Raw genomic sequence first — 107,774 nt, 5'->3', positions numbered from 1 at the left:
TCGACGTATTCCAAGTTCAGCGAACTCATGCAAGGTCTTTGAACTTCGGGCGATAGCGTCCTATTTAGATTTGTTTTATCTTTGCACTCATTCGCGTTTATGCTCATATTGTGCGCCTTTAGTTCGGCTCGTCGCATCTGAAGGTCTTGTTCATCGAACTCCGATATAGAGACGATGTCGCTGAGCGTCCGCGCAGAAGTCTTAGCTTCAATGATTTCACTCTTCTGATGCTGATCGTCTTCCAGTTTGAGTGCTGTGAATGAATCATAAAAACGAATTAGTCTTGAGCCCCGTCTAGACGCGTTCGTCGTGCTGTAGTTAACCTACATTGATGCAACAAAATTGGATGCGGTCCAAGCGAGTACACACCAAATAAACAGTAAATGTATAAATACAAAGAACATTGAAATAATTGCATATGAATTAACTTTATGAATTATAAATTAGCGCATTGTCGCGTTCCGATTGTGGAGTTTCTGGGGAGATTGGGGGTAGGGACGAAAATGCGCTTGTGATGTTTTTAGTGTTACATGCGTATGGTAACCGCTTACAATCAGGTGAGCAGTAAGCCTGTTTGCCCCCACGCCCTATAGAAACTGAGGTAGGGCACAGCAGGAGTTCCCTGCTCAAAATATGGAGCAGCCCGAGTGGGGTAGTACCTCGACCTTACAGAAGATCACAGCTAAATAATACTGTTTTCAAACAGTATTGTGTTCCTGTCGGTGAGTAAGGTGACCAGAGCTCCTGGGGGGGATTGGGGATTGGGTCGGCAACGCGCTTGCGATGCTTCTGGTGTTGCAGGCGTCTATAAGCTACGGTAATCGCTTACCATCAGGTGAGCAGTAAGCTCCCCCCCCCCCATAGTATAAATAAAAAAGGTGCAGAGCCAGTACAGACCCATGATCTCGTTGAGCTGCAGCTCGCGGCCCCGGAGCGCGGCGCGCAGCTGGCCGCGGTCCGCCTCCAGCGAGCACAGCGCCTCCTCCAGCTGCCCGATCTTCGACTGGGCGTTCGACAGCTCGCGCTCCAGTATTATCACTTTGTCCTTTGGATTGCCTGCGCAGCGGGCTTTTAGGATTTAGGCAGTGTTGCACATTGAAGTAACGATTTTAAACTAGTTTCTAAGTCGAGGTATAGGTATCAGCGTGGATTTTTAGTATTCGACGACCGAATGTGAATGGCTTTGCTTACTCGGTTAAGATTTAATGATAAATAAGCCATTTCAACAAATTTGTCCTTTATTATAGAATTGATGATTACGATGTTGCAACATTAAATGTTCTTATTTAATGTGCTACCAAAACAAACACATCTGATTGTCTTATGGTATATTCGAACTCTTTGAAATAGATATTCCTCAGTGTTTTAACAGATTGGTTACATTTCATCACCGTTTCACGCTTATGGAAGTGTTGTAATATTTTATAGGTCATACTAATACACAGTAAACTGGCTTTCTTGCGAGAAAATTTGGACTGATCTTGCTATTATAGGGTTCATAAACTCTTCAGCCTTATTAAATGATGAAACTTAGCGATTATACATGTAATAATAATTTAGAACTTTACTACATACATGAGTTTCCGTAGAGCGTCGGTATTTGTTCGCCGATCTTGTCTCTCTCCGCTATGCTCTGTTTCAGCCTCGTCAGCTGCTTGTCCTTTGATTCCAATTCCTCTTTTAACCTCTGAACCTGTATTTAAAAAACAGCAATAATTTCATCGCACAAAAAATGTACCGTATACCTTGCAACAAAGATAATAAAACATTAATGACACTATATAAGTAACCTACAAATTATTATTTTTTTCTTCACTAATATAATTTAAAAAAAAATGTTATTTTTCATTGATTCCATGTTCTAAATTTAAAATAAAAGTGGGAATGTTTTTGACTTATACAAACTTCCTAATTTGTCGAATGTATACACATTATTTTATGCTTATTGTTTATTAATAAAATGATAAATATTACATTGAAATATGAGACATTAATAAAAATTCATTGAATATAATATACTAGCGACCCGCTCCGGCTTCGCACGGGTATAACATATAATTATAGCCTATGTCATTTACTGAAAAAATTATTAAAATCGATCCAGTAATTTTGATTTATTCATTACTGCCCGTGGCCCGCACGCGTTAACTTAGAGTAAAAGCCGGCCGGAACCGCCGCAAACGCTACGTACCGCGATTTTTAAATCTGTAATATCTTCGAAAATATTCATTTAAATCATATGCTGTAAAGGGCCATATAGATCTATATTAAATAAAAAATACATTTAAGGTATTTAATTGGATAAGGATTAATGCTGTATTGGTTAAAATCGCTTCGAAAATTAGCCATTATTTGTCGTAAAAAGTAAATGACAAAAAAAAAATGTTATTGTGGGATATCCATAAGAGATAGGTATATACCATCGCGGAGTTTTCTGTAGACCTTTTTAATGTGTACAATACTTAGTACATTATTTTGATAAATCTCGTAGGGTTCAGCCTGCGTTTGCAATTTAAGCGAAAAAATAATTATTATTTACGACATAACATTAGAAAACTCAAAAATAACAGTATTTCTCCACTATTTAATGGATGTTATTTTTTTTTTATTTTTTTTAACAAGTCTTATACATCCACGGGCTTATGAACCCATGTCCTTTTTTACTCTAATACATGCAAATTTTTATTTTTATTTTTTCTCTATTTCAAGGTAGGCGTTAGTCAACAACATCGCTGTTCAAGTCAGACTATGTTTGTTTTTAATGTCTGCAAAAGAGACGTGAGTCCACCGACCGGTTCTTAATCTAATCTATGGTACAACATTTTTTTTTTTTTTTTTTTGTATTATTATTATTTCCTTATAATACTATACTTATATCTAGCTAAATCTTACATTATTTACATGCGTAATAATCGTTTTCTTAGAAATATATTTTTTAATATTGTCTGTATTACTACCAACTTACTCCTCACAAGCAAAGCAACCTATTCGAATTTTATTTTGACATCTCGAGAATACTCTCAACGACGGCGGTGTCTCTATTATGAATCGCCATCTTGAGACCATGCTCGAGGATGTCTTTTTCCGTAGCCTCCGCCGCCCTCCCGACGAAACGACAGATCGCGTCATCTCAATCATCAATGGATGTTATTATACATATAAACCTTCCTCTTGAATCAATCTATCTATTAAAAAGAACCGCATCAAAATCTGATGCGTAGTTTTAAAGATTTAAGCGTACATACATGTGCAGGGACAGAGAAAGCGACTTTGTTTTATACTATGTAGTGATTTTACTGGCATATATAGATAGTTATATTTATACATATATATCTTAAACAGGCATCTGTTTGTGTTTATACATTTATATTATTGACTGAGCTTTTGGCGCAATTGGTAGTGTCTCAGCTTTTTAATTTCTACCTCGAATATGGGTGTTCTTATATAATAATACGATTAAGGGTTATCTATTTATTATGTCACACTTTAATGGTCTACGAAGTGTGACATTGTGTGACAAAGGATGGGAAGGGGTTCAAAATTTTGTGACATTGCATTACAAAATATATTTTATCTAATTGTTATTTAAAATGAAATAAAAGTAACGTCGATACTGGTGTTTTAATACCGTAAATGAGAATTTATAGGTGTCACATCGCAAAATATGTGACGTCACATCAGGGACCTGTCTCATTAATGCGACCATCTATGACAAGGACAGGGGAGGGGTCCAAAAATCCTGAATTTGTGTGACGTCATTTATGGATGACCCCTTGATATAAATAATATTATGTATATTAGTCGTTTGTCACCGAAAACACCGACATTAAACCTTAGGAACAGACGACGTTAAAGACCCATTTATTTATTTTATATTTGAATAAACTTTAGCGGATTATAATTTTTTTTTGCACATATTTGCATTACACAGGAGACAAAGGAACGTAAATTTAAGTTATGGAATGAAATGTCAGGTACAGATATAGCGCTAATTTAAAAATTCGTCTGTGTGCGAGAAATATTCGCCCAACTCTTGGCGCTCGTCTTAAATCAGCTCAACGAGATGAAATGTATTAACATCCGTTCTTGGGGTAAATTTAAACTAAATTAGGTTAATTTTATTTACGCAAATTATCTCATCTTCCCTTATTTTATTGAAATTCAACAAGCACAACGTTATAAAACAATTTTCGCTCCACTTGTTCAAGTTCAGTTCTTAGTTCTAGACACACGTATCATCTACCCTTTTAGTCGATGGCATTGTTTCTTAATTTTTTTATTGGCCTAACATAAATAATAATATTTTGGCAGTAGTCACCATTTTATATTTTAATAATCACCCATCAACACCATTAATAAATAGTTAATAGTCTAATTAATCTTTGTAAAATTAACACACGGTCATTTGTTCCTACGCTAAGCAACTTAATGCTTATGTTACAGGTAACAGCCGATTGCTATTGCTAATTTTTCAAGTAAAACTTCTTTACGCATGCTTGACTTGGGGATAAGCTGGTGAATGCGTGACGATTACGAAAATTGTGATCGGGTGAGGCGAACGGAAGTTGAGAGGGAGATATAAGTTAGTGAAGATAGAAAAAGAGAGATTTACGTTTCGTAAGTTTAACTTCAGTCGTGTAGTCTAAAGCACAATCGTTTATATTTTTTTGATTAATATACACAGAAATAATACATACATAAATATATAAAAATACACATATTACACCCAGACTCAGGCGGGAATCGAACCCGCAATCTGCAGAACAGAAAGCACTACCAACTGCGCTAACGGGCCAGTTAAACGCCTCCATAAGTTTCATTTATAAAAATTATTAACATGACGTCAAAGAAGGCAAACTGTCTGAAATAATGTAAAAATATGTCCGCTAAATTAAAAACTGATTTTTACTGTCAAAAAGAAAAATTGAAATGTTGTCCATTGACCCGAAAACGAACGTATATTCTGGGGAATATTATTAGGTGTATATTTTGTTGTATTGAAGTTTATACATATTTAAGAGTGAGTGTGCTAGACGTGTCATACAGTAATAATAGTGTGCGACGGCAGAGGTCTATTGCACTAAATGAAGATACAACAATTGGTATTGTGCACCAACAGAAGGTGCTACGACTTTCGTATTTGTACATGTACATGTGCGTGCGTGCGTGAGTGAGTGCGTGCGTGCGTGCGTGCGTGAGTGCGTGCGTGAGTGCGTGCGTGCGTGCGTGCGTGCGGAGGTGCGAGCGGAGGTGCGTGCGGGCGGGCGTGCGTGCGTACGTGTGTACGTCCTTGCTTGAGTACATGCGTGCGTACGTGTGCGCGTGTGCTCACCTCGGCGTGCGCGTCGTGCAGGCGCACGGACAGGTCCGAGTGCGCGGTGTGCGCGAGCGCCTCCGCGTCGTTGCGCTGGCGCTGCAGGCGCGCCGACAGCGACGAGATGTGTGTGTGTGTGTACGTGTGCGCGTGTGCTCACCTCGGCGTGCGCGTCGTGCAGGCGCACGGACAGGTCCGAGTGCGCGGTGTGCGCGAGCGCCTCCGCGTCGTTGCGCTGGCGCTGCAGGCGCGCCGACAGCGACGAGATGTGTGTGTGTGTGTACGTGTGCGCGTGTGCTCACCTCGGCGTGCGCGTCGTGCAGGCGCACGGACAGGTCCGAGTGCGCGGTGTGCGCGAGCGCCTCCGCGTCGTTGCGCTGGCGCTGCAGGCACGCCGACAGCGACGAGATGTGTGTGTGTGTGTACGTGTGCGCGTGTGCTCACCTCGGCGTGCGCGTCGTGCAGGCGCACGGACAGGTCCGAGTGCGCGGTGTGCGCGAGCGCCTCCGCGTCGTTGCGCTGGCGCTGCAGGCGCGCCGACAGCGACGAGATGTGTGTGTGTGTGTACGTGTGCGCGTGTGCTCACCTCGGCGTGCGCGTCGTGCAGGCGCACGGACAGGTCCGAGTGCGCGGTGTGCGCGAGCGCCTCCGCGTCGTTGCGCTGGCGCTGCAGGCGCGCCGACAGCGACGAGATGTGTGTGTGTGTACGTGTGCGCGTGTGCTCACCTCGGCGTGCGCGTCGTGCAGGCGCACGGACAGGTCCGAGTGCGCGGTGTGCGCGAGCGCCTCCGCGTCGTTGCGCTGGCGCTGCAGGCACGCCGACAGCGACGAGATGTGTGTGTGTGTGTACGTGTGCGCGTGTGCTCACCTCGGCGTGCGCGTCGTGCAGGCGCACGGACAGGTCCGAGTGCGCGGTGTGCGCGAGCGCCTCCGCGTCGTTGCGCTGGCGCTGCAGGCACGCCGACAGCGACGAGATGTGTGTGTGTGTGTACGTGTGCGCGTGTGCTCACCTCGGCGTGCGCGTCGTGCAGGCGCACGGACAGGTCCGAGTGCGCGGTGTGCGCGAGCGCCTCCGCGTCGTTGCGCTGGCGCTGCAGGCGCGCCGACAGCGACGAGATGTGTGTGTGTGTGTACGTGTGCGCGTGTGCTCACCTCGGCGTGCGCGTCGTGCAGGCGCACGGACAGGTCCGAGTGCGCGGTGTGCGCGAGCGCCTCCGCGTCGTTGCGCTGGCGCTGCAGGCGCGCCGACAGCGACGAGATGCGCAGCGCCTGCTCCGACATGCGCGCCTGCAACACGTCGCGCTCGGCGCGCACCTCCTGTACCACAATATATACTTTGAACTTTAATTCTGTAAGGTCGAGGTACTTTCTCAGACGGGTTACTCCAGATTTTGAGCTGAACATATCCTGAATATACCAGCAACTTGATAGACATCGGATAGACTTCATAGTCTATCCGATAGTCTTCTAGTCTTTATAGTCGACCCTACAGCTTGATCGTCACTACCGTTTGATAAAAATAAAAATAGTGTGGAACTAGCATAACTCATGTGTTAGAGCGTTATTTGTAAAAAACTTGAAAAATGTATTCTTTTTATTAGGACACAGTTACGTGTTAGATAAAATTTAGGACGCGATATGATTTTTAGCCTATAAAGTTATAAACCTTCTTATAAACTCACCTAAAGTAAAATTATTTTTCAAAACAAACACCACTATTACATATCAAATGACATAAAAACCGTAATGACATAAAAACCGAGTGATGGAAAACCGTTTTTAGATACAATTGAATTACATTTTATCAACAATTAACACCTAAACAAAAATAAATTTAAAAAAATACTGTAAAATAAAATAATTTATCCTTTTTACGTCACTACGCCAAAGAAACAAACTTGCAATCCGATACCTTGTTTCACTTCCCAAAACACTGTCATCATGACCCACATTACCTTCTGTTAACCGTTATAAATCAGTTTTCACAGCCGTCATCAGGAAACAGTCGGTTTTCCCTCACAGTTTGAGCAAACGAGTCGTTAATCCGTGCGCAGTAACCGGCTCGGTTAGAGGAGCTAAATATACCGCGTCCCAGTTTACACGAGAAAAGTCCACTATCAAAATTATTCAAAAGATTTATTTCAGTAAATGTTTTAACAACAGTCGTCTTCGATTTACTAATGTATTAGGCGAAAGTTTCTTTTACTTTTTAGAATAATAAATTATTTCAAAGTTCAAGATTTTTTTTATAAGTGAGAAAAATAGTATTTAAAAGAATCTTTTCCACAGTTTCTGCTTTTTTAACGTATGATTTCGATTAGGTTTTAAGGAGTAATTCAAATACAAACATATCTTTAGAAGTATAACTATAATATTAGTTAGTATTAAGTTGCTTGAGTTTTTGACTTTTTTTGCGGACATTTTCTTGTGAATTTATTGTGATATCAAATGTTCACTACTACAATGAACATTGTATAAAACGATTGATATATTACTATTTACGGTCACCAACCCGCCCAGCGTGGAGACTATGGGCAAAACACATGAGTTCACGTTATTTTTGGCGTAAACTTGTGGAGGCCTATGTCCAGCAGTGGACTGTATAGGCTGTAATGATGATGATTACTAATACATTGCAAAGATTATTCAAAGTTTACTTTTAAAATAGTGTTTACCTTACAATCCTTATCCAACAAACCGTTTTATTCAGCTCATTTACTTTGTAGATCAATTCATATTTTGGCATACAATGTGTTTCTATGCAATAAAATAGATTCCCATGTGTTTGTGTTCAAACGGCTCCGACAACACAAGGTGTTAACAATAGCAAACGCGTTATTAGTCACTGTTTGTTTTGGTACTATTCACATCTTTTGGCCGTTGGAAAAACGTGATTTTTGCCAAGAGAAATTACACAAATCAAGTAGAGGACAATGGACAATAAACATGCGCATTCATACACGAGTATTACTTTAACGAGCTTACAATAGATGAACAGTTTTCGTTACGATGCCGTGAACTTTGGACGATTCAATGTGCTTATATTGAGCAAACGTTGGCAATAAATATAAGGTCAGACAAGGTTAGACGGTGCAACGCAAAAATACACAGATGGCAAAAGATTCCTGAATGTGAACGACATGAAAAATATCAAAGTAAATTTTAAAACTGATCGGCTGGCCAATTTCAAAACACAGTATAATTCGTGTGAATATATTCAGACGACTCCATTGGAACGAAAAATTCAAAAAAATCGATTTCGAAAAATTTGTCCCTTACTGTTTTGAAATTGGGCAGCGGAGATGTTCTGAAAATTCGTGAAAGTTATTTTACAGTATAAATATAACCACGTTTTTTATAATAAAATTACTTTTATTGGTATATTTTTATAAGTATCGCAAGAGCAATTTTTAAAATTACATCTCACAACTTTATCAAAATGGCATTAGGAACTTGCGATTTTCATGTAGGCCTAAAACAATTTCGATAATTTTTGTAGAAGCTTATAAAAAACAAAATAAAACAAGCTCTAAATAAAATTCTATTAATTTTCTAAGTCTATGTAAAAAAAAAAAAAAAATCCCATTTACATTAAATAATTCCTCTTTTTTAAATAGCAAAACGGACGAAAATATGAGTGAATCGCGCGTATTCGTTTTGTTTTGGTCATTGACGTTTTAATCTAATTAGTGTTTGCCAAAGCTTATACTTGAATATCCCTACAATAGCTTCTTATAAGTTTTCCTAGAAGAACCTAGAAATGCCGTTACAATATTTTAACAGTAATGAAAAACTTTTTCTGAATTCGTAAATTCCATTTGTTTATCTTTAGCCTTCTATGACGCAAGTAGCCTTTAATTCAAGTGAATCCATACAACGAGATCAAATGTGGACTTGAACTTCTGATAAGGTAGATGAGAAAGTTTGCTACTTTTTCATGCAACAAAGACAAGAGATGACGCGTAGGCTTAGTAAACATTGCAAATGGCTGATGCACTAGTGATTATGAGTAATGTATAATTTTTGTATAGGTCCTATCTCTATATCGGTCTGACTGTTTGTGCTTGTAAATTGTGTTTGTTTTCGGACTCTTGATACAGGATTGATGTTAAGATTGCTGGATAACATCAAGCTCACATTACCTAAGTTTGTTTTTATTTTTGTTGAGTTTTTTTTTTGTGAATGTAATTGTTTTGACGTTTTTAAAATGTTATTAAATATTTTCATTACATTTAATCTTCAGAATTCATAACTTACTGATGGCCGTTGAGTATGAGGCGTTAATTTATGAGGAATAATTAAACGGAGTTAACAGCAAACGTTCATGTTACACGTTTTAATCGTTACAAAGCACCGTAAAAAAATAATCACACGGAGTTATGACTTGTGAAAATAAATTATTAAGAGAGTAATGAAGGATGCAGTGTAACAAAGAATAACTGCAGTTCATTTAACTTCCGTAGGCGATAAAAGTTCTATCTCTGTATGGTATGTTTATTACAATGTTTTGTTGCATACGTTTTATATAAACGTATTAAATGAGCACTCGAATTGCGTAGTACTGTCTCGTTATCAGAGTGCTTCAGGTTCAAAGCAATATTTCCACTTTCCACTACCTTAATTTAAAAAAAAAAAACATTATAGACACAACTTACAAAAATAATTATCTAGTCTTTTTAAGTGGGTAATATTCGTTGCGAAATTCCCATACTTAAAATATACCAGACGCAGAAACAGAAATGCCAAAATGATAACAGCTATGAAATACGAACATTAACCTCTATAATTTTATTTAAGCTATCATAATTATCGCTTCAGCCTGTAAGCCTTCAGCCTGTCCCACTACTGGACATAGGACTCTTTCCTCATGTAGGAGTAGGATCAGAGCTTAATCCAACACGCTGCACCAATGCGAGTTGGCGGATATATTCCCTCCTACGAGTAACGATCGCTATCAGGTGTACATGATAACAACCGGGACCGACGGCTTAAAGTGCTCTCCGAGGCACGGTGGGGAGACCCACAAGGACTGTAGACCCACACGGACTGCACAAACACCCAGACCAGGGTAAACACCTGTATGGCCAATACAAATGTTTGTCATGTGCGGGGATCGAACCCGCAAACGCCAACGCAACAGGTACAATCCATGGCTGTAACCGTTGCGCCAACGCGGCGTCATAATTATATGTGACCGAAAAAAGCTTAAAAGATAACGTATGCCTAAACTTTTACATGCCATACGTTCACGAGAGTTCACTCTCTTTTTTGAAGTGAAACTACGCAGTAAGCTGGTGAATACGTGACGAGAGCGTTATGAAAAGTGCGATCGGGAGAGGCGAACGGAAGTTGAGAAGGAGATGTAAGTTAGTGAAGATAGAAAGACAGAATGTTACGTTTCGCAAGTTTTACTTCAGTCGTGTGGTCTAAAGCACACTCGTTTTTATATGGGAACAGTGCATTGTATAGAAAATTATAATAACGACTATAAATACTAAATTTCAAGCCCGAATTTTTTAGCCCTTTACGAAATTCGAAATCTATATATACTTAAGAAATTGTTGTTTTTGGTGAAATCGTCGGTAATCGACTCCTGTAAAATGACAGTTAACATCACAGGTATTCTGTAATTAAGCGAGTAAAGGTATTTAGTTCATGTTTAGCGTCGGCGATGATTGTCTGTTTGTGTTACTACGATTAGTTTACATTGCTTAAGTGAACCGCTTCGAAGCGTTACTTCCTGAAATCTTTCAACCGAAAAGGGGGTTTAAACGAGAACGATTTAAATTACTAATTACAGAGAAATCGATGAAAATAAATTTGCTTTCTTTCATACGCTTTTCTAAATGTCTTAAGAGATTGGCTGTTTTCGAACATGTAACAAGCTGAAATTATTTAAAACGGGATATTTATTGTGTTTTTTATTTTTGATTTACGGAGCTTGATATTTCGACATTAGAGTGTCTTGTTCACGAGACTCAAATATTCCGTTTTAAAGAATTTTAGTAATGACAATAGCGATGTTAATTTAAAATCTTATTTGTAACAAGCTGGTTGTACAGCAAGGTGTATTTGTATTGTGTTGTAAATTTTAAGAAGAGGACTACATTGAGGTTAAGATCATATAGAAATAAGAATTAGATGGAAAAGATGAACACAATGAAAAACAAACTTCAAATTTGTCAAGCCAATTGCACTTACAATAAACTATCATTGTTCACGGAAGTCTCTGGAACATCTAGTGCGCTTTTCTCTATGATAATGTTGAAAATGACATGTTTTATTTAAATTTAGAATTAACCTTCAAACGAAAATTCGCGTGTGCGAGGTCGTTAGCAGAACATGATGAGAACAATATCGACGACATTAAAAAAAAAATCTAAACAAAATTGAAGAGATGTTATGATATCGTGGTCCAGGCGCTATGATCTATATGTAATTGTATTTACTATGGTCATTTTGAAATGTCAAGTCATTGTGTCATTTGCATGACGTAAAAGTGACCATGGCTCTTGAATAGTCTCTTCTGCACATAAAACATAGTGCAGAAACCTGCCGATATATTTATAAATTTTGCGAAACGAATAAAATGTATTTATATTTCAACTCACCGTCAAGTCCGGCAGGCCCATAGTAAAGTACTTCCTAAAGTGAGACCACAAAAACATTACATTAGCGATGTCCGAGACACCGATCTAGGCCTACATCGCGCCCACACTAATCACGGTTCGTTAAGAGAAATGGTCACATCGTGAATATTGTGTTACGGTGATATGGAGTGGCGGAGAAATGCGAGATTTTTGACGATATGCGTATGGTAACAACCTTCTTGCAGCAAAACACGCTTTGGAACATCTGAGCCGACTGAAAGGCCGCGCGCTACAGCTGTACGACGCGGGAATTATTGATGTGATAACACTTGAAAATTGGATGCGGTAAATTTGTAACGCGTCTGCGTTCCGTATACTGTATGTTAGTAAGAGATAATTACTTCCCATAGTTGAATTATTCTTTTAAAATAACTTTCTAATAGATATTTTATTGGTAAAATATTTATGTGTAAATATATCACTACAAAATGTGTGCTGTGTGGCTACGGCACTAAAGAATTTAGCCACCCCCTCTCTTCCCGTGGGTGTCGTAAGAGGCGACTAAGGGATAACATGGTTCCACAACCATCTTGGAACTTAAGAAGCCGACCGGTGGCGGGATAACCATCCAACTGCTGGCTTTGAAATACACATGCCGAAGACGGGCAGCAGCGTCTTTGGTGCGACAAAGCCAATACTGCGGTCACCAACCCGCCTGCCCAGCGTGGTGACTATGGGCAAAACACATGAGTTCACGCTATTTTTGGCGTAAGCTTGTGGAGGCCTATGTCCAGCAGTGGACTGTATAGGCTGTAATGATATCACTACAAAATACTTGAATTACGAATTTTACGACCGTTTAAAAAAAAGTTACATCTGATGTAAATAGACAAGATTTTCCAAGTATCGTAGCAAACGTGGTTCTTTACCGATTTAACATTTTTTCCCAGAACAAATAGCAATAAATTACATGCCTCCTCCATAAATTCCCGCTCCGTACAATAATATTATATATTTAGCTCCCGCACACGCACGCACACGTGCGGAGTATGCGTGTGTGCGCGTGTTGTAATGACACGTAGGGCTGATGTTTTTTACTGCGCAGGCGCACGCTCTTCCCGATTTTTTACGAGTAATTATTTTTTTATTTTACAACTGTGTTACGATTTAATGTTACGATTTAATGTTTCGATACATGTTTTGTCAGCTGTTGTTGAAACAGAAAAAAAAAATTATGCACAAGATTTTTCATTGAAACACTAGATGCCTCTCGCGGTTTATCCGCGCAGCTCTCCATCCCGCAAAAATCTCTATTTAGTATTTTGCTGTATCCCTATGTACATTTCAGTTATCTAATTAACAAGTTTTAATGCCTTCGCTTTAGTTGTTTTAGCGTGAAATAAAAACAACCATATAAATAAAACATTTTTTTTCAGTTAACATAGATGGTGCCAATGCATTTTTTATTCAGCCCTGAATGCACGTCCAATGAGGCACGTAATAAAAACTAGTGCGCGAGAGAGTTAATACATTAGGGTCGGCTGTGGAATGATTCATGGCGACGCTACCAAGATCATGAACAGCAAATTACACACACAGTTAGCCTATCACGTACGAAAACAAACTTTAATAAATATTTTTATCTATTTCCTTGTATTTATGTTATTTATACAGGCCATATCAATATATCGTGGTCTAAGCTTTGTTATTTTGTTGTGGATGTGTTTGAAACCCCGACACAGGAATCATATCCTATTAGAGTTGTTAAGTGTGTTTAACCAAAATAATGTCATTAATAATCACAGTATTGATTTTGGGAAATTGGGCTTAATCGTTAAATATATATAATGCATTTTTATAACGAACTTTTCAAAATATCCAAAAAAAATTATAGAAGAAGAATTTTAAAAACGATAGTTTATCAATCGCTACGTTAAAACATCCTAATAGTTATTACTTTCACAGGATTGTAACAGAATACGCGTGAATGAAAATTAAAAATAATATCATCAACACGAACGCTTTCGTAGATGACGCGCTGATATTGGAGAGCTTTTAGGGAGACCGTAAGAATTTGTTGATTTATATTGATATGGACTGGTACTGTATGGCTACGGTACTAAAGAATATAGCCACCCCCTCTCTTCCCGTGGGTGTCGTAAGAGGCGACTAAGGGATAATACAGTTCCGCTACCACCTTGGAACTTAAAAAGCCGACCGGTGGCGGGATAACCATCCAACTGCTGGCTTTGAAATACGCAGGCCGAAGACGGGCAGCAGCGTCTTCGGTGCGACAAAGCCAGCACTGCGGTCACCAACCCGCCTGCCCAGCGTGGTGACTATGGGCAAAACACATGAGTTCACGTTATTTTTGGCGTAAACTTGTGGAGGCCTATGTCCAGCAGTGGACTGTATAGGCTGTAACGATGATGATGATGATGATTGATATGGATATTGTTCAATGAATTTGAAGATTATGTGAACGTGGGCGAGAGAATTTGGCGAGACAAATTAGGAGACGGAATCGAGACAGCTTAGTACCGGAAATACTTTGGTAAATTAATATTTATTTTAGAACGAAGTAAATTATAGCAGAAGACAGTGCGAAAATGTTTACGTATTTTGGATTACGTACATCGTGAAATTGGATTACAGAATTTGTAGATTTATATAAGATTTTAAATTAGCATTGTTGTTTTTTGGAACGAAGTTCCTTAAGCCTGCGCTTGACATTTGGCTGGGCGACCGAACTGAGAAAAATGTGAGACTAAAACCGGAAGAAAAATAAATAACGGCAGTGACATAATATCAGTCGCACAACTGTATAATATGACGTATGTAAAACCGAATTCATTTAACATTAACGGTATAAATGTTTGGCGTGGGGTTGTCGTGTCTATTTGTATATTCCTTTTTTTTAGAAGTCTCCTAAATGGTAAACAAATATGGCGTAATTATGGAAGTCGACCACAGATAATTATATAGTGTAATAGTAAAGTGACACAAAGAGCAAATGAACGAACAATACTAATAAGCCATAGATGAGAGTAAAATTCATTTGATATTCAAATATTGTTGAAATTATTTCAAAACATGATAATATATTGAATATTTTTGTTAATAATTAGCAGAGGTACAAAATTACGAAATAAATAAATAAATAATCGAGAATCTTTATAAAAAGGCAAAGTCATTTTATATTAAGAGCCATTTCACAAAAATCGGTAACAATCCGCGAAATTGTAATATTTTGACGTCGTTAATCTCAGTGTTGGATGCAATAATGTAATTTATATTCTTGAAATATAATAGAGCAACCTTTGTTGTAGTCCATAGTCAGATCAGAATTTTGATTTATATTATGTGTATAAAATTATTAACCTTTTCATCAGCCTCCTCCCTGGGTAAACGGTCGCAATGTATACTTTGAAGTCCTACTTTTCAATAACCTCTACGTTGAAACCATTTTAAAAAAATATCATAATATGTGGAATATAATTTTGTTGTCCACTATCATAGATTTTTATTCCATTTGTATCTCTATTAAACGATAAAAAAAATTTAAAGTTACGAATATTTTCCAAATAAGTACAATTTTAAAAGCGATATTTCTCTTAGAAAACTAAGAAATTTTAACGAACTATCTTCATCAAAGTAAACTTACATCATTAAGGAATACAAAAAAATAATTAAAAGATGTAATTATTTTTAATACATTTTATATTAAATAATAAAAAGATAGTATATATTGCCACGCATCAAGCCCGGTAAATCAGTCGAGCGCTAGCGCTCTTAGAGGTAAGGTCCAGGCCAAATTCTGCGCAGCCGTCTCTTTCGCTCACACGCGCCAAGCGCCTGTTGTTATAGCGGATAAAACGCATTTGATACTTTCATAATAAAATATAAATAAAATAAACATATTACGAAAATGACTGTAAAATAATATAATGATAATTTCTGTAAACAAATGTATAATTTAATTTTCTTTTCTCACACTATCAATACAAATAGGCATTTTAATCTGTTTGTCTTGTTATTTGTTAATTAATATGTTTGTCGGTGTCGATGTCATTAAATGCTTTTTTATTCATATCGTAAATATTAGATTCATTCGTAAACTGAAAAAACTAAATCAATTTAAAAAAATTGTTTCATAAAATTAATTTTTTTAATTTTATTTTAAATTTATTGACTGTTGTTATATAACATACTTGAAATTTTTAACAAATTAATTATGTAAAAAACATTTTATACCATAGTTATAATTTTTATTATACATCAGAAAATGATCACGATGGTCTTTTGGTTGTCACACTATACGTACTAGCACAAAGATCGCGCGGCTCGTACGACTCGCGCGATGCGACCAAATTTACCTAAACTTGCAGAGCGTAAAATTGTGAAATGGCTCTTAAATGGGATAGCGTTAAAAGTGTTCAGGGTGAAATGGATATTCAGAAATATTCATAATATAAAATAAAACCTTTACAAAAAACACTACTATAAAAGACCAAAAAACAAAAAAAAAAAACAATATCTAAAAAAAAATATATATAAAATTAAACAATTTTTTTTTTTTATTTGTGTTGCTTCTATACTATCCGAAGGAACTTTGTTCCTACCTGGTGTCCCATGACACCACTTAATTTTTTTATTTTTATTTTTTTTCAGACTCGTCATGAGATTCGTGAACAAGATATTCGTGTATATCGAGCTACGCAAAATGAAAATAAAAAACATGGTAAATATCCCATTTTAAATAATTTTAGTAATTAGTAGTAGATCAGTGTGTGTGTTAGTAGATTTGTTTGAATTTTACGAACAACGTAAAACTTCTGGAGATTGATAAAAAAAGCGACATTCAGCGTTCAAATTTAGAACGTAAATGAATCAACACTTTTTATCCACTCAAAAAAAAAAAAAAAAAAAATACCAAACAAAAAAGAAACGGGACAAAAAAAATGTCAAGTGTGATCATACTTATTTCTTTCGAAATATACATCTAGACGGATACACCCCTCTTTACGTGGGGATTTTAAATCTATAAATACTGATGACACAAATAGCATCGACATGGACTTACATACATTACACGTATATGAGTATACAACCGAGAAATGTTAAAATAAAACACAAAACAAAACTGCCCAAGATTGAAACGTGGTAACAAATAAATAGTGTAGTTGGAATTATTTCGAGCCCTTTAGCGCCAGTGAACATCGACAAGACGGTATATTTGCGACGCGGTGACGAAGTGTACGGAATAGACATCGTCTGGATATCTGCCAGATAGCAGCCGCAAGGTCGCTGGTGTTTGAACAGGATGTTTTGTGGCAGCTGGTGGGTAGTTTATGGTGTTTAATTCGTATTTGATTATCGTTGATTTTCTTGGAGATGTCCATGTATTTTAATCGATTTTTTTTTCTATTTTTATATTTGAGGTAAATTTTATTTTTTCTTAAGATCTGACGCCGTTTGATTTCCGCTCGGGGAAGATGTATTTGTTCAAATACTGAATACTGTCTGGGTGTGTGTCTTTATGGTTCTCCCCAAGTATCGTACGCAAACATCTGAGAGATTTTAGAGATTGTTATTGATAGAATGGTATGAAATGGTTATACTTTATTATTTTAAACCGGATATATACTACCGGAAATACTTGCAGTATTTCGGGTATCTTAGACATACCAATGTAGACAAAATAATTGTGTTTCCAGGCAAACGAAGAAAAATTGACTTCAATTATATCGACAAGTAATACAACGTAGGTAGACGAAAAAATAGTCAAGTAAATACGCATTATCAAAGATTACTCCAAAAGTTGTAATCAGATCTCGATGAAATTTAAATGTGAGACCACATGATAAAGATCGGCTTTCGATTAAATTAAAAATCATCAAACTTGGTACACCCAGTGTACAACACGTCCAAAAGAACTACAGCAATACTACAGGATTTACAGTATAAATACGCCGTTTCAAGGTGATGACCATTTATTTCACTGAATAATTGTGTTTGCTCGCAAACGAAAAAAAACCGACTTCAATTACATCGAAGAGTAATACAACGTAGATCGACGAAAAAATAGTCAAGTAACTACTCGTTATAAAAGATTAGAAATAGAAAAATGTATATGTGACCACATGACAAACATCAGCTTTCGATTAAATTAAAAATTATCAAAATCGGTACACCCAGTAAAAATTTATTGCGGATTTTCGAGAGTTTCCCTCGATTTCTCTGGGATCTCATCATCAGATCCTGGTTTCCTTATCATGGTACCAAACTAGGGATATCCCTTTTCCAACAAAAAAAGAATTATCAAAATCGGTACATCCAGTAGAAAGTTATTCGGTATAATACAACGTAGGTCGACGAAAAAAGCGTCAAGCAAAAACGCATTATTAGATATAGTTCGAAAAGTAAATGTTAGATCTCAAATAAATTTAAATGGGGCGATTGACACACACCACCTTTCGATTAAAAAAAAAATGTCGAAATCGGTCCACCCGGTCAAAAGTTCAAAAAAAAAAAAAAATACAGTCGAATTGAGAACCACCTCTTTTTTGGAAGTCGGTTAATAAAGGCAATATAATACATGTTTGTATGGAGGCCCATATATGCACACCGTTGAACAAAACGTTAGCGCGATTTAATTGCGTACAGCGACATCTATTGTCGAGTGGTATTACATACTTACTAAAATAAAGCATGACAATTTATTACAGAATTAAACACTCAATAAAAAGTTATGCGGATTTTTAAGAGTTTCTCTCGATTTTTCTGGGATTCCATCATCAGATCCTGGTTTCCTTATCATGGTACAAAACTAGGGATATCTCCTTTTCAAAAAAAAAAAAAACAAAATTGGTTCATAAACGACGGAGTTATCTCCGAACATACATTATATACATCACAGCTTAATAAAACTGCTCTCAAGCAGAGTTTCGTTCTCGCCGTGAGTAAGGTAGACTGATTTTTGGGGTGGGTCAGATACGATAGACTTGGAATATCAGAAGAGCGTTCTTGGAACTCTCGCAACATCGCAGGCGTCCAATGGCCACGGTAGCCGCTCACTGTGAGTCGGAAGGCGACAATAGGCATGGTGCGCGTGCGTATATGTTTAGGTAAAACTGTACACCTAAACTGTCTACATATATACTGTTATGAACCAAATGTAGCAACACTAAACTATTACATTATCTATGACAGTTAGTATAGTTTACGAAATGGTTTTTATCTATGAGCTGTCATTCGTCACCTTTGAATTTAAAAATTTGCATCGTTTTTCCGGTCTCCGTATAAAAGTTACGCTTTTGTTTGTACTTGTTCGTTCTCGCGAAAAATTATCGCCTTTTGTTGATCGAACCATCCTTTGTTGTTTGAAGTAATTTAATTGTTAATAGCAAAGTGTATTCCTTGTATTCCTTGTTGAATTATTGTGAAAAACGTGAGGGAACTACGCCGAACAACGGCCATTTTGATTGCTGGTTCCTGCTTCAGCCCGCCACTTCAGTTAATTATAATTGATTAGCATTAGACGTAATGATTGGCCAATTATAGTTTGATGTTAATTAAGTTATACCTGGCGAGGCTTCACCGAACAGTATTCAGTGAAACTAAGGTAGGATTTTTATTTAAGACATTGAGTGTTAGCTCTGCGTACTGCAGACAATTGTTCGTCCCGTTCGTACCTGAGATCACGCTTCCACTCGTTTCAATATACTCCAGGTCGGACGTAACATATACCATTTCCTTTATCCAAAGGTTGCCCGGAAGAGATCGCTCATTGGCGATAAGGCCGCCTTTTGTACTTAACTCCTATTTTTATTTTTGTAATTTTGCTCACTCTTGGTGTACAATAGAGTTTTTATTATTATTATTACCTGCGCCACGTCCAGCAGCTGCGCGCGCTGCATCTCCAGGTCGGCGACGCGCTTGAGCGCCGCGTCCTCCGCGCGCTCCACGGCCGCCAGCCGCTCCCACGCGCCCGCCAGCAGCGCGCCCGCCGCGCCCGCCGCGCCGCCGCGCGGGCTGGGGCTGCTGCGCGGCGACAGCTGGGGAGGGGGGGGGTCAGTGGGCGGAGCACACACACACGTACAGCACAGGTGGGCGAGCGCGTACCTGCAGGCGGTCCCGCAGCGACACGTCCTCGGTGCGCTCCTCGGAGCGCGAGCCCTGCTCGTGCGCGCGCTCCAGGAGACGCGCGCGGTGCGCCAGGCGCGCGCTCAGCAGCTGCGCCTGGAAACAGTGACCTCATCAACTTTGCGTTCAGCGATCCCCGATCGAGTAACTACGAATGATTACACCGCGGCAAACAGTTAGCTCAGCCTATTGCAGTCCACTGCTGGACATATGCCTCCAACATCAGGACATTTTCCGCAATCCTCATCCAGACTACACCAACAATCTTTCGTAGATCGTCGGTCCAACGGGCCAGAGGACGTCCCACACTGCGTTTGCCAGACACGGTCTCCACCACAGGACCCGTCTGCTCCAACGGCCATCGGTCCGGCGACACAAATGACCAACCCACTGCCACTTCAACTTGCTAATTCTGTGGACTATGTCGGTTACTTTCGTTCTCTCGAGAATAGTCTCATTTCTAATCCTATCTTTGAGAGTAACCCGAAGCATAGCCCGTTCCATTGCACGTTATGCGACTTTAAATTTGTGAACCATTCCCTTCGCCAGTGCCCACGTCCGTTATGACCGATTGATATTATGACAAGAGAGTAGATTTTTTCCACATTTTGTGACTTTAAGCCTTATAATCAACAGAAAATAAACTTTTTAGGGAAATAGTAAGACTTTCAGTAAACAGTACAAGTGGAATGACTCTAGTCATCACTTATGAGGTTTCTGCCCATACCTGTTCCTTGACGCTGTCCAGCAGCTCGGCGTACTTGTCGTCGTCTCGGCCGCACGGCTCGCTCTGGTCGAGGCGCTCGCTCCGCAGCGACTCCAGCTCCCCCAGCAGAGCGCGCATCTTACTGTCCCGGTCGTCGATAGTCTTCTTCATACTCTCCAGCTGCTCCAGCACCTCCCCCTCGTGCGCCGTCTTCTGCTCCAGCTGGCTCTCGAGATTAGCAATTATCTCTCGCAGTATGGGTATCTTTTCTTCCGTCTCTTTCACTTTCTCGTCTGATTCCGCTTTTCGAGCTTCTAAGTCTACGATCATTTGGTTCATTTCGCGCGCTTGAGCCTCTAACTGCTCCACCTGGTAATATTACAAATTGATGTACAAAACACTCATTGGCAAACTATTATACTATATTAGATATGCATAATTAAATGAAAATGACTGTAAGTACATTTTTATGGAAACTACTACAGTCTAGAAAGGTTTGGATAATAATACAAAAACAGTCAAAACAGTGTTTAAGGTGATGGAGTGAAAACTACTTGTCTAGGTGCTAATTACATAAACTATACGAGTGTATAACTACAAATATATAAACAAAATTTACAATAAAACAATTTCAAAGAATACAATCTGAAATGAAAGAATGAATCAATCGTGCGATGTCTGTCTCATAGGAAGAAAATGAATAAGCTGATTAATAGAAAATACTAAAAATTAAATTAGTATGGATATGAAAAATGTTAGTGAAATAGCTAAAATTCAACATAAAATAATACTTCCTGTAATATTTATGTAACTAATGTGTAAGTCATGTATGCTTAAATTTTTTTTGGACAAATTACTCATTTAGAATTTGTCTCAAGGATGAAGTTAGCTTACACATTTATTTTTCTTTTTATGATCGGTGGGAGCAAACCAAGGCGAACTTACATGTGCATCGTGCTCTTGACAGTTGCATTGTGAAAGACGGTAGCAGCGCATCTGGACACAATCCATAATCGTTTAACAGAGCGCTGACGAATTTATACTTATTATTTATGATATTATTACCCTTAAAAATATTATCCCAAAAACGCTTTTATTGGATTCTAAATATTCGTTGGCACTTTTGTTAGTTTGAACAAAACTAGCAATTTTAATCCACTGAAATTGACATTTGAAGGGAATTTATACTTTCAGCCGATCAGTAAATTAAATTTGCAAGAATTTATGTGAAGTTTTCACACATAAATAATAATAATAATAGGATGAATATAATTAAATAATACATTGATTTCATAAAAATACCATAATATAAATGTTAATATTGTTTTGTTACGCAAGACATGCGATAATTGATAAAATAATAGGAGGAATATTATAACTCTGTAGTCCATTCGCATTAAAGTTATATGAGACTACTAAACAGGTTATTTTTGTCTTTATTGTTAGTGTCAAAAACAATGGGTTCATTAAAAACTACTCTCTTAACGCGAATGTACTGCAAAAGTTGTGGTATTACAAACATAGATGTGTAGAAGATTATAGCGTGAGTAAAAATTTTGTGAAAAGCGAAAACACAGTGTATAAAAAGTTTGTAGAGACATGAAAGCCAAAAATCAAGGTTGTTGCTGGATCTCGTCGCGCAGAGCCCGCAGGCGCGCGTCGAACTACACAGAGGTAGCGCGGCAGAGGTAGAGGTAGAGGTAGAGCGCACCTCGGCGACGACGCGCGCGCCGGCCAGCAGGCGCGCGGCCAGCTGCTGGTTCTCGTCGCGCAGAGCCCGCAGGCGCGCGTCGAACTACACAGAGGTAGCGCGGCAGAGGTAGAGGTAGAGGTAGAGCGCACCTCGGCGACGACGCGCGCGCCGGCCAGCAGGCGCGCGGCCAGCTGCTGGTTCTCGTCGCGCAGAGCCCGCAGGCGCGCGTCGAACTACACAGAGGTAGCGCGGCAGAGGTAGAGGTAGAGGTAGAGCGCACCTCGGCGACGACGCGCGCGCCGGCCAGCAGGCGCGCGGCCAGCTGCTGGTTCTCGTCGCGCAGAGCCCGCAGGCGCGCGTCGAACTACACAGAGGTAGCGCGGCAGAGGTAGAGGTAGAGGTAGAGCGCACCTCGGCGACGACGCGCGCGCCGGCCAGCAGGCGCGCGGCCAGCTGCTGGTTCTCGTCGCGCAGAGCCCGCAGGCGCGCGTCGAACTACACAGAGGTAGCGCGGCAGAGGTAGAGGTAGAGGTAGAGCGCACCTCGGCGACGACGCGCGCGCCGGCCAGCAGGCGCGCGGCCAGCTGCTGGTTCTCGTCGCGCAGAGCCCGCAGGCGCGCGTCGAACTACACAGAGGTAGCGCGGCAGAGGTAGAGGTAGAGGTAGAGCGCACCTCGGCGACGACGCGCGCGCCGGCCAGCAGGCGCGCGGCCAGCTGCTGGTTCTCGTCGCGCAGAGCCCGCAGGCGCGCGTCGAACTACACAGAGGTAGCGCGGCAGAGGTAGAGGTAGAGGTAGAGCGCACCTCGGCGACGACGCGCGCGCCGGCCAGCAGGCGCGCGGCCAGCTGCTGGTTCTCGTCGCGCAGAGCCCGCAGGCGCGCGTCGAACTACACAGAGGTAGCGCGGCAGAGGTAGAGGTAGAGGTAGAGCGCACCTCGGCGACGACGCGCGCGCCGGCCAGCAGGCGCGCGGCCAGCTGCTGGTTCTCGTCGCGCAGAGCCCGCAGGCGCGCGTCGAACTACACAGAGGTAGCGCGGCAGAGGTAGAGGTAGAGGTAGAGCGCACCTCGGCGACGACGCGCGCGCCGGCCAGCAGGCGCGCGGCCAGCTGCTGGTTCTCGTCGCGCAGAGCCCGCAGGCGCGCGTCGAACTACACAGAGGTAGCGCGGCAGAGGTAGAGGTAGAGGTAGAGCGCACCTCGGCGACGACGCGCGCGCCGGCCAGCAGGCGCGCGGCCAGCTGCTGGTTCTCGTCGCGCAGAGCCCGCAGGCGCGCGTCGAACTACACAGAGGTAGCGCGGCAGAGGTAGAGGTAGAGGTAGAGCGCACCTCGGCGACGACGCGCGCGCCGGCCAGCAGGCGCGCGGCCAGCTGCTGGTTCTCGTCGCGCAGAGCCCGCAGGCGCGCGTCGAACTACACAGAGGTAGCGCGGCAGAGGTAGAGGTAGAGGTAGAGCGCACCTCGGCGACGACGCGCGCGCCGGCCAGCAGGCGCGCGGCCAGCTGCTGGTTCTCGTCGCGCAGAGCCCGCAGGCGCGCGTCGAACTACACAGAGGTAGCGCGGCAGAGGTAGAGGTAGAGCGCACCTCGGCGACGACGCGCGCGCCGGCCAGCAGGCGCGCGGCCAGCTGCTGGTTCTCGTCGCGCAGAGCCCGCAGGCGCGCGTCGAACTACACAGAGGTAGCGCGGCAGAGGTAGAGGTAGAGGTAGAGCGCACCTCGGCGACGACGCGCGCGCCGGCCAGCAGGCGCGCGGCCAGCTGCTGGTTCTCGTCGCGCAGAGCCCGCAGGCGCGCGTCGAACTACACAGAGGTAGCGCGGCAGAGGTAGAGGTAGAGGTAGAGCGCACCTCGGCGACGACGCGCGCGCCGGCCAGCAGGCGCGCGGCCAGCTGCTGGTTCTCGTCGCGCAGAGCCCGCAGGCGCGCGTCGAACTACACAGAGGTAGCGCGGCAGAGGTAGAGGTAGAGGTAGAGCGCACCTCGGCGACGACGCGCGCGCCGGCCAGCAGGCGCGCGGCCAGCTGCTGGTTCTCGTCGCGCAGAGCCCGCAGGCGCGCGTCGAACTACACAGAGGTAGCGCGGCAGAGGTAGAGGTAGAGCGCACCTCGGCGACGACGCGCGCGCCGGCCAGCAGGCGCGCGGCCAGCTGCTGGTTCTCGTCGCGCAGAGCCCGCAGGCGCGCGTCGAACTACACAGAGGTAGCGCGGCAGAGGTAGAGGTAGAGGTAGAGCGCACCTCGGCGACGACGCGCGCGCCGGCCAGCAGGCGCGCGGCCAGCTGCTGGTTCTCGTCGCGCAGAGCCCGCAGGCGCGCGTCGAACTACACAGAGGTAGCGCGGCAGAGGTAGAGGTAGAGGTAGAGCGCACCTCGGCGACGACGCGCGCGCCGGCCAGCAGGCGCGCGGCCAGCTGCTGGTTCTCGTCGCGCAGAGCCCGCAGGCGCGCGTCGAACTACACAGAGGTAGCGCGGCAGAGGTAGAGGTAGAGGTAGAGCGCACCTCGGCGACGACGCGCGCGCCGGCCAGCAGGCGCGCGGCCAGCTGCTGGTTCTCGTCGCGCAGAGCCCGCAGGCGCGCGTCGAACTACACAGAGGTAGCGCGGCAGAGGTAGAGGTAGAGCGCACCTCGGCGACGACGCGCGCGCCGGCCAGCAGGCGCGCGGCCAGCTGCTGGTTCTCGTCGCGCAGAGCCCGCAGGCGCGCGTCGAACTACACAGAGGTAGCGCGGCAGAGGTAGAGGTAGAGGTAGAGCGCACCTCGGCGACGACGCGCGCGCCGGCCAGCAGGCGCGCGGCCAGCTGCTGGTTCTCGTCGCGCAGAGCCCGCAGGCGCGCGTCGAACTACACAGAGGTAGCGCGGCAGAGGTAGAGGTAGAGGTAGAGCGCACCTCGGCGACGACGCGCGCGCCGGCCAGCAGGCGCGCGGCCAGCTGCTGGTTCTCGTCGCGCAGAGCCCGCAGGCGCGCGTCGAACTACACAGAGGTAGCGCGGCAGAGGTAGAGGTAGAGGTAGAGCGCACCTCGGCGACGACGCGCGCGCCGGCCAGCAGGCGCGCGGCCAGCTGCTGGTTCTCGTCGCGCAGAGCCCGCAGGCGCGCGTCGAACTACACAGAGGTAGCGCGGCAGAGGTAGAGGTAGAGGTAGAGCGCACCTCGGCGACGACGCGCGCGCCGGCCAGCAGGCGCGCGGCCAGCTGCTGGTTCTCGTCGCGCAGAGCCCGCAGGCGCGCGTCGAACTACACAGAGGTAGCGCGGCAGAGGTAGAGGTAGAGGTAGAGCGCACCTCGGCGACGACGCGCGCGCCGGCCAGCAGGCGCGCGGCCAGCTGCTGGTTCTCGTCGCGCAGAGCCCGCAGGCGCGCGTCGAACTACACAGAGGTAGCGCGGCAGAGGTAGAGGTAGAGGTAGAGCGCACCTCGGCGACGACGCGCGCGCCGGCCAGCAGGCGCGCGGCCAGCTGCTGGTTCTCGTCGCGCAGAGCCCGCAGGCGCGCGTCGAACTACACAGAGGTAGCGCGGCAGAGGTAGAGGTAGAGGTAGAGCGCACCTCGGCGACGACGCGCGCGCCGGCCAGCAGGCGCGCGGCCAGCTGCTGGTTCTCGTCGCGCAGAGCCCGCAGGCGCGCGTCGAACTACACAGAGGTAGCGCGGCAGAGGTAGAGGTAGAGGTAGAGCGCACCTCGGCGACGACGCGCGCGCCGGCCAGCAGGCGCGCGGCCAGCTGCTGGTTCTCGTCACGCAGAGCCCGCAGGCGCGCGTCGAACTACACAGAGGTAGCGCGGCAGAGGTAGAGGTAGAGCGCACCTCGGCGACGACGCGCGCGCCGGCCAGCAGGCGCGCGGCCAGCTGCTGGTTCTCGTCGCGCAGAGCCCGCAGGCGCGCGTCGAACTACACAGAGGTAGCGCGGCAGAGGTAGAGGTAGAGGTAGAGCGCACCTCGGCGACGACGCGCGCGCCGGCCAGCAGGCGCGCGGCCAGCTGCTGGTTCTCGTCGCGCAGAGCCCGCAGGCGCGCGTCGAACTACACAGAGGTAGCGCGGCAGAGGTAGAGGTAGAGCGCACCTCGGCGACGACGCGCGCGCCGGCCAGCAGGCGCGCGGCCAGCTGCTGGTTCTCGTCGCGCAGAGCCCGCAGGCGCGCGTCGAACTACACAGAGGTAGCGCGGCAGAGGTAGAGGTAGAGGTAGAGCGCACCTCGGCGACGACGCGCGCGCCGGCCAGCAGGCGCGCGGCCAGCTGCTGGTTCTCGTCGCGCAGAGCCCGCAGGCGCGCGTCGAACTACACAGAGGTAGCGCGGCAGAGGTAGAGGTAGAGGTAAAGCGCACCTCGGCGACGACGCGCGCGCCGGCCAGCAGGCGCGCGGCCAGCTGCTGGTTCTCGTCGCGCAGAGCCCGCAGGCGCGCGTCGAACTACACAGAGGTAGCGCGGCAGAGGTAGAGGTAGAGGTAGAGCGCACCTCGGCGACGACGCGCGCGCCGGCCAGCAGGCGCGCGGCCAGCTGCTGGTTCTCGTCGCGCAGAGCCCGCAGGCGCGCGTCGAACTACACAGAGGTAGCGCGGCAGAGGTAGAGGTAGAGGTAGAGCGCACCTCGGCGACGACGCGCGCGCCGGCCAGCAGGCGCGCGGCCAGCTGCTGGTTCTCGTCGCGCAGAGCCCGCAGGCGCGCGTCGAACTACACAGAGGTAGCGCGGCAGAGGTAGAGGTAGAGGTAGAGCGCACCTCGGCGACGACGCGCGCGCCGGCCAGCAGGCGCGCGGCCAGCTGCTGGTTCTCGTCGCGCAGAGCCCGCAGGCGCGCGTCGAACTACACAGAGGTAGCGCGGCAGAGGTAGAGGTAGAGCGCACCTCGGCGACGACGCGCGCGCCGGCCAGCAGGCGCGCGGCCAGCTGCTGGTTCTCGTCGCGCAGAGCCCGCAGGCGCGCGTCGAACTACACAGAGGTAGCGCGGCAGAGGTAGAGGTAGAGGTAGAGCGCACCTCGGCGACGACGCGCGCGCCGGCCAGCAGGCGCGCGGCCAGCTGCTGGTTCTCGTCGCGCAGAGCCCGCAGGCGCGCGTCGAACTACACAGAGGTAGCGCGGCAGAGGTAGAGGTAGAGGTAGAGCGCACCTCGGCGACGACGCGCGCGCCGGCCAGCAGGCGCGCGGCCAGCTGCTGGTTCTCGTCGCGCAGAGCCCGCAGGCGCGCGTCGAACTACACAGAGGTAGCGCGGCAGAGGTAGAGGTAGAGGTAGAGCGCACCTCGGCGACGACGCGCGCGCCGGCCAGCAGGCGCGCGGCCAGCTGCTGGTTCTCGTCGCGCAGAGCCCGCAGGCGCGCGTCGAACTACACAGAGGTAGCGCGGCAGAGGTAGAGGTAGAGGTAGAGCGCACCTCGGCGACGACGCGCGCGCCGGCCAGCAGGCGCGCGGCCAGCTGCTGGTTCTCGTCGCGCAGAGCCCGCAGGCGCGCGTCGAACTACACAGAGGTAGCGCGGCAGAGGTAGAGGTAGAGGTAGAGCGCACCTCGGCGATGACGCGCGCGCCGGCCAGCAGGCGCGCGGCCAGCTGCTGGTTCTCGTCGCGCAGAGCCCGCAGGCGCGCGTCGAACTACACAGAGGTAGCGCGGCAGAGGTAGAGGTAGAGGTAGAGCGCACCTCGGCGACGACGCGCGCGCCGGCCAGCAGGCGCGCGGCCAGCTGCTGGTTCTCGTCGCGCAGAGCCCGCAGGCGCGCGTCGAACTACACAGAGGTAGCGCGGCAGAGGTAGAGGTAGAGCGCACCTCGGCGACGACGCGCGCGCCGGCCAGCAGGCGCGCGGCCAGCTGCTGGTTCTCGTCGCGCAGAGCCCGCAGGCGCGCGTCGAACTACACAGAGGTAGCGCGGCAGAGGTAGAGGTAGAGGTAGAGCGCACCTCGGCGACGACGCGCGCGCCGGCCAGCAGGCGCGCGGCCAGCTGCTGGTTCTCGTCGCGCAGAGCCCGCAGGCGCGCGTCGAACTACACAGAGGTAGCGCGGCAGAGGTAGAGGTAGAGGTAGAGCGCACCTCGGCGACGACGCGCGCGCCGGCCAGCAGGCGCGCGGCCAGCTGCTGGTTCTCGTCGCGCAGAGCCCGCAGGCGCGCGTCGAACTACACAGAGGTAGCGCGGCAGAGGTAGAGGTAGAGGTAGAGCGCACCTCGGCGACGACGCGCGCGCCGGCCAGCAGGCGCGCGGCCAGCTGCTGGTTCTCGTCGCGCAGAGCCCGCAGGCGCGCGTCGAACTACACAGAGGTAGCGCGGCAGAGGTAGAGGTAGAGGTAGAGCGCACCTCGGCGACGACGCGCGCGCCGGCCAGCAGGCGCGCGGCCAGCTGCTGGTTCTCGTCGCGCAGAGCCCGCAGGCGCGCGTCGAACTACACAGAGGTAGCGCGGCAGAGGTAGAGGTAGAGGTAGAGCGCACCTCGGCGACGACGCGCGCGCCGGCCAGCAGGCGCGCGGCCAGCTGCTGGTTCTCGTCGCGCAGAGCCCGCAGGCGCGCGTCGAACTACACAGAGGTAGCGCGGCAGAGGTAGAGGTAGAGGTAGAGCGCACCTCGGCGACGACGCGCGCGCCGGCCAGCAGGCGCGCGGCCAGCTGCTGGTTCTCGTCGCGCAGAGCCCGCAGGCGCGCGTCGAACTACACAGAGGTAGCGCGGCAGAGGTAGAGGTAGAGGTAGAGCGCACCTCGGCGACGACGCGCGCGCCGGCCAGCAGGCGCGCGGCCAGCTGCTGGTTCTCGTCGCGCAGAGCCCGCAGGCGCGCGTCGAACTACACAGAGGTAGCGCGGCAGAGGTAGAGGTAGAGGTAGAGCGCACCTCGGCGACGACGCGCGCGCCGGCCAGCAGGCGCGCGGCCAGCTGCTGGTTCTCGTCGCGCAGAGCCCGCAGGCGCGCGTCGAACTACACAGAGGTAGCGCGGCAGAGGTAGAGGTAGAGGTAGAGCGCACCTCGGCGACGACGCGCGCGCCGGCCAGCAGGCGCGCGGCCAGCTGCTGGTTCTCGTCGCGCAGAGCCCGCAGGCGCGCGTCGAACTACACAGAGGTAGCGCGGCAGAGGTAGAGGTAGAGGTAGAGCGCACCTCGGCGACGACGCGCGCGCCGGCCAGCAGGCGCGCGGCCAGCTGCTGGTTCTCGTCGCGCAGAGCCCGCAGGCGCGCGTCGAACTACACAGAGGTAGCGCGGCAGAGGTAGAGGTAGAGGTAGAGCGCACCTCGGCGACGACGCGCGCGCCGGCCAGCAGGCGCGCGGCCAGCTGCTGGTTCTCGTCGCGCAGAGCCCGCAGGCGCGCGTCGAACTACACAGAGGTAGCGCGGCAGAGGTAGAGGTAGAGCGCACCTCGGCGACGACGCGCGCGCCGGCCAGCAGGCGCGCGGCCAGCTGCTGGTTCTCGTCGCGCAGAGCCCGCAGGCGCGCGTCGAACTACACAGAGGTAGCGCGGCAGAGGTAGAGGTAGAGCGCACCTCGGCGACGACGCGCGCGCCGGCCAGCAGGCGCGCGGCCAGCTGCTGGTTCTCGTCGCGCAGAGCCCGCAGGCGCGCGTCGAACTACACAGAGGTAGCGCGGCAGAGGTAGAGGTAGAGGTAGAGCGCACCTCGGCGACGACGCGCGCGCCGGCCAGCAGGCGCGCGGCCAGCTGCTGGTTCTCGTCGCGCAGAGCCCGCAGGCGCGCGTCGAACTACACAGAGGTAGCGCGGCAGAGGTAGAGGTAGAGGTAGAGCGCACCTCGGCGACGACGCGCGCGCCGGCCAGCAGGCGCGCGGCCAGCTGCTGGTTCTCGTCGCGCAGAGCCCGCAGGCGCGCGTCGAACTACACAGAGGTAGCGCGGCAGAGGTAGAGGTAGAGGTAGAGCGCACCTCGGCGACGACGCGCGCGCCGGCCAGCAGGCGCGCGGCCAGCTGCTGGTTCTCGTCGCGCAGAGCCCGCAGGCGCGCGTCGAACTACACAGAGGTAGCGCGGCAGAGGTAGAGGTAGAGGTAGAGCGCACCTCGGCGACGACGCGCGCGCCGGCCAGCAGGCGCGCGGCCAGCTGCTGGTTCTCGTCGCGCAGAGCCCGCAGGCGCGCGTCGAACTACACAGAGGTAGCGCGGCAGAGGTAGAGGTAGAGGTAGAGCGCACCTCGGCGACGACGCGCGCGCCGGCCAGCAGGCGCGCGGCCAGCTGCTGGTTCTCGTCGCGCAGAGCCCGCAGGCGCGCGTCGAACTACACAGAGGTAGCGCGGCAGAGGTAGAGGTAGAGGTAGAGCGCACCTCGGCGACGACGCGCGCGCCGGCCAGCAGGCGCGCGGCCAGCTGCTGGTTCTCGTCGCGCAGAGCCCGCAGGCGCGCGTCGAACTACACAGAGGTAGCGCGGCAGAGGTAGAGGTAGAGGTAGAGCGCACCTCGGCGACGACGCGCGCGCCGGCCAGCAGGCGCGCGGCCAGCTGCTGGTTCTCGTCGCGCAGAGCCCGCAGGCGCGCGTCGAACTACACAGAGGTAGCGCGGCAGAGGTAGAGGTAGAGGTAGAGCGCACCTCGGCGACGACGCGCGCGCCGGCCAGCAGGCGCGCGGCCAGCTGCTGGTTCTCGTCGCGCAGAGCCCGCAGGCGCGCGTCGAACTACACAGAGGTAGCGCGGCAGAGGTAGAGGTAGAGGTAGAGCGCACCTCGGCGACGACGCGCGCGCCGGCCAGCAGGCGCGCGGCCAGCTGCTGGTTCTCGTCGCGCAGAGCCCGCAGGCGCGCGTCGAACTCGTCCCGCTCCGCCTCGCGCTCCGCCGCCTGCTCCTCCACGAACTGACGAGTGCTGCGCAGCTGACGGTTGGCCGCCTCCAGCTGTGACACCACGCTCAAGTTGTATAAACGAACCCTTACTTTATGGGTCACAAGCTGCTTAAAATTGGGACTTTTACAGGACATGTAGAGTTTGTTACATTTATTCATATTCGAAACACTTGAAAAAATTAACAACAATATAGTACAATTATATTTAAGGTAACTAAGAGAAGAAGAGGCAAAAGGTCGTGTGGTAGTAAGTACTTTCGACTGTGCAGCATATGTAATTCTAGTAAATAGTTAACAATAAAAAAAAGCCTAAAGCGAGAGGTGGATGCATAGAAAATTAAGTTTTGAAAATTTTACATATCAGCCTGTATATACAGACATTATACATGCTCCAAGTCATTTCGGCGTGCAGATTTGTTGTATGCGTTCAAGTTCACATTGATACATGATCCGCATCGAAATATTAACCAACCCGATTTTTTTTCATCGGTACTCGGTCGAAATAAGTGTTATTAACGTGTCTCTCAAACGACTGCCGAATTAATGACACAGAAATTAAATCAAATTAAAATAGTTTCATGCATACATAATCACGCGCCAATTTGACAATTTATTTATACCTACACACTACTAAAAAGCTGGTTCTCGACTTGTATATAAAAGAAATACTGAGTGGGTCTATGGATATTCAAGCTAGCGTAAACACAAATGACGCAAGTACCTTCTCGCAACACGCGCTGTGCAACGGAGATCTACGTCTCTCTTCCTGTGTTAAGCGTGTTCAAAATAATATATGTAAATTATATAAATATTAATATATAACGATAACGTTACGGTGCATCATTGTGCGCTATTCAATTTATAAATAAATAGAAATATATCAAATATTTTATCTACAATTCGATGGAGGTGTTATAAAAACACAAATTAATAAAAGCACAGGATTTGAGTCATATAAAAAAAAAAGGAGTGTGTGGGTCTTCCTGACAGGCCCGAGGGTCTGTCCGGGTACGGGTCTCGAGGTTACCCTCTTTACCCGGGCTTTCTTCACCGGGGTTTTAGTCTCCGGGGTCACATAAAGAAAAAGGATCAAATTATTAGAACAGGGTTCTTCAATTAAGACTTTATTAAATTATATTTGGTAGTACACTCTCACACGCACACGCAATCTCAACTGAGGTAGGGCACAGCAAGAAATATCTTGCTCAAAATCTGGAGCGGCTCGACTGGGGAAGTACCTCGACCTAACATTTTTAGTTTTCCATGGGCGGTTACTATAGCTAGCTACAAGTGCGCCGCCGACCTCCCCCCCGCTCACCTGCTGGCGCAGGTCGTCCCGCTCGCGTAGCGCCAGCTCCAGCTCCGGGCGCGGCGAGCGCGGCGAGCGCGCGTCGTCCAGCGAGCGGCACGCGCCCGCCGGCGGCTCCGCGCACGTGCCGTACCTGCGGCGGACCACTCGCTCAGCTGGTCTTGTACAGCGAGCATTACTAGTGACGAGGGCTATGCCAGTGCGGGCAGGACGCGCTTATTGAATACGTTCTACTTTACTTTAAATGTCATTTGTTGGAAAGTAGTTTTTGAGACTAATCCCATTCGCTCCTATGCAATACCAAAAATGGCAGTTGAAAGTAAACTCGTTTGCATTAACACTTTTTTAAGCGAGCTTGAAGCGTTGAATGTTTTAAAAAAATTGCATTGTACAAAATAAAATTTAATTAAATAGGTTTGCTGTGAGGTTGCGGCAGTATGAATATAGCCACCCCCTATCTTCCCGTGGATGTCGTAAGAAGCGACTAAGGGATAACACAGTTTCACTACCATCTTGGAACTTTAAAAAACCGACCGATGCGATGGCGGAATAACCATCCAACTGCTGGCTTTGAAATACACAGATCGAAGAGCGAGAGACAGGGCAGCAGCGTCTTCGGTGCGACAAAGCCAGACCTGCGGTCACCAACCCGCCTGCCCAGCGTGGTGACTATGGGCAAAACAGAAGAGTTAACCCCATTTTTGGCGTGAACTTGTGGAGGCCTACATCCAGCAGTAGACTGTATTAGGCCGAAATGATGATGATGATGAAATAGGCCCCAGTAGGACCACTTCGCGCCATCATTCGACTCTGCCCCCGCTCACCCCTCGGCGATGACGTCGCAGGGCGCGCGCTCGGCCAGCGCCGCCAGCCGCAGCGCCGCGGCCTGCAGTTGCGCGCGCAGCGCCGCCTCCCGCGCCGCGCCCTCCGCCTGCGCCTCCGCCAGCACCTGCCACGACTCCTGTTACTGCCTTTGAAGCCCACACGGTCCTACTCTATCGACATTGCTATAAGTGCACACAATCGACGAATATCATGTCCATTAAGATCCGAGCAAACAATACACATTGGTTTTCTTGACGTTTAAAACGAAGTCGTCAATATTATTCAATGATAATGCGCCATCTCTGTCTGACTGTCGTAATTAACTATATTTTTATTAAACTTTAACAATAAGGAATTTGCCAGACCTTTTACCATATATATATATATATATATATATATATATATATATATATATATACATATATATATGGTAAATATAAAGAAAATAACCTAAAAATAATATCTATGAAATGTTAGATCCAAGAATTGAAAAATAGTATGCACCTTATTTTATTATTGAAATTATTTTATTTTTATTTTAAATGCTTTAGATGTGATAGCAAATTTGATTAAATACCTCTCTTTGTATGTCGCAATTTTCACAAATCCTCATTTTGTCATCCATTTCCTGCACCAGCTCCGTGATCTGAACTGCACTTGACTCCAACATGTTTGATTCTCGATGAGGTCCTATAAAGATAATATGACATTAAGTCATTTTATTTCGAAATGTTTTAAGAATATCGCATCTACATCAGTATAACTAAAACGTTACTCGCTTACGATTTAAAATTGATTAGTTGGCTGTATGATATTATAATAAATAACAGCATACAAACTAAACTATTTCCACAAAAATCTAAAAAAAGGGGAAATCAAAACATCCCATTTATCTAAAAAAAAAACATTTTTATCTCATCCTATATTTCTACTAAAATCCACAATTGGGCGCCATAGGATTGCTTACGCATGCAACCGTAACGAACCATTAATTCGCCTGTGCTTGCCGCCGTCCCCTATTCTTGGCTCCCTACTGGAGGACACCTGCAAGCGACCCTCCAGCCGTGCACAGCCTGCACTCACTGCTGCACAGCTGAGTACTCACGCGAGCAGCGCGCCGACAGCTGCAGCAGCTCGTGCGCCTCATCGCGCAGGCGCCGCAGCGACAGCTCCAGCTCGTGCTTGATGTCGGCGCTCACGTCGCGCTGCTGCTGCAGGAAGCCCACCACGCCCTCCTCGTCCAGCGGCACGAGTACTCACGCGAGCAGCGCGCCAACAGCTGCAGCAGCTCGTGCGCCTCATCGCGCAGGCGCCGCAGCGACAGCTCCAGCTCGTGCTTGATGTCGGCGCTCACGTCGCGCTGCTGCTGCAGGAAGCCCACCACGCCCTCCTCGTCCAGCGGCACGAGTACTCACGCGAGCAGCGCGCCGACAGCTGCAGCAGCTCGTGCGCCTCATCGCGCAGGCGCCGCAGCGACAGCTCCAGCTCGTGCTTGATGTCAGCGCTCACGTCGCGCTGCTGCTGCAGGAAGCCCACCACGCCCTCCTCGTCCAGCGACACCAGGATAGAATCCAAGTCGGGCGCAAAGTGCACGTGCTTCGTGCGCGACACGAGGCTCGAGTTCAGCTCCGTCAGGTTCGGGCTGGACGGCCTAGAGTCGAGGTCCAATGATCTGAAAGACGGTGTAAATATTTTGAGTGCTATAAACTTGCTCAATTTTAACATTACATTTCAGTAGATACGGTAAATTCATCAATGTTAAAGACAGATTTTAGTTGGTTCTTTAAGCTCCAGACACAAGGTATACTCAAAAAATCAAATTTCTGATAAATTGTGAAGTGCGCACATACAAAACTTTAAATATATCTATATGCTTTAACTAATCTTAACAGCTTATAAATGTGTTTGTGGGTAAGATCTAAACTTAGAATTCGCGTTCGTCTCCTTAATGCCATCTACATGTTAGGATGTTGCAGAAAATTAATAACCCGGCAGGCTGGCTGCCTGCCAAGGCCTAAGCAACTCCGTATAATGCAGGCTTTCCTAGAAAGTCGACTCAAGATATAACAAAAGTCACGATGCAAGACAACTAATTTACATTTCAATAAATCTCCCTGATGTTTTGTAAAATCAAAACAAATCTAATATAGGAACGAGTTATTTAAGTGCGACTACACTGTGCGTATAACAATAACAGACAAATTGAAGGGAGGAGAGGATACCGCTCTTTAAGATAAGTAAAGTAAACAATGTTTAAAAAAGTACACACACGAGAAATAATTTTTTCTACTGGTAAAAGCTTTAACATATAGATATACAGTTATTAACAATCACAAGTGTTGTACGGTGAACGACCGTACATTTACGCCAACTCGGCATTTTATGTTATAATCAAATTTATTATTTTTTTTGTATGTTAAGCAATAAGTTCAGTTCACATATAAGCTCGCGGGCGTGTGCACTCAGTAGCAATTTTATCATTTTTTAACTATCATTTATTTTATCAATAAACATTTTTATATATCATTTCTTGTATCATTTAAAGTTGTGTGGAACACCGTACAACTTTATGGTCCTTCGAGCCGGATGCCGGTGAAAATTACAATTTCTGTTATACAAGAAACCATAACTGACCAATTACAAAGCAAAATTCTTATTGCTGTTAAAGATAATTTTGATAGTAATTCTTTCTAGATATGCAGAGTTATTCTCATTGAATTTTTGTTCATCAGCATTGTATACACTTTGTCTCTTACTACTATTATAAACAAGAAATTTTGCAGGACGATTCATACACCAACACAGGGCATTTTGAGACAAAATATGGAAACGTGAAAAATAAAAACTGAGGTAGGGCACAAAAAGAAATATCTTGTTCAAAATCTGGAGCAGCAACTGGAGAAGTACCTCGACCTTACAAAAGATCATAGCTAAATTATAATGGTTTCAAGCAGTGTTGTGTTCCTGTGGTGAGTAAGGGGTGACCAGAACTCCTGGAGGGATTGGAACTGGTGTTACACACGTCTATGAGGTACGGTAATCACATACCATCGGGTGAGTCGTCCGCTTGTTTGCCGACCTAGTCAAAATGTATCCTCAGAACGTGTCGTCACCAAATGTATGTACAAGCAACCACCAACCGGTCCTGCCCCGCCAGCCGCCCCAGCAGGTGCGCGAGCACGGTCCTGTTGAGCTCGTCCTCTGCGCTGGCGCAGTACGCGACCAACTGCGTCACGGCGCGCTGCAGCGTCACCGCCACGCGCTTCAAGCCGTCCCTGGATGTGTTTTATAATTGTTTCTTCGTTATTTTGTTACAAGGTTCCTTAGAGAGATAGGGGGCGTCCATAAATTACGTGAGGTGTTTTTTTTAATTTTCTGTCCCTCCCTTCCCCCTGGTGAGATGTCGTGAGATTTTATTCATCCCCATCCCCAAACTCCCAATCTCACGTGAGATTTTTCAAAATGTGGGTTTCTTACGTAAACGCGTTGGATTGTTATTGTAAAAAGAAAAAAATAATTTGTTTCGTGCTTTTATTTACGACTAGTTAAGACTAGTAATCAGACACAATCAACAAATCAGACAGTCAGTAGATGTATAACGTCGAAATGTGAAGGAAATTATTTTCTTTCGAACGAATTAGTGAATGATCTTAATCGGATTACGATTACGCTTAAGACTAAATCTTAAGCATGTATAATCTGGATTAAATGGATTGGTCCATTTAATCCAGATTGTACATGTTTAAGATTATAGTATAGTTTTTTTATAAATAGTATAATTTTTTTTGGTTCAAGCCGAGGCCGATTGCCCTTTCTCCAACGTAAGATTAGATGAGATTTGACTCGACCCCCTAAACATCTCACGTATTTTAAGAACGCCCCCTTATGAACTATTTCTTTTAGAGCAATGCTATGGTAAGATCGACCCTCTGGTAGAAACAGGTACATAAAACTACACCAACAGTGGTCGATTCGATCCCAACATTGAAACATCATTTTGTCTGTTTGTTTCTGACCTTGTTAAAATATCATAGAACATTTCTTTAATTTAAAAACGCTTTTTATTTGAGTAGTACCGTAAAAAAATTCATTTAAATTCCTATTCACCTTCTTACAACTTGTTAAGAAATTCCCCTAGGTACAAGAGAGGCTGTTAGATAACTCACCTCTCTTTAGTGACCTCTTCTAGTTGTCTATTCTGATCGAAGCTGTTGTTTCGCCTCTGTCTCCATTTGTCCGCCTCGCCGAGTGACGACTCGTCTCGGACGCCCGAACACTGCGAACAGGATTCATTTGTTACAGATTTGGAAACCTATAATATGTCAAAATATCATTACGATTTTGTGGAAGTTTCTAAGAAAATTCCCTCTATAACAGCATAGACGTCGTATGACAGAAGATATTTAGTTAAAACTGTAACTTTGTATATCAATCAAGCAGACAATTATTACTATTTTTCTCTAATAAATATTATCTATCAGCACAAGCATAGAAATAAAAACAAAATATAAATAAACATACCAAAAACTTCCTCAGCATAACCATGTTGATAGCCTTACATTATGTCACTAAATATAATAATTGTCACTGCGTCCCGACCACATCCCAAATGTTTATATCGTCTAATTTCATTTCAAAAATCACAAAAGACTTTCGTACAATTTAAGAGTTTAAATAGATGTAGTTTAGTCGAGCTACGATGAAATAGAAAGTTATAATTAGATCTTTAATTTATTGTAATGTCAGGGTCAAGCACTTTGAAGTGTATGACTCTCTTGATGAGCGTAATTAGTGTAAGAGTGAAATGAATACTGCAGATGATACATGACTGCATTTATTACTATTAATTATGGTGAAACGACTATGACTGTTCTGTAGTGTAACGAACTTTTTTCCAATAAAGAATTATGAGCTCCAATCCACAAAACTTCTAGCTACTATTTGGTGGACATGTTTAGGTTTTTTCTATTGCAGTTTTCGTCATCGTTCTGTACTCGAAAAATTTTAATTTTTTTTTGTACCACTATGGTGGCAGACTAGCATATGGTCATATCTGATAATAAGCAGTTATCGTTGCCTATGACCTGATAGCGATCGTTACTCATAGTAGGGAACGTATCCGCCAACCCACATTGGAGCAGCGTGGTGGATTAAGCTCTGATCCTTCTCCTACATTGGAAAAGAGGCCAATGCCCAGTAGTGGGATATTACAGGCTGAAGCGTTGCCTATGACAGCTGGAATACATATCCAGGAGCATCACTAACCTGAGTTCTAACTATTGACTAATACTTGAGTGCATGATGTTTTGACCGTGATTTTCTGTAAATTCGAGGTACTTCATTTGATGTACAAAAATATATATCTTTAGGATGCTCTAGATTTCGAGCACGATCCTTTCCTATTTTGTTTCTATCTGTGTCTGTTTCCGTGCATTGCGGAACTACGCAATGGATTTCACTAAAACTTCGTAAGAATTAAGTCAATACAAGCCCCTTGTATAGATCAAAATCAAACATGTTATCCCGAATGAATTCTGGGATAATTAATATTGCTAGTGCACAAATCTTATTATTTAAATGAAACAGGAAATAAATAATTATGTACATATAACAATGGAATGATTTCTGATAAATATGATATACTTATTTATTATAATTATTACCTATGACTTATTTTTAACGTCTTATAAGTATTTCTGATAGACACTGAGTCAACGTGACCGCAATGCACAAATGACAGGAAAAACACTGCATTAATAGTTTTATTGTAAATGCCTCTCAATGTACTCAAAATTCAAAACTTGTATTGATATCAAACATCCATTTTATTGAAATATTTACGTCAAAAAATCGGCTTATCTGTGTCGTGGTATAAGCTCGTTTCTAATATAAATATATAACAAATATAAAACTTGTAATCATTTTAATTTGTATTTTATGAATTATAAGCACTTAACTCACCGATTTAATTAATTTCACAACTGACGGAAATGATATAGCCCTCGTTCAGCAGTCGAGAAAGGAATGTAAAAAGTCAAAACATAAAATAAATTTGTTTAACTAAAAAGTGATACGCTTTAGCGTTGATTGACATTGACGTGGATAATGCGGGTAGTTGAAAATAGTTCATTAATACGTATACTCTAGTATTATAATATTATTCATATTATTCTTATTATATATTATTCTTCGAAATATAACGACGGCATATAATCTCGTGCATCAATGAATTTTCTCTAAATCATCTCCATCCCACGTTATACTGTCAAAATGATCCCATTTTGTCACTATTCAAAGCCATTGGATAAAATTAATACGGTTATTATAAACAATTTAAAAGGAAAACATGTTTCAACTATTTTTCTTTACATTTGTATAATGTATTTAAAATTGAAATATCAAGAAATAACCCACTTGTAAATAATCTTCTACATAAATAATAATTGTGTTTGCTAGCAAACGAAAAAAAAACCGACTTCAATTACATCGACGAGTAATACAACGTAGATCGACGAAAAAATGGTCAAGTAACTACGCGTTATCAAAGATTACTCAAAAAGTAGTAATCAGATCTCGATAAAATTTATATGTGACCACATGATAAACATCAGCTTTCGATTAAATTAAAAATTATCAAAATCGGTACACCCAGTAAAAGTTATGCGGATTTTCGAGAGTTTCCCTCGATTTCTCTGGGATCCCATCATCAAATCCTGGTTTCCTTATCATGGTACAAACTAGGAATATCTCCTTTTCAACAAAAAAAAAAAAGAATTATCAAAATCGATACATCCAGTAATAAGTTATGTGGTATAATACAACGTAGGTCAACGAAAAAAGTGTCAAGTAAAAACGCATTATTAGATATAACTCGAAAAATAGTTGTTAGATCTCAAATAAATTTAAATGGGACGAAATGACACACACCACCTTTCGATTAAAATTTTTTTTGTCGAAATCGGTCCACCCAGTCAAAAGTTCTGAAGTCACATACATAAAATAATTATGTTTGCTCGCAAACGAAAAAAAAAACCGACTTCAATTACATCGACAAGTAATTCAACGTAAGTAGACGAAAAAATAGTCAAGTAAGTACGCGTTATCAAAAATTACTCAAAAACTAGTCATCAGATCTCAATTTCAATGGGACTACAAGACAAGCATCAGCTTTCGATCTAAACAAGAATCATCAATATCGGTATGTCCAGTTAAAAGTTATGCGGTATAACACAACGTAGGTCGACGGAAAAATAGTCAAGTGAATACGTATTATCAGATATAACGCGAAAAGTACTTGTTAGATATCAATTAAATGGGATTGGGATTTAATGGGATCACATGACACGCACTAACTTTCATTTAAAACAAAAATAATCAAAACACCACCAGTCTACCTAGAATTTACCTCAATACATACAAAAAAAGGAAGAAAGCTTTTTTGAAGTCGGTTAAAAAAATTGAGTTTTCAATCTTAATTAAAGAAGATAAAAAATTTAGGGTCTAACAAAAGTTTGAGAAAAAAAGATCATCCGTCAAATCTGTACTTATAAACTGTAACTCTTCAAGACTGACCAATTCTTAGTAACAATGTTGCACAAGAAACATTTTTGTTCAATGCAATCAATTTGTAGTATTTACAGAAACCACCCAGCAGGAAACTAAGCTGCGTAAACATCTAACAAAATAAATCCAGCTGCGTACAGAAATAAAGTCCGCGGAAAAAACTATAAAACCACGTGGGGACTGTCACGCACTTGTTACACAAACTGTGCTGCGACGAGATTTAACACCAAGCTAATATAACCTAATTTTCTTTGTAATAAGTAACACAATCGTTTGTATAGTTTAAGATACTCGTTTTACGAATATGGGTTAGTGTAATCTTCGATTTTGTATGTGGCGTTCTTAGTAAAGGGGTTTTGAAAGTTACTTTACCTGTTGCATACAATACATATGTACAAAGGTTATGATATAACTTTAAATAATTGACGACGATATGTTCTTCTCACTAAGGGCTGGTTCCATCAGTTGTGGATAAAATTTATCCTTCAAATAAGTAATAAATACACTTTAACATAAGGATGTAGAATAAGCAATTAGGGACTGTTTCTCCTCAATTATAAGTCCAAGTTGTAGATACATATTTGCGAATGGAAATATTTCATAAATACAGTGGAATTCGATGGTGAGAAAGAATGATACATTAAAATCTTTTTGTGTGTTATTATACAATTTAATTTCGCTGTCATATGTGTAAGTCTTTAGATATTCTGTTGCCAATAACAATAACTATTAAAATAGAAGGCGCATGACATTTCCGTTGCATTTTATTTATTTATTCGATTTTGGGTCTTAATGCTAAGTCAAATAAGGTATGTTTTTAAATGTCGAGACGTCAGTGAGAGAGCGGCGTTGATGGCTATATCACAGAAGATATGGTTAGTGTTCAAAATAAACACGTGTAAATAAATTTAATGCAACAATTAAGAATTTTCTTTGAAAGTTGAAAGATCAATGACACCTGTTTGATTTAAAATGTATATCATCTATTAGTCAAAAGTAAACAACGTCAAAGCGTTGGCGCTACGATCTCAGCCATGGATTGTACCTGTGGCGCTGGCGGTTGCGGGTTCGATCCCCGCACGTAACAAACATTATTTGTATTGGCCATACAGGTGTTTGCCGTGGTCTGGGTGTCGTGGGTAAACATATCCGCCAACCCGCATTGAAGCAGCGTGGTGGATTAAACTCTGATCCTTCTCCTACATGGGGAAAGAGGCCTATGCCCAGAAGTGGGATATTACAGGCTGAAGCGTAGCGTAAACAACGTCAAAACTTTATTTAAACCTCAAAGCTTTAAGTACATAAATAAATAATTCGAAAAACTAAGTCCATCTACTTAAACATTGATATACATTTTAATAAAAAATTTAATAATATAATGAAGGTTTTAACAAAAAAAGTACACGATCAGCCATGTAAAATTACGTTTGCTATAAAATATTTGTGTTCTTACAAGAAGTGGTACCTTATACCTATGTTTTGATTTAAACCATTTTAACATAAACAATATAAAATTACATAAATAATTTAAAAAAAAGTTTACTAGTAATATTTTAGTTTTACAAACGTCATATTGTCACTTCCGTTATATATTTTTCTTACGGTTTTAGTATCACGTTTTTTTTTCAGTTCGGTCGCCCAACCAAATGTCAAGCCTGCCGTAAGGAACTTTGTTTCAAAAATATAACTTAAATAAATTTGAATGTTTATTTAAAGCTTAATGTATCGTTTGAATATTTCTAACTTCAATAAATTTTATCTCTTTACATTATATGTATATCTCTTCACTTGTCGTTCTCATATATCTAATAAAAGGATATTATTTAAAATTTTTACTTATCCATATCATGTAAGTAAGCATTAAGTTCGTCTTTTTTACACGATTTCCTGTCAAGGGACTAATAGAAGATATATCTTAACGAAATAATTTCTACGTTAATTCAAACATTCGTAATTTTTTTAACCATTGTTATAAGTAAACTAAAATAACTGTTATAAGACACCAAGTATCCTGCACAAAATCTAGAGCAGCCCGACTGCGGGAGTACCTTGAACTTACAGAAGATCACAGCTAAATACTCGTATTACTGCTTTCAAGCAGTGTTGTGTTCCTGTGGTGAGCACGGTGACCAGAACTCCTGGAGGGATTGGGGTTAGGGTCGGCAATATGCTTGCTATGCTTCTGGGGTTGCAGACATCTATAAGCTTCGGTAATCGCTTACCATCAGATGTGCCGTACGCTTATTTGTCGACCTACTTGTATATTTATAAAAATAAAATCAAAATAAATTACTTGAGTATAAATTTAAAGTAATAAAAAACTCAAGTTCAATCCAAACCAACAACACCCAAACATCGGTCACGTGTCTCATTTATGGACATTCGAGATCGAGTCCGAACCAGTACAATCCCTCTTCCCTATCCCTATGCACAATCAATAAACACCCGAGGGGTACAGACTGAGCACATCGTACCGCTTCACAATTATACATAAGGGAGACGGGAGCGGTACGTGTGTCTAGAGTAACTCTTGTAATAGTTTGAATGGAATTCCCGCGAGAGTACTACAAAGATCTTTTTGTTTCTCCGAGAATAATAAAATACATTTTTATCGAGACGAGGCTGCGGGAGCGTCGACCGTTTAAAGGAAAGCTTGGGAAGTACCAACGGCTAAGTTTGTAATAATTTATATTCAACATTAGAATAAAATTTAAAATGCATTTACGAAAAGAAATCCAAAAAAACCTATCTTATGTAGTCCAAGACGCTCATCAAGGTAAAGGTCTTACACTCAGTGGCGTAGCGTTAGAGGTGTGCGGGGAAGGGCATGGCCCGGGGTCCCATTAAACATAATGAAAATCGTGATTGCAATTTGTGTTTTAAATTAATTCGGTAAAAAAAATATATATAAATTGGTAGGGGCGGCAATTTTCGGAGAGCCGCACGCAACGCCACTGCTTACTCTTCTAAAATTATAACATTAGATTAGACGAGTATATATTATAATGAAGATCCAATTGAGTTTATTTAAGCAAACGCAATAAAAGTTTTTTCACACACTCTCATTGAACAAAACACCAGCAAAGCACGCATGTGGTCGCAAACAGTCACAAATATTTTTAGACGCTGCACTAATCACAACACTGCTAATGAATAACGGTCAGTTTTCACTTAACGAGCACTTATCAAACACTTATCAATGTTTGTTTCATTGCTTATTGAACTATAATCAAACAATAAAACGGTACTCGAATTAGACCTCGTCTAGGCAGTAATAGTACGTAGTTTTATGCGCGGTTTCGTACGCGCGCACGCAGTGACGTCACGCGTACGTTAAACGTGCGACGCGAACAACGCTCGGAGCCAAACTAAGTTTTGTTTATAATATAGGAGTGAATCGAGTCGGTTTGATGCGGCGTTATCTTTTTATGATCGCGTACATTTTAGATGCGTTTAGAGAAATAATTTTTGATTGAATAAAACATCTGTGTACTGCTTATGGAAAGTAAAGAGATGTGAGATCATCATTCTCTTTATGGTTAAACGTTCGTGCTTGACATGTGTTTTTTATATCAAAGCATGACGGACAGTGTTTAAAAAACATGAAATCTATACGCGTTAATGACAAATAGTACTTAGTAGAATTTGTTCGACTGTTTAACAATAATTATAAAAACAAACTTAGGGCCGGTTCCACCAGTTGTGGATAGTGTTTATCCTGCACATAAGTTATGAATAGACTTTAACAGCTGGAGGTAGATTAGGCCATTAATTAGGACATGTTTCTATTTCATCAATAAACTACAGAATAAAGATTCCTTTTGCAAATAAAAAATAAGTTTTGTTAATCTATTAATTGTCAACTTTTTTTTTGTTTGGTATTTGCGAGATGACAGCAATCAATCTTCAATCCAAATACCAAACAAAGACTAAAGTTAAATCCTGTTTCAGGCGTAAAATCAGATCAGAAACTTAGTTACACAAATGGTCCGTTTTTCTTTGGCTTCAAAACCCTTGTGAAGGATATCATATCTTTACTGTATTTCTATTTTATAATAACATAACATATTTATCTTTTAGAAATCTAAAATATACTTTTACAAGAAACTTTTAAAACATTACGTTAGCTAAAAAACTGTTCCCACTCTTACATAATATTGTAACAGAATATCGGATGTTATATAAAGACGACCGTTAGTAATCAAAGTTAATTTACGTGAGGATGGATTAATGTTAATAAGGATATAGTTGGACGTTAAACGTAAACGGTCGCAGCTTTCGCCAGTACATGTTGCTAAGCCTGAATAATGAACCAACAACAATTGAGGTAGGGCAAAGCAGGGCATTTAACTGAGGTAGGGCACAGCGGGAATTTCCTGCTCAAAATATGGAGCAGCCCGACTGGCGTAGTACCTCGACCTTACAGAAGATCACAGCAAAATAATACCGTTTTCAAGCAGTATTGTGTTCCTGTTGGTGAGTAGGTGACTAGAGCTCCTGGGGGGATTGGGGATTGGGTCGGCAACGCACTTGCGATGCTTCTGGTGTTGCAGGTGTCTATAAGCTACGGTAATCGCTTACCATCAGGTGAGCCGTACGCTTGTTTGCCGACCTAGTGACATAAAAAAAAAATGGGAATAAATATTGGCCGAGGCCTATGTCCAGTAGTGGACTGCGAAATGCTTATGTGATGTGATGACAAAACACGCAAACATTTCGATGAAAAAAAAAAAACAGTCGAATTGAGAACCTCCTCTTTTTTTTTTGAAGAAGGTTAAATTACAGCCTAGTGCTATAGATCCAAATATCCATAATCAGTAAAATGTCCCCGATTGACTCACTCTACATGTGTATGAATAATTTATCCGACCTGATTTTAAAAACGAAAAGGAGATTTCGTTACAGTTTTTCACGTGAACGCTTCAAATTCCGAAAAATCAAAAACTTCAATCAGCGTCCGTGTTCTTTGTACGAATTTCTTCGTACTTCCAGTTTGATGGCAAAACATCCGGGCGCATTATAAAAAGACGGGTCGTATCCCATTTTACAGGGATACGGTATAACGAGGGAACTACGCGTTTACTGTCTGATTTATAGGGGATGGCGATGCACTTTGGTTATTTTTAATGAACTTTGGAATTTAGTTCTTATTATGTCCTTTGTTGTTTAAAGGCGTTTTGGTTTCGCACTTTAATGTCCTAATGGTATATTTAAATAAATATGAATCGCTATATGAGTTGCAAAACCCAAAACTCGAGAACAACTTGACCAGTTCAGCGATAATTATTATTATTTTTTTAATTTGTCTTAATATTTTTGTAGCAGTTTTTTAGGAGAAAAAAATTGGAAAATAGGACAAAAAATTTGGAAAACTTTAGAAAACGTACGGTTATTAAAGCTTCACGGTTCGTCTGTTTGACTGTCGTCTGATTTTTATGAAATTTTTTGTTCATATTGGTTAGGTCTGAAAATCGGCCAACATCTATTTTTCATACCCTAAGTTATAGTGGGGGGGGGGATAATGGTGTTAATAACATATATGGAAAAACAACGTTTACGGGGTTAACTTCCATCGCGCGTCTTCATACCTACAGCGAGCAAATCTTAAGTTCATACGATACTAACTAGATGCGAGCGCTTGTACATAAATGCGTGTGTGTGTGTCTACACATATTAAAACTTTCATATAAACATCGAACCCGCAAAAACCGTAACTCATCACGGGCTCAAAACAGACACTTGTCAGGAGTGTAGCGACTAATTATAACACACTGTCATCCTGCGTCAGGAGTAGCGATTCGCTACGACGCCGACGTCTGAATTGTGTTTCTAATTACTGAAGTGATTTTATGTATTCTTGACCTAAACTTTTGTTGCTTTTAATATAAATTAAATTGCATCAATCATTACAGCCTAAACAGTCCACTGCTGGACATAGGCCTCCACAAGTTTACGCCAAAAATAACGTGAAGTCATGTGTTTTGCCCATAGTCACCACGCTGGGCAGGCGGGTTGGTGACCGCAGTACTGACTTTGTCGCACCGAAAACGCTGCTGCCCGTCTTCTGCCTGTGTATTTCAAAGCCAGCAGTTGGATGGTTATTTATTTATTTATTCAGAAAACCAACAGCTTCTTATATACTATTCATATCATAAAGCATATTACAAAAAATCAAGCCAATAACAGGTTTCCCTAAAGTTAACAAATTGTGGAGATATCGTTGACAAAAAAGAAAACAACAGTCACAATCAGTACATTCTGATACACAAAAAAATGCTTATAAGAGATGCAGTTAACTTACACTTACAATATACATATATAAATACATAGTAAAAGAGGCATATATAGAGAGAGCTACACATCATACATATACAGATACATAATATATACTTATAGTTTATACATTGTTACGGTGACTCAGATAGTATTTTTATTATATTGGTTTTAAATATCCTTTTAGACTTTGTGAAGATGTCGACGTTTTTAAATAATGTGTTATACGTATGAGGGAGTCTCAGTAACAGCGAGTTTTTTAAATAATTCGAAAAATGTTGAGGAACTTCTAACATAGATGTATTACGGGTACGATATTTAGGAACTCGGAAACCTATTTTAGATACTAGGTGTGGGCAATCAAGCTTACTATTTATTATGTCATAGAGCAGACCCATATCCAAAAGAATACGTCTCTGCTCCAACGAAAGCATTTCATGTTCCGCGCAACCATCTTCATAACTCTCACAAAATTTACGACACCGAAAGTTTAAATGTTTTATGAATTTTTTTTGTATATGTTCTAGGCGGTTAAGATAAATGCGGTATTGAGGTGACCATATAGGGCTAGCATACTCTAAAATGCTCCGTACATAAGCAAAATAAACACACTTAATAGCTGATATATTTGTAAACGGTTTACACACGCGAAGAACAAATCCCAGGTTTTTATATGCTTTCACTACTATATTTTCTATATGATCTGATAGTATCATTTTTTGATCAAAGTAGACCCCCAAATCTCTCAAACTTTGTTTCCTGTTAATTTGTTCGCCATTAAAATGATAGCTATATAGAATAGGCTTTTGTTTCCGCGTAAATGAGATGCATTCACACTTGCCAGCATTGACTGTTATATTATTATCTTTATAAAAGTTATATAAATTATTAAGGTCGCATTGCAACGATAAACAATCCTGTATGGTATTAATTACATAAAAAATCTTTTTGTCATCAGCGTACATAAGATAGTTACAATGCTTCAAACTTGAACCAATATCAAACAAATATGCATTGTAGAATAGTGGTCCTAAATGTGAGCCCTGCGGAACACCTGTTGGAATTTTGACGTAATTTGAGCGATATCCAGCCATGACTACCGCCTGAGAACGATTAGTCAAATATGACTTTACCCACCGAAGTAAGTCCCCGTGGATACCCAAAATTTGTAATTTATGTAACAGGATCACGTGATCCACACGATCAAAAGCCTTCTCAAAATCAGTGTAGATCACGTCAACCTGTCCCCCCCTGTCCATTTTTTCTAAAACAAAGCTTGAAAAACATGCTAAATTAGTAGTAGTGGAACGTCCTACCATAAAACCATGCTGCTCTAAGGGAATCGATTGAGACAGCGTACCATAGATAGAATTATACACGATTTTTTCGAGTAATTTTGCTGCAGTATTCAGAATCGAAATTCCTCTGTAGTTTTTAATATCCATACGCGATCCCTTTTTATGTACAGGTACTATATGAGCGCATTTCCATACGTTTGGGACAATACCCTCACGAAGAGAACGATTAAAAAGTATAGTTAACGGGAGAGCTAGTGATTTAGCACATCGTGACCAAAATACCGCAGGCAAGCCATCACTGCCAGCTCCCTTATTTATGTTTAAAGATTTTAGCATTTTTTTAGTAGTAATTAATGATGTTTGAGCACGAGAGACAATGTTATTAATACATAAGGGGTTCTCAGATGGGAGTAGATAGTTTTTAGAAGGCTTACCAAATACATTCTGAAAAAACCTACTAAATGCGTTACATATGTCCTGACCAGCCGTATATTCTACACCTTCCAAATTAAAATTCTTAGGATAAGCTGAACCACCCCTCGTAGCTTTTACAAAAGTCCAAAACGTTTTAGGATTATTTTTAATGTTAATTTCGCAATTCGACGTAAAGTTCTTAAAGCAATCTTTTTGTACGCGCCGTTCTCTTGATCTTAATAAAGAAAATTCATCGTAATCCAACCTATTTCCATATTTTTTCCACCGTGAATGAGCTTTTGTCTTGTCTTTAATTATACGTATTAATGCAGGCGAATACCATTTGGGATAGCAGCGATTACCAGACTTACGACTATATGGTACATACAAATCCACAGACCTATTAATAATTTTGTACATGACTTCAGTCGCTTCATCAATAGTACCTGTACTTAAGAGAGCGTGCCAGTCATGTTGTAGCAAGTATTTATTAATATCTTCATAATTCGCTTTTTTAAAGTTACGTATTAACGTAGGAGCTTCTCGTAAAGGAATAATATTTACGTCTAAAACGGTAAAACTAAATGAAGGGTGTGCACAGTCCTCTTTAAGGAGTGGCATCGATTCTGGTTTAACAATTACGGGTAGATTTGAAAAAACGAGATCTAATGTATTCCCAGCGTGATTTTTAAGAAAGTTATATTGTTTAAATCCATAATAGCTTAAGTTTTGCACTAGTTCTAAGCCCGCCTCCTGGACTTCAGTTGCACCCTTTTTTAATAATGAATAACTATTAGCATTCCACGACAGGCAAGGCAAATTAAAATCGCCTGCTAGTATATAATTATCATTAGGACAACGCTCAATTGATGTTCTAAATATATTTGTAAATATTTTTAAATTTAATGAGATTTCACGCAAATCAGGGGGAACGTAAACAGCGCAAAAATGTAAGTCAAATTTAGAGGCGCAAGTACGGGACGGCACAGTAACCCATAATATTTCTTTTATTATTAAATTAAATTGCATATCAATCATAAAGATTAAATGATTACTATACTTATGACAAAACTGTATCAAGTGAAAATCTGTACACTGGAGACATTTTCAAAACTATTATATGCCTAACAATAACGACGCGTTAGCGCAACGGTCACAGCACTGGTATGTTGTCTGTTGCGCTGGCGTTTGTGGGTTCGATCCACGCACATGAAAAAAATTTGAATTATGGAATATATCCGCCAACCCGCTTTACATGAGAAAAGAGGCCTATGCCCAGGAGTAGGATATTACCTGAAGCGTAAGCATGAGTGAATCAATCGAATCAATCAACTTTATAATCGATATTGTAACCAATTTTGTTTTTTTTTTTGTCTGGCTGTCTGTCTATATCTTGTCTGCGTATCACGCTAAAACTACTAAATTAATCTGAATGAAATTTAGCATAATTTGAGTCCATACTATAACTAGGACAACATATACTCTTTATTCCAAAATTCAATACGTTTCCTTAGCAGAGGGTATAAAATAAAAGTGTGTAATCACAATCGAACCAACAGGTCACTCATAAAGACGATCTTTTATAGAGCACGCTGTCTTCAAACTATTGTATAATAGAATATTAAATAGATTTAGCGGTTAATATATAAATTTCCCCATGTAAATTCAATGGCTGTCGACCGTCCCTTGTTTATGATTATGACAAAGGGCGCACACGTGCTCCTTGCGTCACGTGAGATTCTCCGCCAGTCACTCCGGCGAGTGCTTCTGACATCCTGTGCCTCTCGTAATAGAAACACGTTTTTGCATATTTTATACTTTAATATTATGGATATAATCGATACACTTTTCGTGGTATAACAACTGACACTATTTTAATTACCTTAACATGAATGAGTTCTGATACAATCAAATAAGTTGGAACGTGACTTTTAAGCTTGATTATAATTGAGTATATAGATTAAGCTATGCTTAATTTCGTCAAAAGGGTTCATAAAAATAAACGAAATTCTTTAGTTAAACAATAACGGTCTTATTCATAAAAAGTTATGGAACACTTAAAGTGTTCTATAAGCTCGCTATAAGAACATTGGCAAAAAATTGTATTCATAACAGCATTATAACACTAAACAGTTCTATAAACCTATCACAAAGTTATAGAGGGCAGGACCCTACTATAACAGTACTATAAGATGCAAGATGGCCGAACTCACAACAGCTGATTAATAAGAAATTGGCGTTTGACACACAAATTGTTTGTCAATGTTATTTTGTAAAGTTGTTTGTTGTAATAAATAAATAACTTTAAAAATTGCATTATTAAAAATGCAAGCTTTACACAGCTTAGATGTTATTGAAGCTATTGAACTTGAAAATAGCACGCGTCGAAGAAAAGTGTACAAAAGCAGGAGTGATCCGTTTTCTTTGAACGACGAAGACTTTCGGAAGCGTTATCGCTTTAAGAAATCTACTGCGACTTACATAATTGACTTAGTACGTGATGATCTCAACTTAGATAGAAGAGGTTCTGGTACATCACCTGAAATCCAAGTTTTAACGGCAATAAGATGTTGGGGTCGTCGAGAGGTAAGTTTTTACAATCTGAACAATATATTATGTTACAAAATCATAAACGAAATTATTGTAGGTACGACATGAACCTTGTGTAAATCCTATATCGTTATTACAGGTTCAAGAAGATGCTGGAGACCACCATGGATTGTCGCAAGCAACCACCAGTCGGATTTGTACCCGCGTTGCACGTGCACTTGCACGACACTCAGCTTCTTTTATTAAAATGCCCAGTACTTTTGCTGAAGAAGAGCGTATGATGGGAGAATTTTATAGAATTCGAAGTTTCCCAACTGTAATTGGTTGTATTGACTGTACTCATATCAAAATCCGCAAATGTGGAGGTGATGCAGCCCAATATTATATAAATAGAAAAGGATTTTATTCACTCAATGTTCAGGTATTTTCTCATCCTATTACTTTTTTATAGAACACTATAATATTTTCCTATCAAATTGTAATGTTTTGTTTATCACAGGTAACTTGTGATGCACATCTCCGCATCCGAGATATTGTTGCCAGATGGAGAGGTAGCACTCATGATTCCCGAATTTTTAATGAATCATCACTCAAAGAGCGTTTTGAGACAGGGTCATTTAGAGGACGACTTTTAGGTGACTCTGGATACAAATTAGAACCTTATCTGTTCACTCCCATTCTAAGGCCTCGGAACCGAAGTGAGGAAAAATATAATGAAGCACATATTGCTACAAGAAATACTGTAGAACGTTGCTTTGGAGTCTGGAAGCAACGTTTTCAATGCCTTCTATTTGGCATGACCTGCAAGCTACAAAATGTGAAGACCACAATAGTTGCTTTAGCTGTGCTTCACAATATTGCAGTGGAACATGGCGATGTGCAGTTAGAGAGTGGGGTTGAATATAACAGAGAAGTGTCTAGAGAAGTTCCAAGGAGTAATGCTAGTGCTAATGCTGCATTACAAACTTTTATTAGGAGACATTTTAGTGAATAGTTAATAATAAAAAATACTGTACAATGCAATCAATTTATTTATTTTTATAATATTCTAATTTGCTTTTTATTAATTGTTCTTTTAATAGTAAATTTTTTAATTTTTGTTTTTCGACTGCCATCTGCGCCTCGTGGAGTTCCTTTCTACAGACAATTTCATTTTCTGCTATTTGTAGTGCTGCACTTGAACTGCCCTTGTTGATCTAAAATAAGAAATGTTAAATTATATCAAAATAACAATGTATGTATCATAAATAATAATTGATTCTACTATATTGTTCACTAACATCAGTTTATTAAATTCATTTTTAGTTTATATATTGTTATAATTGATTATTCAGATTACATGTTTATACTAAATCTTGATTTAAGTGCCACAAACAGATATAAATATTATTTACTATAGGTATTATTATTTACTATAGGTATGTATCAGGATAAAAAAAAATAATAAAGAAAAATAATATACCAGTTTATGTTTTAATTTATAATTCGGACTCTTTACTTTTTTCTTTGTTGGTGTGGTGGTGATCTGTTGTATGTCTAGTTGTTTAGAGGTACTTGCTGGTGTCACCTGAAAGAATATTTTTAAAATTATTTAGGTACTTGCAGTTTAATGCACGCAATAGGATGCAAATGAAGTATAAAAACGTGTCATATTTACCAATAAGGTACTTGTTGGTGTGTTGTGTATGGTCTTCGTAGATGTGCCTGGTTGCGACATCTAAAATAATCAAGTTAAAATTATTTATTTTGCATTACATTACAATGTAACATAATTGGTAACAGAATTTGGCTACAACTTATTGCCAACTGTATAATACACATACCATGTCTATTTCTGGTTCAGGATTCTCACATAGAAGTGGTGATTTAGGGACTAGAATTGGTTGTTCCATTTTATTGTCAGTTAATAGCTGAAACAAGAATTAATATAGTTATATACATATTTCTTTACAGCAGATGAAATACTTATTGAACAAGTATATGTATCTTTGATGTACCTGGTTATCCGAATCAAACTCATTTGAGTCTATAGTAAACTCATGAGGGAGCCACACTGCTATGTCATCACCAGTTGGTGGGTCAGTAGCAGGTGGTGGACCACCCCCAGTTTGGAATGTTTGTTTCCGTTCCAGGCACTTCTTTTTTTTCTCACACATTTTTATTATGCCCCACTGAGCTTTTATTTGTTGCAGTGTTCTCGGAGTGCGGGCCATATTGTTAAAACTAAAACACGATATGCTGAGTAATAAACTACTTACACAAAAATCTTATTAAATTATTCAAAATATTTCGAATATGGTACCTAGTACGTAAATTATTCCAAGCCGCCACCTTTTTCGCGTTCGTGTTTGCGTCTGTATTTTTGTTTTCGATGATTGTAACCCTCTCCCTTATTAATTCTTTCAATATCATCTAATAAATAGAAGCATAAGCAAGCGTTAGTTTAAAAGGTATTATAAAAATGTTGACTTACTTTAGTCCAATTTTAGGTGTATCACTACAAACCTTATCTTCCTCCAACCAATTTTCACTTCTCTGCCTTTTAACAACCTTCAATTGAGATTCCATTTTCACATAAACTACACGTTTTTAAAACTTCTACTTCGAGAATAAAATCAAGACAAATTGCACGACGACCGTTGGTTTGAATGAAACCACTTGACATTCCGTAGATAAAATATGCCAAAATATGCTTTTAAGCCGTAATATTGACTATGATCAGACGTATTTGGTCAATCGATACATGATCGATACACATTATCTGTGGTCGATTCAGTAAGTTCGTCAAGTTTTTTTTGCGAACTTCACAGTAATGGCAACATTTTTGCTTATAGACGCTTATTAGTTAAAGACGGTTTATATAACTGTTATGAATAGACAATTTTATCGAACGTTTTATAAGCTTATCGAGCATTTTAACTAATGAACGTTATAATCGTTCTATAAGCTTTTTTTATGAATAAGACCGTAATAATCTATCTAATATATAAAATTCTCGTGTCACAGTTTTCGTTGCCATACTCCTCCGAAACGGCTTGACCGATTTTGATGAAATTTTTTGTGCTTATCCGGTATCTATGAGAATCGGCCAACATCTATTTTTCATCCCCCTAAATGTTAGGGGTAGTCCACCCCTAAATTTTTTTTTATATTTTAGACAAAATTTTTAATTTCTATTTTTTTATGATACAACATTAAAAAATACATACAACCCTAAATTTTCACCCTTCTACCACCAACCCCTATTTTAAAATTGCTTTTAGCGGCAAGACAACGTTTGCCGGGTCAGCTAGTACATATAATAAAATAGTAGGAAAGTCAAAACTGTACATTGAATATTTTTTTAAAGAATACTTGGGGTGTGATCTACAATCGACACCGAAGCTAAAAATATAGTTTTTTGAATTTTTGTCTGATTGTCTGTATGTATGTCTGAGATAAACTCAAAAAGTACTGCATGGATTTACTTCAAATTTGGCCCGAACATAATTAAGAAGTCGGATCAACATATAGGCTACAAATTATCACGCTATCACCTACGTGAACGAGCAGTGAACCTTTATTTCTTCAACACATTCTGTAACAACGTGTAATTAACGACGCATATTTGAATGTTGTTATTATGTTAATAACCATGCTATAAGCTAGCTTCACACTATATAAATAAAGACATTCTGTAGTATATTTAGTATCAGCATTGCACCCGTGCGAAGCCGGGGCGGGTCGCTAGTATAGTTATATATTAGTTAGTAATATAATAATATTAAACAATAATAATAGTTAACAATGTTTTAGTTTTTATCGGGAAATTATTTCAAAAATAGTTTTTTGATGACGTGCATTTCATCATCAACGTTTTTGCTATAAACTTTCCATTAGGAATTTCCTCTCAAAAAGTAAAACGAGGAAATGCAACGCGTGCAACGTAACATGTAAACACCGTTAGACAGTGCGCTGTAAAACAGACCAAATTAATTCGGCATTCGCGTTTTATAGATAAAAACAGACGCATTGTTCCGTCTCAGTATAAAATATTGTAATAAACTTGCAATTGCATAAATCTTTTAACGCGTAGATGTAATTTTCTTTTATTATCATTACAATGATTTATACAATAATATCTGTATTTCTCGATAGATTATCGAGCAGGAAACACGTCAAGTTTTCAGCAAGACCTTCAAATGCATGTACCATATTTTGCGTAATGGTTTCATAGTCAAAGGTTACTATAGCATGCGAGAACACTCTCCACTGCAGTTTGACTGATAAAAACTCCATGTTACCAATTTTTATGTAAACAAACGAGACCAAACGCTTAAGGTGAACTCCGAGTGACTTTGAACAGACATACTAAACCCAAGACATACCAGAAACGAATATTTGTATTACATAGCTACTCGTTTGAGGCAGGAGTCCAAGAGACAAGAACAGAGTGCCTAGTGCGAGTTTTATTCACAGAAACATGAGAGAAACGCGTTTATACGTGAAGATTATTTTGCATGGGAATTTAAACACTGCAGCCTAGACGATAAAGAATAGTATACGATACAATCGATACAGAGTCATCTATCGACAAACGCAAGAACTAGGTTGAAATGCCGAATTTCACATACAAAATGAAGTTAAAATTTACGCCCGTTATTGCGAGACGGATGAAACAATACTCGCACTAGGCACTCAATCCATCGGATATAAGTTTTTAAGATTTCACGTTCACTATCAACATTTTTACTCTTCCGGGGCTTACCATAATTAGGGTTACTATCGCCGAAATATCGGCAAGTCCCTTAAAAAGTGTAGTCCGCCTAATAATAAGAGGTTACTTACGAACGCTTAGAACATCAGCAGCATCGCAAACGTGTCTGTAAAGTTGGTTTACCGATGATAGTTTAACGTGACAACGTCGTAACAAACATCTCGGACGCATAGTCCAATCGAGTGGAAGAGAAGAGATAGATGCGGCGCAAGCGTACAATGAGCGTAACGGGACAATAGGCGTAAATAATATAACTACAATGAGTCATCCTTTTTCGTGCATTCAGCCGGCGTTCATCGATTCATTAGACGTTGTCACGTCAACAATTATTTTTGTATTATTACCGAGGAAGATTATAGGTAATTCTTATTTCTCAAAATAACGCTTGAGCAACTACGGTACACAGCCAGTATATCATAAAATATGACTACATAATCTAACCTATATTTCTAATAGGTAACGTTACAAAACACGCCGGTTTCCTGACGGTCTACTAAAAGCACTACTTAGACGCACTCCAGCCTACGTTAGCCGGAGCGTAAAATATCAATTAGTAGGTCATGCGCACGTAATAGAAGATTAGTAGTACAGTCAGAGCCGATATTTGTAGCTTTATAATAAATATTAATTCTTGAATATTGTTTTTGTTGTATTTAAACACAAAAATCCAATGTGTATGATGACGATTCTAAAGTGCTTTCAAAGCCTAGTTTAATAAGGGAAATTTGCTTTTGAATATGCCTAAAGATGTCGTTAATATTTTTAAAATATTATTAAACATATTTTTTAGTTACGATTTTTAAATTCGTGTTTTTATTTCGTGAACGACAAAGTCGTATCTACATAACGTAGGTACGTAGAAAACAAATTAGAAAAAGAAACAAAAAAGAAATTCCGTTAAGTTTTTACCATTATTTATTTATTATTATATTAAAAAATAAATAAAATAAAAAATAAATTGCTATTGGCACTATTTATTATTATTATGTCTATCACACACACGGTCGTTATAATATGATAGACAACTCAATATTCAACTTCTAGGTAGCAACTGAGTGTTTAGCTACTTGTGATTAGACAAAATGTCTAATGTAAAATTGTTATAGAATAAGATAGAATAGAATAAACTAAACGTAAATCATAAATAAAAATCTACGCACAACTGTACCGAAATCAAACGAATTTAAAATTATATCATTATCTGGAGTGGCTCGGGCGTGGATCCCTTCATGTGGGTAAACATATGGTTACAGGGCTCGGGATCATATATACATACGTATGTTTTAATTTATTCCGACACCAGTTACAAAATCATTAAATATTTCTTCTTACTATTTTTATATCATCACATGTACTTACTATTTTTATATCATCACAGGAAACTTTTTTAAAAATTTTTAGATTGAAGAATAATAAATAATAATAATAATAAACGCTTCACACTCAACGGCCCCCAGTAGGAGTTTCTCCTGTGTCGGGGGTCCAGAAACACACACAATACACAAGCACAAACGCCCAGACCACGACAAACATCTATATGACCAATACAAATGTCTATCGTGAGCGGGGATCGTACACGCCAGAGACAGCACAACGTGCGATGATCGCTGCACGAACGCGTCAAAAATAAAAATAAAAAGATAGAAAAAGGGCATTTGTGGTTAACATATAATAAGATTCATTTATTTAATGAGATTGATTAAAACTTCAAGTTTTAGAAATCCTCAAGAAACAAACTATAATCCCCGAAAACCTCTTGAAAGTAAAATCTTTGTTTGTCTTCAGTTAAAACAAAAAAAAAGGGAATATTGCTATACCGCATACTGATGGCCACCCAATGCGTTTTAGTGTTAGGAACACGTCGGTTTAATCCCCGATAATAGAGTTATTAGTGCTAGATACGACATCCAATATATTTCTTACAAAACACTAGGCAGTTACTAAACAATGGCAGACAAATTTCGTATTAATCTATACATCTATACATATAAATAAAACTGAAATGTCTGTTGGTGATTTCAAAGTAACTGTGTTTTTTAAGTGCCTACAATTATTTATTTACACGACAGTAAACGCAAACAAACGATTTTCAAATTTTAAAATCTTTCTGTCTGTCAGTACTAAAAAGATTTTTATTGTACTTTCACTGGAAGATAGATGAGGTCGTGGAGTAAAATATAGGCTTTTTCCCCAAAATCTCCGAGCAATCGATTAAATCTACGTGCTCGAGTACCAACCGCCCAGATAAATATGAAATAACCAAATATTTTCCTATTAAAAACGACAATTTTTATGAACAAAAACAATTAAAATCCCCAAAAAAATAAACAAAGAAGGTCACATAGCAACATATACTTTTTACCATACATAAAAAAAAATCATAAAGATATTATAAGTATACAGATAGAATGTGCCACGCAAACGAAGTCACGGTTACAGCTAGACATGTACAAAGGTGACAAACAATGGTTAAGCAGATACCGAAGCCTATGGACGCCTGCAATACCAAGAGCATTGCAAGCGCGTTGCTGATACTACCCTCGATCCTCCTTAGATGCTCTGGCTACCTCACTAATTGCAGGAACACACCTTTTCCCTGTCTGGCTGCTTTAAATTTCGACTAGTACCAAATTTGAACTAAAATAAATCTGGTATAAGACAGACAATGCCTTAATATGATGACTAGCCCGTTGGTGCAGTACGCAGTTTGTAGTGACCCCGCTTTCTGCTCCGGGGGTTGTGAGTTCGATTCCCACCCTGAGTCTGGGTATAATATATATTTATTTATATATGAAGTATTTATATGTATATTTATCGAAAAAAAAAAAAATTATGTAGCTATACCAGTCGGATGTTACCTATTTACACAAGCATTAAGTAGCTTACTTTAGGAACAGACGACCGTGTGTGTTTGTTGTAGATATTTATTAATAAAAATAAATTTATTTATTTATATTAAAAGCAGCCTCATATTCCTAATTTACTACTAGATGCGAGTTCTAGTGGTCGCTTCATCGCTTGCACCGGGCGCAGTGGCGCGACATTTGATTAGAAGTCCCGTAGTAAACACATGCCGGCTTATAATTAGACGCAACGCGAGTGAGTTCACTGACCAGCGCGTTGCGTCTACGTTGCACGTACAATGAAAAATTTGCGAAAACTTATTACTATAGTAGCTTTAGTATAGGGAATTGATAATTTAGTATAATCTGATTATTTGCTACTGTCCAATATCATTTTTCTAAATAAATAGATGACGCCGCGTTGGCGTAACGGTTACAGCCATGGATTGTATCTACCTGTTGCGCTGGCGGTTGCGGGTTCGATCCCCGCACATGAAAAACATTTGTATTGGCCATACAGGTGTTTGCTGTGGTCTGGGTGTTTGAAAAAAAAAATTGTAGTTAGTAATTGAGTAGAAGTAGGTCATAAAGGGTCTATTCCACCCATCTTCCACCTCCTGCTGTTTAATAAAATTAAATAAACGCTTCACACTCGACGGCCTCCAGTAGGATTTTCTCCTGTGTCGGGGTCCGGAAACACACACTAAACACAGGGACAAACGTCCAGACTAGCCTGCCGTGAGCGGGGATCGAACTCGCGACCGCCAGCGCCTACTCTATTCGTAACTTATGTGCAGGCTAACAACTTTATTCAGAACTGGTGAAACAGGCCCCAAGTCTGAAATAACTTTTTCAAAGACCAACAAAATCTATAAAAAAAAAAATTAGTCGCATCAGACGCCACCTACATTTACAATTTACTCATGTTAGGGGAATGCGAGGGTGGCGCTATTTATATTGACGCCATGGATTTATCACGGGCGACTATAGTAACGATGAATTGAGTCGTTAAACGAATCGACTCGGTTTTATTGGTTCAGACGCGATCTGATTGATGGCGATCGGTAAATTGGATTTGAGTCGGATTTGTGACGGGATAAAATGTTGAATGTAAGGTAGTTAAGATATTTAATAACTATGATCATTATGAGAGGAGTCAGTGTTGTATATTGTATCCGCAAACTTATGGATTATGCTCCAATTTTTCTCCTACACGGAGAAAGCGGCCTTTGCCCAGCAGTGTGATGTTACAGATTGAATTAAAGGCTAGGCTTTAGATTAAGAACTGTCATTTTAAAGCTAGATAGGTTAGGGCTATTTTTATTTTTTTTTGAAACGAAATTATGCCGATAAAAGGTCAAATTTTGAGCTTAGATAATTCGACGGTTCTTAATCTAAAGCCTTAGCGAATTAAATCGTGTTTATTAGTTTTTATAATAAAATATTATATATATATATATATATATATATATAGCATATTAGGTATTGGTCGTAGTACGAGTGTTACGTTCTTTAAATCTCATTAAGTTATAAATAACAGATAAATAACTGACCTCATTATCCGCAGGTCTGTCAGCGTGGATGCGCTCCCGCAGCGCCACGAACTCCAGCGGCCAGCTCGACAGCTCCGCGTCGGGGTCCGACAGCAACACCTGGACGATGATTCTTAAGTAAATATACTAAACCTTTTTACGTATACATAATATATGTACATAATTACTTTATTACGATTTGATTACATTTGTTCTTATAACAATTCCATTACTATACGGTGTTTTATTATGAATTCGACACCAATTTTGCGACCTTTTTTTACACATATACACAGAGCGTAAACTTGTATTCGTTGGCACCTGGAATTAAATGAACTTGAAGAAACATACTTAGTTTTAACACAAATGAGTTTCGTTAAATTAGTATAATAATAAAATTTTGTCCAAAAGGTCCAAAAATTAAACACTAACGATTCATAACAATTCTTAGCTTTGTACAAGTACGAAAACCAAACATCATGATCATATGTAACTTTATGGTTTTATTTATATATGCAAAAACGAATTTCTATTTCCCTTAATCGCGCTGTAACTTTATCGACTTACGGATTTCATTCATCTTCAACGTTCACTATTACTTTAATCTACCAATTTGCAAAGGTTCTGACGAAATGAACAAATAAGACTTTTTTTTAATATATAGACTAGCGCTTGACTGCGATCTCACCTGATCGTAAGTGAAGATGCAGCCTAAGATAGTGCGCGCTTGCCTTGAAGATGCCTATTCACTCTTGATTTGAAGATACCCAAGTTATAATTATTTGGAAAAACGGAAGCCGGAAGGGCATTCCAAATTTTTGCGGTGCGTATTAGTGCGGTAGTTAGTGCGAATGCTAAGGAAAGTAAATCGAAAACTTTCAGAAAACGTAACTTATACTTAAGAGTGTACGCTACCTCAAATTGCTTATTTTTCACTCGGCAGGATGTCCATATCTTCCAAACTACAGAATATTTAAGTTTGAAATTTATGTATGGTAAAGTTCAGGACATAAACTATCTTTAATATGTTTCGAAAACACGATTCCATAAAATTTTCTCGATACAAAAAAATCGCAAAGTTACCTCTATTTTTGTATTAAAACCTTATTAATATCTTAGTAAATATAGAAGTTATGGACTTGAGATTATGCATGGTAATTAAAATAAGTATGAAGAACATTTTATATGTTGCGTTTTTAAAAAAATAACTATTGGTAATGTTTGTGAGGAGAAAATACATATAATTCGCGCGATGAACAACCAAGCGCTCTCAATTCTCATGTGTTTTTAGTATGGGTGAAATCTGAACTCGAGCTGAGGTAGTGTAGCCCCTTAACGGATATGATAACTCTTAAATCAACGCTCCTCTCAACTACTAATATAATAATACCTCAATAATTAGCTGAGCTTAAAAGGCTAAAAATTTTATTTATAATAGAAAAAAAAAATCTTCACTTTGTAGAGGACGTGTAAACAAACAATATTCGGTCAATTAGCTTTGGTTACTTTGATATCCATTTTGATAATCTTTAAGCACAGATGAAAGAGCATTCATAGTTTTGTATAAAGATTAAAAGTGGTCGCAGTATAAGAATGGATTTACATCAACCAGTCATTTAAGCAATACGATAATATGATCCTTAGATGTTTTGAAAGATCACTTTACATTTATAATAAATTTTATAAGAATTATCTAATATATAAAATTCTCGTGTCGCGGTGTTTGAAGTTAAACGCCTCCGAAACGGATTGACCGATTCTCATGTAATTTTGTGCATATTGGGTAGGTCTGAAAATCGAACAACATCTTTTTTTCATCCCCCTAAATGTTAAGTCTCCCCTATTTTTTTTTTTTAATTTTAAGATAAATTATTTATTTTTTATTTTATTATGATTCGGTGTTGAAAAATACATACAACCCTAAATCTTCACCCTTCTACCACCAACCCCTATTTTCAAATAGCGTTTAGCGGTAAGACAACGTTTGCCGAGTCCGTTTGTTATTAATATATAGAGATCTCTTACTACATATCTATATATTAGCGACCTTAGTCCTTCCATACGTTTTTTTTTACAGGATAAGTAATCACCAACATATCAGATACTAAAACCTTCTCCGAAACACGCTGCATCTTATGATATAAGTATTATTCCTATCGGTTCAGTAGTTTTCGCAGTATAACTAAACAAAAACACCGGCACTCCATTTATTAGTATAGAAGATTAGCTGTAACGCTTAGTGGGTAGTGATCATCATTATCATCATTACAGCTATACAGTCCACTGCTGGACATAGGCCTCCACAAGTTTACGCCAAAAATAACTTCAACTCATGTGTTTTGCCCATAGTCACCACGCTGGGCAGGCGGGTTGGTGACCGCAGTACTGGCTTTGTCGCACCGAAGACGCTGCTGCCCGTCTTCGGCCTGTGTATTTCAAAGCCAGCATAGGGTAGTGATGTATGCTTCAAATTATCTCAATGCATTGAACGACGTTAAGTTAACATATCTATGTTAACTACAATAATATATGTATGTTCGACAAGTAGCTACGCGCAATAACGTAAGAAATAAAATATAACCAAAAAATAAAAGGAAAAATAATTTACGGGCGATTTGAAGTCGAGTATGGGGTAAGTGATTTTAAGATTGAAAACGGTTTATCACGATTTCCGGCAAAATACTAGTCGTATCGAAAAAAGTTTAGCAGCAAAGTTGTAGGTAATAAAAAGAATTACAACTTTTTTGAGTTTGTACTTTTTCCACAAAAAAATTTAATCAAAATTTATGCGAAAAATTAATAGGTTCTTATTTATTTTTTTTTATCTCAAAAATTATCAACCCTGGTGACCGTAGGATGCGTGTTGCACGGAACACGTCTTTCGCGTCTCTGTCACACAAACTAAAGATGCAGTTTTACTTATACCTACGCACACATAGTACTTCGTCACAACTTGCTAACTTGAGTTGAACGTAACCTGTCATAGCTGAGATATTTTGAACAACTTTTAATATATCTAAAATACCTTACATATTTAAATAAATGCTAGCTTTATAGTATATAACTATATAATTTGACATAAGAAAATAATAAGATTGTCTCAAGTAAATACAGTATACCACTTAAGTATTTTTTTTATACAACTAGGTCGGCAAACAAGCGTACGGCTCACCTCGTGGTAAGCGATTACCGTAGCTTATAGACGCCTGTGACACTAGAAACATCGCAAACGCGTTGAGAACCTACCCCTAATCCCCCCCAGGAGCTCTGGTCACCTTACTCACCATATGAACACGACACTGCTTTAAAGCAGTATTATTTAGCTGTGATCTTCTGTAAGGTCGAGATACGACGTCCCACAGTCGGGTTGCTCCAGATTTCGAGCAGGATAATTCCCGCTGTGCCGTCCTCAGTAAAAAGCTGAACGAAACATTATATTTAATTCGATATAGTTTCACAATTAAAACTACTACTTACAATAAAGTCCGTCATTTTCTATCACAATACACTTTATCAATCACAATTAAAAATATTAAAATATTATTTAAGAAACCAACACAAAATCGTCACAAGAGACACGTACACTGGTGAGCAAGCCATACTAATAAAATGAACATCGTTTGACCCTTCCACCCTTATCAGCTGCTGATTGTGATGAAAACAAACAAATAAGTGATACAGAATTATGGACTTTATTACTATATACATAAGGAAATCGTTAATGACGATTAGCAAATAATGTTTGACCTGATTTAGAAATTAGTTTTTGCCATAGAATAAATGTGTTATTATAATTAATTAATTATCTATGTCATTATAATATAAACAAACAAGAAAATTTGTAGATGAATTATCTATAAAAATAAATAAAATCGGAGTGTCTGTTAGTAATATTAAAATAACCGCTTATTTTACCAAGTAAATACTTATGGATGTATACACGGTACATATACCAAAATAACATTTACATTTTTTGTCTGTCCGTTTATCTGTTTGTTCCGGCTAATCTCTGAAACGGTTGGACCGATTTTGACGGAAATTTTGCTGGCAGATAGATCATGTAATAAGGAGTAACTTAGGGTACTTTTATTTTAGAAATTTATTTATTTTATAACTCTGCGAACTGAACAATAACTTTTTTGTTAAATTCCACGCTTCACGCTTCACACGCACGCACGCAAATCAACGATTGAATTTACAGTACATTTGAGGGCATTTAATGCAATTACATCGATAAACGATTGACTGTCATAACTGAGTATCGGTAAACATTATTTGGGATCGTCCGTTATTTACTTACGTAATATTTTTAGCAACTTTTTAATCTCCATTTATTTTCCAATATTTCATATAGCTTTAGAAAGTTCTTTTTTAATAATGTAGTTTCCTAGATTAAACTTCAGCCTGTAATATCCCACTACTGGGCATAGGCCTCTTTCCCCATGTTGGGGAAGGATCAGAGCTTAATCCACTACGCTGCTCCAATGCGGGTTGGCGGATATATTTCCTACTATGAGTAAAGATCGCTATCAGGTGTACATGATAACAACCGTGACCGACGGCTTAATGTGCTCTCCGAGGCACGGTGGGGAGACCCACAAGGACTGCACAAACACCCAGACCACGGCAAATACCTGTATGGCCAATACAAATGTTTGTCATGTGCGGGGATCGAACCCGCAACCGCCAGCGCAACAGGTACAATTCATGGCATTTCCTAGAAAACTATAAATTAAAGTATTTTCTAAAACATAGTAAGTAACAACAAAAAGTTGTGTAAAATATGTTAATATCAGAATATATTCACTTAAGCATAATATGATAAGTGGTTGGTTTTCGAATTTAGTACTATAGTTATATAAAAAGCTACTAGGCTAGTTGCAGATGGTTGAGAAGCAGGATGTCCAGCAGTGGACTGCAATAGGTTCAACTCTATTGTACTCAATAATTGAAATTTACTCTAACTTATATATTAATCAATATTTTAATTTGCATATTTATTTTCAATATAAATTAACGACTGGTCTTAGCAACGGTCGCGAGTTCGTGATCTTGTGACTAATGTTTCTATAGGCGATATATCGTACTTGAGCGAATGCGTTTAAGTTCCGAACCCGACGTAGAATTCTACATTACACCGACCATCTAGTAAGAGATATTTACGAAAAAAAAGTTTTATTATTATTATATACACAATTGTTTCGAGACGGCGTGGTGTGAAACCGGGTCAATCGCGCGAAATATGTCACTTGTTTTGGCAGAACGCCCGTCCATGTCGTCTTTATTTCAAAACGAGTGCGTTCACTTTACCGATGAGTTTATTTTTTAAAGTGGGACCATACGTCAGTCTTAAGTGGAACCTGCCTACCGGACACTCACAACATTAGAGGAATCGCAGGTGCATTGAAGACAAATAACACCACTATATATATTATCAGATATTAAATAGTTCTGCACGTCTAGACATCTGCAACATTAGATCAGTTGCACCGCAATAAAAAAAGGTCTCTGTGCACTGAACGCTTGAAAACCTTTCTTTAGGGGCAGGGTTATATTGGATGCAGACAGAAATGCGATGTTAATACAACATTTAAAATCACTAAAATTAAACGTGACAACTTGACAACGAGACGCGGTGATTATTTTTAAAAGATAAACGTCTGAGGTCGCTATCATATTAGCTGCGTGAGTCATAGACGTCGTTGTTTTTCTTTTTTTTTTATCTTAAAAAAAAAACAATTCTTTCATTGACTGTGGTAATGATAAAATCTATAAATATAAAACGATTGATTTCTTGTCTTTTAATGTTATATTTATTTAGAAATTATTTTTCTAATTTCGAACTATTTAATAATCGAAATTATAGGATTTCGTTCTTTGACGAGATGATAAAATGTTTATGGATCGACTTGAGATTTAATACCAAATCTTTAATAAAATTAAATAATTCAGCGTAGACTAATATGTCAACGTAAGTAAAATCATGTAGACACATGAGAAAGTCTCATATAAGGTAAAATAATAGCTTCATCATAAGAAATAAATGTTGCTTACGTCTGTATCAAACGATTAAAATCAACTGGTAAGGGTTTATAATAATGACTTCCGTTATTATTTTCGTGAGGATTTCATTGAATTCTAAGGACAGCTGTAAATAGCTTGATACACAAAGTAGTCACACTCGACAATCCTCTATGAAATCAGTAATTTCAAAAAACATTTTATTAATTTTAAAATGGTATTTCGTCCATGTTAAAATGTTCAGGATATCCTAGTCCTGTATTGAAGTAAACTTACCCGGTTTAAGCATGGATAACAATTGCTAACCGGCATCACTTTTCACATTTTAAACACACACACAACACCATAAACTCTAAACAACACTTTAATCGTTTTTTTTTTTCAATTTTTTACCGAACAATCAAAAAAAATTCCAGTCTAAATAATAGACAGCGTGACTTCACGTGTCTCAGAGCATTCGAAAAGAAATCGTCACAACAACTGAAGATTCGAACCTTGCTCCACTTCAGAGATTCGAGGGAGAAGGGAACCTCGCCTTTATTAATGATAAAATTTTTAGACACTGGCGCCTGTCCAAACTATGGGCGTAGGTTTAAGTGACTATATAACGGTCACTTTCCACTACTTGATTAAGAACTACACACTAATATAAAAGTTTTTTGATAAATACGGACAGTTCAATCTTTCTTGCTTTCCAAATAATAAAACACATTTGGTAGATGAAAGTGAGTTAACCTAGATCTCGTCATAATAAATGCTGTTGAAGATTCAATTTTAATAAGAAATTCGACTTTTATATTTGGTCATAAAATTATCGAAATTAAATTTTTTTAGTTTTGTAATCGGTATGAAAGATTGAGATGATTACGTGACTAAAACTTGGGTGTTATATTTGAAGACTATTAGGATTCATTTTAAGATCGACGAAACATTAAAAAAAAAGCTTCTCGTTTGATTCTTCTTTACCAAAGCACGGTTCGAATAATCGTGGAATTTGATTTGAATCGTTTGAACTTTTAATTGGAATCGTTTGATTTTTTTGCTACCTTAACTTTCTTTTATTATTGTCGGTTTTTTTTTTATTTACTTGTATTATTATTTTTGTAAATGACATTATCTTGACTTTCGTTAAGTGTGTATATCACCTTATGACGAAATAAATGTTTTCATTTCATTTAATTTCAATTATATACAATCCATTACAGCCGACTAGAGAGCGTAAATATTTTTACGATTTCATAACGGTTTTAAACGTACAAGTTGTACGTATCTTTATTTTCACTTAAATTTATTATGTATTTTCAATGAGCAATAAAATGCATTTAAAAGTCATATCGGAAAGATCCTGTTCACGACACTAAACGCTTATTGGCCTGATTATTATTGACTTATTCGTATTTATCGCTAACTTTTAAAACATTCGTTCCAGAACAAATATTAAAGCGTAAGAAAGTATTTTTTATACAGTGCAAATGCGTATTTAGTAGATGTTTGCGAGTGGCAATTGGGCTACTCGACCTCGATACTTTTGGCAACTTCGAGTGTTCCGGGTGTAATGTACTACTGTTTATTACAAACATTTTAAATAACAGATCTAATAGACTAACGCAAAATGTCACTGCTGGGCCTCGTTCGAGAAGGATCAGAGCTTTATCAACCACGCTGCTCCAATACGGGTTGGCGGATACATTCTCTACTATGAGTAACGATCGCTATCTGGTGCACATGATAACAACCGGGACCGACGGCTTAACGTGCTTTTCGAGGGACGCTGGGGAGACCCACAAGGACTACACAAACACCTAGACCACGGCAAACATCTGTATGGCCAATACAAATGTTTGTCGTGTGCGGGATCGAACTCGCAACCACTAGCGCAAAAGCCACAAACCAGTGCTGTAACCGTTGCACCAACGCGAATAGACTACTTAATACTATTTTCAAGTAAAATTATGTCCACCCAGTCATTGATAATGTAGAAGAGGTCAATCTTACAGCAATGTCCTGTTAGAGGTTTGAGTCCATATCCAAGAATAATAACATGTCGTATTCGACATGACTCGAAACATAATAATTAGACACTTTAATTTAGCAATTTTGTTAATGTTATATAAAAGGCGTAACACTACTGACGCTTTTATATACTTTCCAATTACGGTCTTAGAAAATAGCCCAATAATTGAATATACGTGGAAAAAACTTGCGGCCTACTTTCTCGGCCATTTGTTAAATTCAACTGATTCATATATGAAAGAATCTGCCTGTGAATGTCCTAACAATGGGAAAAGACCTTATTTTTGAACCGACTTCAAAAAAGGAGGAGGTTACTCAATTCGACCGTATATATATATATTATTTTTTGTTTTATTCGACCGTAAATATTTTTTTAATGTATGTTCGGAGATAACTTGTCATTTATAAACCGATTTTGATAATTCTTTTTTTGTTGTAAAAAAGATATCCCCGGTGTGGTACCATGATAAGGAAACCAGGATCTGATGAAGGGATCCCAGAGAAATCGAGGGAAACTCTCGAAAATCTGCATAACTTTTTACTGGGTGTACCGATTTTAACGATTTTTAATTTAATCGAAAGCCGATGTTTATCATGTGGTCACATTTAAATTTCATCTATATCTGATTACAACTTATGGAGTAATCTTTGATAATGCGTATTAACTTGACTATTTTTTCGTCTACCTACGTTGTATTACTTATCGATAAAATTGAAGTTGGGTTTTTTCGTTTGCCTGCAAACACAATTATTGTATATTTTTTTAAATTCACTTGATTCATATATGCAAGAATCTGCCTGTAAACGTCCTAACAATGGGAACAGACCTTATTTTCCATGGAGGTTTGGCAAAATCCGCAAGGACGTCTATCTAGATCTTTAAATCACATTTGTAAAAATTCAAATGAACCCGAACGGTAACAGAACAAGGTCGACGTACTACGATATATATTATAAAACCATTAAAATATAGCTCAAATCGAAACAATATTTACACGGCCTTATTACGATCTCTCTTTACAATTTTATAATAAATGGGTCACGTATTTTTCACTCGTACACCAATCTCTCGTCCCAATTCGTACCCAATATTTATTACCAAATTACGCCATTCGAATTCACACAGTTTACATTGTTACGATTCGTCGATCATCACTAGCTTATGCTTTAAGTCCGAGTTTTTGAAGTAAAACTTTTTCACGCACGCTTGACTTGGATTGTAAGCTTGTGAGTGCGTGGCGAGAGCGTTACGAAATTTGTGATCGGGAGTTAGTGAAGAGAGAAAGACAGAGAATTACGTTTCGTAAGTATTACTTCAGTCGTGTGTCGTGTGGTCTAAAGCACACTCGTTTTTTCATATTTGTCCCACCATACATTTTAAATTTGGATTTTATTTTTAAAATTTATGGAAACAAAGAAAAAGACAAATTTGAAAGCCGTTTGTTTACCTATAACCTACTTACATTATAAAGCTGAAGCGCGCTAATCTCAGGAGCTGCTGGTCCAATTTGAAAAATTCTTTTAGCCATTTATCGAAGTACGCTATAGACTATTTAATATTTTAGTACCTCTTTTTTCTTAAATTAACGTGATTGAAACCGTGGAGCGCATTTAGTGTTGTATAAAATAGTTATAGTCTAGATAGAGCTAGAGAAAATAGTGACACATCAATGCAACTGATATGTAAAGGCGTACTCATATGAGAAAATTAAACCAGTAATATTACGAAAAGAAATTTTTCTGCAGATTATTTTAAAATTTTAACCTTTAACATGAAGTAAATCTTTTCTGCGCGAGTTCTATGAAGTTGGGTATATTAACCATGGATTCGATGTTTTTAAAGTGTCTTCAAATTAATACAAAAAATAAGAGCGAATTAAAATTATGCACAATAGGCTTGCACTGTGTCTTAGATATACGAAACGTAACTGGCTATGAGAAAAAGAGAGAAGGAAAGTGTGTGCTCGCACTGAAATTAACTGAGGTAGGGCACAGCAGGAATTTCCTGCTCAAAATATGGAGCGGCCCGACTGGGGTAGTACCTCGACCTTACAGAAGATCACAGCTAAATAATACTGTTTTCAAGCAGTATTGTGTTCCTGTTGGTGAGTAAGGTGACCAGAGCTCCTGGGGGGATTGGGGATTGGGTCGGCAACGCGCTTGCGATGCTTCTGGTGTTGCAGGCGTCTATAAGCTACGGTAATCGCTTACCATCAGGTGAGCCGTACGCTTGTTTGCCGACTTAGTGACATAAAAAAAACCTCTCTCTTTTGCTCCATTCGCCTCGCCCTATCATACTTTTCATAAAACTCTCGCATTCACCAACTTAATACCCAAGTCAAGCGTGCGTAAAGAAGTTATTGTTCAAAAAATAGCTTATCACTGGCATTCTCATCAAGACTTGATTACTTCTTTATCTTAGCACAAATATTGTAGTTTATAATTACTCAAATGATTTCCATCTCCATTCTGATAACTTCAAATTTGACCAATAAAACATTCCGATAAACCGGTCAAAACTAGAATAAATCTAGATTGATTACTAATATTATTGAGTTTAAGGTTTGTATGTTTAAAAGCGCTAATCTCAGGTACGACTGCTTTTAATTGAATAATTATTTGTGTTGGATAATCCATTTCCCGAGGAAGGCTAATATAATATTTCTATATAATATTTCAGTACCTTTTTTATTCACAAATTAACGCAGGTAAAACCGCGGGTTACAACTACTTTTTATTATAATAAAAAATGAATTATTTTCTTAACATTTTTTAATATCATATCAAAAATCTGACCGTGTCGGTACTCTAGTCAATTAAGCTATGGAACGATGTACCCGCTAGATCGAAATTTTTGATATGATGATTTTTTATATTCGGTCTAAGCGACCGTGGCGTGGCGTGGAGGTGGATTTTCTTATTACTAATTGAGTTTACACTTTAAAACAATATGAGAAGTGACTGATCATGTGAAACAAATGACGCTGACGGTATGTAGTACATGTAAGTAGGTAAATTAAAATGAATATAGTGCAGTTTCATCTGAAGATAGAAATACCAGGACCAAAACGCATTTTACAATATATAAAAACCGCAAACCATTCTAAGTTCAGCTTATGATTTGATAATGCCCTTCACCTTGGAACAAAAACCTGTAAATTGCTGCGACTGTATAATTACCTGATAATTTTTCACATCCTTACCTGTTCTTATTGTTGTAAAAAAATTATAAACATTTTTTTGTGGTGTAAATATTTGTCGACTTTCATTTTAATATAGGTACGTAACGAAAAAAAAAAAAAAAAAAAACGATGAGTAAACTGTAATTTGTGTCAGATAAATCTGTGCGATCAATGTTTGTAATGTGTTTTTCAATTTACCGTTAGATGGCGTTTAACGGCTGAGAAGTAAACCATTGAAGCGTCAATAGACACGGCATCAACTTCAATTAGGACGAAAGGTTTGATTTGTAGGGATGCTCATACACTAATTGAAATTCTTGTTCTCAAATAATAAAAAAAACGACTTCAATCTAAATCGATAAGTATAGTTCAGTACACATCTATATATTAATACGTGAAGCAAAAAATCTGTACCCCTTTTTACGAAAATTGCGAGGAGGGAGAAGTGTGAAATTTTGCACACTTATAATTTATATAGAGAAGGAGCGCAGAATGCTATTATTTTTTTAAAATTATACGTAAAATATGCATTAAATTAAAAAAAAAACCATTACACACACTACCATGAATTTGAAATACACACGCTTGTGTATACTTATGTATACTCTTTTGTTTATTGTTAAAGTCTGACGTAAAATTGAGAACCGATTATAGATTATTATAGTTTATCTATACTGAATGTCAAACATGACAATAACAAATTCATTAAAACCCTAATACTAACAAATTGAAGTCAGTAAAAAATCTACAACGCTTTCTAACGGATAACAGACATCCCAGCCGGCCTAGCATGCATACAACGAGATATCTCTTGACGAGAGAGAGAGATAATGTCTACATCGAGTATTTTCTCGATTACCCTAACATGCGCACTACGAGAGACAAAATTCTCTTCCGAAGACTTCGCCTTGTCGAGTAGAGAAACATTATCAACTATAATCACAACTGAATATCATTCTTATTTCTTATGTCGTAAAGTTGAATTTACAAGGTTATTGACCAATTTCAAACGAGTGACACATGTTTTATTTAACAATGTTCTCGGCCTTTTGGCTAAGATAAAAAGTGTATATCTAATTTAAAAAATCTAATATGGAAAATAAAACGGCGTAAGTAAATGAATTTAATTATATATGTAAAACAATATGCTCGTGTTGTGCTTTATATCTTGTCGCACATTAGATAATTGTAATTCTATCACGCATTTTTTTTTTTTTTTTTTTTTTTTTTTTAAATTTTTTGAATTTTTGAATTTTTTTTTTGATTATTGGTTTTATTTTTATTCTATTTAATTTTATTTTTAGTTATTGATTTTTTTAATATAATTTTGTTTTGTTTTTTATTCTGAATGTTGTCTTGTCTTGTTGTACTAACCCAATATGGACTTATACTTTGGTCTGAAATAAAGTATTATTATTATTATTATTTAGAATAAGAAGCAGCAGGGCGCAAATACGTTTTTTGTGTCATTATATGGCACACTTCACTCGACTTTTCGCATTTCCCGCTCTTCGTATACCGAAATTATATAATTATAATAGGGAAACGCCATGGTATACAAAAAATAGGCACCCGGTTTTATTTATTTTTTATTTATCGTCTTTCTCGTCGATAATATTGAAGACGAGAAGTTTCTCTTCCTAAAACGACAAAATTCGACAAAATTACGATGTCATGTTAGTTTCCGTAGAGATAAATATCACAGATCACTAAAATTTAATGATTATCTCTTCTTGACGTAACGAGAAGAGTATCGCGTGCACGCATGTTAGCTACTGTAGACATAGAGAGATAATACGAGAAAAGGGGTAGACAAAATTTTGTCGTGGCGCGCATGCTAGGCCTGCAGGTACATGCTAAAGTATGAGTGTGAAAGTGTAAATGAGAAAGTACCCTCGCACGTTGTGTACTGCCATAAGCGCTAGTTACCTGCACCTGGTCCTGCAGCTCGCACAGCACACAAAACGAGTATCCTAAGTATGTGTAGTAAATAAATAAATATCTTATAAGATACACACACGGTCGTCTGTTCCCATGGTAAGCAACATAATGCTTCTGTTATTGGTAACAGATGACTGCTACAGCAATTTTTTTTAACAAGTGTAGAGTTTGTATAACTGTATTACAGTATGTATAACTGTTTTAGAGTGTGTATAACTGTGTTAGAGTGGGTATAACTGTGTTAGAGTGTGTATAACTGTGTTAGTGTGTATAACTGTGTTAGAGTGTGTATAACTGTGTTAGAGTGTATATAACTGTGTTAGAGTGTGTATAACTGTGTTATAGTGTGTAAAACTGTGCTATAGTGTGTAAAACTGTGCTATAGTGTGTATAACTATGTTAGAATGTGTATAACTGTGTTAGAATGTGTATAACTATGTTAGAATGTGTATAACTGTGTTATAGTGTGTATAACTATGTTAGAATGTGTATAACTGTGATAGAGTGTGTATAACTATGTTAGAATGTGTATAACTGTGTTATAGTGTGTATAACTGTGTTATAGTGTGTATAACTATGTTAGAATGTGTATAACTGTGATAGAGTGTGTATAACTATGTTAGAATGTGTATAACTGTGTTATAGTGTGTATAACTGTGTTAGAATGTGTATAACTACGTTAGAATGTGTATAACTGTGTTATAGTGTGTATAACTGTGTTAGAATGTGTATAACTATGTTAGAATGTGTATAACTGTGTTAGAGTGTGTATAACTGTATTAGAGTGTGTATAACTGTATTAGAGTGTGTATAACTGTGTTAGAATGTGTATAACTGTGTTGAGCGTGTATAGCTGTGTATGAGCGTGTCAGTTACCTGCAGCTGTTCCTGCAGCTCGGTCAGCAGCTCGCGTCGCACGCGCTCGTCTCGCGCCGTCTGATGATACACGTTAGTGTTAGTGCACACCGGCATGCTCCGCGTATTAGAGGAGGCGCGGGGGGTGTTGGAAGAGTTGGCGGGGAGGGGAGTTCGTAGAGCTGTTTGTAAGATACGCGCTACGTTTTGTAGATTAAAAGTTTGGACTGATTATGATTTGCGTTGAAAATTGAGCTGAACCGGTTAGAAGTTTTCACAGATGATAATGAGGCACAGATTATTTCTCCCGTGTTAGTGAGAAGAGAAATTGTTACGCATAAAGATAAGATCTTTACAACTTTAATAACATTAAAAGCTCAAGAGAGTCAAAAAACAAACAAGGCAATTTATTTATTAAAATGTAGGCTGGTCCTCTTGATAAGTACGAATCAAACAAATCGTTGCAAATATAATCACGTATATTTTACAAACAGCTCGATAAAGATAAGATTATTTACACAGAAATTCAATTCAATAGAATTTGCACAAGTATAACACAGAGTAAAGAAATTAATTAAATTCACATCACCAAGGAAAATCATGCAAAATGAATAAATGAGTGAACTTGGATGTTGAAGTCTTTATAAGTTTATATAACTTCTTTTTTAAATATACATGTTGAATACTTTTTATCGCGATTTAGCCTGTAACATCCCAAGGATTAAATTTTAATTCACCACGCTGCTTCACTGCGAATTGGCGGATATATTCCCTACTATGAGTAACGATCGCTATCAGGTATTTATGATAACAACCAGGACCAACGGCTTTATGGGCTCTCCGAGACACAAATAAAAATGTCCGTCCCGACCCGGAATCGAACTCGCAAACCTTCGGCGTTTTAGGCGATTAAACGCACCACTACACCAGAGCGGTTGTTAATGATTTTTATTTCTTTAACTGTGCTTGTGAAAATTTTATTGAAGTGATATTGAACATAGAACACCAAATGATTTAGAACAAGCTTTTGTTTGGGACAGACTGTTAAAGTAACACCGATATATTTACAGTGAAAACATTTTAGTATCGGAGGATAGTAACATTAAAAACATGTACAGTCAACAAGATGTTATCGTCTAAAGTCAAACAATTGTTTTGAACATTATCTGAAATATATTCTAACACTCTTCAATATTTATTTGTTACCTTGTAATTATAGCTGTTTGTCTTGTAACTGTGATCGACTTATTTTGTAATATTTGAGGTAATCCGTGGTAAACGGTGTTGGTATTACGATAAGTACTTTTTGTATATATACTGATGTTGTTGATACCCATTGTAATACTGTTTGTTTTCCCAAATAAAGAGAAAAAAGAGAAAAAAAAAAAAAAAAATATTTTGGTCATTAATAAAATAAAAACTTTCACAACATTCAACAGCTTGTACTTAAATATCTTGTACTAGTCGACCCGTGCCCACTTTGTTGGGAGTTAATTATTTTTATGATGCAAATATATAGTAAAGTTTTCATCTCGTTCGCATTTCTACGACTTGATTTACATGTACTATTATTTTTGATTGAAAATATTAGCCTATATCACTCCTGAATAGTGTAGCTTTCTGTTAGTAGAAAAAATTTCATGATCGGATCAGTATTTGCGAAGATTACCCCCTACAAATAAATTAAATTAGAAACTTTAACTCTTTATAATATTAGTATAGATTATTTACATCACATACTCTAAGCTTCCCCTCAATTTAACAACTCAAAAAGAGGGATGTGAGCTTTATATACACTACACAATAGATAATTAGCAAATATACCTTTAACTTTTATATATTTCAATACATATGTCTCTTTTTGTAGTAAAATTTCTTTACGCACGCTTGACTTGGGGAGTGAGCTGGTGAATGCGTGACGAGAGCGTTACGAAAAGTGTGACCGGGCGAGGCTGAGATATAGATGGCGCTAGAGAAGTTTTACTTCAGCCGTCTGGTCTAAAGCACACTCGTTTATATTTCTTCTTTTTCATGAAAATTAGTTATCTACAAGTATATAGCTTCTCATATATTTTCAGTATTCTTAACAGCATTCAGCTCTGTTGACTGTACATAAGCAGGAGGGTAGATGCAAGTGCACTGTGTAGCAATATGCGACTGACCTTCTCCAACTCTGAGTCGATGTCCTGCTGGTACAGCGGCTCTACTGTCTCCGTATTCGCTACTGTCTGTATGTGTGCTTTTAGTTCAGTTATCTGTGGATGAGGAGAATAAAAACTATTTTAAGCCATTCTTATGTTCAAAAACGATTCGATTATAAGCCGTTAAATTTAGAACAAGTTACTCGATATTTTCGATATCATCAACAGAGATCGATCGATAGAATTTAGTTTTTATGTTGCCGTACTCAAAGGGTTCCAACGAAAAAGTTTTAAGAACTAACACTCCACTGTCCGTACATTCTTCCGTCTTATAAAATATCTTGGAAAATGTAATAGATCATTGCAGCCTATACAGTCCACTGCTGGACATAGGCCTCCACAAGTTTACGCCAAAAATAACGTGAACTCATATGTTTTGCCCATAGTCACCACGCTGGGCAGGCGGGTTGGTGACCGCAGTACTGGCTTTGTCGCACCAAAGACGCTGCTGCCCGTCTTCGGCCTGTTTATTTCAAAGCCAGCAGTTGGATGGTTATCCCGCCATCGGTCGGCTTCTCAAGTTCCAAGGTGGTTGTGGAACCTTGTTATCCCTAAGTCGCCTCTTACGACACCCACGGGAAGAGAGGGGGTGGCTAAATTCTTTAGTGCCGTAGCCACACAGCAAATGTAATAGATGACACCAAGAAATTCTATAAGGGCAACCAAAAATAATGAAAATAAAAGGTAGATATTAATTAACAGTAGGAGTTTAATTTCAATGCAGTATTTTTGGCTCAATCTTAGTAAATCCTACTTCCTACTAATGTTGTTACTAACATAGTTTTATAAGATCATTGTTACTAACACTTTTTATGGACAATTTTTGTCTGAAATAAATGATTATTATTATTATTATTTTTCTTTTTCTTTTTCTCTTCTCTTGTTAAGAGAAGGTAATAATCTGCCATACGGGCCTTAACCAAGTATGGCGGATGGTTCTGCGTTGGAGGTGATTGTCGAGGCGGTCAGAAATTTTCGAGTGATACGGCAAGTGTTGAGAACTGTTGCTTTTTGTAAGGTGTATGTAAGATTGGTAGACATGTTAAGAATTTTTAAGCTGTTAGTAAGAGTTTTAGGTATGATTCCAGTTGCGGAGAGTACAATGGGAACAATATGAACAGTGTCTGCATTCCACTGTGTTTTAATTTCTATTGCGAGGTCCTGGTACTTTGTTAGTTTGTCCGATATGGTTGTTTGAATATTGTGGGTATTAGGAATAGCAATGTCTATTAGATAGACTGTTTTGTTTCGTTTGTCATGAAGAGTAATATCTGGTCTGTTGTAATGTACTGTTCTGTCCGTTAATATAGTCCTGTCCCAGTAAATTTTGTAGTTTCTGTCTTCTAAAATTACATCCGGTTTGTATTTGTAGTATGGTTGTTTTTTGGCTATGAATTTGTATTTATGTGCGAGTTCTTGGTGAATGATGGATGCTACTTGGTCATGTCTGTGTTTGTAGTCAGTCTGTACTATGCTTCTGCAAGAACTAGTTATATGTTGTATAGTTTCAGGGGCACTATTGCAATGTCTACATGAGTCATTAGTCTGATTGAGGTCTTTTAAAATATGTTTCCTGTAATTACGTGTAGCTATTACTTCGTCTTGTATCGCTAACATGAAGCCTTCGGTCTCAGGGAACAGTTCACCCTTCCTTAGCCATTCGTTCGACTTATCTTTATCGACGTGTGTTTGGCATAGGTGGGATCGGTGTCTCCCGTGGAGGGGCTTTCCAGCCCAGGTAGCGATTTTTTGTTTTGGGTCCGTTAGTTTTTCGTTAGTCTGTGGTTGCCTGTCATGTAAGTTTAGCGGTGTAAGTTTAGTATCCTTTTCGCTTGCATGCCTGTGTAGTGCTGAGTGTTCTGATTTAGTGTGAAAGTATTGCCGGAGTGTAGTTATTTGTTTGTTGTGTAGGTTATGAATGTCTATCAATCCCCTTCCTCCTTCTTGGCGTGGTAGTGTGAGTCGTTGAATGCAAGATTTTGGGTGGTGTTTCCTAAATTTTGTGAGCTTAGTATGTATGGTGCGTTGTAACTTTTGTAAATCTGTTTGTGACCAGTTAATTATTCCAAAGGAATACGTCAGTACAGGGATCGCGAAGGTGTTTATGGCTTTTACGGTGTTCCTAGAGTTTAGTTCAGATTTCAAGATGAGGTTGAGACGGTGTTTGAATTTTGTGGTGAGATCAATTTTCGTCTGTTTCTGTTGAATCTGTCTAGATTGATTGAAGCCTAAATATTTGTATGTACTAACTTCGTTCATCGGTTCAATAGTTTCGCCAGTATTAAGTGCATATGAGTTGTGTACAAGTTTTCCTTTTTTTACAGAGAGAATTTTACATTTATCAACACCGAATTGCATGTTAATGTCTGTGGAAAATTGTTGTGTGATGTCAGCTAGTTTAAAAAGATCACTTGCATTACTTGCGAATAATTTGATATCGTCCATGTACATGAGGTGCGATATTGTGCTATTTTGTTCATTATTCAGCTTGAACCCAAGTTTGCTGTGGTTTATAAGGTCTGACAATGGGTTCAGAGCCAGGCAAAACCATAAAGGACTAAGGGCATCACCTTGGAATATTCCACGCTTTATATGAATCGGTTCAGTAGTTAAAGATTGATTTATTTTAAGTTTAGTTTGCCAATTTTGCATGGCGACTTGGAGAAATGATATTATAATAGGGTTTATTTTATATATTTGTAAAACTTTAAGTAGCCAGGTGTGGGGTACGGAATCGAAAGCTTTGCGGTAGTCAATAAACATAGAATGTATATCTTTCTTTTTCTTATACGCGTGATTTAAGGCAATTGCGTCCAGGGTTAGCTGCTCCTTGCATCCCTGACTGAATTTTCTGCAGCCTTTTTGCTGTTCTGAAAAAATGTTATGCTCAGCAACGTGTTGATATATGAGCTCGCTTATGCAGCCGGTTAATATTTTGTAAAATATCTGAAGACAGGTAATGGGTCTGTACTTGGCTGGGTTTTGTGTGTCGCGGTTGTCTTTTGGTAACATGTATGTTATTCCCTGAGTTATGAATGTAGGCATTGTGTCTGTTGATTGGATGAAAGTGTTTAAATGGCTATGAATGTGTGAGTGAGTTCGTGTGAGTTTTTTATACCAGTAAGCGTGTAAATTATCTGACCCAGGTGCTTTCCAATTGTGCATGCGTTTTAAGATATTTTTGAATGTGTCTACCGGAATATGTTCAAACCTCATTTCAGGTGTATTTTCAACTGTTCTACTGACTTCGTCTATCCATTCAGCATTTTCGTTATGTTCGACCGGTTGTTCCCAAATCTGACTCCAAAATTCTTTTAGTGTTTCAGGTGTTGGTGTTTCGACTCGTGTACTGTGGCGTTCCTGTGGTGGAGTGGAGATGTTCCTGTAGAATGCTTTTTCATTGTTTATGAATTTACGGTTTTGTGATTTGCGGGCTGTACAGGCTAAATACCTTTTAAGTCGGTTGGAAACTATGTTTAACTTTTGTTTTAAGGTGTCTAAAAAGTGGCTTAATTCGGTGTTTGGATTTTCGTATTGGGCGTGGGTTTGATATTTGCTTTTTATTTGTTCTATTGAATCAACTACTTTGTAACTTCTGTTTCCGTTAATATATTGAGTTAAGTGGGCTATCTCAGATCTCAGTGTTTGAATTTTATCTTCTAACCTTTTTTGCCACGATGGTTTCGTTTTTCTGTAGCTATTACCTCTCTGTCTGTCTATATTAATTTTAGCACCATTACAGATCGCTGCTGTGTACGCTGCTATGTAGATTATTGCGTGTAGTGTGTGGAAATCTTGCTGATTATTCAAATAGTCGGGAAGAATTTTCGAATCTATGTATTCTACTATCACTGCTAGTTTTTTCGAAGTTTTCTGTTTTGGTATAAAAGGTCGAGATGTTGGGTCGGTATTGATAAATTTTTCTGTCGCTGATATGAATTGGTCTTTTATTTTCTGTGCTAGGTCTTCCTGTATTTTATCTGCATTATTATTAGAATTTAGATTAGGGAGAATATCTTTTTCACTGTGTGTTTGAGTATCAAATGGGGCTTGTACATTAGTTGAGAAATCTGGTTCTTCTGTTTCAGTTAGTGGTGTGGTCATTATTTGTGTCATTTGGTAATCTGTCAGATTTTCAGTTTGGTCCTGTCGTTGTTGAGGTCGTGATAGTTGTGCTTCTACTTCATATCTAATTTGTTCTATTCTTTCTTGTGGTATCATTTTATTGTTGACTATTGCTCTGCGTTGGTCTGATAACCTTTGTTCTATTATTAATGTTATAAACGCGAAAGTTTGTATGTATGGATGTATAGATGTATGGATGTTTGTTCCTCTTTCATGCAAAAACTCATCATTACAGCCTATACAGTCCACTGCTGGACACAAGTATAGGGCACAAGTATAGGCCTCCACAAGTATACGCCAAAAATAACGTGAACTCGTGTGTTTTGCCATGCGCAATAACTACCGAATGGGTTTAAATTAAATTTTACAATAATATAGCTTATACATTAGAATGTCAAATAAGCTATAATTTTTAAAGATAGTGTGTGAATTGTCCAAAATATAACGATAATTGTCAAGTAAATCGGAAAAAAATCTGCCATCTGTGAGCTATTCTGGGGTACGCTGCAAAAACTGTAGTGTTTACACGTATATAGTGTATAAGAGAAATGTTTACTTTAATTAGTCCTACAAAAAAGTCCGCGACAGCATATATCTACCTTTTTTGAGTAAGCCATTATCGCAAAAACAGTGAACCATAAATACAATAAAAGTTGATAATATATTTATAGTGCACATTTGGTAGTAACAGATTGATTTTTATGTCACAGAATTAATTTTGATAAATTTTAGTATAAAGATAGATATTGAGAAGATAAAAAGGCTACTCAAAGTACTTACTAATACTGCGCAGACGAAGTCGCGGGTACTAGCTAGTATAAATATAAATATAATAAATATATCATGTTAAAGAGAATTTTCGTGAAGGAGTACGAATTTCGCTTAGCCTTTAATCACATTATTAATACCTGTTCTTCAAGTGACGCGATGGTTTCTTTATGTCTCGCTTGAAGCTCATTTATGTATGCGATGTGTTCGGCTTTGATATCTTCCAACTGTTGTTCCAACTGCTTGTTCGCTTGTTTCAACGTGTTGTCTATAAATGTCGCCTGCGAAAATTATTATAATATTAATATGGACCGAATCATTCTCAAGATATAGGGAATAGAATAAAATTAATATAAGGTAATTCCTATAATGACCATGATCAATTCCTGCACCATCATGGGGTGTTGCACAATTAATCCACTCAAACAGATCACCGAGAACTCGAAACTTGGGCTACCTTACTCACCATAGGAACACAACACTACTTAAAAGCATTATTATTAAGCTATGATCTTCTGTAAGGTCGAGGCACTTGCCCAGTCGAGCTGCTCCAAATTTGGACCGAAATATTTCCTGCTGTGCTCAACTTTAATAACTCTGCGTAAATGACTCTATCTAGCGACATCTATCTCGCGACATACAAACTTGAGAAAATGACGTATCCTACATCGCGCTATCAAAGTTATCAGAGTGATTGAGTATATAGAACTCGACAACAACCGTTGGGGCTTCTGACGGCTCGCACGCGCCTAGGCGCGTAGCTGACCGTCCGTAAGCCGTCTCAGCGCTCCGCATAGCGCCTCCTCCACTCCGACGACGCTCTAAGCCGAGGTGCGATCTCGCTAGGAGACACCCTTAGGGCGTGCATTTTTCCCCCGAGCCCTCCCAGAGGGCTCCCCTTCTTCCTTCGCGGCCGGTGTCTTTAGTACCCTGCCCCTCTCACCGGTGACGCTGTAAAGGCCGCTAGGACCAAAACTTCGAGAAAAAAAAAAACAACCGTTGGGGGCAGTAGCCCGCCAGACACAACACCCGTCTGGTTGGAGGATCCTCCCTTTTCGACGGTGGATAAGGAACTTTACAATCTGTTCCTCCACATCCCCAAATATCTTTTTTTACAAACTTTCGTAGTCATAATATATGTAGGGTAATGGAAATATAAGCATATAGTTTAGTACGGGTTACCCACATTCAGCGATGTGATTGTCTTTGCAAACTAATAACCGGACGTCTGTACTTCTGCCTATATATACTCAAAATATTATATTGGGGTCTCTCTCAAAGATAGGATAAGAAATGAGACTATTCGCGAGAGAACGAAAGTAACCGAGATAGCCCACAGAATTAGCAAACGCAGTGTGGGACGTCCTCTGGCCCGTTGGACCGACGATCTACGTAAGATTGCCGGTGTCGGCTGGATGAGGATTGCGGAAGACCGGGATGTCTGGCACGAACTTGGGGAGGCCTATGTCCAGCAGTGGACTGCGATAGGCTGATAGTGTGTATACTCAAAATAATCTTAATGTTAGATCGACTTTCATTGAATTTGGTTTACCTCATGACCTTCCCTCATATGTCGTCTCTCACTCAACCGTAGGCTGTACCATATAAGTTTATGAAATGAATAAATAAGCAGTAGGGCTTCCTACCCGTACCTCGGGCGGCAGGGCGGGGTCGGCCGAGCGGGCGCGGCGCGCGTCCCCGGCCGCGGGGTCGGGCTCCGCGCCCGGCTCCGGCGAGCCCGCGGACGCGCACACGCGCTCGAGCCACACCTTCTCCGAATAGCTACGAACATTCGTCAAAATACTGCTATCTTTATATGTAACTAGCTGATCCGGCAAACGTTGTTTTGCCGCTAAACGTTATTAAAAAAACACGGGTCGGTGGTAGAAGGGTGAAAATTTGGTGTAAAAAAATTGCCAAAAAATTAAAACAAATATTTTGGGGTGGGCCACCCTTATAACTTAAGGCGTTAAAAAACATTTTACGACTGATTCTCAGACCTAACAAATATGCACAAAAAGTTTCATAAGAATCGGTCAAGCCGTTTCGGATGAGTTTGGCCCCTAACACGAGATTTTTATATATTAGATTCACTTATTTATTCACAAGCCGCTCTGGTGAAATGGTGCATGTGAAATGTCGGCGGCGCTTAAGCACCGACGGTCGCGGGTTCGATTCCTGCTCGGAGTGGATATTTGTGTTTATACAAATATTTATTTTCGGTCTGATTGTTAGTTCTTGTGGGTCTCCGCACCTTGCCTCGGAGAGCACGTTAAGCCGACGGTCCCGGTTGTTATCATGTACACCTGATAGCGATCGTTACTCATAGTAGGAAATATATCCGCCAACCCGCATTGAAGCAGCGTGGTGAATTAAGCTTTAGACCTTCTCCTACATGGGGAAAGAGGCCTATGCAAACCGTCGGTGTTTTGGGCAATTACTCGCACCAATACACCAGAGCGGTTGTTATATCAACGAATTAGTAAAAAAAAAACTCCTATTTTACAATAAAGCAAAGATTCTTATTAAAAATATTTTCGTCGAAGGATCTTTCGACTTAACACGATTATATTCTTTAGCCCTTTTATCGCCCACGGAAAATGAGTAATCTCTTTAAAAGGTAAAAAAGAAACAAATGTGCTACTCCGTATAAAAATCCTTTTAAATAAATTTTAAGAATAAAATGACACGTCTATCATCCGTGTAATCTAGGAGGTATCATAATAACCATACACTAATATGTGAACTTGTGAATCAAATCGACCCAGGTAAACCGACGTAGATTAACCTTGCAGTTTGGCAAGATTACCTTGTAGCCGATTTCAATAAACCACCTTGAAATAAATTTCTGATACAATCTTATCGACTTCAATTTTATCTATACTAATAGATACTATTAAGAGGAAAAAATTTGCATTTTTGTTCATTTTTTACTCAAAAAACAGCCAATCGATTTTAAATAACAATTCTTTGGCCAGAATGTTACGTTATCACTGCATGACGAGCTATATTTTAAGGTGCGAAAACGGCACAGTCAAAATTGTTTAACACCAAAGCCGAAATCTAGTATCTAATAACCTAATAAGCAAGGTTAGAGATAGCTTATTCAGATGAGATATTATAATTTATAAAAACCGTCTGTTAGACCGAGTTTGGTTTAGCAAAATCGCGTGTTTAATCGCTTCATGACCTGCGACCTCTAAGGCTATATTTAGACAGATCTACAATGTTTTACGTAAGCGTACCGTAACTTGCCTGTTAAATTAACCGTAACTTGTTACATAATGGTAAACAATCTCAAACTACGATACTTTATACTGATAAACTACTCACCCTTTTATCCTGGATGGCATAATGAAACATATTTAATTAGTATTTATTATCAAGATAGGTAAAAGTTAGCACACGTTTATACAATTAACGAAATAAGGTAGCTTTTAATATACGCGTAAGCTTTTTTACATATTTGAAAACCATTGCTAAGATTGGATTTGGAGGGGAAGCAGATATTAAAAATTCTGTGCCCAAAATTTAAGCAGAAATTAATAATTTAATTCCAAAAAGAACAGAACTGACATTATAAGGATAAACAACATTTTTTTTGTAATATAATTAACAAATGTAGAAATACAACTAATAAGTCGTCAAATAAAACAAGAATTGCTCACCTGCGTCCCAAATCGGAACATTTCTTCTCGAAATACGTCCTGAGATTCTCCATTTCCTTCTCGTGTTTGACGTTCAGCTCCTGCCTCAATTCGTCTATATCTACACTACCAGCTTTTACCGAGGACAGGAGCTCCCTCAGTTTCCTGGTTTCCACCGTATAAAACTGTTTGTCCTGCTTCATTTGCGTCTCCATTTCCTTAATATCAGTATCATATTCTACCCTCATTTTACCGATTTCGTCGCATAGCACCTTAATAATACTCTCCCTTAACTTATTTCTCAAATTGTCTTCTATATACTCCTCGAACTTATTTAACAACAACGTCAATTTATTCTCGAAGCCCGTTTGAAAGTCTTCTGACGATCCAGAAGATCTCAAGTCCGATTTCGAATAGTTTACCAATATTTCCTCCCTGTCCATATCTTTTTCGCCATTTGAACTTTGAAGCGACGCGGTCCCGCTCATGAGTGCTGAGTAAAATTTTGTACTGTCATCTTTCAGCATGCTCTGGTATTTCATAAAGTCGGATAACTGAGCCTTGATGGTGTCGTGGTCTGAATGCGAGCGCTCGGCTGTAATGTGTTGTAAGTTTTGTACTTCGATAGTGAGGTGCTCATTTTCGTGTCTGAGGTCGTCTCGTTCGCGAACTGATCGCTGTAATGAGACCGTTAGTTCTTCGATTAATTGGTCACGCTGTGTTATAGCCTCTTCCAAGTGCACAAGCTGAAAGGACAGACAAGCGAATGTTACATTTATGTACAGGTAAAGTAAGCAAGCGCATATATACTTGCTTTCATTTTTCATGACATCTTTTTTAATAAATTGAACATCCTTGAAAGTAACATTGTACGGAAAAATAAAAAGCAACATTACCAGTGATGCAAAAGATTATAGCAGTTTATTTAATAAATAAAAATTGAAAAGTACGAAAATAAAATATGTGTGAAAGTATTAAATCTGTATTTTTGTGCTTTTAACTACCAAAAACATTGAATTACTGTGTTTACATTTTTATTCTTCATGCAATTATTTAATATATTAAGGAAAAAACCTACTAGTTAAAGTACAATAATATTAAAACTTAAAAAAATTTATGTAACAAAACATTTAATAATAGTAAATATGGAATATTTGTATAATGTTGATAAAACAAATATTTAACATTTTGTTATCAATTTAATTGTAAAAACTTCAATAATTAGTATTAAATAAAATGAACACTATCGATTTTATTGAATACAGTTAACAATAGAAGCTGTGTGAAATTTAACACGATATATAAAAAATATTGTGTGTAGCATGCAACATGCAATTATCAATCAACACATGCAGATCAAGCCCAATGTTCTCAAATGACCAATACCTTTGTGTGATACTCTTCACATATTGTTTTGTAGTCAGTGCTTAGGGTACTAAAAGACATAGTGTCTTCTGGTACAAAAGATTTAGGTGCTGTACCCGTGCCGTCTTTGATTTTCTCTTTTGTCTCATCTTCAACAGTCAATTCTTCAACTAAAACATCTTGTTCAATTTTGTCACTCGCTGAGCCCGCGGACGGTGTCAAGGAAGTTTCTATTTCCTTCTTTGGTGATGGCGGTTTATTATCAAATACTTCCTCGACTTTGACTCCATCACTTGCAACAACAAGACACGGCGACAACAAACTTTTGAAAACAGGCAATGGTTCCAAGTTCGGACCAATAATTGTACTGCCATCGGGTGGTGGTCCAAAAATTATTTTAGCAGACTGTAACGGGTACCTTGGCGCTGCTTGCCCTCTAATATCAAGTTTTATTATTTCTTCTGATCCAGAACTGCACTGTCCCAGAGAAACTGCTTCATTCTCATTAGATAAATTCAATTTTTCTTCTGAATTCTCATCTTCCTGCTTTTCACTTGATTTGTTGCTCAAATTTTCATTTAAAGAATCTTCATATTCACTTCTCGGTGAATCCTCAGGTGTTTCATGTTTGTCTGATGAAAGGGATTTACTTTTTTGTACATCCTTGGATGTGTCAGATGACAGAGCAAGTATCACTGGACTTTCTTCACTTATATGAACATCTGACTGGTTAATATCTAGATTCCATGAACTATGTTGACTTATTTCTTGTTGATTAGGGCTAGCGCTCTCTTGTTGTGATACAGGAATACTAAGGGAATCATTTTTTAATATGCATTCATTTTTTGTTTCAACATCAGGTAATGTGTGTTGAGATTCTGACTGACCGGATTCCGACTCCGTGACTGAATATTCCACTTTAAATGGTATATGTTCTGATATCGACTCTGTTCCACTTGGATCTTCATATTCTTGTGTATGTCGCTCTTGTTCATCTTGCACCACAATCGTTTCAGGGTTCGTATCGGTCTCTACCACGTTATCTACTGTGTGGATTTGCTGTGAATGAACGACATCCGGAAGGACATTCTAAAAATATACAAAAATATAAATAAATCCGAATAACTACATTGCGAAAGAAACGAAGTGTACCCGTACTTTGGTAAATTAATTAAATAATCAGTATTGTGTACCCGATATAAAGATAAAAGTAACTGATTTAAACATTTTAAATATCGGAAGTTCCTACCCGTGCGCTCAAAAATAACTTTCGCGCTCGTATTGAACGTAACACCACTTACATGTACCAGTTAAAAGCTAGCTTACCTTGATTTCAGTTGACTGCGATAAATCTTTTTGGGGTTCATCCATTATTTAATAAATTCATATTAAAATCGACACTGTAATTCATAAAAGTCACTATACCTGTCGTCAAGACGACGTTTTTTCAAACAAAATACAACAGTCACAACAGAACAACACAAGCGCCACGGCCATTTATAAACAAATCCGTTCCTTTACTGTTTGTGAATTTCTTTGACGTGCCTATTGTGAATAGTAACGTAAATTTGTACCAATAAAATAGTAATGACAAGTGCTTACACTTGATTTTAAATAATGTTTTAAAATATACAATTTTATCATAAAATGTAAGTAATATGTTATTCAATAAATGAAACGATCACGAGAAAGTTTACCACATTTACGTTAAAAGAAACATAATTACATTCCAAAACGTTTTAAAGTAAAACAAGAATTTAAATTTTCTACTCGATTTCTGGTACAATTTATTAAATTATGTACCCAAGTCAAAAAAGATGATGACGTATATATTGAGTAGTATACGTTGAGTATTTATATAATCAAAAATAAAAAACTTGCCATTTATTCTATTTCAAAAAATAATAATTAGGTACTTAGTTTTGCTTACGTAATACTTGGGTGACCCATACTCGTAGTAGGCAAATTATACCCTAACCGTAAAGATTTTCAACTGTGTAATTTAAGTGCATTTTTCGACTTGTAAGCTTAAGAACATCGTATTTCTAACAAAATACTAACGTAAAGCGATAGCTGTAGTTCCAGTCATGTTCACAGATACAATTTAATAAAAATGCTTTATCCATAAAAAAATATCTAATAATTTACGCTTACGCTTCAGCCTGTAATATCCCGCTGCTGGGCGTATGCCTCTTTCCCCATGTATGAGAAGGATCAGAGCTTAATCCACCACGCTGCTCCAATGCGGGTTGGCAGATATATTCCCTACTATGAGTGACGATCGCTATCAGATGTACCTACATGATAACAACCGGCACCGACGGTCTAACGTGCTCTCCGAGGCTCGGTGGAGAGACCCCACAAGGACTGCACAAACACCCATACCACCACAGTTTAATTATTTAAAAAAAAGGTAAAGTCCACATTCGCTTATCTGGAACCTAACGATCCTTTTTGGTATCCGTATTAGCAGATGTTTATCTTTATTGCTTCAACACACTACTCTTTTATTTACACTTCTCTTTTATTTATACAAGAACAGTTCCCAACAACTCTTATACGAACTTTCGCTTATGAACATTTTTTTTTTTTATATTCAAACGGTAACCGGAGTAAGAAGTTTCTTACAAATCCATCTTAAATTAAAGCTTTTTAAATTTTGTTTACTTACCTTCGATCGATAACTTTTGCAGGAATCAATTGATAGCAGTAAAAATCCTAGTATAATATTAAAATCAATATTGACGATTCGTTAGCGCAGCAGCAGCACTGTCTCTTGCGCTGGCGGTCGCGGTCGATCCCCACTCACGACAGATATTTATATTAACCATATAAATGTTTGTCGTGGTCTGCGTGTTTGTGGTTGTGTATTGTGTGTGTTTCCGGACACAGAAGAAAATCCTACTGGATTCCGTTGAGTGTGAAGTGTTTATTTATTTATTATTGTGTATTTTTTATATTTAAAATAGGAACTATTTTAAAATAAACACAAACATGTATGATACAACTTTATTACTATTTACAAAATACATAATATTCTTTGAGAAAAACCTCGCTTGACACTTTCGTGTAAGCGAATGCACAATAAAAGAATTTGCCAGTAAATTAATAAAGGCTAAAAGAACATTTTCTTTCGATAAATGAATACGTCAATATATTTATTTTCTTTTTTAATTTTCGTAAATTCTGTTTCAATTTTTTTTGATACCGCCAAAACAAATTATATCAGAATATATAATATACTTAATTTTATAATTAACATACCGAACATTGTGCGTATGTCGATATTTCATACGTTTCTAGTTAAAATTACTTCCTGGGCCTGTTTCGTCAATTGTGGATAACGCTATTTGACGGATGACGATACAGATAGGCTTTTACAGGGGGAGGTAGAATAGGTCAGCTGGACCCGTTTTTTCCTTAATTAATAAACTAAAACTTAATTTTAGCGAATAGGAATATCTCATAAATATAGTAGGATTCGATGGTAAAAAAGAATAACTTCTTGCTGACGGATACTGTCATCCGTCAAATAGCGTTATCCGCAACTGATGAAACGGCCCTAATGTCATTCAGTTTCAGTCTTTTACAATGACACCTCATCTCTAGACACATACACAAAAAAAAAGTTACTTTTTGTAATATAAAATATCTTTGAAATAAATAAAACAAATGTAATTTCGGATGAGTTGAATATATATTCATTTTTATGAACATTACACGTCTGTGGGTTTTGTATGTGTGTTTATTATATGTATAAGTAAAATCACTTTCGTTTCACATCAAAATGGCTAAGTAACCCTTTCATAACACCTCTCACAATTAACCACCTCAAGGACAATTAAACATATTATTTATTATTTACCAAAAAAAGGAGGAGATTCTCAATTCGATTTTTTTTTTTTTGTTTTAATATACCATATTTTTTTTAATGTACCATACATTTTTTGAAAGTACCATACATACGTCAGAACTTTTGACTGAGTGGATCGATTTTGATGATCTCTTTTAAATGAAAGGTGGTGCGTGTCATGTGGTCCCATTTAAATTTAATTGAGATCTGACAAGTACTTTTCAATCATCGATACAATTATTCATTTTACATCTCAGATAGAAGTAGTTACCAAAAAAGTTACAAACAAGTCGAGTTTCGAGTCTGAAGATAAAATGTCATTGGTTTTATTGTGAAACATTCTAGAGCGTTAAAATTATTTAATCTGTCACACTTTTCACTGTCTGACATATTCTTAAGGTTTTAAGCTAGAACGAAAAAAAAAAACTAACTAGCATCACACAAATGTTATCACGTTTATTAATGAGACGACGCAATAATGAATATATTGTTATATTATGATTACAATTAGTCATATCTGGCACTATAACAGTATATATCGTCGGTCCAGTCACATAAGGTCGTAATTGAAAAAAAAATTGCTTAAATGTCGCCTGGTGTATAGTAGCGTAGGGGGGGGGGGTCATGCCCCGGGCGCTACTTACAAAGGGGCGCCAAACGGTCCGATCAACAAAAATTGCTAGTGCTAAAAAGTTCCTGTGTCCCGATTGGGGAATAAGCTCGCTACTTTACTGGGTGTATATGTCCAGTATAATACATTATTTGATTTAAAATATATATATAAAGGTGATATACAGTTTGATCCAAGTGAAAGACGCTAAATTAAGTCACGCATACTACATAATTATCATTACGCTATATGTAAAAAAATTAATTTATTGAATGTGCTTTAACCACAAGAAAGATTAAAACTAAGCTTATAATAATGAAACAAGGGAAGACACCTCTTCATACTTTTTCTAATATACTTATATTTTTTATATAGCTTAGAAATGTTATGCATGATATGTGGTTTAATTTATTGCATCTTGTATGTTGTATGTTTTTTTATATATATTTGAATCAAATAATAACGTTAAATTAGTAATAATGAATTTTATAAACCATAGCTTGTTCTGTCTTTTGCAAATAGGCCGACGATATTATATATAATTCTTACGTTAATTTAACAATTTATTTTTCTTATACTCTCTCATTAATGATCTATAAACAATCGTATCAAAAATAATCCGATATTAGCGTTATAAATTAAGGAGAGTCATTGATGGCTACATGTAAAGTAAACTTGTTCACATCTTAATTTTACACTCTTATATTTATGTTAACGTAATCTTACTTTTAATAAGGAAATAAGACGAAAATATAGTGAAAGCTAAAATACAAATTCTTTTATAATTTTTAGAAAGCAAAGCAATATCAAGGACACTAATTAAATAGACGACATTACGATTAAACATCCGCCAAACAGTCGAGCAGCATGGCGGATTAAGCTCCAATTATTTTCCTTCATGGAAGATATTTATGCCCACCAGTGGGACGTTTACAAGTTGTTTCAGAACGATATATTAAAACAATTTGTCTTGTATACGACCAGTTCATTTAACATTAAATACTTGTTAAAGTTTTGTAATATATACATAATAATAATGGTGTGGTTCAGAAAAGATTAAATACTGAAAAAAAATCGCCAAATCGATGTCATAACCTTAATCTATGTTGCAACACGAAGTAAATCATCTCCATATAAATTGCTTCTATGCTAATAGTGGAAATTTTACTGATTTCAGTTATTGTAATTAGTCATAATATAATAATGTAATATAAAATTGTATGTTTCCCAAATAAAAATAAAAAACAAAATAAAATAAAAATTATAGTTTTAACATTATCTGTATCATACGTATGTATGTATTAAATCTATACAAAGAATTGACAGTTCTTTCTAAGCTCTCATAAGTACGAAATACTTTTCGTTCCAAGCCTTTTACGAAATACGAATTCCAACACACACACTATTTCCACATTTCCGTTCCTAAATTGGTGTCAAGTGGTAAGTCTTAGGTGTTTTAGTGTTCGAAAAACATATAGAAAAAAGTCTTCAATGTGACCTTGAAATTATCCTAAAACTAACATACACAAACATAGATAATCTTTACACTTATTCATCGTCGACACGCACACAACGAAAGATCCAGTGTTGCCAGATGGGGCGATTTGTCGCGAATTGGGCGATTTTTTTCATGGATACGCTCCTTTTTTTAAGTTTGGGCGACAAGTCGCAAATTAGGCTCTTTTTAATCCTCAGCGTTGGCAACAAGTTAAAAGTACAAAAACCGTTATAAAAAATATTGTTTTTTTTAATGTCCCAATAAGCTTCCTTTAATTTTGAAATTGAGTCAATATATTTTATCTGTATCTTTTGTATTTTGGGACATCATGTAAGTTAATAATATTTTAAATAAATAATTTTTAATTTCGAGTCTGTTATGATAGACTGTCATATAAAAATAATAGACAGATGCTAGTGTATTATCAAACTTTCATTGGGCGACTACTAAGAATATTTTGCGACTTTCGATCATAGATGGGGCGACTTGAATCAAAACTTTCTGGCAAGCCTGGAAAGATCTACTCTATAATTGTGTATGTAAACACGAGTTCGTCCTAAGTCATGCCTATATCATTTGATTTGTCTTTAAAGCTTCAGACATACAAAATTATCGGTATCTATGCGTGCTTCAACACACGTCGCTATGTGTGTATGTGTGTTAAAGCATGTAATACATGGCATATGTTTATTACCACAATACAAGTCTAGAATTAGTAGTCAGTAAAAGACCAATATAACATTTGCCGAATTCTGAATATTAGTAATACTATTTTTCTAGAGGCCGGTCAGATAATTACATTACCTTCATCGTCTTTTTCGTCACTTGTGATGTTAAAAGGTCGTCGAGATATTGAGCGCCAATTTATCTATTAAAGTTTACATGAAGAAAATATAGTTATTGATCGTATTTACTGATATTGTGTTTAAAAATATTTTACATGGCAACTATTGTTGATTGATTGTTTTTTTAATGGCTTTCAGTTGTGTCAGTTGGGCACGGTTGATTTCGTCAATGTCACGTAGAGGCAACTATTTATTTATTTATTTATTCTTAATGTACACTAAAATACAGATGCGAATAGAGAAAGATACAATACAAGATGCACAAAGGCGATCTTATCGCTAAATAGCGATTTCTTTCAGATAGCCTTTTAGGTACTGGACACGATACAGTAGCAGCGGTTAAAAGTGTGCACATATTAAAGAGGAAAAATCAATAATAAATAACGTAACTAACTAAAAATACGAGGCATTATCAGACATACGTAGATATATACAACGATATGATAGACTTACATATATATATATATATATAACTTATATATGAATAAGTCCTAACTATTGTTGATTTTATAAAAATGTCCGTGTCAAATGGATAAAAGAGTTACTGAATTATTTATTCTACCTAACATTGGAAAAATAATAAGTGCTCTTTATCTTTTGTAAGCGTTCATTCGTTAAATGAATGAATGACGTTATTATCTGACCGGATTATATATTAAACAGTGTTGCTATCTAAAAATGTTTTTTTATGTAAATAACGTTTTTAAATGCAACTCGTTTACTGTATACTTTATTACTAAATATCTTCGAAATATTATAAATTTATATACTTTATTAAACAAATCTAAAATGACATTTAAAATCCTATGTTATATCTAACTTTTATTAAAAGCAGTTATCTACAAATTTTGATACAACTAGAAAGAACATCATTTCGTTTTGCAACAACATCTCTATCTAACACTCGGCTATTTAAGACGTACGAAAATATTTTTAAACTGATTCTTTTATTGCATAAATTCGAAATTTCAAGCATACTGATATTTTGAATTCAATTTGTACAAAATATTGTGATAAAGTATTTTTATGATTATTAATAAATAAGTGTGTAACTAAAATTTACAATGATTATAATTTTTTATTACTTTTAGCGGAATAGATGCCAATACCAATCCCAGTCAAAGAAATTTTACACTTTAATACCAGTTATACTGTTATAGATTCTGTGCCTATATATATATATATATATATATATATATATATATATATATATATATAATAGAAATTAATTGATTCTTGCCATTAGAATTTAAGACTAGATTTATATAGTTTTACTTAATTTAAAATTAAGAATGACATAAAAACAACTTTATTCCAATTAATCAAAATAATCCTGGTAAAAATCAGCACCTCTTATTTTTGCAAAATTTTAAAATACATGAGGTAAATCTAATAATACACGATAGTATAAATAATAAAATGAAAACAATTTTGAGTTGGACACACAAAATATATATAATATAAAATAAGTATTTATTTGGGATAATAAAAAAAAACAACATGCTTATTTTTATCTGCCCACGTAAAAATAATTTAAATAACATTGAATTCTTATAAATCTTCATCTATATGATATATGTTTACAACCATCCTATCTCATATTTTAAATCTATTCATTACAATACTAAACGTAATAAGAATTAAGTTCTTTTTGCCTTTTCATTACGTTCCTGTAAATCTATCTCTCCATAATAGCATTAAAATTACTACTCAAATATCCGTTACAGTTATGTTCCAAAATTTTAAAATAAGAATTTTTTTAAGTCAATTACAAACAAGTTTGCCATTTGAAAAAAATATACACCTACATGTTTTAAGAACCAAATGTTTTAAAAAAATGTTTACAGTTTAGCACATGATTTTTTTCATAATTTTCCGATCGAAACAATGAAAAAAATAAAATAATGTAAAATATTTCATATATGACTGCACAATGACATTGATATTAATTAACGCCACGAGATGTGACTAAGAAGCGATTTCATTCTTCCCACGTTAATTAATTCCAAGGTTGTTTTACGTAAATAATACTAGCTGAACTGCTTGATAACGCTTATTTTGAAGTCTATGGCTACCGTCCCCTACCCTCTTTCGACACTCTGGGATCAAAGCATGATGTATATGCGCCTATAATTTATCTAATATAAAAATTAGTTTTGACAATCTTTCAAAAAGATTCTCAACTATAAACTTTCAAACTCCCATTTTTTTTTAAATTATAATATAGACAATCGACACATCACAATCACATGATTACCAAGTTTCAATAACAATACACTGTTCAGGCGCAGATTCGATGCACATCAACTAGCATTATTTTGCAGTTTATCCGCTAATTACCTCTAGAATTTAATATATACTATTAGAATAGTATAGAATAGTATAGATCTAGAGATCTTAAGCTAGCAAGCTTACCAAGTTTCAACGAAATTAGTAATCTTAACATAAAAGACAGACAAGAATCCATTCATAAGAATCCATCAAATTTACATATCCTTGCAAACGAATTTATAATATTCGTAGAAATTAAATTGATATATAAATAGATAATGGAGAGATGTTTGTTTGAACATGTTTATCTCAGAACTTAGTAGTCTCAAATCACTAATAATCTAGATGATGAATTTGTGTGGACTTAGTGACGCTGTACTTCACGTAAGATTAACATGATAACAAAATGAAGATTCGAATGTGCTTTGGAAGCCTATTTGAATAAAGATATTTTTGATTTAGATTTCTAATAGAATTAAATTATTTTTTTTACATTATATAACTCTAGAAGTATAGTATGTTTGACAGGAGATAAACAGTAATAAGACATAATAAAAATAAATAATTAGAAAAACTATTCGTTCGAAGCTCAAGAAATATTCTCCAAGCCCACAGTAAAAAGTCCTTGATCTATGCCTGATATAAATATGAACACAACTGCACACCCACACATTAAGAATTCAGGGATGACTCGACCATTTAACAAATAAATAAATTACCTAACTACCGTCAGTTTACGTTCAAGCATTTTATGTGAGATGTTATTTACAAATCAATCATACAATAAATGGCGATACGATTATTATTATTAATAATGAATTTTTCATTCATTTTTCATTTTCATCATGATGATGATGATGATGATGATGAAGAATGAATAATAATGAATAATAATGAATTTTTACAAAGGTCTATTACGTACTTCTATTTTTTTAGGATTATTGAATTGATATTAGAAACAGTTTTAAAATTAAATTTATATTAATATATTTATCAACAAGTCATGTTCTGAATTAAGTCTTAAAGAGACAACAAGAATGAAAATTTTCAAACTGAATTGAATCAAATCTCTAATACAAGATAACCTTTGAGTTATAAATGAAATAAGTATATTTAAAACATTTACGGTAGTAAAATTATTATAGTAATGTACATTGATTAGATTTTAGGGATAGTTATTATCAAACAGTATTTAAAATATACAAGACACTTCAATTATCACCCACTTAAAATATCTAATTTATCTGAAGATAAATTAGATATTTTAAGTGGGTTACTTTGTGACAACAAAATCGTCCATTCAATTGAAGACCTTCATAAATATTCATGACAAAACTATAGTAAGGCAAGCACTTATGATTTTGTTACTGCGATACAGGAACACTGGATGCCTATGGAAATAATTAACAACTTGTCCGATCGTATTGTCTCATAAGCCGGAAGTCATACTATGGAACCCTGGAAAAGACAGGAAAATATTTTTTATATTAAAAGTATTACAAATGTGATAGTTCAGATGATATGTTGTTCTTAATAACGTCGGGACAGCTTAACAAAACCTTTTTACGTATATTTAAGTACCCACGCAGAAAATTTCAAGTCAATTCCGAGATTATTTTAGAAATTACACGGTTATTTGTAAGACGTGTCAGAGAGTTTGGAAGTAAAGGCCGTACCGTCTCTTTCCGAGGATGCTATCACATTTATTTTACACATCTTATATACGCTAAAAATGTTATAAGATTCGCAAAGTGACAATACATTAAAGTATGGTATCGTTGACATCGAAGCCGCGTTGGCGCAACGGTCACAGCTATGGATTGTACCTGTTGCGCTGGCGGTTGCGGGTTCGATCCCCGCACATGACAAACATTTGTATTGGCCATACAGGTTTTGCCGTGGTCTGAGTGTTTGTGCAGTCCTGTGTCCTGTGCGTCTTTCCGCCGTGCTTCGGAAAGCACGTTAGGCCGTCGGTCACGGTTGTTATCATGTACACCCGATAGCGATCGTTATTCATAGTAGGGAATATATCCGCCAACCCACATTGAAGCAGCGTGGTGGAATAAGCTCTGATCCTTCTCCTACATGGGGAAAGAGGCCTAGTTAGTGGGATATTACAGGCTGAAGCGTATGGTAGTACTTTTTATTTTAATGCGTTTTTCTCAAAACCCAATTTTCAGTCGGTGGTCGGATCAGTGTCAAATTTTAATAAGCTTCTAAAATATATATTTTTAGTGATTAATCGAAAGTTTTTACTGACCGACGAATATTTATTTTTTTATAAAAATTTAAAAAAAAAAACGAAAAATCGATATTCTGGATTGAGACGCCGCCAATTTGTCAAAAAAAATAATCGGTTATTCCTTGTTGTCCTGTTTATTACTAATATAATAATTAACCGAAATCTGTTTGGTTTTCTATTTCAGATTACCCAGCCCGTATAGTGGTCACCGCAAAACACCTTTTTTACGAGAAGCACTGAGAGATGACCTACAGTAACTTTCAACGTTATTATTTTTACAAATAAAAAACGTTAAAATACAGTTGAAAGTTACTACAATATGTTTACAAAATTTCATATTAGTAAACTTAAAAGTATTTTCAGGGAAAAATCTTGAAAGAGCGCTTTTTGGTCCGCCTAACTTTATGTGTAACACCCTAAATATGTGGGTAGTTAACTAACATTAAATATTGTAAAAGCGTACTAAATTTTAGCTACGTTTGAAAAGGCACGAGGTCACGAATGCTACATTTGTGTAAAATACAAAGCTGATAATAAAAAAGAAGAATAACATGAGAGCTGCTAAGCATCTAATGCTGTCTGTAACAAGCGAAACGAGATTCGCTATTTTTATACGAGACGATTATTGTGGTTTAACTAAAGTTTAAAAATGCAAACATATACCCGACCTAAGTAATTAAGCTTTTTATTGAGAGAAAAAAAATATTTTGCCGACGTGTTGATTCAGTTGTCTCAACAACTGGCTGTTACACTAGGTCGTGATCAATTATGACTGCGGGTTCATTTTTTGCACATGACAAAAATTTGTGAATATGCCATTCATTTTTGCCCTGGTCTTTGCGTTTGTATGTTAATGTCTATTACCCTATTTAGGTAATAGACATTAACTTGCTAATGCATCCGTTGCTACTTTCTATAAGTAGTTATTTAAATAATTGTGTTTGCTCGCAAACGAAAAAAAAACCGACTTCAATTACATCGAAGAGTAATAAATACAACGTAGATCGACGAAAAAATAGTAATACTTTGTTCGTATTCCATATAACGCGACATTATAAAATTGTAGAATTATATAATGTTCTACTGCTATTTCTAACATTTTGTTAGCGATTGTAGGCAGAAATTTCATAAAAGGCCCGTCGTCGATTCGCGCGAAGCGCTGACATCGCTTATTACGGCGGGTTTTTTAGTTGAAGCGGATTTATATTGAATTACGGTTTATGTCTTTTTTATTAAAAATATGTAATGTTCATGTTTTCACACAGCTCCGATGCACGACTGGAGTTTACCCCTTCAGATCAACTGTCTAAATAGGCACAAAAAGGCTTACTAGTCTAAGAAATATATTATTACTATATCAAATTGTAAATAAATGAATGCAATAACGCCATCTATCGGAACCTAATTGCGTTATTAGAAAACGTCTGAACGCCATCTCTAACAAGGTCATTCGTTCAGTAGATTTTACTGTTCAATTTTTTCATTCCGGGGCCTTAAATGAAAATCGATTCTTAAGGAGAAAACTCCAAAAACAGTCAAGTAAATACGCCATATCAGATATAGCTCAAAAAGTTCGAGTCAAATCTCAATTATATTTAAATGGGACCACATGACAAGCACCACCTATCGATTAAAAAAAGAATCATCGATATCGGTCCACCCAGTAAAATAGTAATGAGGTTAATATAACGTTGGTCGACGTAAAATAGCCAAGTAAATACCCAGTATTAGCGATAACTCAAAAATTAAAAGCTCAAATATATTTATAACGAATAAACTGCTACTCTCTACTCTAGTGGAATATTGTAATTTGATCGATAGTGAACGAAGTAATTTCATAACATTTTGATAGATGGCGTTGTGGCAAAGTATTGAACATGACCACAGTCGTCTTAACATCGTCATGTAAATACGTGTCATCAAAGATTACTCAAAAATTGCTCATTATATCTCAATCATATTTAAAACGGACGACATGACAAGTATTAGCTTTTGATTTATACAAAAAAGATCAAAATCAGTGCACCCAGTAAAAAGATATAACGTATAATACAACGTAGGGTGACGAAAAAACCGTCAAGTAAATACGCAATATTAGATATAACTCACAAATTACGAATCAAATCTCAATTAAATTTGAATGGGACCATGTGACGAATAGTAGCTTTTAATTTATATAAGAAACGTCAAAATCGGTGCACCCAGTAAAAAGTTATGAGGTATAATACAACGTAAGGTGACGAAAATAATGTCAAGTAAATACGCGTTATCAAAGATTAATCAAAAAGTAGTTATCAGATCTCGATAAAATTTATATGTGACCACATGATAAACATCAGCTTTCGATTAAAGTAAAAATTATCAAAATCGATACACCCAGTAAAAAGTTATTGCGGATTTTCAAGAGTTTCTCTCGATTTCTCTGGGATTCCATCATCAGATCCTGGTTTCCTTATCATGGTACCAAACTAGGGATATCCCCTTTCCAACAAAAAAAGAATTATCAAAATCGGTACACCCAGTAGAAAGTTATGTGGTATAATACAACGTAGGTCGACGAAAAAAGCGTCAAGTAAAAACGCATTATTAGATATAATTCGAAAAGTAGTTGTTAGATCTCAAATAAATTTAAATGGGACCAATCGGCACACACCACCTTTCGATTAAAACAAAATTTGTCGAAATCGGTCTACCTGGTCAAAAGTTCTGATGTAACATACATAAAAAAAAAAAAAAAAAAAAAAAAAAAAAAAAAAATACAGTCGAATTGAGAACCTCCTCCTTTTTTGGAAGTCGGTTAAAAAAAATAGTTATACAAAATCTTATCATATTAATACATGCTTAAAGACACGCACGGATTCGAACCAGTCTTTTACGTATTTTAATTAACATTGACTAACTTGCGTCACTTGCATTGAAAGTAACAGTATTAGTAGACAGATTATTTAAGAAAAAATAAAATGAAACTAACCAATGAGTCTAAAGATTCCACATTAAGCAATCATTTTTTTTTTTAAATACAAGTCAGCAAACAAGCGTACGGTTCACGTGATAGTAAGCGATTACCGTAGCTTATAGAAGCCTGCAACACTAGAAGCGTCGCAAGCGCGTTGCTGATCCTGTCCCCCAATCCCTCCAGGAGCTCTGGTTACCTTACTTACTACAGACACAACACTGCTTGAAAGTAGCGTTATTTAGCTGTGATCTTCTGTAAGGTCGAAGTACTTCCCCAGTCAGGCTGTTCCAAATTTTAAGCAGGATATTTCTTACTGTGCCCAACCTCAGTTTAAATAAGGTTATTATGATGATTAAAGTTATAGGTAATAAACTAACCAGCTGGAACACTTAGCATGTTAAACAACCAGCCGTGTCAGTCAAGTAGCCGCTGCGTCTGCTTTCTCGTCGTCTTCGTCGTCTTCCTCCTCCTGCGCGATCAGCTGTCTCGCCAGCTGTAAGGCCTGGAAACATCAAGAACAATTTAATAATAATAACATATGAATAATAATTTTATGTACCTTGAAGGGCATGTAAAGCCGTCATCCCTATTTATTATCATATATAGCTGATAGGGATTTGTGTTAGGGAAATTATCGGCAAGTCTGCAGTGGTGCAGCAAGATGAATGCAAACTGTCTGCTAAATTAAGAAGTGGCTTTCGCCTAACAGAGAAACATTTAAAGCACGATTCACTTAAGCTTAGAGTTTCCTTAAGCAGAGCAGTATGAATAAATTTCAAATCTTAAAACAGGTACTAGAATGTGATATTTTAGTTTTTTTTTTGGCATACACTACTTTGCGAATTAAATTTTTTGATTAGTGAGATTCTAAGAAAATTAACGAAAACTGTTGAATTTATTTTTTCTTGTCTTCATTTTCCCAAGTTGTTCTCAGTTCACAATGAACACTACTTTATCAGACAACATAATAAAAATTAAAAACTAGCCATTAAGTGGTGGTAAAGTTGATGCATTATTTTGCCCAGACAACTATACAATTAACACTTACTAATAATAAACAAACTAAAGTTTTCAAAGGAATTTGCTTGAAAATTAAGACGCTTCTCACTATAAAATTTAAACAAATTTTAGAAAATATGTTCAATCAAACACATGATCCTGTTTGTAAGGTAGGCAATTTAATACCCATGTTCTAAGGTAACCAACTAGTACAGGCACATGTTGATATTTGTAATATTGTACATACAAAACATACTCAAATATTCCACTCGGACTCGTGGTTGGAATCAATCCCACAAACCCAAGAGTAGAAAACCGGATCATATTTCAATTAGACTTTTTATCAATCTATTACAAAAAGTATGAGAGACAAGATTGTTGGACACTACACTGATAAGAATCCAAATAGCAACATGCCATTTCATACATAATAATTATGTAATAATGACAATGTATGTAATTGCTTTATGATTATACAAACATAATTAGATCTTTATAGTTAAATTAAAGTATCATTTACTTGTTAATAAATTAAAATAAAGTCAATTATAAATAGTAAGTCAGTAAGTAGCTCAATTATCATTACCCGCCAACCTGCATTGGAGCAGCGTGGTGGATTAATCTCTGATCCTTTTCCTACATGGGGAAAGAGGCCTATGCCCAGTAGTGGGATATTACAGACTGAAGTGTAAACGAAGTATGATCAGGCGAAGCGAACGGAAATTGAGAGGCAGATAAAGTTAATGATGATAAGATGAGAGAAAAGTTATGTTTCGTAAGTTTTACTTCAGTCGTGTGGTCTAAAGCACTCGTTGTTTTCCTAATTCTGTTGATTTTGATAACTTAAATCTAAAATTAAATTCTTTAAAACAGTATTTAAAGTAAAGCTAAAGTTAATTACATTTAGCATTTATTATTAGAATATCTCAGTCATGGTCAATAGATAATTTGTTATAAAACATTAAAAATGCGATAACTGTTGTCTGATAAAACGGAAGTAGGTGAGTGCTTTAGATAAGTTTGTGACGTTCACTTAAATTGTCACTTTACTGACATAAAATATATCAATATAAATAAAAATGATAACCCTTTTTTCTCGTTAGAGTTATATTTTTATCTTATAGGATAAATTTACAAATACGAAAAATCATATAGCACAATTTCTAGCACTAAAAATATAGTTTCATTCATTTTCATCAGAAAATAAGGAATACTTTTGTAGTTGGGAAGCAGTTGCAATTAAAATAAAATTTATAAGTCTTAGTTATAAGAGATATACAATGAACGTTAAGTAATAAGCATTTTTTAATAAAACGGTACCTGAAATTCATTGTAATGCATTTTCCTCTTTTTCTCGAACTCGAGCCGCTTCTGCCGCTCTTCCTCGGACTCTTCCTCCTCGTCACTGTCGCAGGGCTCTACACATTTTGGAGGCTTATTCATACTTGCTGCTAATTTGGCTGCTAAAATGTTTGCATCCAACTCATCGCTCGGCTCCAAGTCACCATCTATGGTCTCGGAATAAGGCGTTTTCGGTTCATCCACCTTCATATGCCCGTAATCCTTATTCGGCGGATGAAACGTCTCCATAATATTCATTTCATCAAATCTCTGCTCTTTCGCTCGTTTACTAGTCGACGGCCCTCCATCCTGATTGTCGATGCTTCTCGATGTTTTCAGGATGCCCTTTGAGGGCTTCTTTTGCAAATTTTGAGCCATATTTATTCAATTCGACATAATACTTGGCACTGAACTATACTTCACAATTTTTAAACAATTTTTAAAACTGACAAATTCACCCACTGATTCTATGTATTTCTTCCATTTTGACAGCCGCAGTCATAATCTTTTACACAGATGTAATATAATTTTTTCCTTGTTCAATCATTGTTGAATATTATTATTTCAATCATTATATTGCATCATATATAATTTGAAGAATATTAACGGTTTTTCAATAATTATGACTACTAAATGATTTTAATCTTCGAATTTGGTTAATAATATAACGTAACATACTGTTATTCTAATTTCTATTTCTAATTTCTATCAATTATAGATTTTTTTTTAGTATGCTGTGGTTAAAGTATCATAAATGTCATTCCTAAACCTTGGTATTTTATATTTCCATTTGTAAATAAACACAAAACTACGTTTCCAACAAAAATAATTAAGTTGAAAAAAAAACGTGGTTTGAATTTTCTTAAATGTAGAATAAAGAATTTACAATGGTCGAGGACTCCAGTTTGAATTCCAATAAATCAACGAAGGTTATGATTCAACTATTACGCACGTCTTTAATGATATTTAATTTAATAATTCTTCAAGATTTATAGTCGTATGTGTATTTTACTTAATTTACAAACGTTTATTATATTTAAATGCCTTTTCAGACCAAAACCACTCGACCTAAGGCCGTTTACCTGTGGACGGAAGCTGACGTTCAGAAGTGGCTACGTCGTCACTGCAGTGATTATTACAATTTGTACTGGGAAAGGTTTCACGAGGTGAGAACAATTATAGATAAAATATTTTTTTTATATAATAACTATCGACCAGCAATTCAAAAAGAAAAAACGAGTTAGTTATCTGGAAAAGAGTGCTTTTTCATGATAAGACAACTTGTTACAAATACTTTGTCTATATTATACTTAAATTATAGTTTCTTAGTTTTTTTATTTACCTTTTCAGTACTGAAGTGTAAACTAATCATTATTGGTGGTCTAAGCAATAACATTTAGATCATATAGCTTACTACTTATATTATATTAGCAACCTCTGTCCATTCATATTTTTTTTACACAATAAGTAATCACCAATATATAATATACTAAATATACATATACACTATGGATGTAAACGTCTGAAATAAATGCTTATTATTATTATTATTATTATAGTGCTTAAGTAATGAAATGGATTTCATATGTAACAAACACATGTCTTTATTCTTTGTTAGATGTTTTATTTTTAACCGACTTCCAAAAAAAGGAGGAGGTACTCATTTTGACTGTTTTTTTTTATGTATGTTGCTTCAGAACTTTTGACTGGGTGGACTGATTTCCACAATTTTTTTTTAATCGAAAGGTGGCGTGTTATTTTGTCCCACTTAAATTTATTTGAGATCTAACAACAACTTTTCGAGTTATATCTAATAATGCGTTTTTACTTGACTATTTTTTCGTCAACCTACGTTGTATTATAATAATACGCATAACTTTTTACTGGGTGTACCGATTTTGATGATTTTTAATTTAATCATAAGCTGATGTTTATCGTGTGGTCATATTTAAATTTCATTGAGATCTGATAACAACTTTTTGAGTAATCTTTGATAACGCGTATTTACTTCACTATAGTTTCGTCTCCCTACGTTGTATTATTTGACGATGTAATTGAAGTCGGTTTTTTTCGTTTGCGAGCAAATACAATTATTCATTCCTATATTCAAGTGAGTTTTGGGATAAATTTATCCAGACCATATTTCTATCTAATAGATCTTACTCAGTATCCTTGCTTATTGTGCCTTAAACTATGTTCAATTTATTTTAAATCCATTCAGTAATGAGTGGCCAAGGCACAAATGTACATAAAAATAAAAAACATCAATTACAGAATACCCTTAAATTTTTTTGAGTTAAACTTCTTTAGAATCATTGTGATTTGAATCATTGTTACTCAATTCGACCGTATATTATATATTTTTTTTATGTATGTTCGAGGATAACTCCGTCGTTTATGAACCGATTTTGATAATTCTTGTTTCGTTGGAAAGGAGATATCTCTAGTTTGCTACCATGATAAGGAAACCAGGACCTGATGATGGGATCCCTGAGAAATTGAGTGAGACGCTTGAATAGTCGCATAACTTTTTACTGGGTTTACCGATTTTGATGATTTTTAATTTAATCGAAAGCAGATGTTTATCATGTGGTCACATTTAAATTTCATCGAGATCTGATCTGACAACTTTTAGAGTAATTTTTAATAATGCGTATTTAATCGATAATTTTTTTGTCTACGTACGTTGTATACTTGTCGATATAATTGAAGGCGGTTTTTCTTCGTTTGCCTGCAAACACAATTATCACGAGACCGTGATCATCGTCGATAGAACAAATCGCATCAGCCTACCTTACATAGAGAATAAGATATTATGTTACAGTTTCACAATTAGTATAGTATTTGATAAAACCTTTTAATTTTTTTCTTTTTATTTTCAGCATGATATAACAGGTAGGGCACTTGTTCGTATAAACGACAACACGCTACTGAGAATGGGGATAACTAACAAGGAACATAGAGAAGCCATTTGGAGAGAGATACTGAAACTGAGACTCAAGACTGATATTGTCGAGATCAGGGATTTAGAAAGAAGTCATTATTACTTTAATTATGATTTGTGATCTGAGAGTCCGTCCACAAATATTTATTATTGTGTTGTAATTTGTCAGGAATTGTCAGACTTGATAATATTTATATCTGTATGAACAAATTTTATGGATGATCATTTAAAAACTGGACCTTCCGTAAAATACATCATGCAAAATTTTGCCATTTTGGAAACATCCCTCCAAAGTTGAGGAGTCGTTTGGAATTTTTTCGATTTCGAAACTTTTTACAACAGTTATATAACGTAACGGTAAGTATATAACGGTAAATAGACTTCTAAATAAGTGATGACATTCTATCGTCATAAAAAAATATGAACTGTAGAGCTATGTCAAAAAAAGGAAAAATAAATAAGTGAGATTGTCACCTTTACTTAGAACCACCCCTCCCTTCTCCGTGTTATATACTATGTTCGAACGTATTCAAAGGACGACCCTTTAAGTGATGGTTCAATAGTGAGATAAACTTTTCAAGCTTTTATTATGGTTATCATGATGTAAAATGTGGTGCCTTTGTAATTGTATACTGTACACTCATGAGTTGTGTAGATATATTATAGTAGTAGGAGGTTTAAACTAGAGACGAACTTCACCCATCTTCTTAATGTATAAAAATTATTTTATATTTATTTTAGTATATTTGGAAAATAATCGCGAAAAGGTTGTCTGAAAAATCCTGGCCAGGCTATATTTAATTCATAGTTGAAAAAAATATTTTATTATTTTTCAATTATGTTATCTATTATTTTCATGACATAACTATTGGGTTGGCAGGTATAAACAGATATCTAATATATAAAATTCTCGTGTCGCGGTGTTTCTAGTTAAACTCCTCCGAAACGGCTCGACCGATTCTCATGAAATTTTGTGTGCGTATTGGGTAGGTCTGAGAATCGAACAACATTTATTTTTCATGCCCCTAAATGCTAAGGGTAGTCCATCCCTAATTTTTTTTTTTTATATATTTTGATAACTTTTTTTATTTTTATTTTATTATGATTTAGCATCAAAAAATAATACAACCCTAAATTTTCATAATATATATGGCAAAACAGCGTTTGTTGGGTCAGCTAGTATTAATATATTTTGTTCTAGTTACTTTCACCCACATGTTTAATAAATAAATCATACATTAAAATGAGCACTATTTCATTGCGAATACTATGACATAGGATTGCCTGCTGAAAGTCTGGTTTGAATAGTCGTTGCCGAATATAATATAGCCTGACAAGGAATATTCCAGCCAAATTTTCGCGATTTATCATTGGCATTCTAAAGAAGATAATTATTTCATTTTTATCCACTAAGCAGATGGGTGAAGATTACGTCTAGTTCGTATCTTAGACTATAGAATTTATTCTATTCAAACTGTTACTAGTACCGTCAAATAAAGAGAATGTAATTAACTATCAAAATGATCTATAAACGCAAGAGAGTATATAAAACCTGTTTT

At 38.4% G+C, this 107,774-nt stretch overlaps 4 protein-coding genes and 1 long non-coding RNA gene across 5 annotated transcripts in view; 2 read left to right on the top strand and 3 right to left on the bottom strand.

The window, feature by feature from the left end:
• Positions 1 to 5,435, bottom strand: part of LOC123660222 (CAP-Gly domain-containing linker protein 1-like) — a 9,328-nt gene extending 3,893 nt beyond the window's left edge. The window contains exons 1-4 of the mRNA XM_045595322.1: positions 5,333 to 5,435; positions 1,576 to 1,693; positions 898 to 1,056; positions 1 to 253 (exon numbers count right to left, since the gene is read on the bottom strand). The exon at positions 1 to 253 is cut by the window's left edge and continues 1,468 nt beyond it. Coding sequence (XP_045451278.1) covers positions 1 to 253; positions 898 to 901 — 257 coding nt within the window. The 5' untranslated portion in view covers positions 902 to 1,056; positions 1,576 to 1,693; positions 5,333 to 5,435. The remainder of the gene's footprint in view (positions 254 to 897; positions 1,057 to 1,575; positions 1,694 to 5,332) is intronic.
• Positions 5,436 to 37,335: 31,900 nt separating this feature from the next.
• On the bottom strand, positions 37,336 to 88,206 carry LOC123660209 (A-kinase anchor protein 9-like). The gene is made up of 9 exons (XM_045595309.1): positions 87,983 to 88,206; positions 86,678 to 87,745; positions 85,313 to 86,037; positions 83,297 to 83,426; positions 81,785 to 81,925; positions 76,713 to 76,805; positions 74,572 to 74,631; positions 60,560 to 60,658; positions 37,336 to 37,585 (listed from the first exon to the last, which is right to left on the bottom strand). The coding sequence occupies exons 1-9, from the start codon at positions 88,025 to 88,027 to the stop codon at positions 37,472 to 37,474; spliced, it is 2,475 nt and encodes an 824-aa protein (XP_045451265.1). The 5' UTR covers positions 88,028 to 88,206; the 3' UTR covers positions 37,336 to 37,471.
• A 4,213-nt stretch (positions 88,207 to 92,419) lies between these two features.
• LOC123660242 lies at positions 92,420 to 98,647 on the top strand. Its single transcript, XR_006744152.1, has 2 exons — positions 92,420 to 92,559; positions 98,160 to 98,647. It is a non-coding gene; the product is annotated as an uncharacterized LOC123660242 (long non-coding RNA).
• Positions 96,978 to 103,775, bottom strand: LOC123660235 (protein phosphatase inhibitor 2-like). Its single transcript, XM_045595335.1, has 3 exons — positions 103,251 to 103,775; positions 101,309 to 101,433; positions 96,978 to 97,191 (listed from the first exon to the last, which is right to left on the bottom strand). Exons 1-2 carry the CDS (start codon positions 103,647 to 103,649, stop codon positions 101,350 to 101,352), a joined length of 483 nt encoding a protein of 160 aa, XP_045451291.1. The 5' UTR covers positions 103,650 to 103,775; the 3' UTR covers positions 96,978 to 97,191; positions 101,309 to 101,349.
• Positions 103,776 to 104,005: 230 nt separating this feature from the next.
• Positions 104,006 to 106,688, top strand: LOC123660232 (protein aveugle). The gene is made up of 3 exons (XM_045595332.1): positions 104,006 to 104,200; positions 104,324 to 104,437; positions 106,154 to 106,688. Exons 1-3 carry the CDS (start codon positions 104,159 to 104,161, stop codon positions 106,334 to 106,336), a joined length of 339 nt encoding a protein of 112 aa, XP_045451288.1. The 5' UTR covers positions 104,006 to 104,158; the 3' UTR covers positions 106,337 to 106,688.
• The last annotated feature ends 1,086 nt before the right edge of the window (positions 106,689 to 107,774 follow it).

This window comes from Melitaea cinxia, chromosome 15, assembly GCF_905220565.1.
Source record: "Melitaea cinxia chromosome 15, ilMelCinx1.1, whole genome shotgun sequence".
Classification (NCBI taxonomy): domain Eukaryota; kingdom Metazoa; phylum Arthropoda; class Insecta; order Lepidoptera; family Nymphalidae; genus Melitaea; species Melitaea cinxia.
Note: the sequence above shows the minus strand (reverse complement) of the source record. Positions and strands in the feature narration are given on the sequence as shown.

Excerpts from the sequence above, each read along its gene's own strand:
- LOC123660209 (XM_045595309.1), bottom strand. The coding sequence starts at position 88,027 with ATGGATGAACCCCAAAAAGATTTATCGCAGTCAACTGAAATCAAG. Across the intron at positions 86,038-86,677 it reads GTGAAGAGTATCACACAAAG|CTTGTGCACTTGGAAGAGGC; the intron begins GTATTGGTCATT and ends CTGTCCTTTCAG. Across the intron at positions 37,586-60,559 it reads ACAGACCTGCGGATAATGAG|TGTTCGGGCGTCCGAGACGA; the intron begins GTCAGTTATTTA and ends TCCTGTTCGCAG.
- LOC123660235 (XM_045595335.1), bottom strand. The coding sequence starts at position 103,649 with ATGGCTCAAAATTTGCAAAAGAAGCCCTCAAAGGGCATCCTGAAAACA. Across the intron at positions 101,434-103,250 it reads TGCATTACAATGAATTTCAG|GCCTTACAGCTGGCGAGACA; the intron begins GTACCGTTTTAT and ends TGATGTTTCCAG.
- LOC123660232 (XM_045595332.1), top strand. The coding sequence starts at position 104,159 with ATGGTCGAGGACTCCAGTTTGAATTCCAATAAATCAACGAAG. Across the intron at positions 104,201-104,323 it reads ATTCCAATAAATCAACGAAG|ACCAAAACCACTCGACCTAA; the intron begins GTTATGATTCAA and ends ATGCCTTTTCAG. Across the intron at positions 104,438-106,153 it reads ACTGGGAAAGGTTTCACGAG|CATGATATAACAGGTAGGGC; the intron begins GTGAGAACAATT and ends TTTTATTTTCAG.